The 120,985-nt window shown below is 43.0% G+C and overlaps 1 protein-coding gene across 3 annotated transcripts; it reads right to left on the reverse strand.

Moving 5' to 3' along the window:
* Positions 1 to 7,102: 7,102 nt before the first annotated feature.
* COL8A1 (collagen type VIII alpha 1 chain) lies at positions 7,103 to 98,835 on the reverse strand. Of its 3 annotated transcripts, XM_053386168.1 has the most exons (5): positions 98,615 to 98,833; positions 69,107 to 69,199; positions 30,989 to 31,100; positions 9,830 to 10,139; positions 7,103 to 9,153 (listed from the first exon to the last, which is right to left on the reverse strand). In XM_053386168.1, exons 4-5 carry the CDS (start codon positions 10,134 to 10,136, stop codon positions 7,250 to 7,252), a joined length of 2,211 nt encoding a protein of 736 aa, XP_053242143.1. In that variant the 5' UTR covers positions 10,137 to 10,139; positions 30,989 to 31,100; positions 69,107 to 69,199; positions 98,615 to 98,833; the 3' UTR covers positions 7,103 to 7,249. The 3 variants fall into 3 exon arrangements, with proteins under 3 accessions (XP_053242143.1, XP_053242144.1, XP_053242142.1); XM_053386169.1 differs by lacking the exon at positions 69,107 to 69,199 and having other exon boundaries at positions 7,103 to 9,150; positions 98,615 to 98,835; XM_053386167.1 differs by lacking the exon at positions 69,107 to 69,199.
* Between the last annotated feature and the right edge of the window lie 22,150 nt (positions 98,836 to 120,985).

The following is a 120,985-nucleotide window of genomic DNA, read 5'->3' on the forward strand; positions in this document are numbered from 1 at the left end:
TCTGAAGGCTAAGAAACGTTGAGGGCTTATGCATCCCTTTTGTGTTGTTAATGTTTAGATTGGTTGAGCAACTGTGAGACACCCTTTCTGCTTTCTATTACTTGCACTGTTCATTTTTTAAGCATAACGCTGAAGTCTCTCCCTAAAAGGGAAAGAACTCTTAATAGCTGAGATGTTCTTTTAAACAATGCACATTGTTGGTGATTTCAGCTTCATAGTTTTAGCCAAAGTCTGCCTGAAAATTTCACAGAGATGTGTGTGAATGAAGAAAACCCAACTTGTAGGTTTTTCCCTTGATGGGGCTGTCCATTCGCTTAACAGCTTCAAAGCAGGAAGGAAGAAACCCAACAAATTGTGGTCTCCCCTTCATAAGTGCTGCATGTATTCAGCTGCCTGATTCGAGTCCCACCTGTTGATTAGTATGGTAGGGCTGGCAATCAGGCAGCTGCAACTCAGCACTGGGGAGGCGGACAGCTTCACCTGTCAATTTCTGATCTGTTTTCCAGATCCAGGAGCCTTGCCAAAGGGGTAAAGAGAAACCCAGTTCGCAATGCTTGCAGGTGTTATTGCATATGCCTCCATTTTCTCTCTTCTTTGCATTGTTCATCCATGAAATGTCTAGGATTCATGCAAACATTGCAAGATAAAGCATTGCAACACAAATTATTATTATTACTAAGAATGAGTGAATCCTTTTCTTTATGTGGAGGCAAAGTGATAGCCAGTGCTTCATCTCCTTACCTTTTGGCATATTGGGCTGTTGTCAGAGGTGTAAGCACTGTACTGGTGGGAAATATAGAGCTGATTAGCCCTGTACCTTTTTCTAGGAGCAAATCAGTTCAATAAGGTCTGATAATAGAAATTTGGGAACAGGGCCATATTCAGGAAAGCTAAGTGGGTAATAAGTGCCTATGTAATTTGTGTGTGTGTGCGCACTTGCTAAATCTTCAATTGGATCCACTCAATGCCCTTTTGCTCTCAAATGCAAGTGTGCTCTCCCAAATTATCTATACCAAAGATCACAATGATTCTTCCCAAGGAAGATGATCCTAAGTTTATGGGTGTATTTGGTTTCAGTTTTAAACCCTCCTCCCACCTGGTTTTCTCATTAATTAGAGCACTTTTCTGAAAGCATTTAAGGTCTCTGCTTGATATTCTTCTATAAAACTAATAATAATTTTGCAATTGCCGTGTTTGTTTAAGATGCTCCCCCACCTCTCATTACCATTGTTTATATACATGCATGGCTTACGATTCTGATTTTGTGCATAAGAACTGGCCTATGTGGCAACGTACTTATATGCCTTGGCATACCGATTACTTTTCTCTGGAAAAAATAATAATTCATACCATTATGTGGTTTCTGTATGACTCCTGGCAGCTGGTAGAAAAAAAAGATATAGAATATGATCTAAATACATATATCTCTGAATCCTCGCTGACTTGTACCTAACACAGTTATTCCCACCTGTAAAAAGTGAATTTTTAAAATAACAAATGAACAATTGTACTGTATAGCCATTTTGAAAAGGTATAAATGAGCCCATTTATACATTTAAAAGTTGACATTCATTTATTACCTTGGTAAAACTGCAAGTTGGTAGATGACTACTTTGATTTGTCTCTTAAAAAATATACTTATTTGTGGTGTAAGGTCACAGTTTCCTCTGCCACACCCCTCTGTTTCAGTCTCATAACTGTTGTGTGATTTCTCCAGGTTTGAGAAATGCCCTCCCCTATTGGTGGGCCTTGGCAAGCTGACCAGTCCATGACAGCAGCCAGTCAGAGTGGCATTCTAGGCAGTACTGAGTGGCTGAGAATAGCTGCCATTTTAATTTCCCACAATGTTCTGGAGCAATGATATGGAGGGGGAATGGTGGGATATTTATATGACAGCTAGGCAGCCAGGTTCAGAGAGCTGAGCTGTGAGGAAAAGAGCCCCCCTCAGAGGCAGGCATCAGTGGTGGACCCTGAGAGGGTCCCGGGATCCTGCTTGCTGCCCAAGCTTGCCAGGTACAAATGCCAGCCCTGTGGATTGTACAACAGTGCTCGAATGTGATGTTCACTTGTGACCCTGGCATTATTTTCATTCCTACAACAACACTTGAGAAGGCTTCCTTTATCCCCACCCCCGGCCTCACCCTTCAAGAATAGTATTTCAACACATACTTTAAGTGATTAAAATGTAGCGTTAGTGTGCAGTCTAACAGTACCACATCCCAAACACCATGTTTTGGGTTAACTAATCCCAGTCCTTTAAGTACTTTGGCTTTTCCAGGTTCTATATCGAGGTCATTGGTTCCATTCTTGAAAGCAGTTTCATTTCTCTCAGTTGGTTTAATAATTTAAGGGAGTACTGGAATATGAGAATGGAAAAAATGATGGCTCAGATTTGCACTCTTGAACTCTTCAGTATTTTGATTCTGATATACTATTATTAGAATTCTTAATATCAAGCAGCAGATGTCACTGTCACAAGAAATGTATTTTGTAGTGAAAATCAGCTAGTGTTACGTCACTGTAGACCTTAAATGCTTGTCTTTTCTATCCCCCAAAGCCACCTTAGCTTTCTTACCATTTAAAATGTTGGCATTGTTTTATACTTTAAGTATGTATGTGTGTGTATGTATGTAAATTCGTATCTTGATAAATGAAAATATTCATGGCTTTTCAAGTTTGTTGTCTGTTGACCCAGATTTTGTGGTCTGTTGTTACTATTTGTTTAAAATGAAACTATCAATGTGAATAAGAGACTTATTTTTGTTATAATAAACATACTGAAATGCCACACATGGATTTGTTGTCCTCTTTTGAAAATTAAGTACATCCAGTTGTGCATCAATATTGCTTAGATAGGCACACATGATGCAAAAAATATGACTGATGGGATGCAGAAAGCATACACACAACTCCACAATTCAATCTGAATCCTATACATGCCTACTGAGAAGTTAGTCCCACTTAGTTCAGTGTGGCTTACTTCCAGGTACCATATTTTTCGCCCTATAGGGCGCACCACCATAGGACGCACCTAGTTTTTTTTTGGGGGGGGGGATAAAGAAAAAAAAATTATTTCCCCCCCAGGCACGGGGCTGGCACGGGGGAAGCCCGAGCTTCCCCCAATCCCAGCCCCGAGAACAGCCTGCTATCCGCAAGCCTAGGGAGGCCAGCGGTAAGTCGCGCAGGTCTCCCCAGGCTTCGGAATGCAGGCAGCTCTGTGCAGCCATCAGGAGGCGGGCGCGACTTCGCGCCCCGCTCCGGATGGCTGCGCAGAGCTGCGCTCACCCCGGGACTGCAGGCAGCTCTGCACAGCCATCGGGAGGGGGCGTGAAGTGGCGCTGGTCTCCCGAGGGTTGCGCAGACCTTCCTGAAGCCTGGAGAGCGAGAGGGGTCGGTGCGCACCGACCCCTCTCACTCTCCAGGCTTCAGCGAAAGCCTGCATTCGCACCATAGGACGCACACACATTTCCCCTTCATTTTTGGAGGGGGAAAAGTGTGTCCTATAGGGCAAAAAATACGGTAAGTGGCTAAGTACAGGTAAGTGCAACCCTAGGGTCCTTTTTACAAATCACAGAATGGGTGCAACACATAACTCATCATGACCCGCCACACTTTCCCTCCCCAAAATCATTATCATTCCCAACAAATGCCATTGTTCTTGCTTTTTGTGGAAGGACAAGAAATAAATATGCTGAAACATTTCAAAAAGGTATTTAATAAGATCTTTTACAATCAGTACAAAAAAAATTAAATACAAATTTATTTGCTATTTTCATCTCTTCCATACCTATAGCCTAGCAACGGGCCCCAAGATACCCCAGTTTAGAAGCTTCCTATCATCTTAGAATTCTATAAAACTTCTCATTTTCATGTCTCCGTTATTGCAGTTTTGTGCTAAAAGATATGCTGCATGAAACTCTGTGTTTAAATAATGGAATGGCTGAGTTATGTTGTATGTGTGATATAAAAATTGAAAATTAATGACAGTATTTTAAAAATCATAATAATAATGGAAGTGCTAGTTTGAGTCCATACTCGTTGCACATGAAAGAGGCCTCTTTCAGTTAAACATGGTTGGGAGGATTCGGTAAACGAGCCCCTTCAGTGGAAGTCAAGTGTAAGGACTTCTGCTTGTGCAACAGGGCTTCTTCCCCCACATCCCCCCACCCTGGAAACTGGCTTGGGGTGGTGGTGTCAGGAGAACCCCCAGAACAGCACACAGCAGGAGAAGAGAGAGGAGTTGAAACGCTTGGGCAGACGCAACACTCGGAAGGGCACGACGTTGAATTTCACCCAGAGGCTTCCGCTTACGTGAAGAAATGACGTAACCTCGTTTAAACTAATGTAACCAAAGTGATGTGCAGCTTCGAAAAGCATCCTTTTTCACTGTGACGTTAGCACCGTTGTTGAGGAGAGAGGACACTTAAAGCTCATTGATGCCACTCCATGCTAGGGGTTGGTATACGTGTTCCAGAAGGTTTCTAGACCCAGATCCGTACGAGAAACCTTGGGCCCACACGAGTGCTGCCCATATGGAGGACCAGCTCAAGCTGCATTGCTGCGCTCGGCACAGTTTGCATTTGCCACATCACGCTGCATGTGGCAGAGAGCCACCCTCCCCCTCTATATAAATACTGCAGTAAAGAAAAGAGGCTGCAGTTAGGAAAATCTTAGGGGGTGCAGACTCCTGCTGTAGACATACCCCAAGGTTCTGGAGGGGTAAACTCTGTTACCCTTTGAAAGGTCTCCAGAGTAGCCCAGCGTCTCTTGAAACCCAGTTGTTGGGTTAGGGCCATTCTTGTACATGCAGTTCTTTCCCTTCTCTGCCTCCACACAGTCCTGTTCAGCTGTTTGGTGATAGCACTGATCAGATGTTCATCAGGAAGGAAGCAGGGATGAATTCAGCCCCCCCCCTTCCTCTTCTCTACCAGAAAGTCAGTCTTCATGGTTGTCACTAGTTTCAGCTACCTTTTGCACATGCACACATTTTGCTCAAGGCCAATGGATTTAAGCAGGTCTAACTCTGTGCTGGATTGGGCCACAGCATACTGCTGCTTTCACATTCTTAAGAATCTGAAGCCTGCATGTTCTCAGGGGCAAGCATTTGCAATGAGGAACGAAGCACACATTCAAAGGATTGGGAAGCAGTCGTCAGCCACGTGACGTGACCTCCATGCAAGGAGGCCCTTTCAGGAGACGACTGACAAAACAGAAGCCGCTGTGCTATCCTGAACCATTGCTAGCTAGCTTAAAGGTAAAGGTAAAGGGACCCCTGACCATTAGGTCTAGTCATACATGACTCTGGGGTTGCGGCGCTCATCTCGCTCTATAGGCCGAGGGAGCCTGCATTTGTTCGCAGACAGCTTACAGGTCATATGGCCAGCATGACTAAGCCACTTCTGGCGAACCAGAGCAGCACAGGGAAACGTCGTTTACCTTCCCGCCGGAGCGGTACCTATTTATCTGCTTGCACTTTGACATGCTTTCGAACTGCTGGGTGGGCAGGAGCAGGGACCGAGCAATGGGAGCTCACTCTGTCGTGGGGATTTTAACCGCCGACCTTCTGATCGGCAAGTCCTAGGCTCTGTGGTTTAACCCACAGCGCCACCCACGTCTTATCCACCATTTATTAAGTGAAGATAGAAGTGGACCAATGAAGAGGCAACTTCAGTTCTCAGCTTATTCCAAAGAAAACTACTGAGTCCCAAACAAAGAGGCAAACAAGGTGGAGGTGGGGGTGTAATTCAGCCAAATTTAAGTTCGTTAATGTTGCTTTTGATTTCACTAGGTGCAGGAGTGGCCAAACTAAACACTACATGGAGTTCCATGTAACTTCCTCCTTAATGAAGCAGTAGAGGTTGCAATCCAGAACTGGAAGACCAGTAGGGAGAGAGTGGAGTCACTTTAAACTCTTTCCCGTCTGAAGATAACTCCACTGAAAATTGTTCCCATGCAGCTTTTCTATGGAGAAAAGGTGGTTGGGAAAGGGGGCTGCTTTTAGCTGGAAAACTGTCAAGAGAGGAGAAAGTTAAAAAGCTGCTCTCCTCCCTCCTACAGGAGTCTTTTTTTTTTTTTTTGCAGCCTCTGTGGCTGCAGTGTTTGTGTGTGTGTGTGTGTGTGTGTGTGTGTAAACTGCAGATGGGTGGGTGGGAATATGTGATTCTGTGTCAAATGTACTTTGGTGCTAAGCATGTACAGTACGTAGCTTTCACCGAATGAAATCAAAGCAACGTAGAAGTGCTCAACTCTCGCTCCATCCATTGGTGCTTGTTTGAGATATATCTTTCAGCATCCATGACTCAGGTGTCATAACCTTGCCTTTGTTACATGTTCACTATTCCATATACCTATTTCCAGAGGTCTGTTGGCTGATCTGTGAGGCAGCAGGGATTATCTAGCAACCACAAACCTGTTCTATCCTCACCTTCACTTGTCTTCACATAACAGATACAATCACTTGGACTGAAAGTTTTATCTAAAAAGTCATTGTTTTCCAGTACTTATAGATCTAGATAAATGCCTTTGAAAGTACCCCAGTTGCTGGTGAAATGACCCACTGCTCACTGGAAAAAAGAGCTGGGAAAGTTTTCCTTGGCTTTCTGAGGACTTGGGGTCATTTCCTTGCTTAGCTAACACCAAAAGCGATTCTTTTCTGTCATTATTTGCAGGTACAAGTTGGAAGAGTCCTGCACAGCAAGAAAAGACTATGGGAAGGAGAAGCTTAATTTACATTGCAGGATTCTACACCTCTAGTTCACATCCGCATCGTACATTTTAAACACTCTTATACTAGTGCAACTAGTACATTGCTGAGGGACTTCAACTTATTGCTCCACTGAATGCCTTCCTTGATGTGGATGTGACCAGCACTACTGTTGCTGTACAGTACTCTAAAATCAGCACCACTGTTTCTTTTTCTTTCCCATATCCTCCTTTAGCTGAATGTTTCAGGTAAGCAAACGGTAAAAGCGCATCACATGAGCACCTGATGTGAACCCCGACGTAGTCATTATCCAAGGCAAATGTTGAACATGTTCAGTGTACAGCAGCAAATAGATCCCCGCTGGGTTTGCCACCACTTTTCTCTATAACAAGCTGTAAATAATGTTTGAAGTTGTAATTTTATTTGAATGATTGTACATGTTGGTCCAAAAAAGAAAACAAAATAAAAGTCATTAAATGCACCTTTCAATGGTATAGATTTGGAGAACGGGCAGGGGGAGTTTTTGTTCTGTCCGAGTGTTTTGGTTTACATGGGATACAATAAATATCCTGAAAAAGATGAATGGACATATTGCCCAGCATAGAGTCCTGCTGCTTGTTCGGATGGCATCTGGATATAAACTCTGTCACCTAGCGTCAGCTGAACGACGGCACTCCCAGAAGCTTGGTCCAGGAAGCCTTTCTTGTACTCATCGTACGTGTACATCAGGGGCTCGTTGTTCTTGAACAAAGCCACCCAAACATTCCCCCCTTTACAGTGAACGTGGTAGGCGAAGTAGTATATCCCTGGGATCTCGCAGGTGAAGATGCCAGTCTGTGGGTTATAGTTCTGCCTGCCATTGTAGAGGAGCTTGTCAAACACCACAGGAACTCCAACCCGTGGGAAAGGTGTGGTGAGCTCAGCTGTGAAAGCTGGCATCTCGTAGGAAGCGGCGCCGTTTTTGATTTTCTTGTAGCCATATGGCGTCTTTGCTCCATCAAGGCCTGGACCCACCTCAGGCAAATATTGTCCCATAGCTGGCGGTGTGGGTTGTATTATGACTGGTGGGCCTGGTGGACCAGGAGGCCCTGGAGGTCCCTGGAGGCCTGGCTGGCCAGGAGCACCAATGGACCCAGGCTTCCCAGGTGGGCCTTGCATCCCCGCAATTCCAGGTTTCCCTGCTCCTGGAAATCCTGGCTGGCCTGGTAGGCCTCGTTCACCCTTCACCCCGGGAAGCCCGGGAGGTCCAATTGGGCCACTGGGTCCTGCGATGCCTGGGATTCCAGAAGGGCCTTGGAGGCCTTGAGCCCCTGGGATCCCAGGCTCTCCTTTGGGACCCATGGGCCCATGAGTACCAGGCAGACCTGGCAAGCCTTTGTGACCAGCTTCCCCTTTTGGTCCGATTGGGCCAGGTAAGCCTCTTAGGCCTGGAGACCCCACTTCTCCTGGGAAACCAGGCTTCCCTGGGAAACCCTGTAAACCAACTTCACCTTTTGGACCAATTGGTCCTTGAGGGCCAACAGCTCCAGCTTCTCCTTTAGGCCCTTGAAACCCCATAGCACCTGAGGGCCCCATTAACCCTGGCAATCCTGGTTGGCCTGGTTCTCCTGGTGGCCCACCCATACCAGGTGGGCCCATGTGCCCCTTTTCACCCTTAGGCCCAAGTGGTCCTGGAATACCGCCCATGCCACGCTCACCTTTAGGCCCAGGGAAACCTGGCTTCCCAATCCCAGGCATGCCAGGAGGTCCAGGTAAGCCTGGCAAGCCTTGCTCACCTTTCCCACCTGGAAACCCTGGCTGCCCTGGAATTCCATCTTGGCCTGGTTTCCCCACACCTGGAAGGCCAGGAGGACCTTGAATTCCAGGAGCCCCACCTAACCCCCGAGGCCCGGGCTCTCCGGGAAGCCCTGGCTTGCCTGCAGGTCCCTGTGGGCCTGGGAAACCAACCATCCCTGGCTTGCCTACCCCTGGAAGCCCAACAGGACCTGGAGGACCAGGTAAACCAGGTGGACCTTTTAGCCCTGGCAATCCTGGAATCCCAACACCTTTATCTCCTTTTGGGCCTGGGGGGCCTTGCATTCCAGGTTGCCCTTTCATCCCTGGCTCGCCCTTTCCTCCTGGCTGTCCTGGCAATCCTCTGTCACCTGGCTTTCCTATTCCAGGGAGTCCATGAGGTCCTGGTTGCCCTTGGGGCCCTGGAATGCCCATAGGTCCAATCTCTCCCTTTGGTCCCATCTCTCCTCTTGATCCCGGAGCCCCCATCGCTCCTGGTTTTCCCGGCATTCCAGGCATGCCTGGTTTGCCAATCCCTGGATATCCTTGTGGACCTGGTTTTCCTTTGGCTCCTGGCACTCCATGTCCTGGTATCCCTGGTGGTCCGGGTGGGCCTCTTGGTCCAGGCTCCCCAGGAGGACCCTGCTCACCTCTCAAACTGGCTAATGGAAGTTCTGCTGTACAAGAGAGAAAGAGGGAGCGACAATTAACCATTATGTCAGTTGACTGGCCAATCATCTAAGTACTTCAAGGGGAATTAGTAAGCTTGCGTCTGGATTTGGATTTGATATCCCGCTTTATCACTACCCGGAGGAGTCTCAAATTGGCTAACATTCTCCTTTCCCTTCCTCCCCCACAACAAACACTCTGAGGTGTTTGCCATTTTAACAGTTAAAAACCACGTTGCATATTTTAAATGGCTATCTCCACCATTTTCAGTGGCATAGTGTTATTCTCTGAATGCATTCCAAATATAAGACTCCTGCTTTCAGATGTACATGCCTTAGCTCCCTTCCTCTACAATGTTTCAAGTAAGAGTTCTATTTCTTAAGCTAAGGGTGTGTAATGAATTTGGAAATTCTGAATATTTGGGGAATAGGTATGAAACTTCATCAAAATGCAGAAATACATGCCTTAGGTCACTTGGAAATATTTATATTTATATATAGTATTTAAAAAACCTCTTTGGCATGCCACGCTGAAACCCCACAGAGCTCCCTCCAGAAATAACTCTTTATGTTCACTTACTATTATACAAACAAATATACATATTTTCTGTTAGATGACAGAGGGATGGTTAAGAACCGAAGTAGGAAGGAGCAGAAAGGACAGCTCATGTCTTGCCAATGTTACCTTTTCCTTTCTTTGAAATCCCCTTCTTGCCAAGCATGGGTATCTGTGGGATTTCTTTGATGTACTGAGGCACATATTCTTTCCCATAGGGCAAGTGTGGCCCCTCCTTGGCCATGTGCTGCATTGGAACACCATCTTTGCCCAGTGGCATGTGAGGTACTTGTTGCCCCAGGGGCTGGTACTGCGGCACTTGGGGAGGCATCTGCTTGATCCCATAATAAGCACCTGCTTGGGTGGGCCTCAGTAGCCCAAGGTAAAGGGATGCAACCGCCGTCAAAAGCCACAAAGGTGCTAGCAACAAAGCCATAACCTGCAACAAAACAGAACAGAACAGCAGTTGCAAGGGAGTGGGGAATGGCAAAGACAACTGTATGGCAGGGATGGAACCAGAGGCATTGAGAAGAAGGAGGTTTGTGGTGGCTGCAGTTATCTTAACCTCTTTAACCTAAGTGCTTTTCTTTATAGTACTGGGTGAAGCAGCTATAGCCACCATCGTATTCCCAGTGGCACATCGTATTCTTCCCATGGCACTGCATGGTAACAACATTTCAAACATTTTTTATTAAAAGGAAGGAAAAAAGGAAGCTGAAATCAGTCACACCTAGAGTCCATGGGTCCCAGCCATCAAGGCTATCTAAGCTGGTTCCACACCTTCTCCTCCATCATTCGGTCAGCAGAGAAGATGCCTGGAAGATCAACTTGGAGGACTTGAACTTTCAATCTTGTTGAATTATTTGGTTCCTAGCTATTTTTGTGTCTGCATTTTCACGAACCCAGTTGCTAGGTTTTTTATTGCTCATGTGCAGATCTACTGGCAGAGGGGACAAACTCCATCCTATTTCTTGAGATGTAACTGTTTCAAGTGAGCAATCTGGGATGGGTTTCTTTGACCCTTCAATTAATGCTGCTCTTCCTTTGTCAAATAATGTAACCTTCCTGCTCTTCTGATACATAACATTGTTAAACCGTGGGATTTGCTACCGTGGTGCAGTGATGGCTACCAATATAGGCAGTTTTAAAAGAGACAAATTCATACACGTTAAGGCTGTCAACTGCTAGTCAAGATGGCTATACAGTGGTACCTCAGGTTAAGAACTTACCGTATTTTTCGCTCTATAACACGCACCCGACCATAACACGCACGTAGTTTTTAGAGGAGGAAAATCCGTAGGCATGCCACCCGTAGACATTCCCTCCATAACACGCGCAGACATTTCCCCTTACTTTCTAGGAGGAAAAAAGTGAGTGTTATGGTGCAAAAAATACGGTAATTCATTCCGGAGGTCTGAAAATGTTCTTAACCTGAGGTACCACTTTAGCTAATGGGGCCTCCTGCTGCCGCTGCGCCACTGCCGTGTGATTTCTGTTCTCATCCTAGAGCAAAGTTCTTAACCCGAGGTACTATTTCTGGGTTAGCGGAGACTGTAACCTGAAGTGTCTGTAACCAGAGGTACCACTGTATCCAGAATCAGAGGCAGCATGCCTCTGAATACATCTTGATGGAGAACGGCAGCAGCAGGGGGTCATTTTCCCTCATGCACTGCTTGTAGGCTTCCCAGAAGCATCTAGTTGGGCTGCCATACTTATGGAAAACAGGATGCTGGATTTGATACACTTTTGGTTGAATGCAGCAAGGCTCTTCACAAGTTCCCTGAGAGAAAGAGCTAGAAGAAGCTAAGATTTGGCCTAATAGAACTAAACAGAAAAAGAGGGTGGAAACCACGAAGCAGTATTTGTAAGTGCACACTAGAGGGGGTGTTTGCTGTACAATTCTATACAATCCCCACTCTTCTGAAAATCCAGATTTTTTGTTTGCATCATAATTAAATTTGAAACAGTCATTTCACGTTGCATTTATATGAAATTCCGAGGGGGGAAATATCTGAAGAGAGGTTGAGAGTCAGTAGCGCTCCACAGTAATAATGGATAAAATCAAACATTTGCAGTCAAGTACAGCTAAGTCTGCTATGTTCAGCATGGCTAGATTTGCTATGAAAGCGATCCAACTTAGAAAAGTTTATGAGGACAAATGCTTGGATCAAGGGCTCTTAACTCAAGGATACTTCTTGTCACTAGAGGCCCAAATGTCCTCTGTGGCTAGGAATGCCTTCTACCAGCTGTATCTGGTTTGTTAGCTATGAAACCTCCTGGAAAGGGATCGCTTGACCACTGCGTAGGTAACCTTGAGGCTCAATTACCGCAATGTGCTCTATGCAGGGCTGCCCTTGGGCCTGGTTAGGAAGCGCTAACTGGTGCAGAATTGCACAGCTGAGGCTGTGGCACAGGGCATAGTTGTGCAATGACACAGACTCAAAACAGATAGTTTCACCTTAAACAATGACTATTCTTTTGGGAAAACACCTACAAAATGGGTAGACAGTTAAAGCCTCAGGCATTTACAAACATTCTTTACACATTTTTTTTTAACTAAGTAGTGAAAGTTAAGAACAAATGTCTCAATACTTGGGAGAGGGGGCCACACACAGTATTAACATATTTGAGTAATGCATAATGTGCCAGTTCATAATTACACACAGCTTCCATTCTTTGCTTTCTATATTCAGTCGATGTGGATTTAAAAGTCAGCTAATTTAAGACCTGACTTATCAGGGAAAAACGACCAGGAATGCATGGATTTTCACACTCAATGAAGCCCTCAGTATGACACTCTCGTCATTTGCATACGTAGATATAATTCCAATGCAACTATTTGATAAACAAAACTCTATTTTGTTTGGTTTTTTGTTTTTCTCTATTAAAAACATTTATTCTGCTATCAAGCACAAAAGTAATAGTTATAGTTTTATCACATTTGCAGATTCATGGAATTTTCACACTTCAGAAAGAATTGCCTGTATATATATAATTTTCATAATTAAGCCTCACAAACATGGCCAGGGAAGAGGATTATATGTGTGGTTTAAATATTTTAGTGCTGAACGTGTGGGTCCTGATTTTTAAAACAGCTTATCTTCATGAAAGAAAATCTGTTATGCATAGCTATCAACTTTTCCCTTTTCTTGCGAGGAATCCTATTTGGAATAAGGGAATTTCCCTTAAAAAAAGGGAAACGTTGACAGCTATGCTGTTATGTGATACACAATTCAGTTATAGTCTTCCTCAGCTTGAGCCTGTATATACCTTTTACATTACAAAAAGAGTTAAAAGGTGTATTTAGAATATTGCAATACAGGTGTAAGCTCTGTCTTGTCCTTCCCAACCCAAGTCATCCCACCAATTTCCCCTCTGCAAGTGGATGTGCCCCTGATACAAGGGTTACAACAGAATTGTGAGTCTCCTCCTTGTTCTAATGGACTACAGTCCCTACACAAATCAGCTCTAGGAAAGCGTATCTCATCATGGAGGAGATGAACTGACAAAAATATGGTTTGGGGAAAATTTCTCAGCATGATCCGAGAAACTCCTTTTGCCCCCAAATCAGTAAACAAATACGTAGTTCCACTGAAGACAATTGGAATGAACTTGCAAGTTTTATTTCTAGGCTTAGCATCACACTAGCAGAGAACAGAGGAGGAATAATGAAAAACTTGGGTTGAATGGATTCTTTGTGGCCTAAAAAGGACACACCTTAAAGTATGGAGCAATTCTACTCTACATGATTCAGTATTGCTTTATATTTACATTTGATTGAATAAGTCAAAGCAAATTTAAGGACCCTGAAACTCCCTTGATCATTTCACTAAACAGCAATGAAATCCTTAAATAAAGTTCAAAAGTAAGCACACCTTTTCAACATTTTAAAACAGAACATGCACTTCAAACAAAAAGGCTTATCTGAGAACAATTCTTGCCCAGTTTTATTTATTTAAATTGATACCCAGCCCTTCATACGAGAGGAGCCCAGGGTGGCAATGTAAACCTCTTTTGCATTTCCCTTGTTTGATGACTCAGCAATCCTAAAGCTAGTAAATGGAGGTTCTAGTCCACACACTGCAGCACTAGTTTTTAAACTGAATAGCATATCGCCTAGAGAGCTGGGAACAAGATTGTGTACAATTACCTGAATTATTGTTGCTCATATACTCATTTAAATGCAGATACGCAAAATTATCCATTCTGCTCTACATTTAAAAGGTTTTTTTGCCCCCTTTTTTGTTCTTGTTAATCTGGTTTGAATAAGGCTGTTCAGTTTAATATATTGCAAAGTGCTGACAAAGCCAACTTGCAAAAGGAGGATGCAAATTAACGGCTCCACCAATGTTTCAAGTATCTAAACAATTCCATTAAAATATCTTGACATTTGAAAGGATAATTGACTGTTGAAATGGGAGCGTTTTCAGCTTCAAAGCATGCCCCTAATACCTTTAGCTTTTGTGAGATGGTCCTAAAAGCTTACACTTCATTTCCCCTATTGCATGAACCTCTTATAACTATCGTCCCCACGGGATGTCTTTTCTTCTTGCTATTTTGATTTCCTTAAGGGATTTTGTCAATTTCGCTGTGCTTTCAAAAGCAGAGAAGTGACATTGGCAACAAAGCTCTTTTATTCATTTTTAGGAAGCATGAGGAACGGCACAGCAGATCTGCAAAGGTGAAAGCAGGCTACCTCGAAATAGGAAAAGACCCCCAATCAGGCTCTACAACATTGCCATGATAGAGTGTGTAGCGTTTGTAAAAGAAAATGCATTTATTGTTGTTCTAGATTTAAAAAATGCAATTGAAAACATTACCTCAATGAAAGCATCAGATAGAGTAAATATAACAAATATAAATATACACAGAGAGAGGTTGAGAGAGAATATCTCAATTTGTCCAGCTATAGCTTGTAAACATTTCATCTGTTGGATGTATGACTATAGACCCTGGAGAAGCGACCACTGCCACCACCACCACCAAGGTCATATGACTAGAAGCTGCTATTGGCAGAAGACAACTGGTATATCACACTGATCCTGGCCTGACTGCACTAGCTGCCATAGTTTCTGGGTTCAAGTCAAAGTGCTGGTTTTGACCTATAAAGCCTTAAACGGCTCAGGACTCAACACCTCAAGGACTGACTCTCCCCACATGAACTGACCCAGACCCTGTGATTAGGGTGTTTTTGGAGGGGGGGAGGCAAAGTTGTTGAGCTTTTTAGGGGAACATATCCTTGAAATAAATAAGTCTTTGGGCTTTTTATTTTAATTTAAAAGCATTTTTCTTGAAAAATCGCCCTAGTTGCCGTACATCCGGGTTTTCCTGGACATTTTGCAGATTCAGCGAAAATCCGCCCGGACGCCATTTTGACAGTCCTATTCCTGGACATGTCCGGGGGAAAAACAGATGTATGGCAGCCCTCCCTGCCTGTGTTCATAATCTGAGGCCCTTCTTTGCTTGCCTCCTCCATGAGAGGAATGGAGTGTGGCAATATGAGAAGAGGCCTTTTCTATGGTGGCTCCCAGTTTGTGCAATGCTTTCCTCAGGGGGCTCACCTAGTGCCTGGGTTACATAGCTTTAAGTTCCAGGCAAAAACATTCCTCTTCAACCAGGCTTTGGGTTGATTAAACAGTTTATAGCCTTTTAAACTGTGGCAGGTGGTGGTATTATTTTTGTTTGTTAGTACGGTATGAATTTATATATTTTTATTATGTAAACCTGTGATCCATGGATGAAGGGCGGTATGGAAACAACAACAACAACTTATTAGCTCCCAAAAAGTATCATGTGAACAATGGTGATTGGCTCATCAGGGCAAATGGGGCCCTACCCCACCTGCCTCAGTCTGCCCCCAGCTAGTCCCCACATGCCTACTCTCTTCCTTACAACTCCCCCCAAAGCTGCCCCCCAAGCTTCTTCCTCCTTTGTCTCAGTGGTGCCCTTGAATAACTCAGCAGGGACGAAGTTGGGACAAAACAAGAATTAGTAGAACAAGAATTAGTTCACTCTGCCCATTGTCGTCTGTGGTTACCTGAGTCATTGACTCTGGCTCCCCCTACTGTTGGCCTCCCTCCCTCTCTTCCTTCCACCCCACCTATCCCAATGGCCATCAGCCACCACTGCATATGAAGCAGCCTTGAAATGCTTAAGTATGATGCTAGCTTAAATTTGCTTAATATTATTCTTGAATGTGATTCTCTGTTGCAATCCCATGGTTTTATGGCTTGATTGCTTGCCATAAAATACTTTCTTACCCACTTCTTTCTACAAACTAGCAAAACACAGCATTGGCCTTTCATTTGTTCACTTTGATGCTGTGCACACTGTGTTTTCTTAGTTCTTGCCTCCACGCTGCTTTATGGCTTATCTGTCTTTCAGAAAAGTACAGCAAAATTGAAGTTTGTGTCTTGGGCCTGAGTCTCTGCCATGTACAGTAATTCAGCCCACTGTACTTTGATTATCCCGTCCAAGAAGGGGTGGGGAGAGAAAGACAACCGCCTCTCTTATTTTCTTTTCTTTGTATTAATTTTATAGCTCCTTAGAAACCCCAAATCCCAGTCCAAGGGAGATATTCAAACCATGAAAAATGTCTATACAATATTTTTCTTGAAAAGGTCTCTGGCCCTTCAGACCGTTTTTATTGGAAGGCAGCATTTCCCCCACCCAACTGCAAAAGAGAAATCTTGTCTTGTGCGTACCTTCCCTCCAATTCTGGAAGAGAAGGTATGTCTATCCAAAAAAGCAAAATGAAGTGCTACAATCCACCCCAAAGGAAAACAAAGCTGAAAACCACTGGCCACATATGTTTCTCCCCCTCCCATCTCTTTTGCTTTACTGTTGTCGCCCTTTTCAGGTGTTCACCTTGATCACAGGAGGGATAAACATGTCCAAGTAGACAAGCATGTGCACATTTTCATGTATACCCCAATGAGAAGCCATGCCTTCAGTGTTTTGGACCTCACTCTCTAGAACTCCCTCCCACAAGAAGTTAGAAAGGCATTGTCCTTACTAAATGTCAGATTCTTGGTCAAGATTGTCTTATTTAATTATTGTTTTCTCTTTTTGTAAACTACGTTGAGGGTGTGTGTGTGTGTTATAATCAAACACTGTATACATTTTATGAAATAAATAAAATAAAATAAATTTCAGAAGACTTTGCACCATGAATGCTTCACAGATTATTTTTTTAATGGTTGAGATTTTAAATTCTAGAGGTTTTAAAATTTGGAAGTTTAATTTAGGCTGTATTTTTTTGCATATTTCAATGTTGCTCTCTGCTTTGAGACCTCGACGGTAAAAAGCAGGATATACAATTTAAAATAAATAAGCATCCTCTGCATTAACATCCTCTGCATGCTGGCTGCACCCTCTCTTCCTCACCCCCTCTCTGCATTTAATGCAAAGGTCTGAAAGATGTTTCAGCTGAATGCTGTTAGAAGAGGACACTCCTGTCGTTTGATATGGAGAATGTTCTATAGATTGGATGTAGCCTTGCTTTGACGCTGTAAGCAATTTAAATGATAGCTTCTAAACCCAGCTGCCCAACTCTAACGGGAGTGCCAGAATTTCCTTTCTTTTCAGATAGGGGCCTTAGGGCAGGTGGCAGCAGCTGGGTCCCCAGCAGTTGCCCAAGGGTGCTTCATGCAGTTGGTGGGCCTAATCGGCCCATTCCTGAACATATATTTATTATAACTACTACATAGGCTGCTCATGGAGCAGGGAGGCTACTGCAGCCCTGTTATACGTGGTGGTCAGGGCAAAAGGTACGAGCGGCAAGATTGCTTTGCCTGCAGGTGGTGCCACAATTGGGCCTGATGCTGCTGCACAATGGCAATGAGACGGATGTGGGATCCAATGGATCCCAGGCAGACTCATTGTCTCCTTGCTTCTGGAATGCTACATTTTGGGGCCTTCCACTAGTTCCCACCAGTGGAACTCCCACCCACCTGACAGGTGGCAAGAGGTCAGCTTAGTTAGGAGTGCTGGATAGAGGGACCCTTCTGCCCTACCATAGGGAGTGGGCGGCGCTGTGGTCTAAACCACTGAGCCTCTTGGGCTTGCCGATCAGAAAGTCGGCAGTTCGAATCCCCGTGACGGAGTGAACCCTTGTTGCTCTGTCCCAGCTCCTGCCAACCTAGCAGTTTGAAAGCATACAAGCACGAGTAGATAAATAGGTACTGCTGTGGTGGAAAGGTAAATGGCATTTCCGTGCGCTCTGGCTTCTGTCACGGTGTCCTGTTGTACCAGAAGCGGTTTAGTCATCCTGGCCACATGACTCGGAAAGCTGTCTGTGGACAAATGCTGGCTCCCTCGGCCTGAAAGCAAGATGAGCGCTGCAACCCCATCCAGGGGTCCTTCACCTTACCTTTACCTTTTTACCTCTACCCCACCAACTCCCTCTCACTATACTTTTTACTTGTTCTTTATCTACAACAGTTTGAATGAATTATTTTTTCCTGCTGAAATCAACAAAAAGAAGTAACTGTTAGTATTTCACGCCTCCGATGTTGCAGATGAGACTGGTGAAAATCACATGCCTGTCTGGAAAGAGTGTGGGAACGGAAGACAGTCTTATCTCTTCCGCTGTATGTACTATTGTACTGTACATTTGCTTTTACTTGTCCTTTTTTTCTTCTCTCGGAGCTGGAGAGAGAGGACGCCATGATTCTGTTTGTCTGTACACAGTGTGTAAATAAATACGTAGATTAGCTCTACGATGTCTCACGTTTCTTGCTGTGTTATGCTAGAAGATTAGTGTGCATATATCATTTGATATAAGGGACACGGGTGGCGCTGTGGGTAAAAGCCTCAGCGCCTAGGGCTTGCCGATCGAAAGGTCAGCGGTTCGAATCCCCGCGGCAGGGTGCGCTCCCGTTGCTCGGTCCCAGCACCTGCCAACCTAGCAGTTCGAAAGCACTCCCGGGTGCAAGTAGATAAATAGGGACCGCTTACTGGCGGGAAGGTAAACGGCGTTTCCGTGTGCTGCGCTGGCTCGCCAGATGCAGCTTTGTCACGCTGGTCACATGACCCGGAAGTGTCTCCGGACAGCGCTGGCCCCTGGCCTCTTAAGTGAGATGGGCGCACAACCCCAGAGTCTGTCAAGACTGGCCCGTACGGGCAGGGGTACCTTTACCTTTACCTTTATCATTTGATATATGTTGCTGAAGCGCACTGGAGAAGAAGGGAAATGCCTTTTACTGGAGGACGCTCGGAGTCCAGGGGCACCCCAGGGTATTTTTCCGACAGCGACTTCAGTAACAGTAGCCCTTGTATCCCATTGAGGGAGGGGAGAGAAGCAGGCAATGGAATAGCTCTGAAAGTTACATATATGGCTGATCCTTGCTTTCCAAAGAAAGCTGAGAAAGCAGGCACACATGTATTGTTTCCTGCACAATTTTAATACATTCTAAAAAGCAGCTGATCGCCGTTCACAGGTCTCTGAATGCATCTGGAAGTGGGATTGTCAAGGCAAAATTCTGTTCACATCACTCACTGGGATGCACAGCTGCCTCAGCAGCCAGTCTGCCTATACCTGGAGAAGTGAGCATTTCTCCTCCTCCTCCTCCTCTGTAAGAGGCTTTGCCTGCCAAGTGTCAACACTACTGTCAAGCCTATAAATCTTGGAGATTACTTTTGTTTGGAACTTCTCCTGCTATCCTGATGAGGAAATAATGGAACTGCCGAATTCCTCTGGTACATACAAAGCTAAATTGAAAATAAAGTTGAAATGTAATCAGGCACAGATGGTTTTGATATATATTTCTGAGTGGTTTAATCACTGTGTCATTAGTTTGCCAAACAACACGACTGGGATAAGTCAGATCTTAAGCCATATTCTGCTTTTAACAGAAACGATCAAACATGTTGCTTCGCTGGCTGTACGCAAAGAAACATTGTGATTGGGGTTTTTTACCCAGGTACAGAGACCGGATGGAAGAAAATACAACAGCCCCAAATGCCCTCTGTATTATTATTATTTTTCAAAAGAAGACTGATATTTTAATAATGTAGATGGACCAAAAAACCAAGGGTTGGGTTTCCCTGAAAAGCCTGTTAGCATGGCGCTTGTTTCTTGCAGACACCAAGCAGTTGACATCAGTGAAAACTAAGCAGGCCTGTAAGTTTGTTATTTTAGAGGTGGCAGCATACAGTTTGACTTAATATTTGACTTAAAAATATGAAATGTCTTCAGCTAAGCTGCTTATCCATGAACTCATGTTTGAATCGTTAACTAAAATGGTAAATCCACGCAAAGGCAATTTTGCTTCTGATAAGAAGAACATAAGAAGTTGCCTTATACTGAGTCAGACCATTGGTCAGGATTTGCCACACCCAAGTTTACCCAAGTGTGGGTTTGCTGCTATTTGCATTCCTTAACAGATTGGAGAACTGGGCCAAAACTAACCTAATGAGTTTCAACAGGGACAAATGTAAGGTTCTGCACTTAGGCAGAATAACCAGCTGTGCACATATAAGATGGGGGATACCTTGCTTGCCAATAGCACATGTGAAAAGGATCTAGGGGACCACAAGCTTAACATGAGTCAACGGTGTGATGCAGCAGCAAAAAAAGCTAATGCTATTCTAGGCTGCATCAACAGAAGTACAGTGTCCCGATTAAGGGAAGTAATAGTACCACTCTATTCTGCCTTGGTCTGACCACACCTGGAGTACGGTGTCTAGTTCTGGACACCACAATTTAAGAAGGATATTGACAATCTGGAACGTGTGCAGAGGAGGGTGACCAAGGTTATTAAGGATTTGGAAACCAAGCCTTATGAGGAATGGTTGAGGGAGTTGCATATGCTTAGCCTGAAAGAGAGGAGACTGGGGGGAGATATGATAGTTATCTTCAGTCTGAAGGGCTATCATATGGAAGATGGAGTTAGCTGGTTTTCTCCTGCTCCAGAGAGTAGGACCCAAGCCAATGGCTTCAGGTTACAAGAAAGGAGATTCCGACTAAATATCAGGAAGAACGTTCTGACAGTAAGAGCCGTTCAACAGTGGAACCGTCTGCCTCAGGAGTTGGTGGACTCTCCTTCTTTGGAGGTTTTTAAGCAGAGGCTGGATGGCCATCTGTCATGGATGCTTTAACTAAGATTCCTGCATTGCAGGGGGTTAGACTAGATGACCCTCAAGGTCCCTTCCAACTCTACAATTTTATAATTCTACCTTTAAACAAAACCAATTTTAATGGTTTTCCTCTGTAAATTCATATCTACCCAATAATCAAATATATTGGGGGGAAATTGGCCCCATATAGCTCCACTCAGGGTCACAGGTGTTTTGGCGTGAGTGAATCAATCATTACTTTCTGCTACTCCCCTTTCCAGGCCCACTGCTTCCTTGAATCTCTGGTTTCTTTTTAGTTATGCTCATAAATATTTCAGATATGTTCCTGAACAGAGTGAGGCATTATATATGTTTTCTTTTCTTTTGAACCCTCAGATCTGCACAAAACTAGAAAACTGCAAAAGCATACCACATTAAAAACTGTGTGCTGAGCATTTACAATTGCTTGACTGCAGGAGATGCTGGGAATTGAACCAGTGAATTTATGCATTTACTGTACCACTGAGTTTCATCCATTCCCCAGATATTCAAAGCAGACTCTACGGTATAAGAACCCATCACTTGAACGCTATCTAATTTAGATTGTAAGCATCTGGGTCAGGGGCCTGGCCTTTTTGCTCATGCTACTCTTTAAAAGGCTATGTACACAAACAGTGATTTATACCTAAGCAAGCCGATCATCTTGGTTCATTTTGAACCTTGTGTATCTCAGCAAGGAGTCAGCACATCTGTTTACATTGTCACTGGGTCTCTAAGGTTTCCCTAGCACAGTAAGCTCTTTGAAGAACAGACAGGGAGACAATTCTTCCAGCATGTTCTGCGAATGTTTTAGTAATGGCAAATAAAAATAACGGATTTACTTTGATGTCTCTGGCTCCAGACAGAAAGCACTCTGGGGGCCTGACTGTCCGTAGTGGAAAAACTGTTACTCTAGAGATCAAGGACTGATAAGCTGGTGTCCAGCTGCCACTTACCATGAAATGTTACCACGAAAGGCTAATTCATAGAGTTTGTAGCGTAAGAGAGAACTGATGAATTCCTGCATCAAGTGTCTCTAGGGCACAAAGCTAAATGCACATCTGAATCCTAAGAACATAGGACGTTAATGCCAAGTCACACCATTGGCCCTTCCAGCTCAGTATTGTTGACACAGACTGGCAGCAGCGGCCAAGACTTTTACGCAGGGGTTTTTCCCAACCTTACCTGGAAACACCACGGATTGAACCCTGCAGTGCAGCCTATGACAGAGTAAGCTCCCGTTGCTCTGTCCCAGCTCCTGCCAACCTAGCAGTTCGAAAGCACACCGGTGCAAGTAGATAAATAGGTACTGCTGTAGCGGGAAGGTAAACAGTGTTTCCGTGCGCTCTGGTTTCCATCACAGTGTTCTATTGAGCCAGAAGGGGTTTAGTCATACTGACCACATGACCCGGAAAGCTGTCTGTGGACAAACGCCAGCTCCCTCGGCCTGAAAGCGAGATGAGTGCCACACCCCATAGTCGCCTTTGACTGGACTTAACTGTCCAGGGGTCCTTTACCTTATGCTCTATTACTGAGACACAGCCATTCCCTATGCTGATTATGTGGGTTAATATAGTCAGTAAAGGGGTAATGACCAACTCTATCCTGAACTATTCATATTACTCACCATAGGCTCAACGTTAACATCTGTAACCCACACCCTGGCAAGGCTCATTTTTGTGGCTTGATTTTCTAAGCAGTTGGATCTATCTGCCATTCCTCACAGTGGCCCCAACGTAACACCAGTCTGGTCCAGGCTTATATATTGCTGAAAGCCACAATTTCCAGTTTGTATCATAGTTTCTTGTGCAGTAATGTTATCAAATATTTACCTAAACTTCTTTCTATTTATTTTCTCTTATTAAAAGAGGGTTAGACTATCAATGGCTTTTTTTTTTTACCTTGCTAGGAATCACAAGCGGGAAGAGCGTTGTGGTGGGGAGAGAGCTCAGGTCTTGCGGGTTTCCTTTGCACCTGGTTGGCCACTGTGAGAACAGGATGGGCCTTTGGTCTGATCCAGCAGGGCTGCTCCTCTGTTCTTAAAATCTAAATAGAATGGATCTGTTGTTTTCCTTTGTTGAAAAAAGCAGGGCAGTAGATTAGCCTGACTTGAACCAACTTTTAGTGAACTCACGCCGCCCATGATCTTTCCTTTCCTTTCTCTGATCTTGTTTTTACTGTTGTTAAGAAACTTTCAGATAAATAAGACCAACAGAAACCCCAGAACGTTCAAACGAAACCACAAACCAAGCATGGGGAGAAACTCTAGTCAGTCTGCAAGTTTATAAGTTTTATTCAGCAATACAAAAGCTGAAGAGAATAAAATCTCTTGCAAAATATATTGCGCTTCAGGCTGTTTTTTGGGCCAGGAGGCTAAAAGTTTTAAAGTCTAGCCACACAGGTTGGGAAAATAAAAAAGTCAAGGGTCTGGCTTGAGGGAAACCTGGGGTGTGTGGAGCTGTAGCTCAATGGTAAAACGCATGCAAAATTTGCCAGGCCTTTCACAATGTAGACAATACTGAGCTAGGTGTGTCAATGGTCTGACTTGGTCAAAGGGAGTTCTTTGTGCTCCCATGACTCCACCATAATATCTCAACACTGTCCAGAAACGGTGCTGAGTGCTGCTCATTGGCAGAAGCTGGTTACCTTAATATTTAAACCAGTGCTCAGGTATGCATAATATGATCTTGTAGCCTACAAGTCATCCATCTCTTCTGACCTCTTGTGCCAGAAGAGAAACAGAAATCTTTCTAAATACAGCTACTTGCACGCATAAAGAAAAGAATGCAATTTCAGAATGTATGCCAGTGAGGGGGAGGGAACCAGACGTCCCAATTACAAACATCCTAAATTCTATAAATTTAACCAAAAACATGGCAATAGCTGAATGTAGCTGGTGAAATAAGAGCATTTGTTTAAACCCTGGCTGCTATTATAGAATGCTACTGGCAAATACAAGAGTGCAGGAGGGAGGAGGGGGAGGGAGAGAAAGCTTGTGCTTTTCTACTTGGGAAAATTCTGATTTTATACTGATCACTAGGTGGCACCACTGATCCACTCAGTTTCAACAGAGTCATGCTTTGAAGAGGATGAGCTGGAAACTCATAAATCCCTCAGTGCCATGACAGGTGCGTTATGCAGAGCAAGCCAATAAAAGAACTATTTAGGCTACCTTACACATCACAAAATCCCTACACCAAAGGCATAACTTGAATTGTGCACATAGAGAATTGTGCGGAATAATTATCACAGACATTTGCTGAATCCACACTAGTGCAATACCTGTATTAGGCCAACCTAAATGCCACAAAATAGTCCGCAAACTTTTGAGTCTCCCAGAAACTTTCATCAGCCTGCATTTTATTTTCCCTTGTGGTTCAGTACAGCTGCATTTAATTTCTGTAAGAATATTTCCTGGGTTTTCTCACCCATTCTGTGCACATGCAGCCAAACCTGTTGAGAAGCTGTGATCGAGTACAGCTTCTCAGAAATTATACACAGAGCCATAAACTCCAGGTGTGCAATCATCGCATGGGACCAACATACACAAAATAAGCATTATTTCCTACCAGCGTCTGGGAGTCAAAAGTGGAGAGGGTGTTTCTATACTCATGTCCGGCTTGCAGGCTTCCCATAGGCATCTGCTTGGTCACTCTAAGAGCAAAATGCTGGACTATACGAACCTTTGCTCTGATTCAGCAGGACTCTTTTATGTTCTTAATGTAATTCCATTTTTAAAGGCATTTTACAAGGTGGGAAACACCCCAAATGGCCTATTTGCAGAACCATTTTCTTTTTAAAAAAATAATTGAGGGCTATTCATTTAAGCCACCATGAACTCATCTTTTTGGCACAAGCATCAGCTTGGATAATGCTTCATTGCTCCAAGCACACTTCAAGCTTACAGCTCATCGTACCACAATACAGTGTGTGAGAAATATCTGAGACATTTTTATGATCTGAATATCTGTAAAACATGTGCTTCTTACAAGAATTTCAGTTGAGCAGCCGTCCCACACAGAGACAGTTCAAAGTGGCCTTTGCGGGAACATAATCCAGGGCACACTCAGGGTTACTGGGTTTGCATGGAGTCGTCTTTTGCAAGTTCCAGCACCCCCTACATAGATCAACCATGAATCCTGTGATGTCTGCAACACTTTTTGAAGAAGAGATCTCTTAAGAGATGCTGGCCCCATGTCTTTTTAGGACGACTACAGAGCATCCTACCCAATAAATGTGACGTATAAATGAAAAATCACAATAGATATTTCGACCTCTCTCTTGTTAACACTTCATCTGTTTGACAGATAGCAATAATGAAGACCATGGTGAAAAAAGAATCCCTGACACATCCACCTTTTCTCATCCCCCCTTGGTTTGTGCTTTCATATAACTTTGGAAAAGGAACGACCTTGAAATACCAAGCACCAAAGTCTGATACATTCCTTTGGACTGAGTGAGAGTGTCAAGAATGCATGAATTCCTGGTGACCTTTAGCTGCAAACTGTGAACTTTGTTCACTAAGCGTAATGCATACTTAGGCATCATTACTCAGGCCCTAAGCCAGACCCTTTCCTTTCCTCTGCCATTACTTACTTAGTGACAGTTCGCCAAACAAAGTGAGGAATGGGAGCATTTGTCTAAGTAAATGCTGAACCCTGTTCTTGAAACCGTCGCTTCTAAGTCTGTGGCTCCTTCCCAAAATATGGAAGGCCCAAGAAGAGGGATGCTATTCACATGGAAGAGAGGTGGCAGAACTTGCTACCATCACCCGTCTAGACAGCCGCTGTAAGTTCACAGCTTCTTTTCAGCCAAAGGCTACTCGCTTCACATTGCAACAGACTACAAGGCTTGGTCCAAATGCTGCTTTCCTTGTGACCTGTCTCACCCTCACAAAACCCCTAGGCTTATAAAATAGGAACTAAACCTGAAATGACATGTGAGACAAATATCAAGTTCACCAACAATTTGAATCCAAATACCTGTATTTCAGAAGGTTCCAAATTTTCTTTCCGAGGATGAATTTTTGAGGAACTGTGATTGCCTTCCCAGTTTGACTTGTGGATGTGGCATTCTCAATCCATGGTGCCTTTATTCAGTCGGGGTGGAAATCCCACAGGATGTGATGTATATGGCAATTTATAATTTCAATGTCAGGTCATTTCAGAGAAGGGAACAGGCCCAAACAGGCACGTTGACTAGCGCCACATGCCGTGCTCCTGCCGCATGAGCACGCCATGCTAACGTGTTGTGCACACGCCACATGGCTTGCACACATGACGCAAGCACACCACACAGCGTGCATGAGTAATGTGAGCACATCAAGCAGCATGCACCCACCGCATCCATACGTTGCTGTGGGATATTGAGGGAGCCTGGTCCGTTGCTTGAAAAAAAATTGTGAAGGGCCAAGGCCCCTCGGCCCCCCTATCTGGTGCCCCTGGACTCAAACAGATGCCCAACAGAACAATTTTATTGCTAAGGACAGCCTAGAGCAGCAGCATAGCTAACTGCCCCCGTTCGGACACAGCGCCACCTACAGTTGGAATAGCAGTTTAACAGTTAAGTTTCCCGTGACATCCCTCATTACCTAAACCTTAAATTTTGTTCAGGCTCAAAGTTTACTACAAACTTGCCAGATTCAGTGCCTTTACATGACCCCCCCCCCCCCCGGAAAAGAAATCCCAATGCAGCTTCATTCATAACTGAATGCAGTGGCAGCCACTAGGACAAAGACCCTGGCAATATCACCCAGTGAACATGGTTCACTGATAATTTCTCCAGATTAGTCCAGTCAGTCTATGGTTGAACCTCAAATTTATTGCAACAGAAGCATATCATACACCGGCATGCTCTGAAAGATGAGCTTTTATTGCATACAAAAAGTCTCCCAGACTCCCACGCTCTGGTAAAAGTCCGCATGCCCCTTTTTTTGGCGTCTCCCACCATCTGAAAGGGCACACCGCAAGCTTAAAATTAAATTTATATATAATGCTTTGAATCTGCAATTCAAGATGTACTGTGCCCAAAATAAGTTGAATTAAAAAAAAAGAAAACTTGAGCACTGATATTTTATTACAGAATTATTTTAGGTATACTAACATGTAGAGCTTGCTTTTAGGAACATTATAATGTATGGAACATGATTCTAGGTATGATTTATCCCAGAAAAAATGAAGGAAGAATTCATTAACTCACACACCTCCACCCCCCACAAACCCATTGGATAGTTATATGAATTCATAACAAATGATATTGCATGCAAATGTTGTGCATCCCTTTTGGTTTAGGTAAATATGTCATGGATCTAACTGGAATGACTGTTGGACACAATGTATACCAAAGTACAAATTTACACAAATATTTAATAATTGCTATAAAATAAAATAAAAGATGTAGTCCAATTAATCTTAACATTTTCCAACTCATAGGGGGTGTGATCCGGCCAAAGTTAAGCGCTGGCGCCCTACCAATTTCAAACAGGAGAAATTATCAAGTGAAAGTGCTCTCACCTATTTCCCATGGTTTCTGAGCTTAACAATGTCTTGCACGGTTCTATTTTGCTAGAAAAAGAGGTGCCGGAACTCACCATGAACACTTCCTTTGTTCTCCCTTGGGGCCCACCTGAGAGGTGCCAAAACTGAATTCCGGTAAGTTCTGGCTGAAAAAAAGCCCTGGTCTTGTGCTCAAATAAAGCATTAAGGCAGATAAGCTTTAACACCATCACATAGAAGACACTTCCCTGGAGGTGTGGACAAACTATTTGTGGTGACCCAAAGCTTATTATGAGGTGCCCACCTCCAGTTCCTCATTTTCTTCTACATATTTTATTATTTATTTCATTATTACATTTAAATTCCACCTTTTATATTCCAAGGAGGTCAAGACAGTGTACATAGTTCTGCCCCCTCCCAATTTAATTCTTGAAACAAACCCATGAGGTGGGCTAGGCTAAGAGACAGGTCATCACACCAGGGGCTTCATGGCTGAGTTGGGATTTGAATCTGGTCTCTCAGGTCCTAATCCAACACTCCAACCACTACCCAAAATTGCCTGTGGTCCTATGAGATCTCGCCCACTGAATTGCTCAAACTGGATCTAAATGTGGCAAAAAGGTGTATAAATCAAAGGCTGGATGATGTGGAGCTATACCAAAATTTCGTAGCTGGTGGTGGAGCCTGCTCGCCGTTAAATTTCGGCATAACCCCTATCTACCGCGCTCCGTCCTACTTAACTTCGCTTATGGCCGCGTCTCACCGATATGCCTTCATTAGAGCTAGATTCAATGTCTTTCCAACAAACGTGCTGATTCACTAAGGGCCAAGTCCCTTCTATGTGTGCTTGTGAAATGAAAACATCTGAATCTCTACATCATGTTATGTTTATCTGCCCTTTGTACAGTTCAGCCCGTGTTAGTATACTAAACTCCATAATCCAGCCTATGGCTGACAAACCAGTAGACCTACAGCTTGCCTGGGTTCTTCAAGATGTGGATCCTTATATTACCCTACAGGTTGCTAAATTCCTAACAGCCGTCCTCTCGTACAAGAGACGGAATGGAATGTTAGCTGATTATTGATAGTTATAAGAATTTTCTATAATGACATCAGATATTGATTTTAGTGTAGTGCCTAAAATTTTTAATCTTAATCTCAAACTTTTTATGAACGGATAATATCTGTCCTTGTGAGTTGTGAACTGTGTTATACCACTTGTGGTTTGTACGAGTCCGCTGTTTTATTTGATTTGTTTTGTTGTGTTGTGTTTCATGATGGGCGCAAAGCCGAATAAACATTTTGATTGATTGCCTGTGCTTTGGCTTGGGATGTCTTCAGGTTTAGCAGTGTCTGTCAGATAGTTTGGATAACACTGAGCTAAATGGGCCTGTGGTCTGACTTGGTGTAAGACAGTTCCTGTGACCTTCTGCATGCAGACCAAAATGCATAAATCGTGACAAACCTGTGCTAGCTTGTGCCTTTAATTTAAAATCAAAAATTCCAGTTTGACCATTGCGTAACTGATACTAAGCTCGTGAGTCCCTTTGAGGTTGCCTTGATATATTCCCCCCTCTGCGTTGCGGCTGGAATGAGAGAATGAACTGTACAGAGTTTTCTGTTTGGATGTATTTCTATTTCTCTCATTTGTATGTTCAAAAAGCATACATTATTTTTCTTAAGTCCTTTATATATATCCACTTGGCGATGATTAAATTGGGCCAATCCTACATTGGATTACAGCAAAGGAATCCCAGACAGACTGAAGAGACTCAGGCAAGCGCATTCTTAAAATATTTTGTTACTTTAATCTAAATCCTTAAGTCTGACTATTATTTTCACATGATTGTGTGTGTGTTTTTCTATAAAAAGTTTTTTAAACCGCCAACGGGTATATTTCTGCTTTGCCTAATGCTTTCAGAGAGAATCCTGATGAAAGCTGAGCATCTTCTTTTCACCTGCATAAATTGAACATATTTTCCTTTTGGGTTTCAGAAAACGCAACATTGGAAGGCCATTTGTGAGGGAGTGGGTGGGATTTAGAGACAGGAAATCCCAGAGAGGACCTCCTGTTTTTGGTGGAGACAATTATAGTGTTGCTTTTGGTTGGAGCCCAGAATCTCTATTGGATACAAATGTCCTTGGCAACAGACGTGAAGCCTAAAAGCTTACAGATCTCTGTAAATTTGGGAGATGGGACCTGCCACTGAAGTTTGCATATAGCGTTAGCAGCTTTGCGTTGGGGGTAAGTTCGCATCAACAGTGTGTTTTCAATTTCGTAAAGCTGGCTGATCTCGGTAGATAAACACTCATTGTGGTGGAATATTTGTGCCAAGGTTTGTCTAAACCTTCATTACATTCCGATTCTTTTCAGCGGCTGCAGCCGACTCAGGAAGGAGAAGGCACCAGTTTGCTAAAAGGGACAGCGCTGGAGTCAGTATTCAAGGTTCTGTTTCTTCGATTAGCTTGCGGACTTGTATAACTTCTCCAAGTATTAGTCCCTATGTCCAAAAGAAGGAATACGTTGGCTTGAGTCCTGTGTTGCTCTTTTGTTCATGCAAGGTATGTCCATCAACTCCTCTTTCTACTTTCAGCCCCCTACACTATATCCCGCACCATTCCCAGCAGTGCCGGCTCTAGGTATTGTGGGGACTTTGAGCAAGGTGTCTTCACGACAGCACTCCTCCTCTCCATGGCTCTGCTGCCCACTCACTTGTCCTCTCCTTCTGCCTAGAGCCAGTAGTCAACCAGAAGGCCCCAGGGTTCTGAACCAGTCCAACCTGCTGACCATGTGTGCCAGGCCCAGATGGCAGAGTGAAGGCTGGTCCCATCTGACCCCATCCACAATGGCACCTGGGCTACCTGCCACCAGCTGCCACCTGGGCTCCGAGAAAGGGTGAAGGGTGTCCTTCCTAGATCCAGCCATTCTGGGCAAGATGGCCTGGAAAATCCCTACACTACTACAGCAGCAAACTGTGTGACAGCTCAAACATTCTCCTGGCCACCTCACCCAGAATGCCTGGTTCTGAAGGATTCCTGCTTTGGCTCCTTTCCAGAACCCAGCAGTGGCAGAGAGATCACCATAGCTGCTGTTGCTAGAGCAGCAGAAAAGCAGGTGATTCACTGTGATTCCTGCATTGCAGGGCCCCTGCAACTCTTTAATGCTATGATTCAGATTTTTTTTAAGTAAGAGAGAGGGGGCAGGGGGAAGAATAGGAGACATGGGGGAGATCAGTGGCATAGTGTGTGGGTTGCCAGCTTCTGGGCTGCACGGAGGGGTGGGAGGGAGTGAAATAGATGGAGTAGAAAAGAAGAGTCATTCTGTTGTCTGGAGAGGTCACTTCCTGGTTCGCATGGAGAAGCTGCTTTCAACAGAACCCAGTGACAGGAGCACGCAGCTGTATTGAGGCAGCACCGGGTGTTGAAATTTTGTGCCCCTAACAAAACATGGGCCACAGTAGTGGCATACATAAATAGCCTTTTTTGTTAGCCCCAAAATGGAAAATGAGTGAGGTCCCAACTAAAGAAGACTGGCAACTTAAACTGATGGAATATGCTCAGCTTGCAGACTTAACTTACAGAATCAGAGAACAAGAAGAATATACGTTTAAAGAAGATTGGAAAATGTTTAATGAATATATGGATGAAAATTGTGTACATCTGAAAACATTGGCAGCATTAAGATGGTGGTACTTACATTAAGATTTTGGGGGAAAGGATGGAGCTGTGAGTTAGTGCACGAGGGTGTTCAGAAGCCTTGGCTTTTCATCAGACTTTGGAAAGGAAAGAAATATTTTTATCGCCAGCACCTAGAAAAAAATAAGTTGAAAGGTTACATTTTGAACTATAAATCACCCCTTTGTAAACAAACAAACAAACATCCTGTAGATTTTTTTAAAAAAACATACAAATATTAGATTAGAATTTTCAACCATAAATAGTTCAATTTTAATTTAAGATTTTACAGTGAAATTTGAGATTTGCCTGAAGTGGTGGTGGATTTTGTGGTGGAGAAACTACCATTTCTGAAGCCCTACTGGTCTGCAGCAGTCAGTGCAGAAGTTGTGTATAAATAAAGAAATAATAGCATATTAGAATAAACGAAGTATCAAAAGGCTTAAGAACATCAAAATGTCTTTATATGGCATTGCAAAGAAGTTATCTGTGGAATGAGTTCCATAAATTTGGTTCACACAACTCAGAAGGCCCTCTCTCTGGTTGTCACCTTCCTAACTCTAGATGGTTGAAGCCCATCTTCCAAAGATGACCTCAGTATGATACAGGCAGGTTGATAAATTATCCTGATTTAAGACCTAGTTGCATGAGTTGCTGTTCCACCAAAGAGACTGGACTAGTTCACACACTCTCTCAAACAGAAGAGGACTGTATCTTTTTATCATGCTCACCAAGTGTGTCTGCTTTAGCCAGGCATCTATGCATGGATTTAACATTTCTTTAGTGTTGACATGCATAAAATCCATTGAATTCTACTAAATAATCAGTTCCATACAGTGTTCCATACTTTATTTATATGCATAAAATCCACTGCATGGTTGACGTCCAACTTATATATGGTGAGCATGATCTGGCCATCAACCATGTATTGGACCTTATCCATCTATGAACAGTTTATTCATTATACCACTGGCTACACATAGAGGGCCAATGGTCCAGTTGGCATTATAGATGCATCTGATGGGCAGAACAGGAAACTGCAATCTCCAACCACACTTAAAAACTATGCGTAACTTCAACTAGGGGGAAAGGTAAATCAAACAAGTCCAGAGCCATGATGAAAGGTGATGTCCACAGTGGGGTACGATAACTGTGATTTATTACTGACATGTACTAGACTGAGTGTTTCCTTCTGATGCAGTGTTGAAGATGAAAGCGGTATCAAGTGATGTACTGTATCTCTGTTATTCTGACAAATGCTGAAAAAGAGAGGTAACAACTTTGCAATTAACCAAGATCACTATAAGGATTGTTTCAGTTTTAACAACAAGAGGGCTTTTCAATATGTTTATGTATCTTTCCTCTCATCTTGTAGATTCAAATATTTGTTTCTGAAATTTGAAGGTCTGTAGACTATTGGGCATAAATGCTGTCTTTCTTATATAATGGCAATGTTTCCCTGTTGTCATTAAGCAGATTCTACGAAAAAGCCTACAACAGCTTTTGACAGATGAGTCACATTGCATTTTCTTATATATTGAGCCATCAGAAAAATCAGGAAGCAGGACAGAAAATCAGGGTAGAACAAGACCTTTAGCAAGGCAGAATCCCAAAATATAACTTACTGTATTTTTCGCCCTATAGGATGCACTTTTCCCCCTCCAAAAATGAAGGGGAAATGTATGTGCATCCTATGGGGCGAATGCAGGCTTCAGGAAGCTATCCGCAAGCTTTGGGAGCCCGCGGGAGTTCTCGCTGGGCTCCCTAGGCTTGCGGATAGCAGCCTGCATCCCAAAACCTGGGGCACGCAGCAGCTCTCCGCAAGCCGTGGGAGCCCGGCACGAAGTCGCGCCAGTCTCCCAAGGCTTGCGGAGAGCTGCCTGCATCCCAAAGCCTGGGGTGCGCTGAGCTCAGTGCGCCCCAGGCTTTGGGCAGATATCGGCAAGCCTGGGGAGATTGGCACGACTTCCCGCCGGGCTCCCACGGCTTGCGGATAGCAGCCTGTTCTGGGGGCTGGGGTCGGGGGAAGCTCGGGCTTCCCCTGCCCCAGCCCCGTGCCTGGGGGGGGGGGAAATAAAAATGTTTTTCTTTATTCCCCCCCAAAAAACTAGGTGCACCCTATGGGCCGGTGCACCCTATGGGGCAAAAAATACAGTAATTACATATAAAACATTAGCAAAGCACACACAAAAGATATGCAATTTGAAAACCCTGGCAGAACATACCAAGGCAATGATTGGTGCAATCCTATGAGTAAATCCCATTGAATTGAACAAGACCATTTCTGAATCAACATGTGTAGGATTGCCCAGTTTGGCTGTAATCCTATGCTCTCTTACTGAGAGTAAGTCTCGTTTATTATTTGTTTATTGGGGTGTATTTACACCCCACCTTTTATACTTCACCTTTGTGAGATACCACAGATACTAGCAATTCCTTCCACTCTTTCTGATGCCTGTAGGCCATATTTATGACTAGTTTAGCTCAGTGGTGTTTGCCTCTGAGTAGACATGCATAGAGTGGTGCTAGGCATAGAAGCAGCAGGATGAAAAAACTATCTGATCACGTCTTGCCCCAAACGCACCTGAATTTAGGACAAAGTTTGCACTCCGTTAGCTACAATCTATTAATAGGGAAGTCAGGAATCACAACACTTGCTCTCACTTCTTGATTGGAAGGATCACCTGTTTCAGTTCCAAGGCTGTTCCTCCATACAGCGAATCAATTTTTGCAGTGCAAAACGCACACAAACAGAAATCTCTTCCTTCCCCCAGCCACATTCTGTTCATGGCAAAGCAGCACATTAACCATATCTCTGCTAATACAGTACTGTGCAAGTAGTTTGCTTAAGAGGAAGAAAATAACCTTGCCTTCAGTTCACTGGAGAAGGACTAAACAGGGCAGATGATGATGGCTTCCTGTGCATTGAGACTTGCAAGCATGCGCCACTGAGCTGAGTGGAAGCATTCACTGTGTCATGTTATGTCATCAAGCGATTAGACTTCTACTAGGCACATGGCCTAAGCTCTCTTAGCCTGGGGATATTTCTTCCTCGGATCAAATGCTGGCATTAAGGGATTCAGTAATGCCCCCCCGCCACCCCTAGTACAGTGGAGGGCTGTTCTTCTGCAGGTGATCACAGCTCCCAGAAGATACACAGCTATAAGCAGGTTCTCCATGCATCTCTAGGATCCCAGGATGTTCTTGCCACCATAGCTGTTGCTGATGAGTCTACTCCAGCACCCGCTGGATGTGAGTGTATTATTCAAAGCACAGTGGTTTTTCATTCAGTACAATATGGTTCATATTCAGGAATAGGCAGCCTACACTAGCAACCATTCAAGATCTTCAGAAGTTAAAACTCGATTAGCATCTTTATAAATCACATTGCAATAAAAATGTCATGGGTAATTGGTGAAGACAGATGATCAGGGCTAAATTCTTTATACCTCTGACACTATTGCTAATGACAAGATGGTCCTCTCCAAGGAAGAGTGTGTTTTTATTTATTTGATCATTAACAGGAGCCTACTGTAAATGTGACATGTAAACAAGCACCACATTTAATGCATTTCTGTGGATTTTAAAAATTCTTCCTTTCACCACCCACTCTCTCTCTCTCAGATGTTTGTAGGTGCTAAGGAGGGACTAGAAATTCTAAGAATGGGTTTAAACTTTGATGTGCTCCCTGGACTTTTCTTCTCTTACTTGTGAGTAAACTCCATTGTATCTGGGAGATGTATGGGATCATAGCTGAAGCTGACAGCTGCACGAAGGCAATTTCTGGGGGTGCTCAACTGGAGGGATGGAACTGGGGATGGGTGGAGGGGAAGGGAAACCAACTTGCAATTCACATCAGGCAAAGACATCCCAACTCTGTCTCCACCCTGTGGACAGACAGCAGGCAGCATGGTGACACATCCAAGCATAAAGGTAAAGGGACCCCTGACTGTTAGGTCCAGTCACGGACGACTCTGGGGTTGCGCGTTCATCTCGCTCTATAGGCCGAAGGAGCCGGTGTACAGCTTCCGGGTCATGCGGCCAGCATGACTAAGCCGCTTCTGGCAAACCAGAGCAGCGCATGGAAATGCCGTTTACCATCCCGCCAGAGCAGTACCTATTTATCTACTTGCCCTTTGACGTGCTTTCGAACTGCTAGGTTGGCAGGAGCAGGGATCAAGCAATGGGAGCTCACCCCGTCGCAGGGATTCAAACCACTGACCTTCTGATCGGTAATCCCTAGGCTCTGTGGTTTAGACCACAGCACCACCGCGTCCCAAGCATAGTGATGTGGAAAATACCATGCACATTTGAATTGAAGCACAGTGAAAAATAACCTCACTTTGCTGTGTTTTAAGATGGTAATGTGTTTACAGCCTTATTCGGGGAGCTATCTTCTAGATGAGGTGTTGTCAGTTCCTCAAATCCAGCCTTTCCCTTTCACTCTCAGCTTTCCCACACACTCTTGTCTCTCCAGTCTTAGGAGGAGGAAGATCGACACAGACGGATTTATGAGACATTACGACATCACTATATTCACAAGTCAACACATTGGTCCAGCAAAATACTAGACTGCACATGTGACCTCATATGCTTGAAGCAGTAGTTATCCAAGAGTCTGAAGTTAGCTCACTGAGAGACTTCTTTTGTGGAAACTGAGGATGCATTTGCACATGGCTTTCCCCCAAGAATCCTGGGCACTGTCCTTTGTTAAGGGTGATGGGAATTGTAGCTCTGTGAAGGGGAAACTACAGTTCCCATGATTCTCTGGGAAAGCCACATACTTTAATGTATGATGTGTATGCAGCCTGAGTTTCCAGGGCATTATTTATCATAGTGAATAATAATAATAATAACAATAACAATAACAATAACAATAATAATAATTTATGAAGACTATGGGTCTTGAATTTCCCATTCAATTGCAGGAATCATGGCAGAAAGACAACATTCCCCTATAGAGGCAAACTAGGTAAAACTGTTTGGGTTTCAAAAACTCAGCTATGCAAATGTCTTGGAAAGGGAGAGCTCTTTGGAGGTGATACACAGAGACAGCTTCGAAGCTCATGGGCTTGGTATGATATTTTGGATGCATTTCATAGGATGTGATGAGAGTCTCCTGATCTCCACCAGCTGCAAATGTGGTTGTAATGGGAAGAAAGTAAAAAAGAAAAGAAAAATGATAGTAAGGGGAAATAGTATTATGGTCAACTCCTGATCATTTAATGCGCTTATTGTTTTGCAGCTTGGTGCTTGCTAAGGCACAGGGCTGGTGTGGGGACAGTAACATTTCAATTTGTCCAGGACAAATTAAACAGCAAAAACCCCAGGACAGCTCTGACTGTACAGTGTGCTACATCAGTAAATATTGTGTTAAGTATCCACTAAAATCCTGGCAATGTCCCAGCATTTCAGAATGAAACTAGGTCCCAGGTCAGGTTTCAGAATACTTGTATTCAATATTATCAGCATCGCTTATTATCAGGGCTTTATTTCCAGCAGGAACTCAGCAGAGCTCAATTCCGGCACCTCTCAGGTGTGCGCTATTGCCATTATAAGAGAACAAAGGAGGCATTTGTGGTGAGTTCTGGCCCCTCTTTTTCTAGAAAAATAGTACTGCTTATTATATATAAATGTTTTAATTACATTTTTGAAAAACAACAACATTCAAGGTAATGTACAAAATGCAAGCAGCATGAAAGTACAATAAAGAAAACCAGTAAATGTAAACCAGTGACTACAGAATGCTCCTCAAAGACTAAAGGTGCAATTCTGTGGTCCATGGAAAGGTGTCCCAGGAGCCACAGGGTTGGGCAGGTCTCCCTCTCTGCAGCACGCAGGTCTACCCACAGAGGCCTCCTTCATGCAACTCTGTGGCTGTCCCTTCCCTATTGCGCTACCGTTGATGCTCCAATAGCAGTAGAATGGGGGAAAGGGACATGTTGTCTACAAAGAATTCCAGAGAGTGAGGCTCATCTCATTCCATGTCCTGCATACCTGAAGGAGCGTCTCCACCCCCATCATCCAGCCCAGACAGAGAGGTCCAGTGCCGAGGGCCTTCTGGCGGTTCCCTCGCTGCGAGAAGTGAGGTTACAGGGAACCAGGCAGAGGGCCTTCTTGGTAGTGGCGCCTGTCCTGTGGAATGCCCTCCCAGCAGATGTCAAGGCAATAAACAACTATTTTACTTTTAAAAGACAACTGAAGGCGGCGCTGTTTAGGGAAGTTTTTAATGTCTGATGCGGTATTGTTTTTAATATTCAGTTGGAAGCCACCCAGAGTGGCTGGGGATAACCAGCCAGATGGGCAGGGTATAAATAATAAATTATTATTATATATTTTATTATTACTTGATCTTAACTCAACCATAGTTCAGATTAATTCCAGTTCAGAGTTCAGCTGTAACAGTAAACTGGAGTTATCAAAAAAAATTCTGACTCCTCATGCTTCCATTAGAGGAGGAGGAGATAGGTAGAAAGTGTGCAAACTTTACTTCATACAATTTTCTCGTGTACTCAGATAAAATTATATATTTTCTGATTTTCTCAGATAGCTTGAGGCAGTAATTCAGACCCATTTTAAAATTATATGAACTGTATTTCATTCCTTTCATTCCCAAGGCATTAATTCTTCATGATGACAAAAACAGCTGGACAAAATAGCAAGGACAGTCTTGGCGGAGTGTCACCATTTTGACTGGCTGGCAAATAGGCATGGATGCAATATCTTCTTGGTGCTGTTAGTCTCTGACAACTTCTAATAATACAATCTGTTGCTATTGTCCACTCTGCCAGGAGCACTCCCAGACTGTCACTATTTTTGGGTGGGCTTCAACCACAGACTTTTTTATTTTTTTTTATTTCATAAAAGGTATATATTGACTGATTGTAGAAAACATCAAAGCAGTTTAGGTTTTACTATTATAGTTGATTGGCCTAACTCAGTCTGGACTGAACCCAGTGCTGTAGGCTAGTCACATGCACATGGTGAGTAAATAAGTCGTAAGTACATACTGGTCCTAAGGCTAGCAAGTCACCTAGACTGATTTTAAGAGATTTCACAAAGTTTGTGAGACAGGCAGAGGTATCACAAGCTATTCTTTCATAACAATGGCCTCTGGCTGCCTTCCCAAATACTTGACTGAAGAAGTATGTCAGTTAATAGTAAGCATGTACCACAGCAGCATCTGAAGACATTCTTTGTTTTTTAACCCTCTGTTTTTATTGCTATTTTAAAAGGAAAATAATCACCTTTAAAGTGTTTGTGTGTGTGTGTGTGTGTAACACAAAAGTATTTATAAGAGCCTCAGTAATGCTGTTAATAAAGTATATGCTCCAGTTAATTCCCAGTGGCTGTCAACATTCAGTTACTATGGCTTTGGGACTTTAAAGAAGAACAGGGATATGTGCAGCGCAATGTCAGAAGACATATTGAGCTGGTTCCATACAGAGAGTGCACTCTAAATCCCAGATGCCAATCAGCAGGGCTGCATGGAGAGGTGAGGCCACTGCCACACCAACAGCGCTGCAGCACATGGCCAGGACCAAATGTGGCAGGGGGCAGGAAGATTGCTTTACGTAGTCTGGAGCTGGTTCAGTGATTGGGGCCAGGTCAAGGACAATTTTGCTGTATAGTGGCACTGAAACTGGCTTGTGATGACACAGCCCTCAGGCTGCCTTAGCCCCTTCTATTCCATGCCCCCAGAATGGGGCCTTTTCCAGCCGGAACTCGCCGGAACTCAGTTCTAGCACCTCTCAGGTAGGTGCCATTGCCATTATAAGAGAACAAGGGAGGCGTTCATGGTGGCTCGCGCCTCCGTTTAAATGGGTCCCGGCCACGCCTCCCCAGGATTGGGGGACAATAAAGGTCTTTTTGTAATTACATGTATTGCAGACAGTGATATTCATTGTAGCTTAGTAACAAACAATACAGATTCCATTGGCCAAATAAACAATTAATAAAATGGTCTGGCAAAGCAGAGGATGTTAGCAAACGTCTACAAGTGAAGCATTGAAGGATTTCCCAAATATTTATCCAGAGAGTCTCAGCTCTTACACGGCAGAGGACAATACGTTCTTTGTCTCACTTGAACTTGCACAGACAGAAAGTATGTTTGCATGGGATGGGATCACAACGAACGGTCAGGTTTGGAAGGCATTCAGGCAATAAAGAGTTAGCAGCAGGGCTTGACAGATCATTCTAAAAAAGACCTGCTACCACTAGCTCTCAAGAGAAATGACCGAATATGTTGTAAACAAGAAGATTTTGAACATCAATCTTAAACGTGTTTTTAAACAATCCTTCAGACAGGGATGAGGAACCTGTGGTCTTCCAGATGCTTTTGACTCCAGCTCCTACTACCCTTAACAATTAATGCCTGGCCATATTGGTTGGGGCTGGAGATGGAGTCCAGCAACTTCTGAAGGTTCATCCTTGTCTTAAGATCTAAAGATATAACAAGTGTATATTAATAGCTTCTATCTTCTCTTGGTGAACAGCTTAGAAAAAAAATCATATAATACAATTTATTCAGGTAGCATTTAAAGTCAATTATGATATATAAAAAGTTATCCAGAGAAGGCATTTCTATGTAAGATTCCTTTACTAATTTGCAAAGCACACACACATACACACCAGCAATAACAGTAACAACAACAACAACAATATCGCCAATATTAAGAAAAATTATCCTGGTAGTGAAAAGCATAAGATGAACAGTAAAATTGCATTTATAAAACAAATACAAAATACATCAATGAAGTAAAACTTGTAATATTTGGTTACATATACATGCAATACCAAATTGATACCAGCTGTCAGAACACATTCCTGTTTATATATAGGTTTTGCATTAATTGTGCAATTTCAGAAATGCAGAAAAGATAATTTCAGAATAAAAACATTTTATCTCATGACTCATGAGTCATATATATATATACACAGAGAGAGAGAGAGTTTATCATGAATTTAAAAATCAGTCACATCTTTCCATTAAAACTGTAAACCAAATATAAGTTTTTAAAAATAAAGCCAACTAGCTTATTGAATTGTGTTCACCTCCATAATTTAATTCTGCATGAGCTGAAAATCTGGTAGCTGAAAATCAGCTTTTAAAAACAAAAACAAAAAACCCTTTAAATATATGAAAAGCAGCCAAGATTGTTGAGAAATGTTCTTAATGTTCACAGGGAGACAATGAAGTTTTGAAAAATCTGTAGCAATCTATGACTGTATTGAAGCTGCGGGGGGTGAGGGGAACATTTCCCAGAAAATTCCCTAGGTTTTAATTCAAGATGCTGACCTCACATAGGAAATTTCACAAGTTGTAAGAGCACAGCTGAGTCTTGTGTTTCCAGTTGTACAGCTTTTGAAGTAGCAGACAGTCTGATGGCATGACTGGCTTAAGAGCTCTAAGTGTATTTGGCACATAAATTATTTGGCCTGAACTTTGCATCTACAGCCACAAACTGTCATTCTACAATAAAACAATATATGTTGTTCAGAGGGGAATTCCACCAAGCAATAATAGTTCCTTATTTTAATTATATCTATTTTAGTATGATTGCCACTGCTTTGAACCATTCTTAATGCTGCATTGTCCTGAGACATAGAATTAAGGAGAGGACCTAATGTATGGATGTGCATCATCATCAATTATTATTATTATTATTTATACCCCGCCCATCTGGCTGAGTTTCCCCAGCTACTCTGGGTGGCTCCAAAGAGAATATTAAAAACACGCTAAAACATCAAACATTAAAAACTTCCCTAAACAGGGCTGCTTTCAGATGTCTTCTAAAAGTCAGATAGTTTTTTATTTCCTTGACATCAGAGCGGGTGCCACTACCGAGAAGGCCCTCTGCCTGGTTCCCTGTAACCTGACTTCTCGCAGTGAGGGAACCGCCAGAAGCTGGACAGAAGCTGGACTTGGAGCTGGACTTCAGCGTCTGGGTTGAACGGTGGGGGTGGAATTGCTTTGAATTTCATTCTTGGGAGAGAGTGAAACATATCCGTAAAACTGATGCCTTGCTTTAATGAGCGCTAGCCTTCAAGGATAGATGTTGTGAGATTCATGCCAAGAATGCATCCGTCAACTTGCCTACAGGTAAGGAATGGGAAACTGAAGTGCCCTTAATTTCACATCACTGACTTATAGGGGCCTCTGGATGGATCCCACCCTTAACAGCATATTGGTTACACAAATGACTGCAGCCAAGAAATGCGGTAGTCTGTTTACATATGGAAGCTAAGAAGCAGAGAAGCAGCTGCTTCCTGAAGGCTAGTTCAAATTACATGTGGGTGTTTTATGATACTGCACCCAATGGATTGTGTATACTTTGCTACTCTTATTGACTGTGTAGTGAGTGACCAGTGCCGGATTTACGTATAAGCTAAACAAGCTATAGCTTAGGGCCCTACTCTCTTGGGGGCCCCCCAAAAAAATGTAAAGGAAAAAAAACCTGGATGTACATTTCCAAAATATAAGATAAAAAACTTCCATACAGCAACAGTATTTTCTGTTGTATAGGCTCCTATGATGTAAGTAATGGCCTCCGCCTGCTAGCCTGCTCCCTAAAATATCACTGGTTTGCTCATTTCTATATATTGGGTGCCTACATTCTGCATGGACTGGTTGCATGGCAACATGCGCAAATGGCTTTAGATACCTATTAGGTCCATAAATTACCATATTGCATATATTCAACTCAAAAAACAGTGACAATTTGTTGCTGACAAAGGACAAAGGGCCCCATTACCTTCAGTGGCTTAGGGCCTCATCAAACCTAAATCTGGCCCTGTGAGTGACCATCTGAATGCAGTCTTTGGGTGCTTCCAGACAAATTGTTCACTTAAAACAGGGGTGCCCAAACGTTTTTCAAAGAGCACTAGATTTGATGAAGTGAACATGCGTGAGGGCCACAGGGGCCAGATTAAATCAACTGGTGGGTCAGATTAGGACCCCAAAACAGACTTTGGACATGCCTGCCTTAAAATATGGTTGCTAGTCGGCACTTTCTAGCACAATTAGGTTGTCCATTGTCTAATGCAAAAAGTCCAAAAAGTGACGGGAAGAATATGGGATAACAACCACCAGTTGGCAATGTTGTGTAAGCACTGCATGCACATATGAATGCTCAATAAACAAGTGATACAAAATTTTCATGTCGTCTAGTGCATCTTCTTCAGCCAGCAATTTTGTTCCCATTGTTATCTGGTACAAGTCAGGTCACCTTGTTTTACAATGTCTTCTGCATTTTCAGTAATTCACTGTTCAATTTCTGTCAGTATTTTATGAGATTTGCTTCCCAAAGCTAACTCTAGATCCTGTAATGCTCTTAACATATCAGCAAATCTGTTACAGTAGCTACTTTATTTAAACAACAACACCTCTTCTTTGGTGGGGGAATTAAGCCATTCCTAGCAGGAGCAGTCTGCCAGGGTGCTTAACTCTGAAAGGGTTATATGACCAAAAGAATGTTTGGAACATGCAAGCAGAAAGCATTTCCTTCTGCGACACCTGAGGGGAATATATGTGAGCAATTCGAAGAAAACAGCACAACAGCAAGTGGACTGGAAAGTGGGGATGGGGAGGCAATTCAGGCGGCTTCACATTTAAAGGTGAATTAATGTTGTACTGTGTTTTAATTTATTGGAAGCCACCCAGAGTGGCAAGGGGAACCCATTCAGATGGGCAGAAGAATAATAATAATTCACACTTCATGAAACAGTATCAGAACTGAAACACAGACATCCTTCAAAATCTCTTCCCCCCCAAAAAAATTCTGAATTGCAGTTCTCAGGCCAATTAATGTATGGAAAAATGTATAACCTAAGTAAAGTGCACATACATAATGTAATATGAGCAAAAATAACGTTAAATGTACATTATATAGTGTCAAATGGCTTGCAAAATATGTGTCTATTAGGAATTCAGATGAAAATTCTGATGAATGTCCATGAGAACTTTTTAAAAAAGAAAAAAAGTATTTTCAAACCGATGTGAAAATGTAGTAAAGTGAATTTAAGATTGGGAAAACGAGAACCCCAGACGATTCACCCATCCCTACTTGGAAGTGATACAAGAAAAAATCTGCTAGCTGGAGTGTGTCTTTGAACTGTACAAGTGTGTCTTGCTTGCTTGGATGAATGAAGGATGGAGGGGTGTGTGGTGTGTGTGTGTGTGTAGAGAGAGAGAGAGAGAGAACTTTGACTTCTGCATGGCTGGATTGAAGATAAGAGTCATATTAAATACTCTGCCCACTTGTGCCTCTACTGGCATGCACCATTCACCAATTATAGTGGTTTTGCATTCTGAACTCAGGCTGCCTCTCAGTAGTAAACAAGTTGCAGTGAAATCCTTGCTGAGAAGTAAGCCCCACTGAGCTCAATGATTGTACAGGATTGCAAGCAAATGTCTGGCCATAAGTCGTTACAGAGCTGACATTTCAAAAGAAATAAAATCCCTTAGAACCAGTGGAAATGGAAACGTACAACGAATGCAATTTATAATGGCATTCAGTGAGAAATTTATATGGGCCAACTAAAAGTTGCTTAATTCATAACGTATATAATGTATTAGCCACCATTTGCCTTTCAACAGTCTTCCCTTGGATGTTCTTGTGAGACAAATGTTAGGCATGTACTGTTGAAGCAAACCTGGATACGAGAAAAGAGAAATAAAAATAAATGAAGTTGCTGAAATATTAATTGCTGGATTTACAAAAAGTCTGCCTGTCTGATTGGCCTACCTCTCTTTTCCACTGAAGTCATTTGATAGAACTCCCAGGAATTTCATTATGAGTTAGGAAAGTACTGAACAACCTACTCAAATATCTGAATGTGTGCTGTGTATATAAAGGTCATATAAGGCTTACAAGGAGACATAATAAAGGGATTTTGTCAGTTAAAAGCCAGGGAAACAGAACTGCAAAGCTAGTTCCACATTACAAATGTACAGTGGTACCTCGGGTTAAGTACTTAATTCGTTCCAGAGGTCCGTACTTAACCTGAAACTGTTCTTAACCTGAAGCACCACTTTAGCTAATGGGGCCTCCTGCTGCTGCTGCGCCGCCGGAGCACAATTTCTGTTCTCATCCTGAAGCAAAGTTCTTAACCTGAAGCACGATTTCTGGGTTAGCGGAGTCTGTAACCTGAAGCGTATGTAACCTGAAGCGTATGTAACCCGAGGTACCATTGTAAACTGGTTTAACAGCCATTCCCTTTTCTCAAGAAAATATGGAAACTGAAGTTCAGTGGAGGTGGAGATGTAGGGTTGCTCTCAACACCTCTCCAAACTATAATTCCCAGGATTCTTGCAGGAAGCCATGACAGTTAATGAGGTATAAAACTACAGCATATTGCCTGTGCCTTGCTACTGGTCCACTTTAACAGCTGAGCTGTTGCTTACAGTACATTATAGTACCTACATGTACACATAGTACCTACACATATACAGTACATTACAGTATCTACATGTTCTGTTAACAGAGGACAGTCCTCTATTTCAGGCTGTCCTCTATTTGAAGCACTGACCAGTTCAGCTCTAAAAAATAGAACCGTAAGAAGGGAGAGCAGGAATCTGCCCATCAGCAGCGGGACAGGAAGCTGAGAAGGCATGCAATTGACTCGGTCACAGCTTTCTCCCACGATGGGAAATATCACTCTATTTACATTTTATTATTTTTATTATTTTGTTTCTTGACTCTATTAGTTGCTTTATCTTGCCCAAGGCAACCCAGAGCATCTTAAAAACTAACCAAACAAAAAACCTACATAGAGACATTAAAACTAAGTGGCAGGGAAAGTAAACATTTCTATATATTCATCTATGTGTATGAAGAAGATTGCCCAGAAGGCAATACAGCCCTCAGGTTGACAAAGTTTCTAGATATCTCTATAACATTTGCTTACTTATAAAATTATAAAAGTATGAAAGTAGACCCTTAACACCTCGGACACAAGAATGAAAATGGTTGCTCCAATGTGCTTTTAAAAAATTGTGTTCATTGCATAAAACAGCTCACAAGCAACTATACAGTGGTACCTCAAGTTACGAAATTAATTCGTTCCGGAGGTCCGTTCTCAACCTGAAACTGTTCTTAACTAGAGGTGTGTTTTCACTAATGGGGCCTCCTGCTGCTGCTGTGCTGCTGGCACACGATTTTCGTTCTCATCCTGGGGCAAAGTTCTCAACTCAAAGTAACTCTTCCAGATTAGCAGAGTTTGTAGCCTGAGGTGTTTGTAACCTGAGGCGTTTGTAACTCGAGGTACCACTGTATTTCTGTGTGATGACAACATTGCCAGGTGTGTACATTGGCGCTCTGTATATACCAAACAGTGAAGTGAATTGGAGTGAATCAGGGGTTTCCCCCCTTCCTGGGTCAAAACTCATTGTCAATACCTGCCGCCCCTCCCCCCCGCCCCCAAGTCAGACCCAGGACTCTCTAGTACTCGTGTCATTTTGTTGCTTTGTTTCTGCACTGCATTTCCAAATGCAGTCCAAAATGTTGCCTCTGGAACATTGAAAAGCTCTGGATTATTATTATTATTAAAGCACATCAATGGAGGATTTTTAAAGAAAAAAGAAGAAGAAGAAGAGTTTGGATTTGATATCCCACTTTATCACTACCCGAAGGAGTCTCAAAGCGGCTAACATTCTCCTTTCCCTTCCTCTCCCACAACAAACACTCTGTGAGTTGAGTGAGGCTGAGAGACTTCAGAGAAGTGTGACTAGCCCAAGGTCACCCAGCAGCTGCATGTGGAGGAGCAGGGAATCAAACCCGGTTCACCAGATTACAAGTCAACCGCTCTTAACCACTACACCACACTGGCTCTCATTTAAGTTTAAAAAACGACAACAACGCTACATTGCTCTGCTTTAACAAGCACACATGACATCATCCATAGGGCTCCAGAACTCTGAAGGCAGTATTCTAGACAGCCTCACACTGTGAGACCTATTGGTGACCTCTATAGGCCTAAAATAGCACACACACCCTCAGAGTTTAAATACTGTTCTGAAAGTGAATAAATGTGTAATTTCTGCTTTTTACGAAATCTTGTGAATATGAGGTCACCACAGTTGGTTTGGCAAGGCTAAGCCCCTTGCTAGGAAAGTTCAGGCCAGTTTGGTTCATGACCAGATTGGGAACCTGGAACTGACAATAGCTTCATAGATGTGCATAACAAGCATCCTGGGAGTTTTAAAATATAGTATATTTACTTTCGGAAACAGAAAATGGGGGCATTTTAGCATCCCTTCTTGTAGCATTGACTACTGGACTTTGCCTTGTTAAATTCTTCCTCCTTCGTGTAGGATTTCAGGCTTCTGAATGGCTGTGCTTTTGTGGCATTCACACCAGGGCTGGTGTCAGCACCCAGAACCCTCAGGCCAGGACCCAGGATGATGGCAGGACTCACTATGGATATGTACCATGCAGCTCTTTAAATCTAGATGCCATTTTAACTTCCCACAATGCACCAGGTACAGCACTGAAGGCCGGTCAAAGACATATCCGGGAAGGATAAAGCATCCGCTTTACACGTAGTCCGTCTTAGGCTAGTAGTCCCCAGCATCTCAGGTTGGATAAGAGAGGCTCATGTCTGAAATCCTGGAGAGCCACAGCTGGTCAGTGAAAACAGTACTGAGCTAAAAGGACCAATAGTCTCTGACTTGCTGTAAGGCAGCTTCTATGTTCCCTGGTGAAGGACAAAATACCCCCTCATTCCACATAGGCTGCGTACACACCATAACTTTAAAACACATTTCTACCCACCTCCAAAGAATCCGGGGAACTATAGTTTATCCCTCACAGAGCTACAATTCCCAGCACCTTGAACAAACCACAGTTCCCAGGATTCTTTGGCCGGAGAGGCAGCCTGTCCCATTTTGTTGCCTGAGGCAAAACAGGAAGGTGCTGCCTCCTCCTGCTACCTCCCCCTGCCCTGCCTTGCTTACTGGGGCTATGCGGCTTCTGATGAGATCTTGCAAGAGTTCCATTAGATCTCACTGGAACCCAGAAGCTGCAGCCACGTGGGGTGGGCATCCCACCACCACAGGATAAGCAAGGGAAAATGGCGGCCGCAGTGAGATCTTGTGACAGCTCTGCAAGATCTCACCAGAAGCCACTTCTTCAGGAGTGGCAGGACGGGTGGGCAGGGCCCCCCCAGGAGTGCCACCCCTTGGAATTCCACCACCCAAGGTGGCTGCCTCAATCCACCTCAATCCCTGATGTTATCTGAATGTGCTATAAAGTTATGTACGTAGCCTTAGAGAAGCCTACTAGACTGGTAGTTCAATCTTACTTCAACAGTAGTACAGTGGTATCTCTGGTTAAGAATTTAATTCATTCTGGAAGTCCGTTCTTAACCTGAAACTGTTCTTAACCTGAAGCACCACTTTAGCTAATGGGGCCTCCCGCTGCCACTGCACCGCCACAGTGCAATTTCTGTTCTCATCCTGAAGCAAAGTTCTAACCCAAGGTACTAATTCTGGGTTAGCACAGTCTGTAACCTGAAGTGTCTGTAACCTGAAGCATCTGTAACCCAAGGTACCACTGTAACAGGCTAGCATCCTTCACTGTACTCAAGGGCAATGGGCTAGCAGAGAGGATTTTAAAATGTGCTTTTTAAAATGTGTGGTATGTATGCAGCAGCCTATGATGTTTTTGTGAAGTATATGAACCCTCCGCTTTCAATGTTGGTCGGCACATCTTTCCTCTGTTACCAAGGAGGCAGATGGATCAAGAGTAGCGTAGGTAGTGCTTTTTTTCTTTTAAAAAAAATGTTTAGGGGTACTCTCATTTTGACTCAAGAAAATCACCAGGAAAGGAAATGAAGCCGCCATCGGAGGTGGTAACAACGAAACTGACCAATCACTGTGCTAGATTCCAACTCCTACTTCACACATTAAACGCCCGATTCCGTCTGAGACTCAGGAAACACTGTGACAAGAAATGAGATCACCATAGGGGGTCGCAACAGAACTGACGATTCACCGTGCCAGAGAAGAAACTTAATTTTTTAAAGTTTCTTCTCCCGTTAGATTCACAAAATGTTTCGGGGTATGCGTACCCCTGCGTTTCCCCAGAAGAAAGCACTGGGTGCAAGTATTGCACTATGGAGGGGAAATCAAAACCCAGGGTTCTTTCTTGATTTGAAAAGGCCCTGAATGTCAATCAAGAAAGAACCCCCCTCCAAGCCATCTAACATTCATCAGCCCGAAATATTTCCAAAAAGCAGAAGAAAGTCGTGTCCATCAGGGGATTAGCAGATGGGGCTGCAAGACATAGGAATGTACCTGTGGATGTGGCTGCCCACGCACATGTTCTGAAACTAACGCCTGCACCAAGCCTTCCCAAAATTAGCTGATGCAAACCCTTCAACATGTGCAGCAAGTTTATCCTGGAGCAGCAAGCGCTCAGAATCCCAAAAACATGTTTTTTAAAACAAGTTTCTTACATTGACTGTCTAGAGAAAAGTGGGGGGGGGGAGTTCTATGAGTGTAATAAATGTTAGCTTCTGGAGGTGATCTATTAAGCAGCACCGTAGCAGGGAGGAAGACAATGCCCCCCTTTCTTCCCTCCTCGCTTATGTAGGCCATCATCCAGAGCTGTCAAGGAATCAAGCCCTTTCGGCAGAGTGTTCCCAGGTGCTTTCTGTCTACTGGAACGCAGCAGAAATCCCGAGCCAAAGGGACGGTGACTACAGCCGCTCGATTACACGGATGATGTGGGGAGCTTGTTTGGGCTCCTTTTCATTTCCCTGTCCTTCGGACTTCGGAATGTGAGGTTCGTTTCAATCGCATAACATCTCTGAGGCCACTTATTCCTGTCTGACCTTTTTTTTTTTACATGTCAACACAGACTTACTTAGCTGGCTCCCTTTACCTCTCTGTACTTGGAAGAGCTTTACATAAAATAAAACACATGCCATTTTCATGCTTGGCTCCCATTTGGAGACCCACCCACTGCTGCCTTGTGGAAAACTTTGAAAACACCCTAGCTAATGAAAAAGCTCTTAGCAAGATCTAGATCTTCGGCATTTATCTACTCAAGCTGCCATCCTAAACTGCTTGGCTGGAAGCAGGGCTTGACTTAGCCCTTCAGTCTACTTGCCCAGCCACAAAGGTAATCTAAGTTCATGTAATTGCCAGTGTTCATTCATTATCTTTGCCTTTTCCACCCCAACCCATCCTCAAATGTCAGACTGTATTCGTTTTCCCGCTTTCTCTGATTGCAAAGTGCCGTGGACAGGGCTATATCTATTCATAATTATTTTTTCAAACCCAAACACTTAACAGCTTCAACTACAAAAATAAACCCATGCAAAAGATTAAAAATAAATTAAAACATCAGTCTTTGAAAACTTCCCTAAACAAGGTTACCTTCAGATGTCTTCTAAACATCAGATAGTTTATTTCTTTGACATCTGATGGGAGGGCGTTCCACAGGGTGGGCACCACTACTGAGAAGGCCCTCTGCCTGGTTCCCTGTAACTTCGCTTCTTGCAGTGAGGGAACCGCCAGAAGGCCCTCGGAGCTGGACCTCAGTGTCCAGGTTGAACGATGGGAGTGGAGACGCTCCTTCAGGTATACTGGGTATACACAGAAGACCTTTTAGCTTATGCAAGAGACCATCCATAAAGTGTGGCATCTGTATTTGTTGCCACACATTACCCTGTTTTAGCCAGTCTTTCCTTTTTGACAACTTTGCTACCCACTGTCTCCCCCTGATTCAAGGCACACTGTTTGTGTGTTCATGTGTTACATTCAACAAGTGTACTATCTGAAAACTGTACATGCAACAATTGAGCTATACAAATGAACAAGTGTATACACTTGCACAAGAGCTTGGACCTGTGCTCAGTGTAATGTAGGGACAACCCTTTTACGGGTCTCAGAGTGGCTTATTTTTCCACATCACAGAATAGCCCCACAACTAGTCTCTTTGGCGGACATGACATTTTTCAACTTATTTATGGACTGTACACATTGAATTATGAAATCCTGCAAATGTTAAATACTTGGAAGGGACTATTGTGTGACGACAGCAAATAATAATAACAAAAATCTACCAGTGTGCTTTCTAAACTGTTGGGAAATGTATCATTTCAAGTTAATCTTCTAAAAATTCTCTGGCAGGGTCATGGATCCGCCCCATTTACATTTGCTCACTGCCATATCACGATCCTTTTGTTCATGCAGTATAAATAAGGATACTTACGTTTTCTTTGTCAAGTGAAAACCTTATGGGAGAAATAGCTTCTTTTTCATAAACACATCACCTTACAGGCTCAGTTTTACACTGTCATTATGACAGTAAGAGATGAGCAAATGTGCTCGGGTACCACCTCCCTGCGCCAAATCTCCATAACTTGACACTAACGTCTTAGCCTTGATTCATTTTCAACACTAGTTAACATTTGGGGACATAGATGCCAGTGGTGGCTGGTGCCCATTGGGACTAGTAGGCAGGCAGGCAGACAGTCGCCAATGGCAGGTGGAGCTGGCTAATTCTAGTTTTGCCCTCCTCCTCCTCCCTGCTACTGAGTCCTACAAGGGCAACACTGAGACTAAGGAGGAGGAAACTGACAAGCAGTGCCACCCCCCTGGGCTTGTTGTTAAAAAGAAGGCAGGCTAGGTGGTGGCTGCCTCAGGGCAGGCTGACCGTGGTGGGGCCATGCCTCATTTGTCCTAAAGGAGTAACTTCCAGGGATGGATGGGGTCCCCAGTAGTAGCCAGTGTGGTGGTGAGGCGCTCCCCTCTCAACACTGGCATTGATGCAGATTACCTGGATGAGATGGGGCATTCCCACCAGTGTGTCTGCTCATCTCCACTCATGCTGTCATTGTGGCCTGCTCCATCTCCATCCAGTTAAGCTGCAGTGATGCCAGTGCTGGGTGGGTGAGTGGCTCTGTCCCACAACACCAGTTGTTCCTAGTGGTCGTCTGGTGGCTACTTGCAAGCCAAACACCCTTGTAATGCTCAGCCATCCTAGCTTTTGTTTTTATATATGTTGTAAGCCGCCCAGAGTGCCTGGGGCAAACTAGTCAGAGGTACAGAGGCCAGGTACAGATAATAAAATTATTAAATTATTATGCCTCTCTTATTTTGTTTTATCCTTATGGATATCTGCTCTCTTCTCAAAGTCATTGGTTGATCTGTTCTCCAAGTGGATAACTCTATCTAATCTAATTTAATCTATTATTTAATTCTTCCATGTATATTCCATCTTTCCTTCAAGGACCTCAAGGTGGTGGTGTTTATAGTTCCCATTTCCCCATTTTAACATCACAACAGTCGTATGAGGTAGGTCAGGATGGGAGAGAGGGAGACTGGCCCAAGGTCAACCAGTAAGCTTAATGGCTGAGTGGGGGTTTGAACCCTGCTGTCTCAGCACTTTAACTGCTACACCAGACAAGCTCACCCGTCCAAATGAACCACCTGGTCCAGAATATACTTCTTTAACGTTCTATATTGCTCACACAACTCAGCCCATTGCACGAGGAACTATTTGCCCCCATCCATTTGATCTATTTCAACACATTGTGTATGAGTCCGCCTTGAACATGGCTTAGAAACTCTCCTTAATATTTCTGCTAGTCTTTGAGGCTCTTACTCACCTTTCCGTTGAGTGCCCAGACCAATGAACCTGCACAGTATGAGGCCCTTGTACTTCAGGCTGCAATGACCCAGAACTGTCTACAGAACATACTGTTTTACCCTCATCTCACTTCTCCAGATGAGAAGTTCCAGGCCCAGGGCTACAGGGTTTCATGTTCTTTGGATGAGAGAACACTGGTGATATTTGCTTTATTTGCAAATATGCAAGGAGAAGAAATAAATATGTTCCTCTGAAGCAGACAGTGTCTCTTTCATCAGATTGCCAGAGAACAAGTTGTGCAGAGAGGAAAAGACCCTCACCCCACCCAGGGCCGGATTTAGGTTTGATGAGGTCCTAAGCAACTGAAGGTAATGGGGCCCTTTATATGTCCAGATGTCCTTTGTCAATAACAAAACATCACTGTTTTTGTGTGTTGAATATATGCTATATGGTAATTTATAGACCCAATAGGTATCTAAAGCCATTTGCACATAACAAAATATGTATTTTATCAAAGTAATTGATACAGAAATGAGCAAACCAGTGATATTTTAGGGAGCAGGCTAGCAGACGGGGGCCATTACTTACATCATAGGAGTCTACACAACACAAAACACTGTTGCTGTACGTAGGTTTTATTTGTTTCTTATCTTATATTTTGTAAATGTGCACCCAGTTTCTTAATGTACATCCAGTTTCTTTCCCCTTTAATTTTTTTGGGGGCCCCCAAGAGACTGGGGCCCTAAGCTATAGCTTGTTTAGCTTATACATAAATCCGGCACTGACCCAACCCCTAAAGCTGTACCATAGTTGGATTCAGTTAAACCAAGGGTGGAAGACCTTATTCTGCCCAACAGTTGCATCCCCCCATGAATAATTCTGTGGGTGTTTAGTTCAGTGGTGGACAAAGCCAAAGGCAAAAATTGGTTAAGACCAGAGGTAAAAGAATGAAGAGCAATGGGTGTAATTCTTACTTTTGTACAGTAGGGTACATTCCTGCCACACAGTGATGTCATCCATTTGTTCCCCTTTTTCAAGTGCTGTTTCTGTCTTTCCTCTTATCACAGAAAGCCCAGCTCCTCCCCCCCCAAGAAAGACAGAAGAGTAGTGAAATCTCCACAGGGGTCAATGCTATTGGCAACAATCTTCTGTCTTCATTAAGAGCTAAGATTTTGACATGTGAACCTATCACAGCTCTGCACACATTCACTTTAATCTTTGCAGCAGCACCATTTTACCACCTATTTATTTTTGAACAAATCTTTTACTTGGCAGCAAAATACTTCTCTCTCTCTCGGTTAAAAACTCTAAGTAATAGTGAAATGCCAGTTCAATGAGCAGTATAACAGTCGAACACCTTTTGCGGGGGTGCAGAAGATGAAGGGTGTGAAAACCCATTTCTAGTCATTAACACCTTAGTAAGTTAATGGTGATGGGGACAGATTTCTCCCTATCATTTCTCTTATGGGATAATGGAAGAAGTACTAATTTTGTACACACCGTACAGGCATTTGCTCATACAAACAAGAGTTTGTATGTAAGAGAGGCTGTAGTCTAGGAACGATGGATCAGTTCATATCTGGTCCATGTCAGTTTTGCATGTTTCTATGCATAATGTGCTGGAGACCAAGCGCTCAACCTCACCACACATATAAAACAAACTTATACCCCACCTTAAGAGTCATGGCTCTCCCTCACAGAATCCTGGGAACTGTAGTTTATTATGGAGACTCCTACCAACTCTCAGCATACTTAACAAACTTCAGTTCCCAGGATTCTCTCTGTGTGTGTGTGTGTATGAGGGGGAACCATGACTCTTAAAGTGGTATAAGAGTGCTTTAAATGGATGGTATGGATGTGACCCAACACAGGAGTGACACAGAGAGTAGGAGTGCATTAATTTCTACTAAACTCTAACACAAAGATTCCATTTAAAGTGTTGATTTGCCTTTGAGAAAATAGTTATCACTGGGATGTCCTCCTTCCCTCCCTCTCTAAGCTGGTTAATGCATAGATGTGAAAAGGCCACGTCCTGAACCTTTTCAGAAATCCTTGGTTTTCAGGGAGTTATGAATGCCAAGTGTAAGTCAGCAGAGAATTTCACACAGGTCCGAGGGGAACTGTGTATGTGTGACAAGAAGCCATGCTATGCACAGTATCCTAAAGGTAATTCTTTTTCTTCTTCTTCTTCTTCCAGGCTCTGGCTAGAAGAGGATGGTGATTATTTGACTGCTTCCAGATTCTTGGATTGCGGCGGCAGCATTTCAAAGAATGTGCTGCTTTAGTAGAGGACACACCCCTACTACTAACATTTCTTGTTCATTTCCTACAGTGTAGGAAAGAATTCCAGATGGAACGGTGCAAACAGGATGTCCTAAAATGACTCTCCCCTCCCCCCACCCCCATGCTGTGGATTAGTTTTAATAATAGCACCTCTTTTGCTGATACTTCAGGGATCTGTTCCTGAGGCTCATAAACACATGAGCTTCTGCTACTGTTTTCACTGTAAGGTTCAGTCGCAAAGGGAGTGCATCCAAAATGACCCTGATCCCAGTGATTTCAGAGGTCAAGCTGTTACAAGTTGATTTTCTTTCCCCTCACCCCCACCCCTTTTACTGTGATTGACTGCCTTGCCAGTGTGGTGTAGTGGTTAAGAGCGGTAGTCTCGTAATCTGGGGAACCGGGTTCGCGTCTCCACTCCTCCACATGCAGCTGCTGGGTGACCTTGGGCTAGTCACTCTTCTTTGAAGTCTCTCAGCCCCACTCACCTCAAAGAGTGTTTGTTGTGGGGGAGGAAGGGAAAGGAGAATGTTAGCCACTTTGAGACTCCTTAAAAGGAGTGAAAGGAGTGAAATCCAAACTTTTCTTCTTCTTGCAAATACCCCAACATATTTGAAAGAGGCAATAAGCCCTGAGGTGTGCGGGAACATTCACAAGGTGGTTGACCAACTCATAGGCCCATTTCAAAAGTTCGATCCAAGTAGAATGAAACACACCTGGGAGTGAGGAAGCATCACAGTGGCAATGCCCACTCCCAAACCACACATACTTGTTTCAACAGCTAAATCCATTCTGGGGCAGTACGAGCCCCACACCCGTTCACATGCCTCAAAGGGCTACAGTGACTCGAAGGTGGAAAGGGCTTAAGTGCACTCAGACCGCAGCCCTAGGAACATTTACTTGGCAGCAAGGATGATGAAGACATTCCATTCAGATTGCCATCAAATGTGAACCGACCTAATCCACACATTCTGAAACCAAAGGAGCAACGAAACACAGCCATGCTTTGAGAAGTCACACTTCTCTGAATTTTGCAGGGCTGGTCTCTGGCTGAGTAATGCGTACCAAAATGTATATAATGGAGTAAAGGGTTCATAAACATGCATACGTGGACATAACGTATAGAAAATGCACTTTTAAAAAAGAAAATTGCTTTGAAAAAATGTGTATATTAGGCAAAATTGCATGTATGTTAGGATAAGCTTGCATTTAAATGCTGATGAATTTTTGTGATCTTTTTTTTAAACTCAACAACAACCACCCTACCTGTGAACTGATATGGAAATGTGGAGAACTAAACTTCCCAGGGAACTCTGGGGATTGTAGTTCTCTGAGGGGACTAAAGGTCTAACAGCTCTCAGTACCATTAACGAACTACAACTGCCATAATTCTTTTGGGGAAGCCATGACTGTTTAAAGTGGTAGAATATGGTTTCGAATGTATAGTGCATATAGAAGCTTTGTCTTTTAAAGCTCCTCTTGCTCATTTCAGAAGAGAATGCTGGAAGTAGCAATGGCAAAGGAGTCAAGAAATGTGATGAAGCTGTTCAATATTCTCTGTTAATCTGCTCCAGTAATTTTTGTTGGTAGATTATAAATTTTGGTTGCATGTTGCATTCACAGGCACACTGTGGAAATGTGATGGATAAACAAAGGATTTAATCCAATCCACCAGTGAATTGGCAGCTTCTGCTGGAATATTAGGAGAGGCAGCATCAAGACAACAATGTCTATACCTTTTTGGAGCCACTGGCATTTCTGATGTGACAGTGAGGAATTACTGCACTTGCTGCTGGAGGCATGTGTACACTGGCTGGAATGACACCTAGGTGAGGAAACTTACCGTATCGACTTCAGTCATTTCAAGATATTCTCACACCTCAAAGAGTATGTGGTGCTGTCCATTCATCTTTTTAAAATGGGTGTTTGTCCTGGCTCTATGCTAAATGCAGTTTTATGTAGCAATTTCTTCAACAGTTTGGTTGTTGCATGGGGAAAGTGAAATAGGACTATGGTCAACCACCAAGTGACTAGGGGTCTTTTCTATTGAAACAGCACCTTTGCCCATAACAATGGAAGAGTTATGCCAATTATTCAGTTTCCACAGACTTCCCACACACAGTTGGGTCAAGCAGTACTTCTATGTTCACCAGCAAAGAGTTGTAGGAGTTCCTCTCTGCAAATGAGACCAAGTGGATCAGCTGACCTTAGTTGTAAACTACTAATAGACCACCAGTTGAATTGATAAATGGCAAGTCCATTTAGACATGATGGGACTTGATGAAATCAAGGGTGAGTCTTTTGGAAATAATTGATTAAGCAGACTCATGGGGGCCACCACCCTGTAGCCCACTTCATGCATGAATTTCATAAAGGATGCGTAAAATAATCACCATAAGATTTGCATATGTGTGAATGTAATTTTTGAAATCATTACTATGATTTAAATAGAAATATAGTCTCACTACTGCAGAGAAAACTAACTAGGTGACCTGTGTGCATGATCTGTCTGCTGTCCTGGTGCTAATTATTGATGGCAACATCAAAACCTCTTCTCTCCTTTATTTTGAAACCAGATTTGGACAGCCCTTCGTAAAGAGGACTATGCTCTGTATAACAGGAAAGGACACACGGCCACATTTCTGGACATTGCACTGAAGAAGCTCATGAATACGCAGCTGCTATCACATAGGCTTCCATACAACCAGGTCCCTGGTGAAAGGGATTTCTATGATGCTTAAATTTACCTGGGCTTAAGTATCTGGGAGGAATTCACTGAAAATGGACTATCAAGAAGGTTCCCTTCTTTTTGGCCATTTGAATACCATCACGACACGGACTCTTGATATGAATGTTTTTTACCTTAGTTATCTACAATGAAAGCGCTCCTTTAAATAAAAGTCTGTTTTAAATTCATATATACAGTATACCAAAATTGTCTTCATTGTACTGTTTTGGGGAGGAGTAAGGACCACTCCCGGGGCTTTCCCCCCAACAAATCTTTTGCACTTCTGCAAACCCTGAAGCTTCTCCATATTTGCTGATCCCTCCCTCTTGAGCATAGGGACGCGGGTGGCGCTGTGGTCTAAACCACTGAGTCTAGGGCTTGCTGATCAGAAGGTCGGTGGTTCGAATCCCCGCGACAGGGTGAGCTCCCGTTGCTTGGTCCCTGTTCCTGCCAACCTAGCAGTTCGAAAGCACCTCAAAGTGCAAGTAGATAAATAGGTACTGCTCCGGCGGGAAGGTAAACAGCGTTTCCATGTGCTGCTCTGGTTGGCCAGAAGCGGCTTAGTCATGCTGGCCACATGACCCGGAAGCTGTATGCCGGCTCCCTTGGCCAATAAAGTGAGATGAGCGCTGCAACCCCAGCATCGGTCATGCCTGGACCTAATGGTCAGGGGTCAGGGGTTAGTTTACCTTTACCTTTACCCTCTTGAGCATGGCTGGTACCATTGTGGTTACATAAGCATCCACACTCAGATAATGAGTTTGCTATTAATATATGGAATATCTTCCCTTATATTATGATGTGGAAAGACCTACATCAGTGATGGCCAAACTTGGCCCTCCAGCTGATTAGGACTACAATTCCCATCATCCCTGACCACTGGTCCTGTTAGCTAGGGATGATGGGACTTGTAGTCCCAAAACAGCTGGAGGCCAAGTTTGGCCATCACTGACCTACACTATTCAGAAGGAATCAGGATGCTTGTTAATTAAAGTGTTTAAAGAAACACTACCCCTTCCTGTCTAACTTCTGTAGAATTCAGTAACTTATTTTCTCTTTCTCCAAGAGGTGATTCATTTGAATTCCTTTTATTACGTCATTTTTATCATCAAGTCCAAACTAGAAACAGAATCTGTCTGGATCTCACTCATAATGCTCAAACCATTAAAAAAAAAATCGGTGGGAGCACTAAATCTCTAAAATTGTATAATTAAATTGGCATAACACTGGGCTGTGTGTTTATTGTTTTTAATAAACTGGATTTTTACACAAACGGTAGGTTGCAAAAACCCCTTGCCAACATCTTTCTGCAATTGCCAGGTTTCTTGCATCCTGGGCCCAAAGTGCTCGAGGGACAAATTCATTGCAAGGCTTCCCTTGGAGCTCAGACAATGGAGACGTGTTACTGAACACATTCCTAATAAGAAACAACACTCTATCACATCCAGAGAAGCAGAGCACTTTGTATAGCATTTTTTAGCATTCAAAAACGAGCATCTCATACATTATCTCCTGCAAGCCTTACAACAAACCCATAAGGTTGCATTCTAATCTTCACACTGAAGATGCAGGGCTGAGATTGACTGGTTTGCCAAAGTGCATGGCAGCGGGGAGATCTACGAACATAAGAAGCTGCCTTATATTGAGTAATCTTGGTCCATCTAAGTCAGTTTTGTCTACACTGACAGACAGCAGCAGTCCAGGATTCTAGACAGGGGACATACGCAGGATTCTTGGCCCTGTGTAAGGGGAAATGCCCAGGGAATTAACATGGGACTTTTTGCATGCAAACCATTTGCTCTTACCCTGAGAAGAGGGTTTCACTTGAGGAGATAGATGCACCTACCAGAGAAGGTGAGTGGATTTAACCAAAAAAGATACCGGAATTGTGTTCTGGAACGTTCTGCCATTAAAAAAGCACTGATGGTGCTGGTTTTTGAGAGAGCTTTACCATAATCAGATTGCAGAATGGTCCCTCATTCTAATTAGTGGGAAAGGAACATGTGATGGCCTGATTGCTTCCAACACATGTATCTCAGTCAATACTAATGCCAGGAACCACATGGCAGCATATTCTAGGGGATGCAGTGCACCTTGAGGGTGAGGAGGCTCGCTTCAGACAAACCAACCAAATCTTTCTGTGCATTCCACAACCTTGCCAAGAGCAGCTGTTGCCACACAAAACATTTCCTCCTGGCTTATCATTCAACTAATGCTGTGTTCCAACTGCTTAAGCGTGTGTTTCCCAGGACCAGCTCACCAGCTCATACCTTTCCCAGCACTGGTTAAAATGCTGATTTCAGCACATCACATCCATGGTGGAATGGTCCATAGGCAGACTGGCCCTCCTCTTGGCTTCGCTGATGTGCTCCAAAGGAAAGCAGAGAAATACATTTCGCACCAACTTGGCAGGAGTTGCTGGAAGGAGGAGTACAAGATGCCAACCAACCGTCCTAGGGACTGCACTCCGGATTTGCGTAGGGTTTACTCATTAGCCTTTTCTTCTCCCAGTGATGTCAGGCAAGGCAGCGGGGGCAGATTTTTCTTCAGGGTTTACTCCCAAAACCTTTTTCATGAATGAGTATAGCTGCCAGGCAGCGGAAGTTCAGGATCAGAATTTTCGTTCTCTTAGATGGGCTACCGCCCCAAGTTGACGAGCCCCATCTGCCCCACATTTCCCTCCCCAGCACGTGCAGAAACAGTCTTCATGATTTTTGCAGAGCAGTTTCCACTAAAATAACATATTCTCCCTAATACAGTGGTACCTCAGGTTACAGATGCTTCAGGTTACAGACTCCACTAACCCAGAAATAGTACCTCGGGTTAAGAACTTTGCTTCAGGATGAGAACAGAAATCGTGCGGCGGCAGTGGGAGGCCCCACTAGCTAAAGTGGTACCTCAAGTTAAGAACAATTTCAGGTTAAGAACGGACCTCCAGAACAAATTAAGTTCTGAACCTGAGGTACCACTGTACGTACATTTTAATAGCCTAGTATATGTATATTGCGAAAATTCATAGACATGAGAGTTTCAAAGGATTGCTCTTGTTTTGTAAAGAGCATGTTAGGTAAAGGTAAAAAGACCCCTGACCATTAGGTCCAGTCGTGGCCGACTCGGGTTGTGGCGCTCATCTCGCTTTATTGGCCTAGGGAGCCGGCGTACAGCTTCCCGGTCATGTGGCCAGCATGACTAAGCCACTTCTGGTGAACCAGAGCAGCGCACGGAAACGCCATTTACCTTCCCGCTGGAGCGATACCTGTTTATCTACTTGCACTTTGATATGCTTTCGAACTGCTAGGTTGGCAGGAGCAGGGACTGAGCAACGGGAGCTCACCCCGTCGCGGGGATTCGAACTGCCGACCTTCTGATTGGCAAGTCCTAGGCTCTGTGGTTTAACCCACAGCTACACCCGCGTCCCTAAAGTACATATTAGAACGGTTTAAATTCAAATTGGATTGAATTTCCTCCGTGATCCCTAACGTTGAGTGTGAGATGAAAATACGGGTGTTTGACTGGTTGAAAGGGAGTGTCGTTCAGTAATGGACACCACTAGAGGGGGACCAGCAGAAATACACAAGACCAAATACCAGGGAAAGTCCCTGGCTGGGTTAGGCTGCGGAATAGTCTTCTAAAGGAAGTGAGAGAATCTCTCCTCTCCCTGGGGACCCATAAAAATAAGCACTTGAAAACGTACTGCAAGGAACAATGCCGTTCTGGCAGGGAGGCAGGATGATGTAATGTGCCTTTTCCATCCTTAGAACTGCACAGGCCATGAACAATCTGACCCTACTAGCAGCTCCTTGTAGACAAGATTTCCAAGATAAAAACAGGAATTTGTGAAAACTATGTCTGAAAGCAGATTTCTGTGAGAACGCTTTGAGAGGATTATTATGACCTTTTTCTAAGGGTCCTGCTATGTGGGTGGGGAGGGCTTCCGCTGCTGTGTGCTGCCAAGGAACTGGGAGGGAAGAGAGCAGGAACGAAATGGGGAAACCATTGATGAGGGGAGAGACTCCATCAGGCAAGGCCTCTTTACACCTGCCTTGCCCCACTCTTTGGCCTTAGGAGTCCTCATAAGGGAGCTGGTCCTGGAGGAAGAACTGTGAGGGGAGAGACTTCGTCAGGCAAGGCCTCCTCCCACCTGCCTTGCCCCACCCTCTAGTCTCTGCTTCTCAACTTGTATTGTATTATTTTATGTACCGTGGCTTGCCACTGTTTTATTATTTATTTAGTTTATTATTTATTGTAACTGCTGAGTGGATTTCTGTTTAACTTTTATATGTTATTATTATTATTATTATTTAATACTATTCTAATGATTGTTGAATGTTACTTTTTTGATATAGGTTACCTATTTTAAAGTTATGTTTTATTATCACATTTTTTATTGCATTAGATTGTTATAAGATGTACATTTTTTGTTTCTTCAGCTTGTAAACCGCCTTGAGTATTGAGTAAGATAGAAAGACGCTGTACAAATTAAAAATGATGATGATGTCATTCTGCTTTATCAGAGCCTGGGCAACATTTAGGGCTAAACGTTGGGAGGCAGAGGGGAACAGACTCCAATGGGAAGTGGTTATGGACCTGATGGAAGACTGCAAGTGCACTCCTCAGTGCCTTGTTGATGACTGTTAACTGGGAAGGAGTGATCTAGCATTGTTGGTTGCAGTTCCTAATGGAGGAAGGGGACAAAGGCTTAGATAACTAAGCTCTTACAGCGGCAGAAGCTCTGTATTGTGTTTTCTATATAATTTAAAGTGACAGGAAACATATAAGGATTTGCACATGAACCTCCCCACGTGTCTTCATATGAATAAGCATTTTAAATAAAATATAATGTATTTTGTTTTTACTTCATATTCGAATCTCTGCTGTTTTGTCCCACACTTAAACATAGCTACTGGTGGGTAGATGGAGGAAGAAAATAACGATACAGGGAGGCAGCGCTGACAAAAAGTTAAGAATAGACAGGTTGCAGCTATGGAAAAACAAAGTAAAGTGTAAGATTAATAAATTACTAATAGAAATAAATAAAGCAGTAGTGGTGGGAGGGTTCTCTACATCACTTTACACCATAGCTGTCAACTTTCAGATTTGAAAATAAGGGATCAGCAGCCTCACCTGTCCCGGGGACAGTCTATGGGATACCTAACAATCCGGGATAGCAGCGGGAAAGAGTGCTGAAATAAGGGAATTTCCCGCAAAAAAAGGGAAGGTGGACAGCTTTGCTTTACGCTTGAAAAAAAGAGAATAGAATCATATATTGAAAGTAAAACGGATTAGTCTGACCACAACAAAAACCCAAACCCTTCAGATCAGGATAATGAGCCTTAACATGCCTTGTGTTTATTTTTGGTTGAAAAAAATGAACGTCTTCAGAGATTTTGACCAGTGTGATGGTGTTATCATATCTTAAATAAAATAATGGGTGTGTATATATATATATATATATATAGAGAGAGAGAGAGAGAGAGAGTGATACCTTGGGTTACATACGCTTCAGGTTACAGACTCCACTAACCCAGAAATAGTACCTTGGGTTAAGAACTTTGCTTCAGGATGAGAACAGAAATTGTGCTCTGGCGGCGCGGCGGCAGCCGGAGGCCCCATTAGCTAAATTGGTGCTTTAGGTTAAGAACAGTTTCAGGTTAAGAACGGACCTCCATAACGAATTAAGTACTTAACACAAGGTACCACTGTGTGTGTGTGTGTGCGTGTGCTAGATATATATTTCAATTCTAGGGATGGATGGAAACTTCATCTGCAGTTTATTCCAGAAATAGTTGGGAAAGCCTCCTAGATTACTTAGCTGAAAGTTCTGCAGAAGTTTGCCAAAGTTGCTCATATTGGCTCTGGCATGAATTGAGTCCCCACTGAGAAGTGGGTACAGGTCAGTTTTGCTTGAAGACTTCTGGTTCCATAGAGCATAGTGTGTTGGAGGCATCCAATATAGCTGCTGAATTTTCAAATGTAGATTTCATAGTGGCACACTGGGGTTCTCCAAACCTGCAGGAAACCACTGTCGTACACACTAATTTAGCAGTAAGTCCCATTGAATTCCATAGAGCAGACGTCTGACTAAATATACACAGTGCTGCTATAAGCTGTGTGACAGGTTGAGTAACACAGCTAAGCTTAGATACATCACACGGCAATGGCAAGCTAACTTAAATTTCAACTGTGGAGTGGAAATTTATAACTAGAGTTTCACTGTCTGTTTTAAAGCCCGATTTCAAGAACACATCATCATTTTTTCAGAGCAACTATCTCTTTTTAACTAGACAAATGAGGGTCAAGTGTGGAGGTTCTGGATGTCTTTAAAAAAAACATCTGGTCATGCAGTGCTTGCTCTTTGAAGATGGAAGGAAGAGGGAAAGTAGGGAAATTATTTATATGTGTGCACATGCTGTGTTATAAACCTCTGAGTAGTGAGATTGCCGAAATGATCTGTGGGCAGTTCCAAAAAAATGGGAGTCTGCATATTTTCTGCTGATGCAATGACTCAGTGGTTTGGTGAGCTGTGACATGAAGGGTGTCTTGAGTTCCAATCTCATTTTAGGAGAGATGTCCATGGCCTCGGTGACCCCCATTCAGCACTGCTGAAGCACAGCAATCCACCTTTGCACTCAAGGGTGACTCCTCCTGAACAGACGATGAGCACTATCAGAGGGAAATCACCTGTCTGGGAGGAAAGTAGGCACAGGAAGTTCTGGCCTGTCTACTCAGTGACAAGGTGAACTGTAGGAATTTTGAGACTCTGAAAGCAGTAGAGCTGGATCTTTGGTTCTGGCTGAAAGGGGGAAGGTAAAAATTTTCCAGGGACATCTCCAAATCCTCTCACTGTATGCTTCCATGCCAAACCAAGAACATGAACAATGAGACCAAAAATTTGATATTCTATACCAAGGGTGGATTTGAAAGCAGGAGCTGGAAGCTTTCAGCTACAAAAAGAAGCAGGCCTTTTCAATAAAAACTAATTATAGTAAGATTAGAACCCTTCTCGGACTTCTCAGCCTTATTGTACATGCATAACATTTTTATTTGTGATTTCTTTAGAAAGGGGGGGGGGCAGAGGTAAATGCATGAGAAGTAAATCCTAAAAAGGTGAGAAGAAAAATCAAACTCACAAATGGATTTGTTGACAGAAAGAAATGAGACTGATCTATTTGGTAAAGTTTAGTGGCTCCATTCTGACATTGTGTTCTCTAATCCTCCAAGCTATGGTTTGGAAAACCAAACAAATCCTATGCATGCATGGTCCTTCCTCTCCTTGTGAACCTGGTTTAAAAGAATGCATCCTAGCTTGTCAAAGCACAGCTTTTCAGTATTGTCCAAATCGACAAATTGTCATTTGAGTAAACCCTCTGAACCAGGATTACAAACCACAGGTTTATTCTGGTACGCAACCTGTATTTGAGTGGATCACTCTAATCACAGTTTCCTGGTCTGAACCTCACAGGAAACTTTGGTTTGACAAATTAACAAACTAACAAGGGGACACAAGGGTTGGGAGTGTGTGTGTGTGTGCACGCATACTACAAATGGCCCAAATTCTGCAGCCCATACATTAAAGAGGAGGTATTTATATTTTTGTGGGGTGGAGAAATTGGGGGTGGGGTATCTGTGATAGGCTCTGCAGCCCATCTAACATTTCCCCTGGAACAATGCTGTTTGGGGCCATTCTGAGAGGTAAAAATCTGAAAGGTTTGCTGCTGCCACAGTCTTAAGGAAGCCCACCACTGCTAAGACTAACCATGTTCCCTGAAGCTGCTGCCTCCAGAACATGTTCAGCGGTCCATTTTCACTTCCCCACTATCACCACAAAAATCTTTTATTGATCTTTCATTTCAGTCCTAGCACACACAGTTCTCCAGTCTAAAGTTGGGAGGACTAACTGTTGAGGGGGCTCAGAACTTACAGGGTTAAGAGTTCTGAGTGATGACGCCTCACATTCTGAGGGCGGGCAGAGAACACGGAAGGGGCGTGGATTTCTCTGTGTGTTTTTCAGTCTGCGTGTTAGGCTCCATGGAGAAAGGAGCAACATGAGCTGCGTCTCACCGGGAAGATTTACGATGTGTTGATCTGTACAGCAATAAAGACTTTAAGATAAGGACACTGCAGCGTTCAGCCTGAGTTATTGCTACCACACGACAGAACGTTCAAGCTTCTACTTCCACTGTGTTTTATGCTCTGCTGAGTCAAAGGTCCCGGGGGGGAAGACCAGAGCTGCGCAGGAGAAGTGTGCCGGACCCCCCGGTCGAACTTGACCCCCCCGAATAGGTTATGGAGATCAGCAATAAAGATAAGCAACGTTCGTGCGTGTGAGGAGGCCAGCCGATGAGACGCTGGGAAAGAGAATCTGCAGGCAAAGAGGCCAGCAGCCAAAGGCCAGCTAAGGAGTAGCCGGAGCCAGCTGGAGCGAAGGGAGCTCGCTGGGAAGGATCTGCCGGACCGGGAGGTGCTACTGTATCGTGAGTAGGCCGGGCCCCGGGGGAGAGATGGCAGACAGCCATGAATCGCGTGCAATCCCTTTTGATAAGGTGGACGGGAGCAAGCCCTGGGCCGGGAGAAGGCAGGCACTGAAGAAAGCAGTGGGAGCCAGGCCCAGAGAGGGGGCTGAGAATTGCTCTGAGGAAGCACCAAGAAGCCCAAAGTGGGCTGGAGCCGTGTCTAAAAGCTGCTGCGATGCTTTGACACGCCAGAGAGACAGGCAGCCGTGTGCTGGAAAGCTGCTGGAAGCTGGGAAGAGGAAAGCAGTGGCAAGCTGTTCCTCTGGAGGCTATGCACCCAAGTTTGGTGGTGCAGGCCAGAAAGGCCATTCCAAGAGTCTTGAGAGTGCCCAGGCTGTTTGGCAGGAGCTGAGAGGGGTTTGCAGAGAAACCACAGAGCTGGAAGCCAAAGGCCATTTTCCCAACGGCAGAAAAGCCTCAAGGAGAGCTGCTGGAAAGGTTGGGGGGGGCGCTGACGTCCAAAGGCAAGTTTGCAAAGTTTTCCACTAGGCGATGTTTTGTTTGTGCCTCGGCTGAACACCTGCGACGCAACTGCCCACAGAGAGCAACGGAGCCAAGGCAGGATGCGCCCAAGGTCGTTTCCCATGGGAACCAGCCCGGGAGAAGAGGCCAGCGTGGAAAGTCCCAGGGTCGGCCGGAAGGCGAGGAGAGCGTTTTTCAACTGTCTGCTTCGATGGCGGTTTTGGACAACACCACCTGCAGCGAGAGCTCCAAGGAGGGATATTCTGTGAGTTTTGAAAAAGATGTTTGTACAATTTCCAGAGGTGGAGAGCAACTGGTACGTGTTGAAAGAAATCAGAACAACCTCTTTGTTCTGGAATCACCTCTCGAGGGTGAGGGGAAAGCCACTGACCACACTCATGTGTCGTGTGCTTGCGTGTGGCACAAGAGGATGTCACATGGGTCCTGTGAGGACGTCCAGTTGTTATCAGAGTGCACCAAAGGTTGCAAGGTAAAAGAATGTGGTAAACCTTTGAAGTGCAAGGCTTGCAGGAAAGCCAGAAACAAGGGGTTTAATGATCCCAGGGTGGAGAGGGTCACCACAAAGCCTTTTGAGTTTGTGCATGCAGACCTTTTAGGTATGCCACAGCCAAGTCTGGGCAAGGCCAAGTGGCTGATGGTGCTGACAGATGATTTTACTAGGAACTCCTGGGCTTTTTCTCTGAAAGCTAAGGAGGAGGCAACGCAACTGATCAAAGATTGGGTTGCGGAGGTGGAACAGAGGTTCTCCACCAAGGTGCAAGGTTTCCAGTTTGACCGCGGTTCTGAGGTCACTGGGTCTGCTCTAAAGGGTTTCTTTCGCCAGAGGGGGATACGTCACAAGGTGACTTCTCCTCAGGAGAGTGGCGTGGCAGAGCTGAGGAGTAAAGCTCTGGTTCGAGCATCCGAGATTCTACTGGATGACTCTGGTTTGCCTCACAGTTTTTGGGGGGAGGCGGTAAAAACGGCTAATTTCTCGATGAACAGGTGCTACAATTCAGTGGTAGGTGACACCCCGTATTTCCTGCTTCATCGACAGAAGCCGCTTGTGCATTTCTTTCGCACTTTTGGTTGCAGGGCCATGGTGCCTGTACCAAAGTGGTTGCAGCAAGAAGGTGGTCCAAAGTACCAGGAAATGATCTTCTGTGGGTATGAACCCGCGACCAAGGGGTGGAGATTCGCATACCCAGAAGGTGATCAGACCAAGCTTCTGGTCAGTAAACAGGCTGAGTTCTTTGAGCAGGATGGCTGGGCAAGGCGCAAAGTGCGCTCTGACGTTCACTCAGATTGTCTGTCTGACTCTGAGGAGGAAAGAGAGCCAGAGCCTGAACCTGCTGGTGGAGACCAGGTCCCTGAACAGAGTAGGGCGTCTCCACAGGTTGTGAAGGGAGTGTCCAAGAGTGAGCCCTCATCTCCTGTGCGCATAATGGAGAAAGCTCACAGACGTGTCAAGTCAGAGGGGGAGTCTTCTGATGAGGAAGACGCACATGCTGGCCCCAGTGGGTCAGGAGAAGAACCCCAGTTTGTGCCCAGGCGGTCATCGCGGGCTACAAAGGGAATTCCACCTGAGAGGTTTCAGGTCACAAATGCGTGGATTGGTTTCGCACAGTGCGAACCTGAGGTTTGTGAGGTTCAACAGGTGCCTAACAACGATGCCAAGAAGGGGCGGAAGGCAATGGGGAAGGTGTTGAACACTCAGAAGTCCTCTCAGAACGTGATTCGAGAGGGGGTGTTGAGGGGGCTCAGAACTTACAGGGTTAAGAGTTCTGAGTGATGACGCCTCACATTCTGAGGGCGGGCAGAGAACACGGAAGGGGCGTGGATTTCTCTGTGTGTTTTTCAGTCTGCGTGTTAGGCTCCATGGAGAAAGGAGCAACATGAGCTGCGTCTCACCGGGAAGATTTACGATGTGTTGATCTGTACAGCAATAAAGACTTTAAGATAAGGACACTGCAGCGTTCAGCCTGAGTTATTGCTACCACACGACAGAACGTTCAAGCTTCTACTTCCGCTGTGTTTTATGCTCTGCTGAGTCAAAGGTCCCGGGGGGGAAGACCAGAGCTGCGCAGGAGAAGTGTGCCGGACCCCCCGGTCGAACTTGACCCCCCCGAATACTAACATGTTATTATTATTTTTTAAATTAAGGAAAACTTTAATTGAACATAATTTTAAAAAGGTGTATCATTATAAAAGTTAACTATTACAATTCCCTATATATTTATCTAATGTACAAGTATTATTATCCATATATAAGAAACCTACTATATTTTTTATGAATGTGTTCCAGATAACACTATATTTGTCCATGCAAAGTCTACATCTATAAGCAGTCCATTCATAATTTGCAACTGTAGTCATATCTTTAATCCACTGATTAAATGGACCTGTACATTCATCTTTCCAGTGCATCAGTATCAGTATTTTGGTCACAAAGGGGGCATGAAATACCCATTTACGTTGTCCAGATGTCACATTCCACATATGTAGCTCAAAAGAATATTTTCCTATGAATATTTTTCTGCACAGTCATATTTATGTAATCCACTACTTTCTCCCAAAACTTAGTAAGTGTAGGGCATTGTAAAAACATGTGTTTTAAAGAAGGATGCTTCTGACTAAATCTCCAACAATTTTAATAGGAGTTCTCTCAGACCACACATTATCAATATGGTATTGCAAAGTAAGAAAGGTCATAACTGAGTAGTAGGACATCTGTTATGAATGAAGAAGGTCCCAGATCCAATCTACAGCACCTCCTGGTAGGGCTGCCTGAAACCATGGAGTAACACTGCCAGTCAGTGTAGACAATACTGAGATACATGGATCAATGTTCTGCCCTAATATAAGGCAGCTTCCCATGTTCCTATTCCTGGAAACTACACACATGCCACCTTGGATTCCATGATAGAAGAAAGATGGGATATAAATAGTATATAATAAAATAAACACAGCCCTCTCGGTCTCTGTTATAAAGATCATTTGTCATGAGAAATGGAATAGTGACAGTAATTTTCTTATATCCAAAAAGCAAAGCCTACTTGGCATATAGTTTTCAATAGAAGTATAAAGAAACCCAAGTTCTTTGGAAAGCTTCAATTAATAATAGCAAATTGTTGTTGTCATTACTTATTTCTGCTACGTCTTATTCAAGAAATTAGACTGTATCATCACAATAATTTGATAGTTTAGTCTGCTGGACTTCTGCTCTCATCCTTAAAAGTAGGAACAAGACAGTCTGCAAATGTCATGTCTCAATAGTTCTGCAAGTTGATTATATGAAGAGCTGGATATGAGCAAAGCCATTACATCACTTTTCAGGGCAGAGAAGAGGCAGGGGAAAGTGTGAGTGACTTGAATAAGGATAAGGAAGATCCAGATTCAAATACCTAACCAGCCATGAAGCTCCTCAGAGGACCGTGGAGCAGTCGCTGTCCCTCTCAGTCTAATCTACTTCACAGGTTGTTGTAAGAATAAAACGGGAGAAAGGGGGGCATGGTACCCTGAGCTCTTTGGAGTAAGAATGAGGAGAATGAACTCACACAGATTCTCAAGAACCTTCCTAAAAACTCTCCTCTGAATCCTCAGCATATTAGCTCCATTCTTTTCATGTGGCTTGTTTTTGTTTCCAGTCCCTATGGTTTCGAAGGAAAACAAGAGGGTTGTGTATTTATTCTCAAGTCCTGGAAAACAAAAGCAATCTTTTGGAAATTTCCAAGGCCATCTCATGATGTCCGAACTGCCAGTTTGTAACTCTGAATAACTGGAGACAGAAAATTATTCTGGTGTGTGCTGGTATCTCATTTTCATATACGTATGTGGCTTTTCTGTGATGGTACGTATGGAGAAGCCTCATCTCTCCCCCCTGCGCACACACATGACGGCATTTTATAAAGATATGAGTACCAGCACCTCATTTTAATTTTTTTTACACACACACACACACACACATTCTCAGCCTTTCCAGCAGCACTGATGAGAATGAAAAGAGATAGAATTTCTCTATCACAGCCTTCATTAAGGGAAAGGTTCTGATGATTTACAGGTGGCTGTACAGGAGGGCCCCCCCAATGTATTGCTGTTCATCAAACTCCTCCAAGTCACCTGGTGTTAATTATAATGTTCTATAATGCCGGAGGACTAGCCAGCAGAGTCGCAGCACAAGTGCCGGCTCTGTGGATACACTCTGTTTCTTTTGAAAAGAAACATCCCGTCTTCAGATTGTATATTCCTCCTGGATTAAATTTCTGTGAACCTTGTGCGGAGTTAAAGTGACTGAGGCGTGAGCCTGGCTTTGAATCAACTTCCTATTTTCAGGATAGAAACTACCTCCTTGCACAATATACAAAGGCCCCCAAGCTGCAGGCTGCAATATTCAGACCAGTGGCCAAAAGAGAAAGACCCAGGCATGTAACAATATGTCTAAATTTCTCATGGTGTTCAGTGTTGGGTGGCCAAGTGGCCACCATTTAAATTCCTTAGTGTTGTGAGTGTCCTCAGTGTCCCTCAAGGACATTGTGGGAAATGTAAGTGGTGACCACCCAGTACCACAAGCAGCAAGAAGTGAGCCTATTAAGGCTATACCCCAAAGCCCCTATCAAAGCCTGTAGCTGGCTTGGGTTCTGTGGTTGGCAGTCAGACCCCTGTTGGGGTGTGGGCTTTGACAGGCTTTGAAACCTTGACATTAGCCTGGTTTCTGTGTATATTTTAAATGTTGACCTATATGTGATGCCACAGAAAAGATCTGCACCAATTAATGTAAAAAAGGCATACAACAGTGCCATGGAGGATGGGTTTTAGTTTTAGAAAACCATCTGACACATTTCAATCCTGTTACTCTCCCTACAAAGGTCTTCCTCCCAACTCTTCAGGTATAATAAATTACCTTATTTAACGTGTGTGCTATCCCTAACCCCCTGGATTTATAATGAAAGGGGCGAGTCCCCAGAGTAGGGATACTCAAGGAATTTGATTTATGAATTGCAACATGAACTGACCTGGTTTACAGATCCCAGAAAAAATGGCTTGATCAAAACATAGCAGTCAATCAGATTTTGCATTTCTCCAAATCTTGCAATACAGGCCTTGGCTAAAAACACACAAAAATGCATTTAAAATGTCTATTTTGCCTATTTTGGAATAAAATAAGTGGAGAAATTATGCACTTAATGTGCATTTTGTGATAAAATATGCATTAAAATACACATTTTTGTTCATTAAAAAAACAACCACAGAAAAGGAACAGAGCAGGCATGCCAATTACAGTAATATGTTTGAAAATACAGTAATATGTTTGAAATTGACAGAAAATAGTCTGACTCAGCCATCCCTAGTCCAGACAGTCTCTTCAATGAAGTGCCGCTGCCATGGGGAAACCACATTCTCCCAGAACCTGCTGTATGGCTGCTGGGATGCTATTTTAGAAGTTGCCCTGTTCTTACCCTGCTCCGCACATCCTTTACATCCCCACTGGCTCATCTGCATGAGTTCTTACTGCATGTTACATGGGCACACTTGAATTTCCCCTCCTCAGGGCCATTATGCCTGCAGCCAAGCACAGGTGCACCCAGCCATCAGTTCCCTCGCTCTCTTCACTGAAGTTGCTTCCTTGAAGGATATAGTTGGTACCCACAGGGTTACAGGGCAACTGCAGGGCACACCCCTTCCAGAATCGTTACTGACCCCTTCACCAGCTCCATTTCAGTCTAACTGAATGAAAATAGCAATTAATTCATGTTTTGAAAAATCCAGCTGTTTTGAGTGTCCCCTTGACTAATGGAAAAAATGAGCTTTGGCCATATTCCGTATAGGCACCTAAATACATGCATGTGTGTTTATTTTTTCTGCTTGCTCCTAAAACTGGAAGTCCTGGTTTTTTGGGCTTTTTTTAGATTGATACCACCTGTGTGGAGGCATACAAGGCATCTAATGTGTGTCAGAAGGTTCTAAACATTTCCAGTCCCACTTGATTAAAGGCTTAGCATACTGTATTGGAACCCTTCATCTAATTTGCACCAATCTTCATTATGTGCCATTCAAGGCTTTGCTCTCCAGCTGATCCAGCGCAATGAACATTTTTTTTAGGGTTCCTTAGGTGCAAGATTACACTTATTAAGAAATAAACGTTGAGAAAAGAATGTGGCTCAGAATATATTTCTATGGCTTCCACGCCTAACCGTCTCTTTACGGTTGTAAAAATATGTTTTCAATTACTCTTAAAACCTTTGATTCAACCTAGTTTGAGAAAGTCAAGATGAACAGTGTGCTCCCCCCCCTTCTTCTTTTTACTGCCCACACAACATAGCATGCATTTGAGCTTAGGAAGAAAGAAAACCCTCCAATGTAACATTCAGATAGGAACACAGAATGTAACAAGACACATTCTGAATGGAAAGTACAGAAGAGCCAAGAGCTGACTTTGGACCAATTCATCTCCTCATGGTTGAAAGAATGGTATGTAAAGCAGACAGGAAAAAGTTTGAGAATTAAGGAAATTTTATTAAGCCCTGGAAGAGAATAAAAAAGGAGGGGGAAGCCTACGAGTCATGTTTGCTTAAAAACCGTTTTTCAGACCATCTCAGAGATTATGCCAAGTCTTCAACTGGCAAGTGATTCAGGATGAGCCAGCTTCCCCATTCCATTCTGTGACTGCTCAGAGGGTTTGCTCTGCCCTGCGTTCCACGCCTTGTGGGTTGTGCTTTTAATAAGGAATTCAAGCTAGAACTCAAGCATGCAGAGTTTTCATCAGCTCTCAGTTCCTACCACTTGTTGACATACCACCACCACCACCAGTCTGGCCGCAAATGCAGGTGTCCACCATCAATCAAAGACTACAAAATGCAGTTCTGATGTGAATGACGTACAATTGCATCAAAATTCTTTATTTTTACTGATGTGCCCATGTTCTCCATCACAGTGCTAAAATGCCACAAGCGACCATGAAAAGATCTGTTTGTGGATGTAGCTGAAATCACATCAAGGCTGCAGTTTGATCACTACACGCATGTGCATCCATATTGCATGTATGTGTTTGTATGCTTCAAGGGGAGTCAGAAATGAAGAACTGAAAGCGCAGCTATTCCAGACTAGATACATCGAAGCTATTAATCAAGATAATTTAAGAAGGATATTAACAAGCTGGAATGTGTGCAGAGGCGGGCAACCAAGATGATCAAGGGTCAGGAAACTAAGCCTTATGAGGAACGGTTGAAGGAGCTGGGTATGTTTAGCCTGGGAAAGAGGAGACTGAGAGGAGGTATGATAACCATCTTCAAGTATCTAAAAGGCTGTCACAGGTAAGATGCAGAAAGCTTGTTTTTGCCCCTGGTGTGGAGGGTAGGACTTGAACCAATGGCTTCAAATTTCAAGAAAGGATATTCCAACTAACAACAGGAATAACTTTCTGACAGTAAGAGCTGTTTGACTGTAGAGTTGACTCCCTTGGGAGGTGGTGGATTCTCCTTCACTGGAAGTTTTAAAGCATAGATTGGATGGCCACCTGTCATGGATCTTTAGATGGGATTCCTGCATTGCAGGAGGGTTGGACTAGATGAGCCTTGGGGTCCCTTCCAACTCTATGATTCTATGATTCTGATTCTATCATCATTTATCTATGAGTCTGTGAAACTCTAACAAAAAACGGCCATCTACTGTTCTTTAACAGATCTCCTGGGACAGAAAGTTCTGCAATTCTGAAGAAGCCAGCAAAAATGCCTCTGTGCACTAAGAAACTCTAATGCTTTGGTGAGGGCTCCCGAGGGCCACCTTCCTTTGTAGGAAACATTCTTGGGGCCACATGCCAGAAGTGAGTGGGGCCAGAGCCAAAAGTGTGCGGAACAATGGATGTACGAGCACAATTCCAAGTGTTGGTGTTGACCTTTAAAGCCCTAAACGGCTTTGGCCCTGTATACCCGAAAGAGCGTCTCCACCCCCTTCATCCAGCCCGGGCACTGAGGTCCAGTGCCGAGGGCCTTCTGGCGGTTCCCTCGCTGTGAGGAGCGAGGCTACAGGGAACCAGGCAGAGGGCCTTCTAGGTAGTGTCGCCTGCCCTGTGGAACGCCCTCCCAGCAGAAGTCAAGGCAATAAGCAACTATTTTACTTCTAAAAGACAACAGAAGGTGGCCCTGTTTAGGGAAGTTTTTAATGTCTGATGCTGTATTGTTTTTAATATTTGGTTGGAAGCCAACCAGAGTGGCTGGGGAAACCCAGCCAGATGGGCAGGGTATAAATAAATTATGATTATGATTATTATTATTATTAAATACAGTGGTACCTCAGGTTACAGACGCTTCAGGTTACAGACTCCGCTAACTCAGAAATAGTACCTCGGGTTAAGAACTTTGCTTCAGGATGAGAACAGAAATCACACGGTGGTGGCGGCGCGAGTCCCCATTAGCTAAAGTGGTACCTCAGGTTAAGAACAGTTTCAGGTTAAGAACGTACCTCCTGAATGAATTATGTTCTTAACCCAAGGTACCACTGTATGTGGCTCTTACCTTTCTAGAATAGACCACACTCCAGTCACGTGAAAGTCTGAGGTTTCTACACACACACCTCTCCACCTATTCAGCAAACCAAGCAAGAAGCATTAGTACAGTTTAAGGACACATTCCAGGTGGTCAAGAGCACTTGAGCAGAAAGCTGTGGAGCAGGGCCAATGTGGAGTGTGGCCTGGGGAAAGTCCTAAGAGCCAGATAGAGAAATGAAGGGCCATGGTTGGGCCTTGAGCCTGAAGTTCCTCATTCCTGCTCTAATGTATTGGTCATATAAGAGCACAGTCCCAATGATTATTCAATCTGGATAACGCTCAGGCAAATGTGAATCCTGGGTATAGGAAAGTTTTTATCCTACTGCCAACATTCCCTTTTAGCCGAACATTATTCAGATATTTGGGATATGTTGGTGGCAGGAGGCTTGGGTAAAGTCTTGATATTGAGGAGTTGGATGGGACCCCAAGAGTCGTCTAGTCCAACCCCCTGAAATGCAGGAATAAAATTAATATGAAGGCAGCACAGGAAAACAGAATGTGCTCTTTTGGGTCATGAATACTTGCTTTATGGTGGTTGTGACCATTATATTGACATTTTAAATGGTATTTATTTCATAAAATTTATGTGTAAACCCCTCAAATCTCCACAGTTCAATATTCCCTGGACACCTTCCTTGCTTTCTATATCCTGCAACTTCTGTCAAAGGATGCCAGATTCTTTCATTTGTCATATCTATACCATAGAGGCAAACTGGTTAGTAAGTATTCCCTCTATTCTGGGGACTTGGAAGTCTATGAGGAGATTAACAATCCTTAACAGAGTTCCCAGCAGCTTCCCCAAACTAGTTCCCAGTATTCTTTGGGGGAAGTCAAAATGGACAAGCCAGTATAAAATCAATGCAAGTTCATAAAACAGATATGCCTTTTTATGCACTTTAAGCTGCCCAGAGTGGCTGGGGAAACCCAGTCATATGGATAGGGTGTAAACGTTGTTGTTGTTTGTTGTTGTTTACCTGTTGCATTTCTGCAGCAGTTATGTGCTTGTTATAATGAACCAAAACTCTGAGAAACTATTCCTCAATATGAATGAGTGTTGGAGAAGAATGAAAGTAGTAGTATTTCATCTGCTCAATCCAAAATTAGTGTGTGCGGCTTATCAGACACCAGACTGGATTGCAGCTAATACTCTAGTTGGGTCCCCCTCCCCTGCCCGAAATAAGCAAAAAGCAGTTGACAGATCCAAAATGCACACTCTTCTCCCATGAAAACATTTTTTCCATTCTTGCTTTTCCAAAAAAAATGGAAAGTTCAAAGCTTAACTACTTCTTGTTATGAAAGAATGAATTTTCTACAAGAGACTTGGACAAAGACATGAGCCTATGTAATTGCCCTGTGGCTGGGTGGATCGGGAAGAAACAGGGAGGGGCGGGTGGAGATTTTACTTGTCAAGAAGCAACGGGGAGCAAATACATTTGTCTGGATTAAGAAAGATCCAACATTATGTTTTTAAATCTGGGCTGCTGGTGTCTATCATTTGCTTATATACCTCAAGCTGACAAGTCAAATCTAACGAGGGAAAGAAGCAAAATAATGCTGTGGTTGGATCCAAAGTAGCCCTTCCCTTTGCAAAAGCAGTTCTTCACTGAAGTTCACAAGTTCCGGTGCTTTTGCAAACTGAAGTGCAAGATGTGAGTGGGTAGGTGGCAAAAGCCTGTAGCCCATAGCTGTCAACCTTCCCTTTTTGGGAGGGAAATTCCTTTATTCCAGCGCCGTTTCCCGCTGCTATCCCGGATTGTTAGATATCCCGCAGACTGTCCCTGGGACAGGTGAGGCTGCTGATCTCTTATTTTCAAATCTGAAAGTTGACAGCTATGCCGTAGCCCCCTGCACTGCCTACGGGGCTGGTCTACCCAGGAGGTGGGTCATACAAGAAGTGGGTCAGTGATAGGAGTGCAAGAGGCTTTGCTCACCCCACTGCTTCTGCCACTGCATGGCAGACATGTTGGGTTTCCTGGGCACACACGTTGATGTGGGAAGTGTTCCCAAGGCAGAATATCTTCTCCTTCTTTATTCTTCTCCTAAAAGGCTAAGAGCATCCTGTTCAGGCCAGCCTTTGGTGACGAAGGCACAGGCAGCGCTGATCACTGAGCTGCTGTGATCAGTCCAGGGTGGACTGTATTTTAACCGCTCGTTCTAAATGTGTTCTGGTGCATTTTCATGATTGCTTTTGAACAGCTTGCTTTTATTGCTTTGTATTTTATAATGTTGTTTTTAAAAGGTTTATTGCAATTATTTGTATATTGTAAACAAATTAGAGACACAGACAGACAGACAGACAGACAGACAGACAGTTAATTCTACTGATGTTTGGTTGTTTTTAAATTATTTTTCCTACGTTTTCAATAATTCTGGTTTTAATTTGTAAGCCACTTTGAGTCCCGTCGAAAAAAAAGGCAGGATATAAAGATAATAAGAATAATAAATAATCCTTGAAACACAACTTGAGAGAAATGTGGGATATAAATACTAATACAGTGGTACCTCAGGTTAAGTACTTAATTCGTTCCGGAGGTCCGTACTTAACCTGAAACTGTTCTTAACCTGAAGCACCACTTTAGCTAATGGGGCCTCCGGCTGCCACCGTGCCGCCGGAGCACGATTTCTGTTCTCATCCTGAAGCAAAGTTCTTAACCTGAAGCACTATTTCTGGGTTAGCGGAGTCTGTAACCTGAAGTGTATGTCACCTGAAGTACCACTATACTAACACCAGTGTTTAAAAGCTTCTGGTCTAGAGTGAAATTCCTTCAGCTGCCTCTTTTTTCCAGGCGTTTTAAAATGAAAGACAGTGACGGTGACCCAGGGACATAGGAATGCAGGGAACTGCCTGGTTTAGACCAAGGGTTCAGCTGGTCAGTATTATCAATGCTAACTGGCAGCCAGCTTTCCAGCAATTCAGACAGAAAACATTCTCATGCCTACCTGGAGTTGCTGGGGAAATGAATCTGGGAACCTTCTGCATACAAAGCACTTGTTGTCTCACTGCGTTGCAGCCCTTCCCCTTAATGCTTGCTGCTCATTAAAGCAGCTCCACTGCCTTCATGTTAATGCTTCCCATGTTTTGTAAATATGTGACAAGGAAGTGTACAAACTCCCTCCAGTTTCTAGATACCGTGCAAAATTGTCCTGGCGTAGGCACCCGTCTTTCTTATTTGATTTGATTATTCATCACAATATCACGGAACAAGTTTAGCTGTCCAAAGCTGCGAAGAGACAAGGCACAGCTGAACCGTGGGCTTGTACAAAGTCTCGGCTCAGTCTCCATCCACCAATTAGCCAGTGAGCTCCCCTGTTAGCATTGCTGATTTGTAAACACACGAATTACTCAGCTGTGATTACATCACAATTTAAATGATTTATGCACCAGTAAAATGAACAGCAACTAGGTCATCATGGCACATCAAGTCTGGATGCTGAGAAGAGAAATGAGAGGGTTCCCACGAGGCAAGGCACAGTGATAATGGCAAAAGCCTTTATTAAACTAACAGAACTAGACAACAGGGGCAAAGCAACTGCTAATATACCTTTCTGAAGGCCTGGGCCACTCCCACTCGCAATGTGATTGGCTGTCTAAACTTCAAAGCTGCAAATCATGACTCAGAGTTTAAGGGCTAATGGCAGAGGCCCCAATCCTGAAATGATCTGTGATTGGATATCATGTATCAAATCAGAACACAGGGGCTCAGAATCCTTAGTCCAGACTCAAGCTCAGGCGAACACAGACCACTGAATACATAAGACTCTCCATCTTGCAGGCATAATCCACTGGATGGACTCCCAGACCAGCCTCAGTAGTAGCACAATCAGTCCAGATCATCTTCTGAAGCCCTACTTTGTGTATTTGCAAGATGGATCTCCTCTACAAAAGATCTGGAGGGTGGCAACACAAGAACAGGCCTTTTCTGCAGCGGCTCCATGTCTGGGGAATGCTCTCCCCAGGGAAGCTTGCCTGGCTCCTTCATTATACAGCTTTAGGCGCCAGGCAAAAATGTTCCTTTTTAACCAGACCTTTGATTGATTTGATTGACATCCTATGCCCTTTTAAAATGTATTGGGGGAGGGTTATTGGGTTGTTGTTTTTATTTTGATTATGTATTTTGTGGTTTTATATTCTGATTTTATTCTGTGAACCGCCCTGAGACCTGCGGATATAGGGCGGTATATAAATAAAAATAAATAATAAAAAAGAGGCTAGTATAGAAAGTAACACTTTGAACACCATGGACAGAAAACTATTTCAAAAGGGAGCCCAGGCAAAAACTTGAGACCAACGCATCATCTGCATGTTGGTCAGAATGAGAATTAGAACTAGCGATAGAGGAGCAATTGTAAAGGCAAACTTACAAAAGTAGCACTTTCCAAGACAACATGCAAACTGAAACACAGCTGCCCTTCGAAATTGGCACTTCTCCAAATTTTGCAATGCTGTTCTCCTACAAGCAATATGTACAAAAAGTGCCTATATTAAACTGTGCATTAAAATGCATATATTAGTGGAAATAACATACAAAAAGGCATTCTATATGGAGATTGCTTTGTAAAAAAAATGTAGGAGAAATATGCTGACTAGGAGAAATTTGTACTAAAATGCTGGCAATTTTTCGTGAGATCTTTTTCTTTCATTTAAAAAGCTGCAAATTGTGAATTTAAGATTGGAAAAATGATAAACCGAGAGAACCCAAACTAGCATATTCACCCACCCCTAATTAGAAACTGGAGTTTGAAAGGGGCACATCAGTTGTTATGGACTGGTTGGATGCAAAGGAGTGGTAAGAGGCACCAGCTAGGGAACCCCCAAGGGAAGAAGGCTCAGAGCCAGGGGATTGGCGGTGGGACACAATGAGTGGCAGAGGGAGAGGAGGGAACAGGCTGGGAGAAGGTGGTGTCGGAGGCTGAAGAGGCAACAGGGTTTAGTGAGCAGGAAAAGGCTGTGGCAGAGAGCAGTCCAGAAGCAGAAGCAGAGGCTGAAGACGAGAGGGGCCAAGAGGCTAATGAAGAAGCCAGGGGTCTCTCCCTCCTGCAGCAACCAGTTCTCTCCCCGCACCCAGTCTCCCATAAGAAGGTGGAGCAAAGAGAGAGAAGGTGAAGGAGTCTCAGGTTGCTAGGGAAGGAGCAGGTGGGAGAGGAGGCTTAGGTAACTATGGGAAGGAGAGGACCTCAGTCCTCACAACTGCTTTATTGGGGCAAGATCTACTGGGAAGAGTTGCTGTGCTCACTAGGCCTAGCCTCCTGAGCTATTTGTTCCTTTGAATACAAAGAGTTAGCTTCATTGACACTGCTCCTGGCACCCACCTCAGGCATCAGTACTTTAAGAGCACAATAGCCCTGCTGAATTACCAATTCATCTAGTTTAACATCCTGTTTCCCAGTCAGATGGTTCCATGAAGGCCACAGGTAGGCCATGAAGGCAACAGCCCTCCCCCCTCGCTGTAGCTGAAAGTCAGAGGCATATTGCCTCCAAGCCAGGTCGCTCCTTAGCTAATAGGTCTTATCAATGGCAACCTTCCCTTGAAAAGCCATCTAAGCCAGTGCCCATAGCCACATCTTGCGGTGTTGAATTCCAGAAGTTAATAATGTGTGAAATGGAATTCAATTGGAACATAGCTAGAATGCCTGCCCTGATTCTACCGCCAATCAGCTTCATTGTTCCCCCTTTGTTTGGCCCCAAGAGTGCCATTCCAATCCATATGAACCTTTCTTTTTCAATCCATCACAAGGCAATGGAGCATGCTGCATGCAGAAGCAGAAGGATTAAGTAGGCTGTAATATGCATAAATATTCTAATAAAAATCTTAGATTTACTGCTTGCAGAATTTATTGTGGAATTTGAGGATCTTAAGATGCTCAGATTCAAGGAGCTATGTCAAAACAGATTAGCATTAGAATATAGCCCTTTTGAGCAGTGCAGTCTGAATGCACGTAGGAGAAAGTAGGAATGGGCAAGGGAATTCCTGCCAACTCAGTAATGGCCAGCAAGCAATCTGCATTGTTCTGAAATGGGATGCCATACCCAACACATAGAGCTTCCAAAGTGGAAAAGAGAACCCTGGTTAACCAAGCTTACCATCCCTGTGTTGGAAACCCTATGTGTGTAACACCAATTATGCAATGGCTAGGAAAGGCAGCATCAGTATATTCTCCCCATGCATTTCCACTTGCCTCTGTAATTCAAACAGAATGCCTGCAGAGCCATTATGCACTGCAAAAATCCAGATAAAAAGGCATGGATATCACCTCATCTCATTCTAGGAGTACAGTGGTAACTCAGGTTACATACGCTTCAGGTTACAGACTCCACTAACCCAGAAATAGTGCTTCAGGTTAAGAACTTTGCTTCAGGATGAGAACAGAAGTTGTGCTCTGGCAGCGCAGCAGCAGCAGGAGGCCCCATTAGCTAAAGTGGTGCTTCAGGTTAAGAACAGTTTCAGGTTAAGTACGGACCTCCGGAACGAATTAAGTACTTAACCTGAGGTACCACTGTATAGCATACTAGCAGCTTCAAAGCCGCCATGACTTGGAATTCTACAAAACAACAGCAAAATCAGTGCAATTCTTAAAGTTTCAGTCCACCATCATGATTCAAAATGGAGTCCAGTGGTAGCCAAACACAGACGGAAACCTGCTCCTTGATCCCAGGAATCATCATGCAAAATTTGATGATGACATCTTTAAGATGTGTCCAACTGGATAGCAAACAGACAAGCAACTTTCCAAAGTATTAACTCCATAACTTTTCCAGAAATTACACAAGAGCGCTTCCCAAGTTGAGGGTGCATGGGCTATTTCGTTACTACATCTTTAATTCCATTCTTCTTCTTCAAAGAAGCTGAGGGCACTCACCCAGTTCTCCGCCCTTCCATTTTATTCTCACACTAAGCCTGTGACTGACCTGAACTCTGTGGCTGAGAATGGATTTAAACCCAAGTCACCTCGAAAGAAAGAGCTCAGTACTGTACTAAGGCTGTGCCACACACTGGCCAACATACATTTTCCAGGTTAGGTGGGGGAACTTTGCAGGTTGCTATTCTTATTGCTGCTGTTGTTTGCAAAAACCGTTTCCCCCTCTGCTGTTGCTCCAGAGCCCCCAACTCCTCCCAGCCACCAGCTGCTCCTTTCCCAGAGTGATCCTTGCCAAAGCAGGAGTACGTAATAAAACATAATGAGATCATAGTTCTGAAGCTAATCAGATTTGGCTATGTGTCCACGTCACATGCCAATTCGGACTGAAGGTAAGGAGCAATTCAGACTGAAGGCCAGCGTCCTCAAGGTGAATGGGGGGTCATGGCAGGAGCCAACCATCCACATTTTTGCAAGGGATGAAAAAGTTTGCAAAACATGTCCCAAGATTTAGGCCATTCCTGCCGGCCATTTCCTTGTGGTGGAAAATGTGGAAAGTCATATCTGTATGCAATGCTTCTTTTAAAAAAAATGTTTAGGGGTACTCTCATTTTGACTCAAGTAAATCACCATTTTATAGTTCAAATGGGGGGGAAATAAATACAGTGGTACCTCGGGTTACATACGTTTCAGGTTACATATGCTTCAGGTTACAAACTCCGCTAACCCAGAAATAGTGCTTCAGGTTAAGAACTTTGCTTCAGGATAAGAACAGAAATTGTGCTCCAGCAACGCGGCGGCAGTGGGAGGCCCCATTAGCTAAAGTGGTACCTCAGGTTAAGTACTTAATTCGTTCTGGAGGTCCGTTCTTAACCTGAAACTGTTCTTAACCTGAAGCACCACTTTAACCTAAAGCACCACTTTAACTAATGGGGCCTCCTGCTGCCAATGCCGCACGATTTCTGTTCTCATCCTGAAGCAAAGTTCTTAACCTGAAGCACTATTTCTGGGTTAGCGGAGTCTTTAACCTGAAGCGTATGTAACCTGAAGCGTATGTAAGCTGAGGTATCACTGTACAGTAAATGGACAAAAGTACGAAGATTCACAAAATGTTTAGAGGTATGCATACCTCTGCATCCCCCATGAAAAAAGCACTGTTTGTATGGATATAATTTGCCAGGAGACTGGCTACAAAAAGAAGCAGGTAGAGCTAAGAACAACTTAACACTCTTTGCCAATGTGTCTGGCTTACCTACAGGCATCTGGCCTTTTTCTTGGCTGACTCAGATATCTGCATTTCTTTGGCACTTTGCGTTTTGCCCATGCCTAGCCTTTCCACTTATTTTTAAGGAACAAGTATAGACTTGCGGTTAAGGCACCAGGATAGGAATTAACTGATCTGGTTTGTTTCTGGAGCTGGTACAGTTTTCCAGTGTTTTTCGCCAAGTGGCTGAAGCTGGAATTCTCCAAAGAGCTCAGCTTCACACACACAGGGGCAAATTTCCTGAAGCATTCATCAGGCATCATCAAGCGAAGCGACTGTACCGTCATATCTGGACCACAGATTTTGGGTGCACATCTCAACATCCCTCTGCACCCATTTCTGAACAAAGAGACTAACGGTCTTCATCTTATCAGGGAGAACATAATCCAGTCATCCTTGTCAGTTTTCAAAAAAATCTACCACATCCCCTTCCCCCCCATGTATAACTGTTTCATGAGTAGCTTGACCAATGAATCAAGTTGTTTGCCTCAGCTGCAAACCACAGGAAAGTGACTAACTGCAAATACTGTGGCTTCATTTAAAACCACAATATTAATTTAAAATTCTTCTTGGCCAGAGGTGGCCAGCCTTTTGGGGCCTGTAGGCACAATGGCAAACTAAATAAACTGGTGTCGGTGCCACACAAACACCGTAACCAAACACACCCCACAACCTAGAGTTTGGATTTGATATCCCGCCTTTCACTCCCTTTAAGGAGTCTCAAAGCGGCTAACATTCTCCTTTCCCTTCCTCCCCCACAACAAACACTCTGTGGGGTGAGTGGGGCTGAGAGACTTCAAAGAAGTGCGACTGGCCCAAGGTCACCCAGCAGCTGCATGTGGAGGAGCGGAGACGCGAACCCGGTTCCCCAGATTACGTGACTACCGCTCTTAACCACTACACCACACTGGCTCTCTAGTCTATTGGCTACAAGATAATGCTTCTTTCAAGTTGAATTTTGGTGAGGGGAAGGGTACTGTGTACTAAAGGTCCATGTACACACCATTCCTTTAAAGCATATTCAAAACATGTTTGTTCCCTTAAAGAACACCAGCCATGGTAGTTTGCTTCTCACAGAGTTACAATGCCCAGCAGCTTTTAACAAACTACAGTGCCCAGAATTCTTTTAGGAGAGAAAGGTGCTTTGAATGTGCATTAAAGGTATAGTGTGTCTACAATGTCAGTAAACAAAAATCTGACTACATTATGATAGTGTATAATTAAATGTCTTTAATACTATGGTACCTGTGGTTATGTACTTAATTCGTTCCGGAGGTCCGTTCTTAACCTGAAACTGTTCTTAACCTGAAGCACCACTTTAGCTAATGGGGCCTCCTGCTGCCGCTGCACCGCCAGAGCACGATTTCTGTTCTCATCCTGAAGCAAAGTTCTTAACTCGAGGTACTATTTCTGGGTTAGTGGAGTCTGTAACCTGAAGCGTATGTAACCTAATGCACCACTGTAAAACACATTTTGGTTATTAAAAATGCATTTTACAACTTTTAATAACTTTTTAAAATAAATGTTCTGCAGTGTTAATACACATCTGTTACCCAAGCCAAACTGCTGAAATCACCTCACAAACAGCAGACAGGTAGCTGTAATAACCTGTTGCAGCAAGAAACAGAATTCTGTGGCCCCCTAATGAGTAACAAATATATTGTGGTATGAGCTTTCATGAGCAAAATCCCACTTCATCAGACGCATGACAACTGCATGGGTGAAGGTAGGAGCAGTGTGGGAACACCACAGAATGGCTACAACCTTGGTTTTCAAGAGACTGTGAAAAATAGAGAAATATTGTAAAAAAGAGAATAATAGGAGGGAAGGAGATATCTAAAGGCAATACTAAGTTAAGAAATGCGTTAATAATTTAGATGTAAATGAAAGATCAGCAGAGGAGCTGAGGGAAGTCAAAAAAAGAAATGAATGTGTGATAAAATGTGAGTTGATTGTATAAAAAATTGTTGGAAAATGAATAAAAAATATTATATAAAAAAACAGAATGGCTACAACCACACTTCTGCTTGTAAGATAGGAAGCAGGAGCAAGATTCCGACAGTGAGGATAATACTTGCTTTCTGTTAATGGCTGCCCATGGTTTGGCCTTGAGAAAAGGCATGGAAAGAAGTTGGCATATTCATCCCATGCTCTAATAAAACTAGTGATTTGATGCTGATGCTGATGAACAGAAAGCAGCTAGCCACTAATACTATTATTACTATTAATTATTTTTGTGTATTACCTGCCCTTCACCCTAGGGTCCCAACAATTTAAAACATTAAAAACAAATTAAAAACCTACAATTACAAAAGAAGTAATCAAAAGTAACTAATGGTCATACAATTATTTAGATTTAGATTTCCAGTCTTTCTGCATTAGAAATCTCCAAGGCCGTTTACTAAAGAAAGACTGTGTGATGGGATGTGCTTTAGCTGTGCTTGCGGGTAGATCTAACAGTTACATTAGCATTATTTCGGTCTATTCCTCAGCTAGTTCTTCAACTGCTATTAAATTACAAGCAAAACTTGTGTATACACCCTTGCACGCCAAGAAAGCTTTCTAAAACTTTGTGTGGTTTTCTTTCCCACCCTGTTGGCTGGGTTTTGTTTTGCTCTCTTCCATCATCACCAACTGTCCTTTTAAATGGTTTATTAAGTCCCCCAGATAAATGTCCAACTGCCTATTGAACAGCAACTTTTCCAGACATATATTAAAACCAAGAAACAAATATGAAACAAATGGAAAATTGGTTTCGAACAATACCTACCAGGTGGAACGGGGAAACACCACAGATATGATGGCAATGGAGAACAGAAGAGAGGTCAACCTTGCTTTATGCAGCTGCCAGATCAATGACTAAGTTTAGGATTAATGAGCCATTTGTCCCCCATTCCCTTTACACCATGCTACTTTTTGCAGGAACATATAAGCCCTCTTCAAAACAGATGTGACATAAATCACACACACTCACTCTCCACACATTGCAGATAACACATCACAGGGCTGGAGGGATAGTTAAAACGCCGCAGAAAACAGAATCACAACTCAAAATGATATTGACAGGCCAGACCCATGCCGAAAACAACAATTCAACAGAAATCAATGTTAAGTCCTGCATTTAGGCACACAGAGCCCCAAAGGAACAAGTGTAGTCTGGGGAAGACCTGACTTGGCAGCAGTAAACATGAAAAGGTTCCATGTGTCCTAGAGAGCATGAGTCAGCAGTGTGATATTGCAGCTAAGAAAGCAAATGCAATCTTAGAAAGAGCTAAGAGGAGCATAGTGTCCAGATAACAAGTAGTTTTGTTGCTTTCTTCTGCACTGGTCATATCACACTGGTGTGCTGTGTCTGGTTCTGAGCACCATATTTCAAAGAGAATGACAAACTAGAGCATAACCAGAGGAGGACAACCAGGATAGCTGGGGGTCTGGATGCTGAGTCGTATGAGGAATGGTTGAAAGACAATGCAGGTCACTCGTGGTCAAAACCAAATCCAACTTAACACACTGATCTGCAATCATTTATAAGCATAGTTCAGACTTAATGCTGAAGCATGGTTTGCGGTCTAAACCATGGTTTTAGCATTGAGTCTGCATGAGCCTTAGGCGCACACCATCAACCCATCTCCTACCAGCTTTTCTCCTTGTGGTGTCCAAATGCAGGGGACTGTGGCCTGTTCTAACTGTGATTAGTTGTGTCAATTGATATCCTAACCTTGTGCAAGTTAAACCATCCCACTGAGGTCTACCAAATTTTTTACCTACATAGGTGAGCGTACAACTTTAGCATTCAGCTCCAAAAACATTTGCCATGGGAGAAGAGCCATATTATGGTTCTGCACATTCAGCGGTGATGTCTCCTAGAGGCTGAGCTCTTTGGGGCCCCTCCAAATTTTTTGAGGAGAGGCTGGGTGCCTCAATGTCTGAAGAAATCAGGGGGCAGAGGACACCAAGCGTGGAGCCAAGCATGGTGTGGCTTCAACAGCCGGCTCCTTCTCCTCCTCCTCCTGCCGCACAGGGGAAGTAGGCAGGAAGCAGTCCCTGGGCAAGCAGGGAATTGTGCGCCATGCGGCAGTTCCTGGCTGGTGGCAGCAGCAGCAGCAGGAGCTGCCAGCCATTGAAGCCATGCTGCTGTAGCATTCAACTCCTCCTGGTGTTGCATGCATGACATCAGTCTGCCCCCGGAAACTCCCTCACAAATTGGAGCCTCTCTGCACAGCCAAGAGTGCCCATAGACAGATGTGCAACCACATCTGACTTCACAGTTAGCTCTTTCTGCATGATGTAAGCATCAGGCTTTAAGGAGTCATCCATGTTGACAAATTGGCCATTTCCCACCCTGCATGGCAAAATATTCAAATTTTGACATAGGAACCCCTATCCATCCTGCCTCTGACCCCAACCCATCATTTTATTCCCCCTTCCTCCCCTCCCCCTTCCCTTTTTATGAAGATTACCCGCTCTGGGATCCCACAGCTAACTCTCCCCTGGTCTCCTCGCTGGCACAAATAGGACTAATTTAGCCAGCTAGCCCTGGTGATCATCTAATGTTTATTGGATGGATTTCCCCCCTAAATTGATTTTTGAATTCTGAATGTATTGTTATTCACGTTTTATACTGTATTTTATGCTGTTTTCGTTGCATCAATTAAGTGTTTTAAATTTGTTGTTAGCTGCCCTGAGCCCGGTTTTCTGAACCAGGAACGGCAGAGTAAATAAAAATGTATTATTATAATTTTTTATTATTACTATATTGCATCCTTGCAACTGTAATCTTCCCAAGCAAAGAGATGCTTCATTTTTGTTTAGTGCTGAGAAGGCTCCACTCTTGTTTCACCCTGATTGACAGCTGTGGTGGGTTGGCAACATGCCACACAGGCCAACCAAGACTCACACGGGGAAGGGACTGGGAAACTTCACAATATTTTTGACCATGGTCAGCATCTCCTTAGAGAACCCATTCCATATGTAAAAAAAATGTTTTCTTGTATGCTTCTCAGCAGGGCTGAACAAAGCTGTTTAATGGAGAGCACAGAGCTCTTTGATGATCCCAAGTCTTTCGGTTTGGGGTTGTGGCCGTGTCCCCTTTGAAGCTAAGGATATGATTTATTACTTATGAAAAACCAAAGAATCAGCTTTGGCCTAGACTGTTTTGGAAAGCTCACTTTTCAACATTGCCTTGTTCTTTACTTCCAGCGCACGTTGACAAGTAATGGCATTTCTGGAACAACTAAAACACGAGGGACTTTCTTCCTAAAGTCCAAATTAGCATTTTCTGCAGCAAACAATGTGACTGCTACTATGGCACATTTCATCTGCTGGCCAAGTGGAAATGAGCAGAGAGTTATTTCTTTCCTCTTTCAAAGAATGTGCTTTATAAGAAGTGGATGCCAGTGGAAGGTGCTGGCTTAACTGTTCTAAAGTGGAGCTGAATTAAATTTAGCACAAAGTAGGATCGGGCCAATTCTCCTTAGTTAAATTTGCTTGTAAAAAGTATAAAGAAAGAAACAATTTATGTCCGCATAATTTGGCTTCCTCCCTTACGAACGCTGCTGGGCTGAGATTTTGGGGAGTGGGGTAGGGAATCCATAATATAAAAGTGTTGCATTTGGCAAGCCGAGTCTTAACATTAAAGCTTAAAATTCCTCAGGGAGACTTAAGATTTAGGGGACAATCAAAGCCACACACAGAGAAAGAGAGAGCGTGCATTGTGCTCATTGCCATAGACAGCTGGGACTGCATGGTCCCCTGAATTTTAGAAAAAATGAAATGCACACATTTCTGTAGCACAGCAGTAGTATCCCACTTCACATACTACTTGTGCAAAGAGGGAAGGAGAGAAGACAGAGGCTAAGAAGCAGTGCTCTTGGCCCTGCCCACAGGTCACACAGTTCCACCCCAGTCCTGCCACCCCAGCCTGCCACCCACACTTTAGCACAGCCATCTGAAGGCCATCCTTTGCATGGAGGCTTCCCTAGATACTGGAACTCTGCATGATCTGTGTTCTGGGGAAGCCTGCAGGTCAATACTAAAATAGCAAAGCCTCTCTCCTTCCCCAGGCACAAAAAAGACAAAGAGATCCCTGACCATTAGGTCCAGTCGTGGCCGACTCTGGGGTTGCGGTGCTCATCTCGCTTTATTGGCCAAGGAAGCTGGCGTGCAGCTTCCGGATCATGTGGCCAGCATGACTAAGCCGCTTCTGGCGAACCAGAGCAGCGCACAGAAATGCTGTTTACCTTCCCGCCGGAGCGGTACCTATTTATCTACTTGCACTTTGAGGTGCTTTCGAACTGCTAGGTTGGCAGGAGCAGGGACCGAGCAACGGGAGCTCACCCCGTCACGGGGATTTGAATCGCTGACCTTCTGATCGGCAAGTCCTAGGCTCTGTGGTTTAACCCACAGCGCCACCCATGTCCCTCCCAAGACACACAGCCATGCTAACACATGGACAGCAGGCCCAGGGCTGGGGTGGGGTGGGAGGACCACATACTCTTGGGGTGGGGCCAAAAGTGAAGTTCCTGGCCCCTTTCCACTCATTTCCCCTCTTTGTAAAGAGTGAAGAGGAGAGCTATTGCAAATTCTGGATGTGCCCCGATAGTGACAGGCGGGGCGTATCCAGGTTTCTGATCCCAGAATATGGCAACCCTATGAAAAGGGTTGCTTACTCCTGTGTTAAAGGAACCTTCTTTCACCTCTTTGCCGTTTTGCTGACTCCTAAACATGGAATCCATTTTTAAGCACATTGTGGGTATATCCCTTCCATGATTATTTAGGGCTTGTATATCTTCAGAGAGTCCCATCAAAGACCCCAGTCAGGATGCTCAGAACTCCACAGATATCTCCCCAATCACATACACCCCAAAGTTTTATCTGATGAAAATAGGGATGTCTTATTCCACAATAATAATAATGATAGTAATTTCATTATTTATATCCCGCTGATCTGACTGGGTTTTCCTAGCCACTCTGGGCAGCTTTCAACATATATAAAAATATAAAACATTTTTTATATCCCATAGAAATGCTGGAAAACTGAATACAATAGCTGTGCACAAATGGTTTCTCAGAACTCTACACCCTCAACAGTGGGCAGAGAAACTGCAGGCGTCATTTCATCAAATTTCTCTAGGGGAGAAGAAATTCTCCAACAGCTTCTCGATGTCAACGCTCCTTATTAGCACTAGTAGCTGCAAGGCTTCTTCTTTTTCCTTCCCCTCAGGTTTTCTCTTCCCCTTCCGCACCCTTTATTTTATGTTGCCACTGCCCTGCAACTCTTTCTGTGACCTAACCACCATTTTTACATCTTTCACAGTGCCCTAAACCTAGCATCATTCCAGGATATATTTTGTGTGTGTGTGTGTGTGTGTGTGTGTGTGTGTGTGTTTCCCGAGGAGTGGGAAGGTAATGACAGCCAATTAAAAAACATGGTGAGGAATATTTAGAAAAAGTCAGCCATGGCCTTTTCTCCTTGGCGAGTGGGATAAGAAAAAGAGACATCTCAGAAAAAATGTCTTCTGAGAAATTTCAGCTCAGCTCTACTGAATATCTCTTGCTCATTCTGCAGCTGCCTGAGGCAAGCAGCCAAATTCTGTTTTTCTGACTGTATGATGGATCACAACTCTGCATAGAACTGGAGTGGAGGCATAAAAACTAAGGTGATGAGAACTAAAGAACAAAAGTTGGAGTGGAGTGTGGCAGTGAAAACAGATATCCTACCCCCACCCCACCCGGCTTCTGTAGTACAGTACAGTGGTACCTCGGGTTACATACGCTTCAGGTTACAGACTCCACTAACCGAGAAATAGTACTTCAGGTTAAGAACGTTGCTTCAGGATGAGAACAGAAATCGTGCTCTGGCGGCGCAGCAGCAGCAGGAGGCCCCATTAGCTAAAGTGGTGCTTCAGGTTAAGAACAGTTTCAGGTTAAGTATGGACCTCCGGAACGAATGAAGTACTTAACCTGAGGTACCACTGTACTTGAACGTATAGAAAGTTACAGGATTGCAGCAGAAACTTAGGGGACATGCACTGTTTGGAAACAAATCAGTATGTCTCCTCCAAAACATTTGTAGGCACAAACAGCATGGAAAGTGGGATTGCAAATAAACTGCCCTGCTATGGCCATGAGCACAAATCATAATGAATGCACATTAAAAATATGTCTGGTAGGATAAAGCCCAAGATATTTAAACTTACTAAATAAAAAGATATTCAATAAGACAAACAGGGAATTTGCTAATTTTAAGAATAATTTTTTTTTAAAATGGAAAACTTGCCAAATAATCAATAGGCCATGGGGATCAGTAAGCCACTAGACCACCAGGAAAAAGGAAGATGACACCACAGAGATTCAGCAGAGAAGCTGAATGAATGAAATAATGGAATTCACACCAGAATTCTGAAAGAAAGAACATGAACTGGATGTAAGTAATTTGAATTTGAAGTAACTATTGCCTCAAATATGTAAACGTCCTGATATCTTGTGATGAAGGACAGTATTTATTTATTTATTTATTTTAACAACAACAACCTGCCATTAATATTGACAACTTTAGCTGAAGAATAAGAAGTTGCTATGTGGAACACTGAAATACTGTCCATACAATAGGCCTCAGTTCAGCAGTTTGCAAAAAAAATATTTTAAGTAACAGACATGGGTTCTGAATGTAGGTTCTGAAATACGGCACTGACTGATATCAACTGGGTTTGTTGTTGGGAGACAGGTATGTTTTGAGACGGCAGGCAATCCTGTATTGAATAATCTGTCTCTGCTATAATGAAAACCACCAACTCAAGAGAGCAGAATACAACACCCAAGGGACAAGGCATTATGCAAAAACTAGCCCTATATAAATATACTCCTAAGAATGTTGACAGACACAGTAGTCATAATGCAACCACACCCACATTTGCAGCATATATTCAAACCACTATGGTACCTCTTTAAACAGTCATAGCTTCCCCCAATTAATTATGGGGATTGTAGTTTGTTAAGGGTGCTGAGAGGGATTGGGTATTAAAACACTCAGAAAATCGTAGCTCTGTGAGGGGGAATAGGGGGTCTCCTACTAACTCTCAGTACCCTTAAACTACAGTCCCCAGAATTCATTGCAGGAAAGCCATGGCTGTTTACAGCACATAGCACTTTCAGTGTACGGTGTGAAGGCTGCCCATATTCAGTAGTTATTGACAGAAGGTTGCTTTGGTTACTGCTCCACTGGCAGGGCCTAGTCTGCAGAGTGTTTTTGGCTACCAGGAACTCTCTTGTCACAGGAGTGCCTTCCTACTGCAGTTGTGGAGAAGACCTTGGAACAAATGATCCAAGACACATGCACAGACATAGCAGTCATCCACTTACTGTGTACTCGCAGCCTTGGGAATAGAGCGTGCAGCCTTAGCACTGCAAGCTGTTGGCCACCCAGCCAGACAGCAGAGAGAAGTGGAAAACAGAACACCAGTGAATTCTCAGAACAAGAGGGCTGGATGCATTCAGTATCTCGCCCCCTCACCAGAACCAGAAATGAATAACTTTCGCATGGATCTAAAGGTATTTGTGTGCCATGGGTTATGTCCATGCTACAAATTCAAGCCAACTCCATCCCAACAACCAACCCAACCCTGCCATAAAGAAAAGTCTCAGAAAATAAGCATCGTATTTCAAGAGGTGTCACAGAAAGTGCCTATAATACAAACTGGGGTTTAAGCTGCTCTGTTCTGTTTTTCTGCTATATGTTTTTAGAATCCGAATTGGGAGCAGCTCTGAAACTGTCTTCCTTCTTTTTAAATACTTCAGATTCTGCCTTTAGCAAAACCACCAAGGCGGTGTGCCAAAAATATATATTCTATGGTTCAAATCCCCACTCAGTCACAGGAACCTTGGCCAGTCACTGCACTCTAAACTACCACAGGGTGTTGAGGATAACACAGAGAGTCTATCCTGAGGAACTTCTGGAATAAATGGAATGGAAGAAGGAAAAACTCTGTCTCATCACTGCTCATTGTCTTCCGCAAAACTTCAGAAAAATTATGTCATTTTGCATGCCTTTACAGAACTCATCTTCCTTTGACAGAATTAGCAAGGGCAAATTACCACTAACTCATCTATGAAATTCTGTTGGCAAACAGCAGCTGCATAGGGTTGGGTAAGAAATATATTTTCCATTCCAAAAACAACTGCAAACTTCTTATTTCTTTTCAACTGGGAGAAATTTGATCTTTTAAGCGTTTTGGTGGGTTCTTTTAAAACCGAAATTTCAGAAACATTTGAGATGAAACATTCCAGTATGACATTTTAAAAAAATGTGTAAATGTTTTATTTTGTTTGGACATTTTGGAGACATTTTGTTTTGACTTGCCGAAACAAAATGTTTTGACTCAACACTCATTGGCTTAAGAGAGGCCTAAAGCCTGCATTTTTGGAACATGCTCAGCTAATAACTATTTCAAGACACCATTAGAGGGATCACTCAGCACATCATCAAAATCTTCAAGTGGAGAGTTGAAATCTCAGTCAATCTGTAGGCCTTGGGGTGGTTCATCCCAACTGGCCAGCCGCAAATAACAATCACAACTAGTCTGCCTCAGTCTCAGAGATTTTTCATCCTTACATGACTTTTTACTGCTTGGCTTCTGTAACAAAGAAGCACAACAATTTGTTGTAGGTAGCAACCTGCTCCAAAGAAATGGTAAAGATCACTCATTAGATTTAGGCAAGAATTGGTTTAAATGCAGCCTGCTTCTATGGCTGAATGAGATATTACATCCTAGCCATCCCAGGATGAATGCTGTTAAACCACTGGATTGCATATAGGGATGGGCTAATCTGTCAGTTTTGGTTTCTCACAGTTTCTTAAGTTCAAGACTTCACATTTCCACATCAGTTTGCAATTTAAAATGCTTGTGAAAATTAATCAGCATTTGAGTCCAACTTTCTCCTAATAAGCACAATTTTTGATGTCTTTTTGCCTAATATACACATTTCTGCAAAGCATTTCTCCATAATGTAATGTTATTTTCATTTATCTATTCATGGTACATGGGCTGGTACATGATATCTTGACATCCTGTTGTCATATTACATAGCAGTCAAGTTTGCAGCCCTCGTGACTAAAGCAAATTTAAGCAAAATAAAAGGATGAAGCTAAACATGGAGGTAGAATAAAGGTTTTTAAAATTGCTTAGCTTTCCCATTGAGAATAAGATGTGTGTAACACAAGCCTATGCATGTTTATTCATAAAGAAGTTTACAATTGCAACCTAAATCTTTGGCCAGATCATGTCCCATGAAAGCACAGCTTACAAAGAAGTGACACTGGCAGTTCCAGATGGTTCGGTTCTGTTGCGCTCAGCTATCATATAAAATATGAAGCCCTCAACTTGTTTTTTGATCTCTCTGGACTGCAATTCCATTCTGCGTGTAGAATAAGTCAAGTCAAAACACTGCAGCATGACCAATTCATTAGATCATTAAAACGGCAAAAAGAATCTTACATCTTCCTGTTTTCTGTAACTCCTAATTCAACTTGATGAAATGTGGCACGTGTAAACAAAACGGCTTGCAAAGCAGACAGTGTCTTAATGTGGGAAAACAAGTTTGTGTGTTTCCCTGCATATTTAAAGCTATTAGTTTGCCTGGTAAAAATCACCACTGGTAAACAGTGTATCACTTTTGCCCCTTGATATAAACCACAAACAGAACTGATCAATGCACTAGAAGTGAGAAGTGACAAGGTACAAGGGGTGGGAAACCTGTGACCCTCCAGTTCTTTGTGGACTCCAACTCCCATCAGCCTCAGCGAGCATTTGCCAAAGATCGGGGATGATGGGAGCTGGAGTCCAACAACATCTGGAGGACTGCAGGTTCCACACCCCTCCATTTAGGCAAAAACTCTAAGAAACTTGTTAGTCTGGAAGAGGTCACTTATGCAAATTAATATGGACTAGATCAGCCTTCACCAACTTGGTGTCCTCTAGATGGTTTGGACTAAATCTTCCATCATCCCCAGCCAAACATCTGAAGGACACCAGACTGACTGGATAGTGGAAGAATGCCAATGTGAATGTTGTACATGCATTCTAGCCAATATATGGTTCCAGTCAAATGACACACATCAAAAACGTACATTTGTGAAAACAATCTTACAGGATGCCTGGTCATGCTATCGGTTCAGCCTGTTAGGATAACATCTGAGGGCAGGAAGTGGGCAACATATCAGGAGAGCACATTGCAGGTGGTAACACCTGAAACCACATATTGGCTCAACTGGACAGAGACCAGAAATCTGTTTCTAATGGGAAAGCCCTGAATTACATAAATAATACAGAAGAAGGCTCTTTTGAGTATGTGTCAAGACCCTTTCTCTTATCACTGAATAACTAAAGCTAAGTTCCTCATAAGGGGTGCTTAAATGAACCCCCACTTCCACATACATGCCAACATCCAATGAGTGTGTGATAAGGTACCAGAAAAACACCCACTGGCCATGACACTCAGACCCCTAGTGGCCAGGAATTCTGCCACACACATACAGCTTGCCTGCCCAAGCACAATCGGGACCAGTGGAAGATTCCCATGGAAGGTTGTTCAGGGTGGCCTTTCTAACTTTGTGTGGTTCCATGTTCCCCACGACAGCCATTTTTTGTTATCCCCTCTCCCCTGGAACTATTTTGTGTCTGGAACCCTTAACCCGCTCTCAAAATTGAAAATGTGCCCATTGGTCCAAAAAGGTTAGCAACTACTGTGCTAAACCATAGTTTAGTGTTACACCTGGGTGAATATCATGGAGCAGGGAGCCTTTACTGTAAAGAATGCTCAACTTAAACCGAAGTGTTTTTCCAACAAAGCAGGGTCCTCCCCCCTTTCATTCAACAGATTAAAAAACAGGCCTTCAATAAAAGACTGAGAAAACCACAGAGAGAAACAAATTAATATATCCATCTGAAAAGAACTATGGACTGTGGATAACATTCTGGCAGGAGAATATCCATCAGGAAAGCAGCAGTTCACTTTGCCTTATTTGAAACCCAACAGTTAGAATTCAAGAGGGCTCAAAGCAAGTCAGAAAGCTGTAATTTAGGAATTTATGTGGAAATTACAATCATCCCCCAAATATAATAGCTAACAGCCTTAAACATAGGGGAAGCAAATGTTAAAAATGACTACGTATCACAATGAAATAAACCGCTGACTTTTCTTTGAACTCCAATGAATTCTTGAGAGAGCCAGAACACTACAGCTAGGACATTTGGAGAGCATGAGAGGGAAGGAAAATCTTCTGAACAGAAAATATGGAGCAAACTGTAAAACAGGTCAAAATACTATTCTGTCATAGAGAATGTTCATCCAACTTGGATGGCTTTACAAGAAGACTGGAGAAATTCATGGAGGATAAGGCTATCTCAATGGCTATTCACCATGATGGCTATGCTCTGCCTCCACAATCAGAGGCAGTGATGCTTCTGAATACAAGTTGCTGGAAACCACAGGGGAGGAGAGCGCTCCTATGCTCCAGTTTGGCCACTGTGAGAAGATGATGCTGGGCAAGATGGGCCATTGACCTCATTCAGCTGGCTCTTCTTATGTTCTCTTATGCAAGAGGCATTCAAATTCTAGGCTGGTTCTAGACCAATTATACTCCAAGTTAGACCCATTGAAATAAGTGGGGCTTAGGGGTGTCAACTTGAATAAAGTAGGGGGGACAGGTAAGCCTCGCCTTGCATAATTGATCACATGACATGGCGCGCACACACCGTGTTAATGGCAATACCCATCAACTTTGGGGGGACCCAGCTCCCTCAAATATTTTATTGGGGGGCGAAGGGACCTCGGCCCCTAAGAGATGGCTCCTATGGTGGGACTTATGTAAGCCATGACTAACAAGTCCCATTGATATCCATAGGTTGACTCTACATATGAATAAGTCTGGACCCAACCCTCTTTCCACAGTGAGGAGTTGAACAATGGAGTAAGTATATTCAAGGAAATCGCAGGTCACATCTGTAACATACAGTCAAAGCACTCTTATTCCAGTTTAAGAGTCATGGCTTCCCCCTAAAAGAACTGGGAACTGAAGTGTGTTAAGAGAGCTGAAAGTTGTTCAGAGACCCCGGTAAACTACAGTTCCCATGATTCTTTGGGAGAAGCCTTGACACGTAGTGGAATGAAAGTGCTTTAAATATGTGGTGTGGATGTGGCTACAGCAGTCCTGTGCACACCAACACCCTGTGTCCAACTGGAGTGCTGGGAAACTGCTGAGAATACCACCCTTTTACAATGTGGTACATTTGTGTTCCACTGCTGTGCTCTTTTCTTGATCTAACTCAACAGCCTCTCCTGCATTGACCTCACTCTATAGATGGATTTCAGTGCCAATACTGCCATAAAATATATGGTTCTAACAAGCTGCCCTCCTCCCTCCCCCAAAACACATTTGGAGAAAGATAATCATTTCTGAAGCTAGGCACTGCTTAATTTCCTTTGGTCAGTCCAATACTGAAAAGTGACACTTCTCTGAACTCCTGACCTATTTTTCAAGGCGGGAAAGGCACCTGTAAGAGAGTTTAGTTTGTATCAGGAATATTCCTCTTTGCTAATCAAAAATCTGCCACTACACACTACAAAAGCAAACAAACCAGCTCGATTTACAGCAGTGTCTCACTTTCAACACATGCAGCTATTCTGTGTTAAACACATTTTGTCAAGTGTTTCCTTCTGGGAATACTACTTGAAGTACATTTTCAGACATATTTGGTTAAGAAAAACTTGCATGATAAATGGAATTTCACAGTAGGATCTTATTTTAACCTGAATTCTTCAGATAGCGCATTCCTTAAATTATAGCCTTGCAAGTTTTCCCCCCTCAGTTGTATGTGGCTTGTTTCATTTTATTATTTTTGCTAAAGACTAAAACTTGATTATCAATATCTATGTAAATAATAATAATAAAGAGTGTGCTCAAACAACAGTTTAAGAATAAGGAAATAATTTAGGAATGTATTGAGCTATTCTTCTCCAAAAAAATTGTGTGCACAATTTGTTTTTCAAAAAGTACAGATTCCCCCCCCCCCTCCATCTCTAAAGCTTAGCAAAATGTTCTGTACTTTAATAGCAATTTCAGAGGACATCAGACACTTACGTAACTTTCGGTTGGACTTTTTCCTGCTACTATGAGATAAAATTTCAGTTGCTTACTCTATAAAAAGAATTGCAATGCTTACTGTATCAAACCACACCTCCCAAACTAAATTAATACAGGATTTGTGGCATCCCACCAACTGTGTGGCTGCATTTAGAGAGAAACTGTGTGAAATAATATTCAGTAATAGCAAAGCAGGGTTCAGAAAAGGAATGAAATGGCATGGATCTGCCTTAAAGAGTACAAAAATGTTATATATAAAGCTATGCAGCCCCTGTTTTTCTGGATACAGTTAACTGCCCCTACTTACACAATACTAATTCCTGATCACTTGTGTTTCTATGCAGGCATTCCTGGATTAGGGTTTATATGATGGAATTCCTTTAGAAAGGGGACTTATGTGGCTAATGCCTTGGCTCACTTGCAGTGTGAGAATTGCCCCTAGAAATTGAAATGCATTTCTGTGGACAGACAATTAGAGGGGTGCATTTAAGAAATGCTTTCCAAAGCCTTTGCTTTTAATGCCTCCAATTCAGTGCCAGCGCTCTTTCTTTTGAGGCTAGAATATGTAAACATAACTGGCTCACTGTTGGCCCCTGCCTAAGAAACATGTGGAAGATCTATTGCTTTATGCTGCTACACAGGCAGAGATATCTAACGCAATTTATCCATTAAGAAGGTGCAGCACAGCTTGTCCTATATTTTCAGGAATTGGGACTTCGATCTCGAGGCATATTCTCAAGGTTCCTGGCTTGACAACTTCGCTCCGTTGTCAAACACCCATCTGACCGGTGTTCCTCCACGAAGGCAGCAATCCAAACATGCCTTATTTGCAGAGCAATAAAATGTGCGAAAAGATGCTCTTTCCAAAAGTTAGGAGGAAGCTTTCCCAAATATGACAACAGGCCCTTTTCCTGGTATTAAGGGAAATCTTTGCACTTCTTGAAAGCCCGCATTTTTGTTGATAACTTAATGACAGAAACATAGTTTAACACAACAACAGAATTTTAAAATGTTAAATAACATTTCCAGGCATGCTGCTTTATAGATACATATAAAATACAGAAAGGAGAAACACAGCCACAGATGTTATACATTTCCTAATAATTTAAGCCATTTTCTTTCATTCTGAAAACAGTTTGCTACTTGTCAGTTGCAAAATACCGACAAAGCATCCCCAGCCCCAAGAGGATTATCAGCAATGCTGGCACATGTCACACAACAACATCTGGATGCAGCTGAAGCAATTGAGATAGGAGCATTCTTACCTTGAGTTTGCAAGGTCCCAAAGAGGGGAGATCACTGGCTCACCACGCTGGGAAGACTGAAAGAGTGCTCTGATCAACTGCCGGTAGCATGCAGTTAGCTTTTATGTCCAGGTGGGAGGAGCTGCTGTTCAAAGTAGGTGGGCAGAGAGCAGAGTCAGGCAGTAGCCAGAGGCGACTAGCAGTATAAATACTGTGCTGTAAGGGATGAAGAGGGAGTCTGGCACCTGGGGGAGGGAGAACAGCATCCTGATTTAAAACAGATCCACATCATGCATTTAAAGCACACCCAATGCCTATTTAAAGCACATGATGTCATCCCCACCAAGGATCCTGGGAACTGTAGTTTGTTACGGGTGCTGGAAATTATAGTTCTATGGAGGGAATTGCAGTTCCCAGGATTCTTAGGGGGGGTCATGTACTTTAACTATATTATGTGGATCTGACCTTAGTTTTTATTGCCCAATAGATTGTAGGATGTGTATTATTATTATTATTATTATTATTTTAACTACCCTTCAGCCTAAGGTCCCAAGGCAGGCTGGAGAATTCTCCTAGGCTGATTCTGAGTTTCTTGAATATGCTGCAAAGCAGAAATGGTAGCACTCTTTAAGGTGGTGGGTCCTTTACTGGTATTGGAGTTCTGGCAAATGTCTAACCTTGTTGCCCTACAGAACTGACCCTGACCTCTGATATAAACCAAAGTAATTTTCCACCTCTGAATTATTTTTTCTTGCATTCGTCATTATAAAAAAAATAAATCAGACTTTTAAAAAAATTCTCTTTATAATTAAATAACCTGATTCCTAAAAAAATAAATAAATCCTGCAGATAACTTTTTTTTTTATTCAACACAGCACCATTTCAGAAGTAATTCCTCTTCCTTTAATTTTATTTATTGACTGTAGGATAGAAGACATTAATGATTTCTTCAGTTGTCAAGAGAGATATTTATGAACAAGTGGTCTGAGGCAACATTCCATCTTCCATTTATCAAAGACCTCCCAAAGACTTTCAGGCAGATTTATATTTGAAAGAGTCAATGTTGAAGAACTGCATTTTGGAAGAACAACTGATTTACCTTATGAATTCACAAAGTTAAGAAGTGGATGCTGAGAACAAAGCTTTTTGCTTTTTTATTTGTTTCTCTTTGTATTCCAGTTTCTCCACTGATGACATGATGCAAAAGGTGTTTAGAATTTTTTCTTCTGTGATGGCCTGACACTATTGATCTCAGCATTTAATTCTTTCCACCTAACAGTGACATGGAAAGTTTGAATACACAGACGCTGAAGAGACAAATGATGGTCTTTTGCAGTTCTAGTATTTTCTGCTGATTTAGATAATTGCATGTAATAACATTTCACTTAGGGGTCGAGTATCCATATGCAGTGGTGTGGACTGAGTATGCAGTGGTATGACTGGCAATTGTGACTATATTTATGTTATAAAGCTATCAGTTTAAGCTGCATATTTTATTATGTATGGAACAGATTTGTATAATTTGCATTATATTCACAGTTCTAGGGTGCTGGTGCTAGAATAGAACATTGTGGATCTCTCTGGGCAGATTCCCAGGATGCCGCTCAAATGATTCCTCTTTGCTTTCTCTCTCTGAAATTGCAGAGAAACCACCTATTATGGATGTCCACAGGAATTTGGGGGGTTTGGGTTTGGTTTTTTTCAGGGGGTGAAGTAAAACACTGAAAGGGGGAGCAGGCCAATTTCTCACATACAAAAATGTGTCTTTGAATTTTGCCTAATTCCTCAGGTTCTACCAATGGCAAGAACATACTCTTTTTTAAAAGAAGGAAAGAAAGAAAGCTGGGAATCATGGAGTTATAACACCGGTCCTGAGAGATCTGCATTGTCTCCCAGTACGTTTCCGAGCACAATTCAAAGTGTTGGTGCTGACCTTTAAAGCCCTAAACGGCGTCAGCCCAGTGTAACTGAAGGAGCTCCCCCCCCAAATTGTTCAGCCCGGACACTGAGGTCCAGCTCCGAGGGCCTTCTGGCGGTTCCCTCATTGCGAGAAGTGAGGTTACAGGGAGGTTACAGAGGGCCTTCTCGGTAGTGGTGCCCGCCCTGTGGAACGCCCTCCCACCAGATGTGAAGGAAATAAGCAGCTATCTTCTTTTTAAAAGACATCTGAAGGCAGCCCTGTTTAGGGAAGTTTTTAATATTTAATGCTATATTGTTTTTAACACTTGATTGGAAGCTGCCCAGAGTGGCTGGGGAAACTCAGCCAGATGGGCGAGGTATACATAATAAATTATTATTATTATTATTATTATTATTATTATTATTATTATTATTGCTCATCCATTATCACCAGAAAATATTATTTAATATTGTGCATTGCTCTAAGATATTTTGATAAAGTGTGGCATATGAATTGAATTATTATTAATATTAGTATTTTATGGCAAATAAAATAGTAATTAAATAAAAAATGAGGTTATAAAATGGTGCTCACCAAATAGGTTATAGGAAACGTGCAATGAGCTGTGCTAAGTTCACCTGTTTAGTAGGTCACTGACCATGTCAAAAGTACAGATCTTTAAAAATGGGAGTGTGAAGGGTTCTACATCTGTAGAAGCTGTGCAAATCTTCCATTTTTCTATTTTAAAAAGTCAGAATTTCTGAGGTAAGAACAAAAGTCAGAAATAGTATTGGGTCAATTCAGGAGTACAGAATTTTATCCCAGCCAGTGCCTGGATTGGATTGGATTTTTATAATATATGTGTAATCAGTACTTTTATTCAGGGGGGGGAGTGCCGGTACTACATACCCTTGAGTACTCCCAGAAAACCACTTTGTGTAGTGGGTTTAACTGTTCTTATATATGCAGTTGTTTTGACTGCTTTTGTATACCCAGTTGTTTCATATTTATTTTTATGTTATTGTGGAATTGCTTTGAGATGCTTCAAAGGAAAGCATTAATCAATGAAATAAATAAATGTTGCTTTTCGCAAAATGGAGACCACTCGTGTGAGGAATTATTGTTCACCGCCAAGCAGTTAAGGCCTTTTCCAAAAAGGAAATGTCATGTCTTGGCTGTGGCTTGGGTGATTGATATGATTCCTCAGCACTTGGTCCTTTCATGGGTACACAGCAGTTGAGAACATAGCCTGAAGACTGTTTCCAGTCCTGGGAACCCGCCTTGCGTGGACCATTTTTAACATGTTTCATATATATTCCATTTATTGTAATTTATGTTACGTTGTAAAAAGTGTCGAGTTCTCACTTGGGCCCGACAGATGAATTTGTTACCTTAAGCCTATTTTTAATGCAAACATGAAGCCTAACTTCCATTTCTCAAGAAGATATGGGCAACATTCATGTCAGTTAAGAGTTACAGTGCCACATTTAATGGACTTTTGTGTCATAATGGTTGGAAGGGAATTGATCTATAATGAAAATATTGGTCTCTGGAGCGCTGATTTTTTTCTGTGGACATTCGGATTTCAAACAACAACCCGTGAGTAGTACGGAAATTGGATTTTAAAAATATTTTTAAATTCGGCACTGATCGGGGAAGGTCCAAACAGGAAGTCCGCCTCCCCTTTCTGTAAACAATCTAAAGCAAAGAACCTCCAACTAAGGTCGTGGAGAGTTTTAATTTTTTTTCTGTAAAAGACTTTAATTCTACTGATTGAGATTATAAGAAATTTTATTTGGAAGCAGGGGAGCCTGCAGGAGAAGAACTAAATTTGGGAATTGATGTGCCGCCACCCCCCGGACCCAGGAGTGGTCCGTGAGAGCCCGTTGATGAGGAATTGAACAATTTGACAGCTGTCAAGCTAGCTGTCAAGATACAAAAAGAGGACTTTGTTTCTATTGTCTACATTTGCTACAAGCTTATGTTTAAAAAGAAGGAAGGACTGTTACAATCTAACGTATGGGACTTTTGGGTCTGTGCTGAGAGGAGTAAAAAGAAACTTAAATCCCCTAGAGGGAGCTTTGGGTCATTGCATTAAGAACCAGCTGAGAAACTGTTTTTTGACCTTGATATGCTTAAGAATGGCAGTCGGAAAGGAAATCCAGTTTGAACTGAATAGGATATTTTTTCTCTTGGGAAAGTTGCAAGGTCAAATAGGTGTTTTGACTACAAATGTTACAACTTTGAACACAAGAGTGAGTACCAGCAATGAACTTGATAAGAACTCGGCACAGGAAATTTATTCAACTGAACAAACAGGGAAATTTGAGAAGGAGAATAATGTTGTCTCTGAAGAGAAGAAAGGGGGAGCCGTAACCCTGCAGATGCGAAAGGTGAGCTGCAATTCGAGGCCTGACATGATGGTAATAAGGAGAAATAAATTTTCGAAGATGGAAGCCTGGCCTGAATTGGAAAGTGAAAGATGGAGAGATCTCCTTATGTGGAGATCAGATGACCCTTGGATTATAAATCTGATTCAGGTGGAAGTTGGAGTTATGGGGACATTTGGATTTGAAAGGAGAATGAAACAAGATTTGGAATATCCTATAGGCCTTACCTTCAAGTACGGAGGTATGGCTGGAAGGAATGTGGATGCTGTTGGGTTGGAGCCTCCCCGAGATTTGGTTTTCAATATCAAAGACTATCAAAAAGACTGGCAGAGGAGTCATGAGAGAGATTTAAGAGCCTTGGATTTAAGATCTCCGGGTTGATGGTTTTTTGAGATTGACGGATTTATGTTGGGGACTGAAACTGGGAAGGGGGTATGGGTGGAATAAAAATTGGGAACTCAAAGTGCATATAATATAAGTTGCTTTTTTGTTTTATTTTTATAAGACTTGGGAAATTCGTGGAAGGGAACTTTTTTTCCGACCTTAGGGAAATGTCTTAAGAATAAGTATTGATATATAGGTTTGGATGAGAGTTAAGATCGGATAAAGTAAAATTAAAAGTGGCTTTTAAAAATATTGTAAAATTAAGGATTTTGTTGATAAGATGTTTGAAAAAGAAATTTATGTGGTATTGGTAAAAAGACATAAACGATTAAGTAAAAATGAATTGATGAAAGAGAGAATGTAAAGCTACAGTATTTTAAAACAAATTATTAAGATAAAAATTAGGTTGGAAGGATTTGCTGAAACAACAATTTAAATTAGAATACAAAAATGGGAGGTGTGAGGAGGTCAAGGAAATAAGTAAAGGAAGAAAGTTATGTAAAGGTTTGATTTGTTTCTTTTCCCCTTTTTCTTTTTTTTAATGTTTGTATTTTTACTGTCTTTTTAAAAATTTCTTTTTTTCTTTTTTCTTATTGTAACTTTTAAAATCTTGAATAAATATTATTTTCAAAAAAAAGAAAATATTGATCATTCTGTCTAGCCCATCTTCCAAAGATGTCAATGGAATGGCATTTAAAATGGTGGAAGGGTTATTTTTTTAAGTTTATTTGAATGTAAATCTCACATTGCCCTTTAATAAAATGTCTGACAAAGGCCTGATTCTGCAGATTCACTCAGTTCAACCTACTGTGTGCTGTGGGTGGTAATACTTCACAATCTGCTGCTGTCTCTAGATCTTCCACATAGTGATTCCTATAGATAAATTTTAAGGGTTCAGTGTCATACAACAGAAACTAAATCCAGTCATGACTGCACTGGCCTTAATATCAACATATTCCAAATTCACAGACAGACTTGACCCTTTAGTCTCACCACTTGAAATAACTGCCCTTTATCTGTCTGACTAGCCTGTAGGCATTTTCTACCCCATGTCAGAAGACCGTAGACTGCTGAATTTTCAAGAACAGACTTCTTTCTTTTTTGCTAACCCTCCTTGATTGAGTTTGATGGCAATAGTCTTCGGTCTCTAGTGCACATTTCAGCTGCTGGACTGCTGTAAGAGAAAGATGATGCAGAAACAGATAATATAGATTGATGCACATTATAGGGAAAACACAGACATATTTGAAGCTACTCATGCACTGACCACCCAGCTTAAAGCATGAGTGGAAGTTCCATGCTGCCTTATTATTTTTCCACAGATCACGTTGTCAAGAAACAGGCTCCCTTCCCGCTCCCAAGAGATCTTCTCATTTTGCACATCCAAGTTATGGTATTGCTGCTCTCCAAAAATAATCCATGTGTGTAGGTTAAATCAGTTCAGAGTGTTAGGAAAGTGAAGAATCACTAATTAACAGTCTCCAACAGATCTACATTTTCTATTGAAGCCTGTAACTCCAGCCTGTAACTCCTCAACTTTTTGCTGATTTTGTTATTTTGTGTCATCGTTCATCTCAGATTTGACAGTTTCTCATATCTTTTTTCGCCCACCCCACATTTGTTGGTATTTATTCTGGATTTTTAAAAATATCCAACTGTTAACTTTCTCTAAAACACTTTAATGTTTATGCTCAGTGTATTTGTAAACACCAAGCCAAGATCATTTTGTCCCGAAACCTTTAGGATAAGTTCATTCCAGCAAAAGATCTACTGCAGCTGCAGTACTGCATACTGTGGCTATGAGTAGATCACAAGACTTAAAACAGCAGCACTGTAGCTAACCTTGGAAGAGAAGTTCAGGAAGCCACAGTGCCACAGTAGGACACCACTATTTATTGCAGGAATGAGGACCCTATGGTCCTCCAGATGCTGTTGGACTCTGACTCCCATCAGTCCCAGCCAGTATGGCCAATGGTCAGGGATGATGGGAGCCGTAATCTAACAGTATCTGGAGGGCTATGGAGCTATGTCTGGTTTATACTAAGCACTTCAAACAGAAGTTAATGGGACACCTGTTCAGTTGCCAAACTGTGTTGCATGAAAATGTTTGCCAGCACCCTAAACATCAGGACTTTCAGAGGGCTCCATATGCCTCTTGGAGTTGCTTTCAAGAAATACCTTTTCCTGGCTTTCCAAGTACAGTGGTACCTCAGGTTACAGATGCTTCAGGTTACAGACGCTTCAGGTTACAGACTCCGCTAACCCAGAAATAGTACCTCTGAGGCAAGGAAGAAGGGTTAAGAACTTCAGGATGAGAACAGAAATCGTGTGGCAGCGGCACAGCGGCAGTGGTACCTCAGGTTAGCTAAAGTGGTACCTCAGGTTAAGAACAGTTTCAGGTTAACAATGGACCTCCGGAACGAATTAAGTTCTTAACCCGAGGTACCACTGTAGCTGCAGCCTTTCCCTCCCTTGTCTACCTGCCCAGACATAGTCATGTTGCTCATTTTGTGGCGCATCAATAACTGAGACAAACCTCTTCCTGCTTTCAAAAGCTTCATTGTTCGGTTGCCTGAAAGCAATGCTTTCCTGTCACAATGAAGCTGGCAAATGGTTCTGGGTGGCAGCTGCCTGTCCTGTCCCCGCTCGACGGCAGAGAAGCAGAGGCATGCCTGGCAGGTCATCTCTTTAATTTCACTGGGCAAATACTTGCCAACTTGGGCCTACAGGGGAACAGCAGACACAAGTAGCACTCTCAGTTGTGCAGGTGGCTTGCGGGAGCTGACGCCCCTGGTCCCAAAGGTATGCAAGAATCAGATATGTTCCAACAAGGGATCCAATTCCAAAATACACTTGTGATTGTTGTGAAGGAGTGAGGATTATCTCTCACTGCAAAAGAAACCTGAAGCTCAGAGGGACCTCTGCTCTAATCTTGGCATGGCAAAAGACAAGGAATTTAAAACAGTGTTATGTTAAAATCAATTCTTTGTCATTTCTTAAGCCTGTGCTTATATTCTGTTAACAAGCAGGAATCTCAGCCCATTATGTTTTCCCTGGAGCTATTTCTGTTTAAGAGAATCATTTCACATTATGCCACAATCACTTACCCTCAATAGCCAGAAGCTATGTTGATGGCTGTGAGTTAACCATAACAGCTCTCCCTTGCTGCTTGCCTTCTTAGATGTTTGACTTCAGAGTCTCTCCAGGCTTGGATTGGAAAACAACCCTTTCCAGCCTGACACTCCTGTTTCTCGACCATGGCAGCCTAAAAGCTTCCACAGTGAAGAATTTAATGGAGGTAACGTGGGCTGCATTTGCAGGACTGTATTCCCACAAAAGTGAATCTGATTCGGCAGACATTGCTAGCCCTTCCACGGACCTCCTGTGAACACTGATGAATGAGGTTCATTTTGAAACTTGTCAGCTGGTCAGGAAAAGAGATGCCTAGTTCTTTCACGGTGATAAAAGGTCTTTCCTTTGACACACCTTTTGACAGAGTGAAGTGATGAACATCACAAGACACTTCCTAGGGACAGTTGTCATGAGCAAGCAGTTAACTGGGACAGCAGAATCATGTGGGGTAGTTTTTGCTGGAATATACCATACAGGCCCTTGATAGGCAAAAGTGGAGATTTGAACCCTGGTCCTCTAAGTCTATGGTCAAACCACTACACTGCTCTGGCTGTGATGCAATCTGCATAGATGCAAATGTAGAGATAAATTATATAATTTAAGTAGAAAATTAAATTATGCTCAGTCTTCTGTCCAATGGCTGGTGGGCAACTTCAAGGTCATGGCTTTCTGTCCTTACGGTTCGATGTCTTTCAACCTTATAACAGAGAATTTCGAACAGAGTGCAATCCTCTGACAACCTCTCAAACAGAGGACTGCAAAATAGGACACATGACCACCCCAGTACCAATCCACATTGTTGCTCTCTAACAGTAATGGATTTAAAGAGACAAGCCAGTGCTCTTAGCCCCACTTTCATGGTATAGGCCTAAGAAAACTCTCTACAACAGGAAAAGCTAGGTCCTAATTATATCTCTCCTTACCTTACCTAATGGCTATATGGATTTAAGTCAAAGGCAGGTCCATCAGTCACACAGCATCCTTCATTAATCAAAGGGCTGTAAATATGCACAATGTAACACTGAATAATTTACTGCATGTTTACTTACAATCCTATTTTGAAAGTGTGTCTGAGCTCCTGTCAGCAAAATGCATGAATCACTCATACTCTGATAGGCACATCCTATGTACTAGTTTCCAAACAAGTTTCCCACAAATGCAGCCTTGGAATCAGGAATCTCCTAATTTGGACATGAGCCTCTGTTCCCTGTTTAACAAAGACACACCAAGTGTAAAACAAAGCAAGCAAGGCATTAATATTAACAGTGCACTTAACATAACAGTACTATTGTTAATAATAATAATAATAATTAATAATAATAATAATAATTTGTCAGAGGTTCAGGAGCAGAAGAGCAGGGGAGAGAGCAAATAGAGAGCGGAGGAGAGGAATCGGAGGGGAGCGTAGGGGAATATGACAGTGGACCGAGAGATTCCATGAGCTTCTCCAGCGAATCTGAAGATTCCCAGGAGGGGGCGCCTATGGTAAGGGCGAGGCGAATCCCAGAGGGGACGATCCATAAACAAGGAACCAGAGGGGAGTCCCAAGGGAGTAGCGGAGCAGTAGGGCCAGTTCCCCCACCAGAGCACAGTGGGGGGGAAGAGTCACGTGAGTCAGGGCCAGCTTCTCCTCCATCGGGGAGTGGGGAGACGGAGGGAAGGCCAGGTCCAGCTAGCCTCCCCGAAAGAGGGAGCAGTGACACAAGTGTAACGGTCAGAAGGAAAGTGGGAGGCTGCGCGCGCGCGCCAAGTTCAAATGTGGAGGAGCGCGGGACAGCAGAAAACCCGGATTGGGAGCCAGGTCCTAAAGCCCGAAAGAGGGGGGGGGAGGAGTCGGGAGAATCAGCGTCAGAAGAATCTCGGAGGGCTGAGACTCCGACTAGCAGAAAGACCCAGAGAAAGAAGGAACAGAGGAAGAGGTGGAGTAAGGCTAGAATCTTAAGCTGGTGTCAGGGGGGAGGAGACTCAGATGGGAGTTCTACGGTCTGACGGATAGATGTAGCGTTGCGCGCTGCGCGTCTAGAAATGAGACTGAACTTCAATAAAGACTTTTAAACTTGAGCAAGGAGCAGCGTTGGTCTTGTGTGAGCTGGGACCTTGGGCAGCGCTGACATAATTAATAATAATAATAATAATAATAATAATAATAATAATAATAATAATAATTTTTTAAAAATAATCTGTTGTGGGCAAAGTTGTGTGTCTTCAGATGACCAGCTACCATTTTGACGCTTCCAGTTGAGAAGAAGAAGAGTTTGGATTTGATATCCCACTTTATCACTACCCTAAGGAGTCTCAAAGCGGCTAACATTCTCCTTTCCCTTCCTCCCCCCCAACAAACACTCTGTGAGGTGAGTGGGGCTGAGAGACTTCAGAGAAGTGTGACTAGCCCAAGGTCACCCAGCAGCTGCATTTGGAGGAGCAGGGAAGCAAACCCGGTTCACCAGATTACGAGTCCACCGCTCTTAACCACTACACCACACTGGCTCAACCATTACACCTCAAGTTGAGGTGAATACAGCCATATTAGGAAGTGGTCTGTGACATCCATCCACATGATAAGGAAACATTTACATCTGGAACCAATCAGAAATCTGGGAAAGCAGGGATACTTCAACAACAACAACAACAACAACAACAACAACAACAACAAAGATAGCTAGATAGTAAATATGATCAGTATGAAGAAGATTCTTATGTATGGGGCTCAGAAGTGTGAACCTCAGGAGCCTGATGTAGAGCTATGATTCGAAACAACCATATATTTCCACCTCTGTAGAGATAGAAAACAAGTTTCACATGGTCACAACTAGACATGCCCCAGTTGTTTCTTCCACTCTTGAGCAGAGAGGTATGTCTCCTTATCTGTGAGTGTTCTTCAAGGTCCTGGGAGCATTGCCATTGGCTAGATCAGTGATGGTGAACCAGTCCAACAACATCTGGAGGAACACAGGTCCCTATTCCTGGCCTAGATCTTGTTGGGGGGAGCCTGTCACTGGAGTGCCATTAAAAGGGCAAAGTAGTTTCTGGAGCAGGGGGGAAATGATGTTGAAGATTAGAATGGATAGAAGCTGTTGTGATACCGCCTTTGCCACCTGCTGCTGTTTTTACACTAGCCCAGTTGTTGCTTTGCTGCCCTCCTTCTCTATACCTCAGGGGCTTTGCTTCCATCTTCAGCTCACTAAACGTCCAGTGCAAGACAAAACAGGATGGCCATTGGGGAGAGGACCTTCTCTGTGCTGATGCCTCATCCACTGAACTTCCTCCAAAGAGCAGTTCATCAGGTCTTCCTTGCTATCATTTAGGCTATGGTTACCAGACGTCCCCGTTTCCCAGCGACAGTCCCTGGATTTCATCTAATGTCCCCAGGAAACGCAGCAGTGGCAGTCTCAGCAGCCTGGAGCAGTTGGCTCTGGCTGGCTTCAGGAGCTGCTAGGAAGTCCCCATATGATGGTGGTGCAGGGGCTCTAAGATGCAGCTTCTGGGCTGCCTTCACCTTCCCTGACCCCAGCAACTAAGCTGTGAAGGGAGGCTTCATGCTGCCTATCAGAGCAGCCTCCCTACTCCTGCTTGCGTGCAAACAGGAGCAGGGCGAGGATCTCTCAGCTGGGAAGGGAGGCTTCACAGGAGGGGGCAGAGATCTCTCAGTTAGGCAACAGGAAGCCTCCCTTCCCAGCTGCGGAATCCCCACCCCCTCCTGCTTGCATGCAAGTAGGAGTTGGGATGGGGCTGCTCCGATGGGAAGGGAGGCATCGCACTGCCCGAGCCTCGCCACCGCCGCTGCTCTCGGCCCTCCTTCTCCGCCTTCCACGCCTGACCCACCGCACACCGCTTCCCCACCACCACCACCAAAGAACCAACAACTCAGGGGCTGCCCAGGCTCATGAAGAAAGGAGATAGACGTCTTGGAGGAAGGGGAAACGTGGTGGTTGAGGTCAAGGCGGTGGCCGCCCCTCTGCCACTGCCATTGCTGCAGCATCAACATCCCGAATGTGTAGTAATTAATTAATTAATTAATTAATTAATTAAAGTGTACCTGGATTAATTGAAAAATATCTGGTAACCTTAATTTAGGCACCAAGCAAAACCTGTTTTAGTAGTTGTGGGGTTTGAGCATTTGCTATTAAGAGAATTGATTTGCTTTTTTTCAGGCTTTCATTGTTATCTTTCTATTTTGGGGGGGCGGGGTTGGTTGATTCCCTTGTGTAGATATTGTTTTTTATTATGAGTTGCAACTTGCCTTGAGGATTATGTGATAGCAAGGTGGGGTAAAATTATTTTAAATTAATAAAAAACACAGCCCACATCCACAACATGCTGTGTTTGCAAGTTCTACATAGGGTCATTCTCAAAATGGTGGAAGCACAGTTTCTTAAATGTGATACTGGAAATATGGCAAAATATTTATTGAAATTCACGTGTGTGAAGAGGTAATGGGAAAATAATTATCCCGTAGATGAAGCCAGGATGCAAAGCAAAGTATTTGACAGCAGGAAGTCTTTGTTTAAAAAGTAACCTAACAAATGCATTCTTCTTGGGCCAAAGATAAGTCAGTATTTTGTCAATAACAGTCATCAGGGAAGTCAAATAAACAGAAAGAAAAGGGGCTTAGAAGGAAAAATAAAAGCTTCTGTCACATAATGCCTTAGGTGCACCTTGGTACCCATGCCTTTGATGCCTGAGATGTATATTTTCAGGGCCCACCCTATTTTTGTAATTGCAGATTTTGTCATTGTAAGTTTTTTAAAGCTGTTTTTAATGTTGCGTTTTAAATTGCTGCAACCTGCCCTTAGGATGAAGTTCACAAGGATGATAGTTCAGAAGACAATGGATGATCATACTTGAATGAAATAGCTATTCTATTAAAATGCTTCATATATAAAATACACCTATTTATTGCAGGTTATACCGAAAAAAACAGCTTGAATTGCTTGTCCTGCTTGGGTTGCTCCAGCTGATGTGGAGACAGAGCTAATTTCCAATAGTGTGTTGACAACACAACATTGGTGGTGATACATTGTAAGGCTCTGAATCCAAGTGTGTTACACACTTGGATCCGGAGCCTAATATTAAATACCGGTAACTGCTTTTCTGCCTCTTCCTGTGCTAGGTCCCAGCACTTAAATCCCAACACTTTAAATCCCTGCCTTCATCTATCCCTCTAAGTTCTGCTGCCTGAAGCTGCCTGCTTCACCTTGTTGCATGGTAGGGCTGGACCTGTAAATAAAATATAGCCTTTTAAAACACACACACACACACACACACACACACACTCCTTATAGATTTAGATATAGGTATATCAACATCACACACAGAGTTGTATAGAGATCTAAACTATGCATTCTCCTATAAATTGAATTGGATTTTCCAGTGGAGCAACAAAGCATGACTTAAACACAATCTCTGCAGGTTTTCCATAAAAGTATGCTACTTCCGTGTTGTATATTACTTTTTATCAAGCCTAGGACACCGTGGTTGCAGTGATGGGAAAAATACTGAAATGCACAGGTATGAAACAAACCCTAATCTTTTCCAGCTCTTGACTATGTTTTTATTTATTGTTTAAACTAAGTATATCAGTTTGCAAGATCTATTTTTTTTCTTCTTTGCTGAGGCTACTTTGTTCCTAAAATTATAAACTTTATCAATATTTGATTAAGCCAAGACTCCTGGAATAGTTTTGCTGTAACTGTTGTCATTTTATCATTCTTTCTGGAACAGGAAGTGCTACAAAATAGATGGTTGAAAAACTGAGTCACAGTAACAGAAAAAGGACCCTGTCCTCCTTTAAAATAGTGTTTTTTAGTGATAACCAGTAACTGCAGCACTTACCATTTGCAAAAACAAAAAGCCAAGCTCTTAATGCAAAAAAATATTCTAAGAAGAAAGTTCCTTTTCTTCTAAGAGTTGCTTTGTGCTGATTGTCCTGGAACAGGAGCTGCAAGAGAATGATGCGAGGCCTGATACGAAACTAGGGGCTGGGTGAGCAGGACAACAGAGATGGGATCTATCTAAAGGATATTCTTCAGGATATCCCTGGATTCAGGAGTGGTACATGAGGGAATCCAACAGAAAACAGTGCTCTAGGAATTGGAGGAAGAGATGAAGGAAACCTTGTCAAGGTATTGCAGAACTGGGCAGGAAGTACCTAGGCAATGTGCTCCAGGATGGTGTGGCCATTTTAATATTTTCTGAAAGCTAAACCTTATAGCAGGGATGGGAAAATCTCAGACCTGGAGGGGATGGGAACAGTGGCCATCTCATGCTCAAGGCTCCCTCCAAGTCACAACTTTCCAAGCCACATCTGCTTCATTAACTGATTTTTTAAATTGAATTTATACACCACACTATACCTGCAAGTCTCAGCAATTGATTGATTGCTTATAATATTTTTATGCTGCTTTTCATGAATCTCAAAGCAGCTTATAAACAATGAATAGCATGATAGAACATAATAGAACTTCACAGACGCAGCACAAATCATATAGAATAATGAGCAAATAATCAGTGAAGCAATTACTATCTATAAAAGACTGTTAACAAAGCGACAACTAAAAAAATAAGCTAAGCATCACAGTTAAAGCAGAAGTCATATTATACGGATTAACAAATAATACGGCATTTATAATCTATAAAAGAAAATAAAGCACATTAGCAAAACAACAGCCAAGAAATAAACTAAGCACTGTTATGTTCATACACAACTCATAATCTTTCACTCTATTCAGCTCATTAAAATACACACACACACACAATGCCTGCAGCAGTGGCTCCCTTATGAAGGTTTCTTGGGCTGGAGGTGGAGCAGCAGAGGTGAAACCAACCACCGTTCTCCCCTCCCAGTTCTTTCTCTGGAAACAGCTCTCTTTGGGCTGAAGGGCTGGGGGCAAGGCAGGTGGGAAAAGCCATCACCGCTCCTTGCATGTTTTTTCCTGACTGGAATGTGTCCTTGAACTCTGATAGTGCTCCTTGCAAGAGGGATATATTGTTGTAAAGAAATTCGCCTACTGCACAGAAGGCAAGGCACCAACTGCTGCTAGTTTAAAGTTGCCGAAAACAAAGCCTGCCAATGTGAATTATGACTTCTCATTGTCCAGTGTATATCTCTTGTGCTGTTTCCTAGGGAAGCTCACCAAAGACAACAGACCCAGAGGCCCTCATTATTTGTGAAAAGTGCTTGGAACAGTCTTGACCTCAAGCATTTATGAAGACCTTTCATTATTCCTGTTCCTTCTGTCAAATATACAGAGGCCCACAAAAGGAAAGAGCTGTAGTGTGTGTGTGTGTGTGTGTGTGTGTGTGTGTGTGTGTGTGTGTGTAACTATCCCTTATGACAGGGATGGGAACCTATGGTCCTCTAAGTGATGTTGAACTACAACTCCCACCATCCCTGACCATTAAGCTATGCTTGGTGGGCCTGATGGGAGCTGGAATTTAATAAAATCTGGAGGGCCACAGGACAAGATTAGCAGTTGACACGTCAGCTGTTGTTAAAAGATTATGCTACTTCAGCACCAGAAAGCATCGTCCATTTCCAGCTCCTTTGGTTCCTGCTAACACAAGCAGAATAAATATTTAGCAGTTTATAGCTTTCTTTCCTGTAGTGGCTACTGCAGTTATAGTGGTTTAGAGCATGAACTAAGAATTGGATGTCTCAGTTCAAATGTCGGATCAAGCATGAATTTGCTGATTGGGCTCAGCTCCCCCATCAGCAGTGATGGAATAACACCACTAAGAAACTCCTTATATAAATGCAAAGTTATTATTCTTCCATCTTCACCAGGACACCTGGGTATCTTATTTGCAAGGGCAGCATGGAACAGAGAAAGTTACTATTCTTTCTGACTATAAGCTGTCACACACAATGCTCCCCCCCTTCCTATGAGTGGTCCTGTAAAGAAACTGAAGGCAAACAAAGCCTTTTGCCCTAACTCTAAAGATGGGGATGGGAGCAGGAAAGGAATGCATCTATGAATGAACAATATGACTTCTTCTGAGCATGAAGAACAAGCACGAAGGAGTTTCCCAGCCTGCTCACAGGTCCTTATAATATCAGTGGAAACACTTGGTCCTGACAAGTATTAACCGCTTTCAGTTTTAACCTGAGGATTGTAATTTGTCCAGTTTTAATTTTAATTTATTTGAATTAATTTCGGGGTGCATTTTAATTGATTGATTGCTTGTTTTTATGCATATTGTATTATTTATATGATGTTAGCCGCTCTGAACCTGGCTCTGGCTGGGGAGGGTGGGGCACAAATAAGTTGTAATTATTATTATTATTATTATTATTATTATTATTATTATTATTATTAATCAACAGCTAGCCCCTGCAGCTCTTTCTGTCTCTTATCTCTTGGGGGGCAGAATCTGAAACTGGACTGTATCACCAACTGGCAAGATCAAGAAAAGATTATCCCACACATCCCAGCACATCACTAATCATAATGTAACTTTGTGTGGACTTTTTTTTGGGTGGGGGGTAAACTACTTTGTGAGCTAAAGGCTGAAAAGCAGGGCATGAATGCAATTAACTAGCCAAGCAACTCACTGACTCCATCACCAAGAAAATGGGGGTACACTCCCAATTTCCCCCACCTGTCCCTAAAAGAAAGGCAGAATATATTTGCATGCCCCCAAAATCACCAGAATGGATGTAAATGTGTTTGCGAAAACTGTGGGCACTCTTTTTAGCTTATCATTAGCCAGGACTGATATCCAGGACCCAAATCCTTCTGCATGATAGTGTGACATTATGGGAATGATCCCACTCAAAGTTAAGCACATTTAAACACCTTTGATTTCAATGGGAGGTTTAGTTTTTCCAGTATTTAAGTTACTTTAATCAAAATCAATGTGTTTAATTTTTGACTGGATTAGGTTCTTATAAACAATAGTTTTTAAAAATGATAATACTCAGGATTCTAACAAGAGCCAAACCTGGGGCCGTCATGAGTTTTGATTGTTGGCTTTATAGCTTTTTCCAATTATTTTGAAGTAGATTTGCTTAGTATATTTGTGTGTGTGTGTGTGTGTGTGTGTGTACATTTATTCTCATTTCTCATACAATAATTGTTCACTGGTCTAAGTGCCAATGTTTGGGTTGGCTTCCATTGAACAATTTCATGGTTTCTTCCCTCACCTTTCAGGTAGCCAATAGTTTGCCTTTGAACAAAACTTCAGACCCCAATTGTTTTGGAGAGAAACTTTTTCCCTTGTAGGTTTTATAGCAAGTATTGATTAAAATGTACTTCAGAGAAATTCCAGTCTGTTTAACCAAGAGCGCAAGCACGCAGACCCATAATGGGAAGCCAAAGGCTCCACTCTTCATTCGAGACATAAAGTCTCTTGTCTTGGGAAGGGGCGGCTCAGCTTACATTAACTGCTGGCCTTTCAGTTCAGTTCAGTGGAGTTCACAGATATTTGAACTAGAGTTACCCTCCCCACCGCCCAATTAATATTTCAGAGTTCCATTGCTTGTACTTTATCCCCCAACCTGGTGCACTCCAGATATTTTGGGCTACAAGTTGTGCTGGCTGGAGCTGATGGGAATTGTATTGCAACAGAGCTGGGGGACCCTTGGATGGGGACCATTGCTGTTATAGTTCTTTTTTAATGTACAAAGCAGGCACTTGTGGGTGCACACATCTGTGCTGTGAACTTTTCATGATACATGAGTTTGTTTCCAAGGTTGGGGTGGGAAGGAATAATCTCATCTGGTTGTAAAACCTTCCTAACGGCTGTGTCTTCCCTATCCTGAGTCATTCTGCTAGTTTATAAGGTGGCGTGGTTTCCGCTGCACCCATAAGCAAGCCACCCTCTCATATAATCTTTGGTGCAATGTCCTCTCACTTAGTTTGTTTAAGGAACTGCAGGTGCCATGATTTCACTGTAAAGGGAGACGGAGCTCTCCAGTGAAAATAAACATTGATCCAAACCTCACTCCTACTAAAGTTAAAACCAAACAGAAACATTTTGAAGATGTTTTGGAAAGTTCATGTAAGGATACTTAACGCTCCCCCCAACCAACTTCATGCAGTTCAGGACACAAAGTTGTTCCAATTGACTGTCTACCACCGCTTGTTGAAACAATCTATCTCAGAGCTGCAAACAGGGCCAGCCGTACCATTAGGTCGAGAGAGATGGCTGCTTCGGGCAGCTGATTTGTGGTATTATGAAAGGATCACAAATTGTCATTTGTTATTGTTATTGTTATCTTTTTATTTCTAGGGAGAGATGCTAGTATATTTTCTGCAACCTTCCTGCTCGGTACTGTCCCATATCCTTTCTTTGCAGCAAAGTCTTCACAACTTCTTTGAGGCTTCTTATTACCAGTCAACCTGGTCATCTTTATAGGGGCATGATCTGTGCAAGTTACTACTTCAGTTACTTTTATTTATTTTCTAATATTGCTGGATATATAAAGAACCTGCTATACTAGGAAAACTGTTATAATATAACAAAACAACAATGAATGAATTCTTCACCAATTTCTTTTTCTTTTAAAAATGCCTAATTCTTACAATGTCCCATATTTGGAGGATAACTAACCAGGGCTGATCAAACTTGGCCAATAGCTTTCCATCTTCTCTGCTTCTCTACCACCCGTGGTATCAAAGGGAGTGCATTTAATTGTGCAACCTGAATTTGCCAGCATGTGACTGAAGGCTACGTAAACATAGCAACAGTGTAGAAGCACATAAAGTTTAGACCCGTAGCCTCATAATAAGCACCAGCTAGCCTAAAAGTGAAGCTCTTCTTGATCAGTCAGACAGAAGTTTTATATTGAGTAGTGGCACTGGATTGGCTATATGGCATCATCTGACTTGAGAAGGATTCTGTGTATCGGCAGTTACCTTCTCTCACCAGTGGCCTAGTCGGCACTGGGAGCAAGTTACTTGCTCCACAGGTAGGCTCATCATTGTCTCAGTAAATGGCAAATATAAGATCCAAGTCCTACATCATACTATTGATTACTTTAGAAAGGACAGAGGGCATCCAAAATGCATACAATGTGGAATCCAAATAAAAAGAATTACAGTGGTACCTCGGGTTACATACGCTTCAGGTTACATATGCTTCAGGTTACAGACTCTACTAACCCAGAAATAGTACCTTGGATTAAGAACTTTGCTTCAGGATGAGAACACAAATCGTGCTCGGGCGGTGCAGCAGCAGCAGGAGGCCCTATTAGCTAAAGTGGTGCTTCAGGTTAAAAACAGTTTCAGGTTAAGAACGGACCTCTGGAACGAATTAAGTTCTTAACCTGAGGTGCCACTGTATTGCTTACTTTAGTAAGGATAGAGGGTATCCAAAATGCATACAATTTGGAGTCCAAATAAAAAGAGTTACAGAGGAATATATTAGTGTGGGACTCAAATGTAGAAGAGGAATACCAGAATGATTTCCAGTATGTAGGACTTGCAGATAAATGAAACATGCATTATAAGCAGTTTGGGTATACATGAAGCAAGGATAAATGTACATCAGCAAATGTTCTGAGATAAAGTTTCCACTACAGAAATAGCTATGACAGCATTACTGAATAAATCAGTATTGGCTCTTTCCAGATGTTTTCAAAACCTCTCACTTTGTTGCACAACATTGTTTTGTTGTTCTCATACAAACCCATTTGGGAGAGGCAGGCTGCCCCAACAAACCTACGTAGGTGGAAAGTTGTTATCCTCCTACCGTCATGGAACACTGGCAGAATCAGTCAACAGTATCGCTACAAGAGTTTCCCAAATAAATGAGGATATGGCACCACAACACAGCATGTCCTGTTTTTAAGGATGCTGGAGAAGCACTCCCTCAAAACACGTGAACAGCGTAGAATCACTGCAGATCAACCTTCATACTCCAGCTGCTTGGTCTTCCTGCACAGTGCAGCTGGTCCATTTGGGCAATGGAGAACTGCCACTCCAACCTCACTCTGCCTTCAGCTAGCCCCCCACCTGCCGGTCTTCTTTCCTTACAATCATATCATTCCTAGGCTGCCTGGTGATATGAACTTCATGCCATATTTAAAACTTCCCTTAGGAAGACATGGTAGATTAATCAGGCTGTTCTGTTATGAGATGGCAGGAAAATATACCACCAGCGACCATCAGGGTTTTGAGGGTATTTTATACAGTGGTACCTTGGTTCTTGAACGTCTCCGTTGATGAACGTTTCAGAACCCGAACACCGAAAACCCAGAAGTAAATGCTTCCGTTTTCGAACCCACCTCAGAAGTCAAATGGCTTGCACTGTGTGTTTTTCAATTTTCTCAATTGAATTTGCAAACAGCCCTTTGTGTCTCAGTTTTCGAACATTTTGGAACTCGAACGGTCTTCCGGAACGGATTACGTTCGAGAACCGAGGTGCCACTGTACTTTGGTTTTCTAGAAATGTGGCTTGGATTAGTTGTTTGAGTATCTAAAGCAACTTGTGCCAATGGCTTTGTTCCTTTGAATCTTTGTTGTGTTTGTGACTGGCTGAGGTACAGGTCATGTTGTGTGGTCCATCAAGGGCCAGTGTATGAAAATGTTCTTCCAGCTCTATGATAACCATGACTTTTAGAGCAGAATTTCTCTAAGACCTAGAAGCCTTTTGACTGTATTTTATAACGGATGGAGAACCTATGATCTTTCAGATGATGTTGGACTATAACCTGCATCATTCCTGAGCATTGGCCATGCAGGCTTGGGCCTGATTGGGTGTTGGAATACAATGACATCTGGTGGGCCATAGATAGCCATCCTTGCCTTATGCAGATGATTCTCCACCTCCTGCTTCAATACCTCCAATGACAGAGAAGCTACCACCTCAAGAAGCAGTCTGCTCCACCGCTGAACAGCTCTAGAGATAAAATTTGGCATAGTTGCTTTTCTTCTTCTTCTTCTTCTGGTGTGTGTATCACAGAGAGAGAGCGAGAGAGAGAGAGAAGTAAAAATCGCAGAAACATGTCTTCTTAGAAATTTCAACTCAATACTAGTTGAAATCCCATAACCTGAATCACAGAATGCTGATCTTTAACAGACAAAACAAATCCTTCTCACCACCCTATTACTAATGCAATGCCACTGTGAGAACAGGGCAGTTCGCCTTGACTGTTTTTCTTCTTTTTCATAAGCATTGCAAATTATTCTTGGAAGACTTCAAGACAATGTGGCATATTTGTCATCTTCAATTACTTTGTTCAGCCTTTATATTTTTTCGTCTACACTCCCAGCAGCCTGTTTTCTGTTTATTCATAGTTTAATGGTAGCTGGCATTGCCAAAATACCAGGACAGTAGAAGAATACAGTATTTTCAGGGTTTCTCGGCAGTTTGGAATTGTGAGCTTCCCCTTTTCATGTCCCAGACTGAAAACATCTGAACATTTTATTTTATGACGGCCAAAGTGGGTGTCTTAAAAATAATTTTATACAAAGTTATAAAATGTTGGGAAAGCTTGTTTTAGCCCTTCCCCAGACTGGAGTACAGTCAAGCCTATTAAATCAGTGTTCTTCAACCTCAGCTCCCCAGATGTTGTTGGGTGACAGCTCGCATAATTCATGACTATTAATTAGGCTGGCTGGTGATGGTGGGTGCTGTAGTCCAACAACATCTGGGGACCCCCGACTGAAGAGCACTGTATTAAATAGACCAAATGGGGTACGTGCAGCAGGCATCAACTTGTATTGTAGGTACAGAAGTCCCATCTACTGCACACTCCCTGCAAGGGGATGACTGAGGCAGGCAGTATTGAAGCAGATCATGACACAATGACCCAAAGTGGTGAAATATATAAAGCTTCTCTTTTAGGTACCCAAATCTGTATATGAAGGAATTAAACCCATGCAACAGAATAAGGATGCCCATTCACCATCTTAAGAGAAAAAAATACATGAGTTCTAAATGTAACAGCTGCAAACTTCGGAAAACAAGAACTATAGATTTAATGTTATCCATACTCACCAGATCAACATGAAGAATAGGTAGAACCAAACAGCCATCCTAGACATTCCTTTGTCCCATGCCACTTCCTATTTGAATCATAAAAGAATTGTGGTGTTGGAAGGGACCCTGGATGGCAGCTGTTTCAATCTTCTGCTTACTTCGAAGCTCAGCAATGCAGGATGCAACCAGAATCCCTGACAGATGGTTGTCCAGCATCTGCTTGTATGCTTTTCAGGTGAAGAAGAGCCTACCACCCTCTGACGCAGCCTTCTCCATTTCTCCATCACTGAACTGCTCTTATCGTTAGGAAGTGCCTTCTAACGTTTAGTTGAAATTAGTAGTGTCCCTTCCACTGGGTGGTTCTACCCCTAGAATCATTTTACTCCATCTTCTGTATGCCCTACTCATTGGTGGCTGGTGCCCTTTGATACTGGTGAGGCAGAAATCAGGGAAGCCAACAGCAAGTGGAGCCAGAACCAATGACAGGTAGAGACAATTCATTCTAATCCTGCTCCATCTTCCTCCCTACTCCATACAAGGGCAGCATAACAGAGACTGGGGAAAGCTGACAGCCAGCGCCACTGGACTGATTGCAAGAGGGCAAGCAGATGAGGATTTGCTGATGTTAGATTGAAGATGGTGGGGCAGCACCCCATTTGCCCT

The sequence above is a fragment of the Podarcis raffonei genome, chromosome 4 (assembly GCF_027172205.1).
Source record: "Podarcis raffonei isolate rPodRaf1 chromosome 4, rPodRaf1.pri, whole genome shotgun sequence".
Classification (NCBI taxonomy): domain Eukaryota; kingdom Metazoa; phylum Chordata; class Lepidosauria; order Squamata; family Lacertidae; genus Podarcis; species Podarcis raffonei.

What these genes read in the sequence shown, in the direction of transcription:
- COL8A1 (XM_053386167.1), bottom strand. Translation starts at nt 10,136, where the DNA reads ATGGCTTTGTTGCTAGCACCTTTGTGGCTTTTGACGGCGGTTGCATCC. An exon ending in GATTTCAAAGAAAGGAAAAG is followed by an intron (nt 9,154 to 9,829) that starts GTAACATTGGCA and finishes TCTCTTGTACAG; the next exon opens with CAGAACTTCCATTAGCCAGT.